Consider the following 131,359-nt stretch of genomic DNA (forward strand, 5'->3'; position numbering starts at 1 on the left):
CTGCAATGTTCAAAATGGTTTAATACAGCGCACTCTCTTCTTCTTTATAATGTGACAAGAATTAAGTCGTTTTGATGCTCATATTCACACACACTTCTCACAAACTTCTTTCGTTACTATTTATCGGGATTCCCTCAATATATTTTGATTTCTCACATCTGACAACATATTTTTTTTTTTTACTTTAATGTAGAATCTTTTTTTGTGTTTCTCTTTTTTTTTTTTTGGTGATTTTGATTTGTACTCCCGAAAATGTTTGTGTGTTTTTTGTGACAAGTTCCCACAACACCATTGATATGTTGTTCTATTTAATCTGTAGGAGATTGTTTGGTGTTGTTGTCCCTTGTTAATTTCACATTGTACTTTAGAAATGTACCTGAATCGTCACCAACAAACTGTCCTTTTTGGATGAAAACACACACAGGAGAGTAGAATTTACCTAAAAATATTTTATTAAGGGGTCACAACTATAAACAAAGAGGGAGGCAACGCTGGAGAAACTGCAGAAGTGGGTGAACCCTTGGACCCCCAGGGCAGACATCAATTATTTAAAAGTAAAATTGGTGGCCTGAGGAGTCCATATCTAAGGGAGGGCAGTCTGGTCCAGAAGTCCCAGAGATCCTGAAAGCAGCAGATGACATCTGTGTCCCCAGGCTGTGGTCATACGAGAGACTGCATCTTCTGTCAGACCAGACTGAACCCAGGGCAATCACTCTTTGGTCTTCCTTCCACGCTTCCTTCCACGCTTCCTTCCAGCCTTTGGCTGTGGTGGTGGAGTTGTGGCAGCAGGAGGAGGAGGAGGATCGTCAATCTCAATGACATCCGTCTTGTGTGTCAGTTCCCCACTCTCCCCCTTACGTAGGACTTTATAAATCAGGTCCTCAGAGATCTTGCGTTGGCCCTCCTGCATGCCCTGCAATTTGGTGGCAGCCATGCAGGCAAAGGCCTCTTCAGGACTGGGGAAGGCTCTGAGGGACGCCGAAGCCTCCTGGATCAGCCTGTATGCTGAATCCTGCACAGGACTGGGAGTGGCCTTCCTGGCCCTTTTGTATGGAAGGCGGAGGGGAGGAACCTGAGACTCAGTCAGGCTGCGACTTGTCCCAGGCTTCTCTTGGCTGACACTTAGCCCCGCCTCCTCCTGGCTGCAACTAATCCCCGCCTCCTCCTGACTGACACTAATCCCCGCCTCCTCCTGGCTGCCACATTCCACAGCCTCCTCCTGGCTGAGGTCTTCCTGTGTATGAAAAAGGGACATAGTTTTAGTATTGTTTTCATCAATCACACACAATTTTCACCTCCTGACTGCTGCAAATTCAATGTTAACAAATATAACAGACTATCCTTCTGAGCCCAGCATTTTGCATTCTTGTCCCAATTTTGGGTGCCCACTACTGTCTATTGATATGTAAAACACTTTCAAGCAGCAATTAGTGATCAATAATAACGTCTAGTAAACATAATTTATTTATTGCCCAGAAATCAGTAGAACAATGCTATACCTGACTCCAGCTGGGCTCCTCCACTTCTTCCTGGCTGGAAGGCCCAGGTTGGACATCAGAAGCCTCAGCTGGTATGGAAGGAAGAGTGGAAGGAAGAGTGGAGAGGGATTCCCTGACTTCAGTGTGGTCTGACAGAAATCGCAGTCTCTCATAGTACCACAACCTGGGGACATAAACGTCATCTGCTGCAGCTCCGGACCTCTGGGAATCTGTGACCTTCTTGCGCTCCCTAAGATAAGTGCTCCTCAGGCCACCAATTTTAGCTTTTAAATAGGGGATGGTTGCTGTGGGGACCACCGGCTTCACCAACTCCAGCAGTTTCTCCAGCGCTGCCTGCCTCTTCTATTTATGGTTATAGTGGGGGTGTCTCACTTGCCACAGACAGGGCAGCTCTCTGTACTTGTCAATAAACAGGGGCAGGAAATTGTGGTCGTTGAACCCATCCATTTTCTCTGCAAGACACAACACAAGACAAACCCTAATGTCAGGCCAAACTCCCCTAATCTTGTTACAATATAGGCTTCAATTTCTAAGCAGTATAGGCCCAAGTTTAGATCCTACCTTCATTAGCACGATCGGCGTCTCCGATGCTCCTTCCTCCGCTCACAGATCGTACGTAAGACACGCGCGTTACGATTTATACACACTGCGCATGCGTATAACTCCGCCCGCCCCTGACGTTCTTTCTATTCTATTCCCCGCCCCTTTTCGTTCGGCGCAGTGGAGGAAGAGCACATGGCGGATAGACAGCAGGATCGTGCTAATTACAGCAACGAGGAGGAGGAGGAGGAGGGAAGGCCGGAGCCTGAAACGTCCCAATCCAGAAGGAGATTAAAGGACTCAAATATGTCCTTTGGGGAGATGTTGGAAATGGTGGACATCCTGAAGAAGGCCGACTATGATGGAAAGTATGGGCCTTACCCCAACCACAATGTCCGAAAGGCCAAGATCATGGCGAAAGTGGTCAGGAGTCTGCACCGGAAATTCGGGGTACGACGATTGAAAGATCAGCTCAGGAAGCGGTGGTTGGACCTGAAATTACGAGAACATGAGCAGTACAGAAAGATCCGGAGAGTGCTGCAAAAAAGTAAGTAGTTGTGCTGTGTTCCTATTGTTCTTGTGTTTATTACGTTCGTGCTGCTCCATGTGCTTTTAGGAACTGTTGTACAGTTTAAAATGGCAACTTTCATGTTCATGGGCACATTATTCGTTCGGATCACACATTTTTTTTTCGGACTATAAAATACCATTGTTTAGGCCATATGCATTTGGCCACCATTTTGAGGCCCTATACTTGTCTTCAAAGAATTGGGTTGTGTAGATGGCTTTGTTACTAGAATGAAATGCAAACTAGATTGTGTGTAAGGAGAGGATACTGAGCAGCTGTTTTCACATCTGGACACTGGAGCACTAGTGTGGGACCCCAGAACACCATTTTTATTAGGGGGGGCACACAGGTGCTCCAGTGTATACTATAGGGGGGGATACATCTGTGAAGCTTGTACCAAACAGGTAAAGTATTGAAGCTTGACAAAGGACACTAAAAAAGCTACATCTTGGAACTCGGCTAAAATAGATAATTGTACCCCACTTCCAAGCAATGTTTCATCTTTATAGTTCTGCCATCAAATATCTGTGTGCTAATTATACCATTTTTGTTTTACATAGGGGAGAAAAGACTCGGAGGACACCCCTCATCTGAGGAGACCAGAGCCCCCCCCCCTCTGGAAGAAGGGGAAATCCCCCCAACACAAGATGAGCAGGAGGAAGAAGACGTGGTGGAACTAGTCACCACAACAGGTGAGTGTCTGCAACCACAGGCTCAGATAAGAGATGGATGGCGGCATTTTTTTTAGACCTAATTTCTTTTGGGTTTCCTCTCTTTTTAGGTGATCGTGAGGTTGTGGATGAAGATCCTTTCACATCCAAAAGTGCCCAGATCCTGATCGGGGAGATCATGGGGTGTAATTTATAATTGGAAAACATCAAGCAAAACATCAATGATGTTATTCCAAAATATAAAAACATCATTGATGTTTTGGGGCGAGTTTAAAGCCCCTCAAAATCACTTTCTTCTTTTGTCTGCTACAATGTGCGAAATGTTTTTGTGATTTTTCCCAAAGCCAAATTTGGAGGATGCACACAGTGTGTCAACATGTGCTATCTGCCATCACGGGAGATCAATGGACGCGTTTTGGGGGTGCAACCCCTTCCTCAATAATAAAGTAGCGGTGAGGAAGGGCTTTCTCCCCCAAAACACGTCCCTTCATCCCCCGTGATGGCAGGTAGCACATGTTGACATTGTGAAATTTGTGTGCATCTTCCAAATTTGGCTTTTCCAGGGGTGATTTCCCCCCATCTGAACGCAATATCAAACACAGTTCCTAAATACTCATGTCTGATATTGCCTTCCAGTTCTACCAAATGTGAACTTTGTAAGATCAAGATTTGTGTCTTTCTTGTGGGTTTTACACAGGCCTGTTTTCTATAAAATGCACATTTTGATTTTGGATAATGACACCACAAAAATTGTTATACAACAAACATGTTGGTTTGTCAGCAAAACCTTTGGTAAATGCACATGTGATTGTGCAGGTATTAAAAAGATTGTTCATCAAGAATGTGTGGATTATTGTCTCAACACTACAACACTTTTGGGGTGATGTAATTGTTGTTTTATGAGAAAATGGGGGTTATTTCCTAAGGGCAAATCCACTTTGCACTACAAGTGCAGTTTTAGTGCAGTTGCAAGTGCACTTGTAGTGAAAAGTGTCTTTGCATTTAGTAAATAACAGCCAACAGTGCTTTGTATAAGGTTACACAATCACGACATTTTCTGCACTCCACACATTTCTGTCAGGGTCAGCTAAAACAAACACAAGCAGTAAATGTCCACAAAGAAGAGCCTGGGGGGAGATGCCTGTCGAGAACTTGAGGTCCTGCAGACTTCTCCCTGTGGCCAAATACCGCAGGGTAGCGACCAACCTCTGCTCCGGAGTGATGGCTTGCCTCATGCAGGTATCCTGCCTGCTGATATAGGGGGTCAGCGAAGCCAACAAATGGTGAAATACGGGGTCCGTCATCCGGAGAAAGTTCCTGAAATCATCAGGATTATTCTCACGGATCTCACGGAGCAAAGGCATATGACAGAACTGGTCACGCTGAAGCAACCAATTCTTGGTCCATGGACTCCTCCTCACCCTGTTCATGGACTGGACTTGTGTCAAGGTCAGGACCCCAACACCAAGCCCCCGCACAGCACGAACTGTACGAGGAGTATGCATACGAAACATGGCTAGAAAACGGTCGGCTGCTCAGAACGAAGTAACAGAACGCACTGAAGAACAGCAAGGCCTGTGAAAAGCGACCTGAAAAACAGCAACGAGCGGGCAAGATCGCACAGAAAACTCCAATACGAACTGACTGCACGCACTGAAGAGCAGATACAAACCCACAAGTACAAACTGAATGGCAGAAAACGATCTGAAAGCCACGAGTCTGAAAAAGCGCGAATCGTCTCTCACCAAACTTTTACTAACACGAGATTAGCAAAAGGAGCCCAAAGGGTGCCGCGCTTGGTTCTGAACCGGCCTTTTCTAGTCTCGTCGTACGTGGTGTACGTCACCGCGTTGTTGGCGATCGGAAATTCCGACAACTTTGTGCGACCGTGTGTATGCAAGACAAGTTTAAGCCAACATCCGTCGGAAAAAATCCTAGGATTTTGTTGTCGGAATGTCCGAACAAAGTCCGACCGTGTGTACGGGGCATAAGGGTATAAGTCAGCAAGATCACACATTGGTATCGGATGAGAAGTCGGTAGCTTGCTAATTCACATGATATTCATCATCAACTCCAAAAGTGTGTGAATATAAAGCTTTAAACCAAACTTTCAATACTCCACTCAATGTTGTAAAATCAGATCCATCATCCGTGAGCCTCCACCAGCAAATACACTCACCAGAGATCAACTGGAAACAAGCCTTAATCGGCTCAAATGGAATAGAGGTGTTCCTAGTTTTGCTTGACAATTTAGATGGAACGATGGATCAAGGAAGCACTTTACTTTGCTAATAGGTGTCCCTCGTTCCTATCTCAAATAGTTTGGAGGTATGGTATAATCACTCATTTGAGTTCTGTATTTGCTGTAGTAACTGCACTTCACCTTTACCAGCTGCCTTCCAAAGATGCAGTTTGTGGCATATTGTAAAGCCCGGCATGGATGGCCCCCCTCTCTGGTGAGTGTATTTGCTGGTGGAGGCTCACGGATGATGGATCTGGTTTTACAACATTGAGTGGAGTATTGATAGTTTGGCTTAAATCTTTATATTCACACACTTTTGGAGTTGATGATGAATATCATGTGAATTAGCAAGCTACCGGGCTTCTCATCCGATACCACGTGTGTGATCTTGCTGACTTATACCCTTAAAGGGAACTGCTGTTTTGACCTGACTGATTTACTCAGGGGTCCATCGTTTGAGGTGAGCACCCATTTCTCTTGGTGGTGGAGTTTGTCACAAAAGTCACCTTATTTGATTGATATATCACCACTGGATACTTGCTGGTTTTCTCCGATCAACTCAAGACTATTTTATATTTCATTATGAAGAACATGGGCTGTTTCTGTGTTTGATTTTGATATTTCTTATTTTAGGATTGTGTTCTATTTGTTTGCGCTGTACTGCCTTTTTACATTGACGTTTTGGGGATTTGATATTTTGACCCTTAGTATTTCAGCTGCTGTATTAGGTTTTTATTTTGCGCTGGTTGATTCTTCTTTATCAGAGTAAAGGGGGCTGAATACAAATGCACGCCACTCTTTACAGATATTTATTTGTAAAAGATTATGAAGACCATTTATCATTTTCTTTCCACTTCACAATTATGTGCCACTTTGTGTTGGTCTATCACATAAAATCCCAATAAAATACATGTATGTTTTTTGGTTGTAACATGACAAAATGTGGAGAATTTCAAGGGGTATGGATACTTTTTCAAGGCACTGTATAGAGACTGGGAGCTTTAGAGATATTTACCACTACGCCCTCTCAGTTAAGAATGTATCTGCACGCCTTGGAACTTGTCACATTACATTGTCTATGCTCCGATCTGTTGAGCTGCCTTTGTAGTCCTGATGCTGATATTTAATGTTTGTTACTAGTACACTTATGTCATTGTATCTTGCTTTACCTCTATCTTTATTTGTATAATGGAACTTTTGGTTAAATAAAGGAATTACAAGAAAGCACATGTACAGGCCCATCTGAAGTTGGCTAATGAACATCTGATTCAGAGGATTAAGAGGAGAGGTTGTGGTCAGATGAAACCAAAATCGAGCTCTTTGGCATCAACTCAACTCGTCATTTTTGGAGGAGGAGAAATGCTGCCTATGACCCCAAGAACACCATCCCCACCGTCAAACATGGAAGTGGAAACATTATGCTTTCGGGGTGTTTTTCTGCTAAGGGGAAAGGACAACTTCACCGCATCAAAGAGACGATGGACGGGGCCATAGCAACGCCACTGCTGACACCCCCCCCCATGTGGGGCATCCGGGGTGGACCCCCCCCCATTGTGCTAAATGATACTAACAAAAAAAAAAATCAAAGATGGCGCATCCTTCAGGGACAGTGCAGAAAATGAGGGATACAAGGCATGATTATTAGTAAAAATCTTAGGGTAAGGTTTAGAAATGATGTGATTTTTTTGAGGCAGCATGACACAGGGTTTAATTCTGTTTTAATTAGCTCTCGTTACCGTATTTATCGGCGTATAACACGCACTTTTTTCCCCTTAAAATCAGGGGAAAATTGCGGGTGCGTGTTATACGCCGATCCCCCGCTGACTGTGAGCGGAGGAGCGAGCGCCGCCGACATACATACATAGCCGACTGTACTCGGCTAGGTTCGGCTAGCTCCGCTCACAGTCACACCCAGTCCCGCCCTATGATGGACATAGCACAGGGACTGGGCATGACTGTGAGCGGAGCTAGCCGAACCTAGACGAGTACACTCGGCTATGTATGTATTTCGGCGGCGCTCGGCTCTGCCCACAGGACTACGAGAGGAGGCAAAAGCAGCCGAGAGCTGCCAAGAGACACAGGACCGGCTCTGTATCACTTGGCGGCGCCATATTTAACCACTTAACAACCGGCCCATAGCCAAATGACGGCTACAGGGCGGTTGTTTAACTCTGGGAGGACGTCCAGGGACGTCCTCCCAGAATTCTGCTCTCGCGCACCCCCTAGGGCGCGCACTCGAGAGCATCCGTGATCGCCGGGTCCGCACGACCCGGCGCATCACAGATCCCGGTAAATGGCCGCTGATCGCGGCCGTTTACCATGTGATCGCTCCGTCAAATGACGGAGCGATCACAAGTAAACAAACCGGCGTCATCTGATGACGCCGGTTCCTCTCCTCCCCCTCTCCTCCCCTCCTGTGTACCGATCGGTACACAGTGACCGAAGAGGCGGATGGATGGATGGCTGCAGCGTTGTGGGCTGCATCTGTAGTGCCCACAGCGCTGCACAGAGACATCCAGCCATCCATCCATCCATGCTCAGCCATCCCTACTACTCTGCATGCCCTGCAATGCTGTGCAATACTCTGCAATTCCCTCTGCAATACTCTGCCATACCCTGCAATACCCCAAAATACTCTGCCATACCCTGCAATACCCCGCAATACTCTGCCATACCCTGCAATACCCAGCAATACTCTGCCATACCCTGCAGTACCCCGCAATACTCTGCCATACCCCGCAATACTCTGCCATACCCTGCAATACTCTGCAATACCCTGCAATACCCCGCAATACTCTGCCATACCCCGCAATACTCTGCCATACCCCGCAATACTCTGCCATACCCCGCAATACTCTGCCATACCCTGCAATACTCTGCCATACCCTGCAATACCCCGCAATACTCTGCCATACCCCGCAATACTCTGCCATACCCTGCAATACTCTGCCATACCCCGCAATACTCTGCCATACCCCGCAATACTCTGCCATACCCCGCAATACTCTGCCATACCCCGCAATACTCTGCCATACCCCGCAATACTTTGCCATACCCTGCGATACTCTGCCATACCCCGCAATACTCTGCCATACCCTGCAATACCCCGCCATACTCTGCCATACCCTGGAATACCCCGCAATACTCTGCCATACCCTGCAATACCCCGCAATACTCTGCCATACCCTGCAATACCCTGAAATACCCTGAAATATCCCGCAATACCCAGCCATACTCTGCAATACTCAGCCATACTCTGCCATACCCAGCCATGCTCTGCAATACCCCACAAAAATCTGCAATACTCTGCCATACCCAGCCATACTCTGCCATACCCAGCCATACTCTGCCATACCCAGCCATACTCTGCAATACTCGGTGATACCCAGCCATACTCTGCAATACCCAGCCATACTCTGCAATACTCGGTGATACCCAGCCATACTCTGCCATACCCAGTCATACTCGGCGATACTCTGCAATACCCAGCCATGCTCAGCCATACCCAGCCTCTGTATGTGGCCAGGCTGTGGAAGTCTCACACATGTGGTATCGCCGTACTCAGGAATAGTAGGAGAATCTATTTTGGGGTGTCATTTTTGGTATATACATGTTATGTGTTAGAAATATTGTATAAATGGACAACTTTGTGTTAAAAAAAAAAAAAAGCGTTTTAACCACTTCCCGCCTTCCGTCATACGACGTCCTTGACTTTGTGCGGGGATATCTGAATGATGGGTGCAGCTACAGGCATCATTCAGATATCATCTTTTTTAGCCGGCGATTCCCTACACCATAAGAATGATCGTAGCGGCTGTTACACTGCTTGATCGTTCTTACGGGAGGCGAGAGGGTACGCCCCCCCCTCCCGCCGCCCTCCGGTGCTTCTACCGACTCACCGCTATGATCGAAGCCAGGATCTTTTTTTTTTTTTTTTTTTTTTTTATTTCAGGAACAGCCTAGAGGTGAGATGTGGGGTCTTATTGACCCCATATCTCACTGTAAAGAGGACCTGTCATGCCATATTCCTATTACAAGGGATGTTTACATTCCTTGTAATAGGAATAAAAGTGATCAAAAAATTTTTTTTTTTGGAAAAAAGTGTCAAACTAAAATAAATAAAGTAAAATGAACAATAAAAAAAAATAAAAATTTTTTAAAGCGCCCCTGTCCGTGTGCTCGCATGCAGAAGCGAACGCATACGTAAGTCCCGCCCACATATGAAAACGGTGTTCAAACCACACATGTGAGGTATCGCTGCGATCGGTAGAGCGAGAGCAATAATTTTGGCCCTAGACCTCCTCTGTAACTCAAAATGTGTAACCAGTAAAAAATTTTAAAGCGTCGCCTATGGGGATTTTTAAGTGGTGAAGTTTGGCGCCATTCCACAAGCGTGTGCAATTTTGAAAGGTGACATGTTAGGTATCTATTAACTCGGCGTAACTTCATCTTTCATATTATGCAAAAACATTGGGCTAACCTTACTGTTTTGTTTTTTTTTAAAGCAAAAAACAGTTTTTTTTCCAAAAAAAACGCGTTCCAAAAATTGCTGCGCAAATATCGTGCGAGATAAAAAGTTGCAATGACCGCTATTGTATTCTCTAGGGTCTTTGCTAAAAAAACATATATAATGTTTTGGGGTTCTATGTAATTTTCTAGCAAATAAATGATGATTTTTACATGTAGGAGAGAAATGTCAGAATTGGCCTGGGTGCTCCAGAACGCCTGAAGGTGCTCCCCTGCATGTTGGGCCTCTGTATGTGGCCACGCTGTGTAAAAGTCTCACACATGTGGTATCGCCATACTCGGGAGTAATAGCAGAATGTGTTTTGGGGTGTAATTTGTGGTATGCATATGCTGTGTGTGAGAAATAACCTGCTAATATGACAATTTTGTGAAAAAAAAAAAAAGAAAAAAAAAAAAAACTTGATTTTGCAAAGAATTGTGGGAAAAAATGACAACTTCAAAAAACTCACCATGCATCTTTCTAAATACCTTGAAATGTCTTCTTTCCAAAAAGGGGTCATTTGGGGGGTATTTGTACTTTTCTGGCATGTTAGGGTCTCAAGAAATGAGATAGGCCGTCAGTACTTCAGGTGTGATCAATTTTCAGATATTGGTACCATAGCTTGTGGACGCTATAACTTTCACAAAGACCAAATAATATACACTAATTTGGGTTATTTTTACCAAAGATATGTAGCGGTATAAATTTTGGCTAAAATATATGAAGAAAAATTACTAATTTTCAAAATTTTATAACAGAAACGAAGAAAAATTTATTTTTTTACAGATTTTTCGGTCTTTTTTCTTTTATAGCGCAAAAAATAAAGAACCCAGCGGTGATTAAATACCACCAAAAGAAAGCTCTATTTGTGTGAAAAAAAGGACAAAAAATTCATATAGATACAGTGTTGCATGACTGAGTAATTGTCATTCAAAATGTGAGAGCACCAAAAGCTGAAAATTGGTCTGGTTATTAAGGGGGTTTAAGTGCCCAGTGGTCAAGTGGTTAAAAACTTCTGTGACACTGACAAGTCTGCAGTGTCACTGGGCAAGGCTGCAAATGACACTAAAAGGCTGCAGATGACACAACAAGGCTGCAAATGACACTGAAATGCTGCAAATGACACTAAAAGGCTGCAGATGACACAAGGCTTCAGATGGACACTGATAAGGCTGCATTGATGGGCATTTAAATTTCATTAAAAAGTTTTCTTCCTTAAAATTCCCTCCTAAACTTGGGGTGTGTGTTATACGCCGATAAATACGGTAACTCCTATCTCTTACTTTAGTTTTTTTTTTTGGTTTTAAATATTATTATTATTTTTACAGTTTACACAAATTTTTTTGGGCATTTTCATCATTTTGTTTGTTTCTTTGTAGTTCTATTCGTAGTTTGTAGTATATGCAAAATCTAATGCTTTTTAGTTTTTGTTATCAAAATAAATGGAATGAATTGCAAAAATAAAACTAGATTATATTTCAAAACTAAATCATATTTAGGCTCCGTTCACATCTACGCGTTCCGTGCATTGGCCGTCAATTTCAATAGCACCCCAAACGCGGCACGATTTTCCCACAATTTGCCGGCCGACAATGGTGGTAAAATCGCGCAAACAGAATTGCGGGACACCTGTCGCCCAAAAGACATACATGAGCATCTTTTGAGCGACGAGCATCCTGCGATTCTATTTGGGCGATTTTACCACAATTGTTGCCCCCATACGCCAAGATGTGAACGGAGTCTAACCGTATATAATAATGCTTGTTATTTTAAAATGATCTACAAACTGGCAACAAAGTGTTTTTGTTTGAATTTTTTCTTCTTTTTGCCTTTAAAATATATACCACAATAACAAAAGCCTATTTGTCCCGAAAAAGTATATATGTCTCACTTCTGTATTATAAGTAATACTAAAGTTACTGCTAAATTAATCACTTCAGTCCCAGAAGAATTTACCCCCTTCCTGACCGGGCCATTTTTTGCGATTCGGCGCTGCATTGATTTAACTGACAATTGCGCGGTTGTGCTGTACCCAAAAAAATTGACGTCCTTTTTTCCCACAAATAGAACTTTCTTTTGGTGGTATTTAAACACCTTTTTGGTTTTTGTTTTTTGCTTTTTGCTATAATAAATATCCCCAAAAAATATATAAAAAAACAAATTTCTTCCTTAGTTTAGGCCGATATGTATTCTTCGACATATTTTTGGTAAAAAAAAAAAAAAAAACGCAATAAGCGTATATTGATTGGTTTGCACAAAAGTTATAGTGTCTACAAAATAGGGGATAGATTTATGGCATTTTTATTATAATTTTTTCTTTTTACTAGTAATAGTGGCGATCTGTGACTTTTATCAGGACTGTGACATTACGGTGGACAGATCAGACACTTTTGACACTATTTTGGGACCATTGATATTTATACAGCGATCAGTGCTATAAATAGCCACCGATTACTGTATAAATGTCATTGGTAGGGAAGGGGTTAATTGTGTTACCTAGGGAGTGATTCGTTCCTAAGCATTAGGAACAACAGATTGCTCTCCTCACCTCTGAGAGAACGGAGATCTGTCTGTTTACATTGACAGATCTCCGTTCTCTCCTTCTCGGGAGCAATCACGAGTAGCCGGCGGCGAGCACCCTATACTGCTGAAAGTGCCCACCATACAGCTACGGCGATTCACGCAGGAGTGCCATTGTGTCGCCGACAGCAGGCGGCTCGGCAAGCAGTGAGTACGCCTATAGTTAAAAAAAGGGAAATGATTCTGGAGCCAAAATGGTTAATATAGAATCAACAAGCTTTAACTCCCGTATGACTACTTTACCTGTTCATCGGCAAAAGGTTGGGCTTTATCACCCACATGTTGCACAGATGTGCCACCGGGGGGCCAAAGTTTCTGTGCTGAGAGCGTGCTCCCAGCAAACAGACAGAGCTGTAAAGACAGCTCTTGGTCCCCGCTAATGACCGGTAGCCAGCCGGGCCAGCTCCTGATCATGTGAGCAATACTGGTCATGTAATCGGATGATCTTTCCCACACCTGGGGTTCCTAACTTTCTTGAAATGAACATTGGACCTTTTATCTGCTCCTTATAAATGGGATAATGAGGGAATAACACACACCTGGCCATGGAACAGCTGAGCAGCCAATTGTCCCATTACTTTTGGTCCCTTAAAAAGTGGGAGGCACATATATAAACTGTTGTAATTCCTACACCATTCACCTGATTTGGATGTAAATACCCTCAAGTTAAATCTGAAAGTCTGTAGTTAAAGCTGTTTGTTTGTAATGTTTGTTTCATTTCAAATCCATTGTGGTGGTGTATAGAGCCAAAAAGATTAGAATTGTGTCGATGTCCCAATATTTATGGACCTGACTGTATTTATGTCCTTTGTAAATGTAGATTTATTGCATGCTTCCCAACTTCCTGGGAGCAGAAGAAAGGACATTTTGATGATGCATGGAATGTGAAATGGCAAATTAGGTGAGTGTGGTTTGGTGAAAGTGGACATAGCTAAACACGTGTGGTCTGAGGCTGTTTGTCACAAGAGACAGCTGACTTATTACATAGTTAAAGTGTATCCAAACCCAAAACCAAAAATGCAACAGATTGCAGATTACTAGTCCTCAGTCTGTGGTGGCTGCATTTGCTTTATTTTTCTTCAAGCTTCCTTAGCTTTTTTTTTCCACCTCGTAATCCTGCAGATAACACACTTCCTTTCTCTGGGTGACTACATCACTCCTCCAAATCAACTGAGGTGGACTACAAACACATCTATATCACTTCATCTCTTTTATATTGGGGGAGAGGAGGGGGCAGGGTAGCTGGTAGATTACATAAGATAGCTAGGAAGGAAAATATTCTTCTGTGCAGCCCACAGAAAGTGAGGAGACTGCATTTCTGGCAACAGGTATGTTCTGTAACTGCTAAAAATGTTCTTAGCTTAAAAAAAAAAAAAAACGAAAAATGAAGGCAGCCAGCACAACTAAGGACTGTAAGCTGCCATATATTACATTTTTTTTTGTGCGTTTAGTTATCCTTTAAGAAATTCTATAGTCGCAAAGGTACCATGGGATATGTAGTCCTTAGAAATGGAAAGTAAACAGCAGAGGAAATGCTGCAAAGCATGCAGGGAATCAAGGAAGAGATGGCAGCAGACAAGCAAAAAGAAAGGACAATTTTTACCTAAACGAATATTGGATTATCAAATATAACTATTGTTTGTATTACCATTAGAATGTTATAAAATGAAAAAAAGACAAAAAAAAACAAATTTGACTCTGTCCTAGATGCGGCAATTCACGTTCTCTGATACACCTATTATGGCGCTGTCCGAAACTCCAGAGGTATTGGGCAGAGGTTGTGGGCACACTTAATGGGATTTTAGATGTGAATCTTTTAGTGGATCCCCTTACTTGTTTATTGGGCCATGTTGATTTTTCACTGCTAAAGCCACCAAAGCGGATTACTGTTATACTTGCGCTGTTTGCGGCTCGAAGACAAATAGCCCTAAAGTGGACTTCCCCGCACCCCCTGACTATATCTAACTGGATATTTGAACTTAATAAGTGCATTTCCTATGAGAAACATATTTTTCTGTCTTGGAAACTCATCTAAGAGGTTTGATTTAATTTAGTTACCATCCTTAGCCCATATGAGTCCGGTATCGACCTAGTTCACATGCCTCTCTAGCCGTAGCTGCATTGCTTAGGTTTTGAAAAGTAGGTCCCTTTTGCAATGTTTGATGATCGCTATTAGGTTTTATTTTCTTTCTTTTTCTTTTTTTTAGGGGGGGTGGGGGTGGGGGTTATTGAGTATTTTGGGGTTGTTTTTGGTTTGCTGTGGTTCTTTGAGACATACTTTTTCTGTCTTTTTTGTATATGTGGTATGTTTATAATAACAAAATGTAAGTAAAACATGATTTAAAAAAAAAAAGAAAATGTGTGCTATGACTAATTTATAGTTGTATTAAACACGAGGACAGGAAGTGTGTTTCTGGCCTGAACACCAGGTGAAATAAAGAGGAAAAAAAGCCTAAAAAAGAAAACTAATGCAGCCATCACATCTAAGGATTGGTAAGCTGTGGCCTATAAAGAAGGAAAAATAATATCTTCTGGACCTGCAATATCAACATTGCCCACTAGATGCCACTCTCAACAAAGGACTATTGATGGGTAGTGTTCTATGGTCAATAGACATTTCCTGTCATGATACTAGGAACTAGCCCACTTCCTATTGCAACTCTTTTATCTTTACCATGAGGCAGTATGCAATGGAGCCAGCTAAGCTTGTACTGCATGTTCTTAGGAATTTCTAATCCTCCTAGGGCAGCATCGCTGGTATGCTAGAGACTGTTTATTTGTATACCTAGTAGACATTTGTTATGTTCATGTAATTCTTATATATGTTCATTGTCTGTTTATTCCTAGTTTCACCATGTGTACCGCGTGTGTACATCCTATCTTATATGACCACCACCTGTTCATCGTAATAAAGATCCAAAGTTACGGACAGTCTGGTTATTGTAGGATTCAAGGTTTAGGCTCCATGCACACTGAAGCTCAAAAAAGCTTTTTCTGGACGCCAGATTGCTGGTAGAAAACACAGGTTGAAAAATGTGCTTTTAACAGCGTTTTGTATTAGCGTTTATGAGCGTTTTTAATAAAAATACACAGAGGACACTCCAAAAATCCCACAATGCATTCCAAACTCACACAATGCATTGAAAAAATAGAATGCCGAATGCTAATTAACGCGCGTTTATGAGCGTTTATCAGCGTTTGGATTTTTAGTGGTGAAAACGGCACTTTGAACGCGCATTTCTGACGTTCAGAAAAAAGCCCATAAACGCCACTGCTCATTAAAGCTAAAAAAATGTCCATGTGTGCATGGACACATAGGATAACATAGAGTGTTATGAGTTTATGGGCTTTAAAAAAAAATGCCAGTAAATTGCAGTTTATCAGCTCCAGTGTGCATGGAGCCTTAAACTGTATGTTGAGCTACATACACGCCAGGGGCAAACGTGTAGCGAGAACAGAACAGTGAAACAGTGGCTATCCAGCAAGTGGGATTTAGGACAGTGACTACACAGAGGCCTGCTACCTTGTCAGCGCAGTCACCTGCATACGGCAATACAGCAGTCGCTACACAGTCAAGTATTCCTGCGAGCAACATGTCACATAGCCAGGCATCCTCACTCAAGGCAAGGTCCCCAGATTTCGGCTCCTCTAGATCTTCCTCCTCAAGCAATGCACACGCTATCGCACGTGCAAAAGCTGAAGCCGCCAAGGCCCGAGCAGCCTTTTCTGAACAAGAAATGCAGATTAAAAAGGAGAAAGTGAGGCTAAAGGCACAGTTAGAGGCCAAGAAAGTGAGGCTGAAGGCCGAGAAAGCGCAGCAACAGTAAGAGCAAGAAATGCAGATTAAAGAGGCGCAGTTAGAGGCCGAGGAAGCCCTCCTAGAAGTAACCCTAGAGAAACTCACTGTAGAGAAGGAAGCAGCAGCTGCCATAGCCGAAGCAGAGGCCTTAGAATTAGCTGTATACCCGAGAAGTGAATGCAGCAGACGCAGCAATATTCTCGACCCAGAATCTGAAACTCAATATTCTCTACAACGAACTTCAGATTACATCAACCAACATTTTAAGCCAAGCAGTGACAAAGATGACGTCAAAAAGACAAGCCAAAGCCACTACACGGTACTGCCGCAAGTCAGCGACAAGTCTCAAGCTCGCAAACAGGAGAAATCCATACAAAGTGACGCCTCCTACGAAAGACCCCCTAAACGTGAGATAACAGAGCCTTCTAATCGTCCTCCAGAACCAACGTCCAAATCAGAACGGTACGACAGAGGTCGGCTTGGCACCCTCAAAAGGTATGACTACACACAGCCATCTCACCATGGCAACACACAGCAGGCTAACCAAGCCACCATAGACTTTGCAAGGTTCTTTGCACAACGTGAGTTAGTCACCAAAGGACTTGAAAAGTTTAATGACTGCCCTGAAAGCTACAGAGCCTGGCGGTCTTCCTTTCAAAATGCCATCAGAGACTTAGATCTGTCTTGCAGTGAAGAGATAGACCTCCTGATCAAATGGCTTGGAAACTAGTCTGCTGAGCATGCCAGGTGAATCAGGACAATAAATATAAACTACCCAGACTCTGGTCTTAAAATGATTTGGTATAGACTTGATGAGTGTTATGGTTCAGCAGAAGCAGTAGAAAGCGCACTATTCAAAAGACTTGATAACTTCCCCAGAATACCTAACAAAGCCTACCAGAAACTTAGGGAGCTAAGTGACTTGTTAATGGAACTTCAAGTAGCTAAATCCGAGTGGGACTTACAAGGACTTGCATTCCTTGACACAGCCAGGAGGTGTCAACCCCATTGTACAAAAGTTACCCTATAACTTGCAAGAGCAGTGGATTACAATTGGATCCCGATTTAAAATACAACATAATGTTCCATTCCCTCCTTTTTCTGTTTTTGTGGACTGTGTGTGTCAGCAAGCTAAAACAAGAAATGATCCAAGTTTTGATTTTACATTGTCATGTGCTGCTCCTTCAGGACTTAACCCTCGCAAACCTCCAGTAGCAGTACACAAAACTAACAGGACTCCACCAAATTCTTTTCACAGGTCTACCAGCTTCTCAAACTCAGAGACAAAGGTCAAAGATCCTGGTAAGCAGTGTCCCTTGCATTGGAAGCCACATCCTCTCCTAAAATGCAAAGCCTTCAGAGAGAAAACCCTGCAGGACCGCCAGGCCTTCCTCAAGGAGAACCACATCTGCTACAGGTGCTGCTCTTCCACATCTCATCTCGCCAAGGACTGTAAGGTCAGTTTAAAATGCACAAAATGTGACAGCTTAGATCACAACACAGGTTTACATCCTGGGCCAGCTCCATGGACTTTACAACACACTTTCAGCACTAGTCAGCATGGCGGGGAGGAAGAGCACACCATTACAACTACACCAGAGATCACTTCACAATGTACAGAGGTCTGCAAAGGAGTCATAGGTGGCAGGCCCTGCTGCAAAATCAGCCTAGTCAGAGTCTACCCAGCAGGCCAAAAAGACAAAGCTATTAAGCTTTACGCAATTCTGGATGACCAAAGTAACAAGTTATTAGCCAGCTCAACCTTCTTTGACATCTTTGGCATTAAAGGCCCTAGCATCCCCTACTCCTTAAAAACTTGTGCAGGAATAGTGGAGACAGCGGGGAGGAGAGCATCCGGCTACCAAGTCAAGTCCATTGACGGACAATCATGCTTATCTTTACCAACTCTTATCGAATGCAACCAAATCCCCGACCATAGATCTGAAATTCCTACACCAGATGTGGCTGCTCATCACCCACACTTGAAACTTATAGCAAATCTGATACCAGAACTTGATCCTCAGGCTCAGATTATCCTACTCCTTGGGAGAGATATCTTACGAGTCCACAAATCAAGAGCTCAAATTATTGGTCCCAACAACGCTCCTTATGCTCAGAAGTTAGACCTTGGATGGGTCATCATAGCAGATGTCTGTCTAGGAAGCGTGAACAAACCTAACTCCGTTAACAGCATGCTCACAAATACCGTAAGGAAAGGGCGTCCCTCTCTTTTCCAGCCATGCCACAACCACTTCCTTTTTAAGGAATCGCCCTACACCACCCACTTGTCTTGTCCCCTCACAAGCCCCACTAGTGACAACTTCGCCTGTGACAGTGACCGAGACCATTTAGGGTGCACAGTCTTTCAAAGAACTAAAGATGAAAATCGTGTGGCAATGTCTATTGAGGACAAACTCTTCTTAGAAGTAATGGAGCAAGGACTAATCAAAGATGGCACAAACAGCTGGGTCACACCTCTTCCCTTCAGACCACAGAGACAAAGCTTACCCAATAACAGAGAACAAGTGCTACAACGTTTCGCTTCCCTTAGACGTAATTTACAAAGAAAGCCAGAGATGAGAGAACATTTCTTTTCTTTCATGGGGAAGATCTTTGAGAACGGTCACGCTGAGATAGCTCCCACCCTTAAAGACTCTGAAGAGTGTTGGTACCTCCCTATATTCAGAGTGTACCATTCTAAAAAGCCAGGTCAAATTAGAGTAGTGTTTGACTCTAGTGCCAAATTCAAGGGTGTCTCCAAGAATGATGTCCTCTTGACAGGCCCAGACCTCAACAACAAACTCCTGGGAGTGCTCTTAGGCTTCCGCAAAGATTCTATTGCCTTCATAGCTGACGTCCAACAGATGTTCCATTGCTTCCTGGTCAGAGAGGAAGAGACATTCAGAGACAATGACCCTTCCAAAGACATCTCAGAGTATCGCATGAGGGCACACATCTTTGGAAATAGCCCTTCACCTGCAGTCGCTATCTACGGACTCAGACATTCCGCCCAAGAAGGTGAACTTGAGTATGGCTCAGATACGAAACAATTCGTAGAGAAAGACTTTTATGTAGATGACTGTTTGAAATCCTTACCTTCCAGTGAGTCTGCAATCTGTCTTCTTAAAAGAGCACAGGAAATACTCGCTTGTTCTATACTCAGGCTTCAAAAGATTGCTTCCAACAGCAAACAGGTAATGGAAGCTTTCCCTGCTCAAGACCATTCTAACGATCTAAGAAAGTTAGATCTAGGTACAGAGTCTTTACCTGTACATCGCAGTCTAGGTCTACTTTGGGACTTGAAATCTGATTCCTTTACCTTCCAAATAAATGGAGAAGAAAAGCCTTTCACTCACAGAGGTGTCTTGTCCACAATCAACAGCCTATACGACCCATTAGGATTTGCGGCACCTGTTACAATTCAAGGTAAAGCCCTACTTAGAGACTTGATTCATAAAACATCTGACTGGGATGCCCCACTACCCCCTGATAAGAGGAACTCTTGGGTAGAGTGGAAGAACTCTCTGTCAGTCTTACCTGATCTCCATGTTTCACGCCCACATGCTCCCATACCTTCTACACAGACACAGAGCCAAAACCTTTGCATATTCTGTGATGCTTCTATCAAGGCAATAGCTGCTGTGGCCTACTTATGAACTGTCAACACTACAGCACAATGTCACGTAGGATTCGTCATGGACAAGGCAAAGCTAGCTCCACACCCTGAGCACACTATACCTAGGCTAGAATTTTGTGCTGCAGTACTAGCTGTTGAACTAGCAGAACTAATAACCTCAAAGATGGACATTGACCTCAAGGATATCCAGCTCTACACTGACAGCAAGGTAGTGCTAGGCTACATCTACAATGAGACCAGACGTTTCTATGTTTACGTCAACAACAGAGTGTTGAGGATTAGGAGATCCACTCGTCCAACACAATGGCGCTATGTACCTACTGACCATAATCCTGCAGACCATGCTACAAGAGCTGTTGCTGCATGTAAACTTAAAGACACAACATGGTTTACAGGACCTGCATTCTTGCACAATACAGAACAGACTGTTCCTAAGAGTGACACTATTGAATTAGTAGATCCAGACTCAGATGCTGACACCCGTCCTGAGATCTCGACATTTCAGACTGCAAGTTCAGACTGCCAGCTTAAATCTAACAGATTTACCAGATTCTCAAATGGAAGAGGCTTGTTCGAGCTATTTCTTGTCTTATCCATATAGCAAATTTTGTTGTCATCTGAGGAATAAATAGTGGTATCTGATGATACCAGGCGGGGAGTGTCATGCCTTCGGCCTATAAAGGAAAAATAATATCTTCTGGACTTGCAATATCAACATTGCCCACTAGATGCCACTCTCAACAAAGGACTATTGATGCGTAGTGTTCTATGGTCAATAGACATTTCCTGTCATAATACTAGGAACTAGCCCACTTCCTATTGCAACTCTTTCATCTTTACCATGAGGAGAACAGTATGCAATGGAGCTAGCTAAGCCTGTACTGTATGTTCTTAGGAATTTCTAATCCTCCTAGGGCAGCATCGCTGGTATGCTAGAGAGTGTTTATTTGTATACCTAGTAGACATTTGTTATGTTCATGTAATTCTTACATATGTTCATTGTCTGTTTATTCCTAGTTTCACCGTGTGTACTGTGTGTGTACATCCTATCTTATATGACCACCACCTGTTCATCGAAATAAAGATCCAAAGTTACAGACAGTCTGGTTATTGTAGGATTCAAGGTTTAAACTGTATGTTGAGCTACATACACGCCAGGGGCAAACGTGTAGCGAGAACAGAACAAGCTGCAACATATTACATTTTTGTTTTAAGGTTTATTGCCGCTTTAAGTAATTGTACATAATAAACAGAAAATAGTTAAGCAAAAGGTGCATTGGTAATGCATGCAAATATACTGTACATGAACATTTTCATGCATGTTGATGGTGTGTTTACTGTGCTAGAGAACTTGTATAGTAATTTTAAACAGACCGTAGAAAGCTTAGCTGATAATAAAAATGCTGGAGAAATTTTGGCTTAATAGTTTAGCTCCTGGGGTACATGCTTACTGAGACCTAACAGAACATGTAACTTTGAATGTCAGAGTGACTTGCTCTGTTGTATGCAGATAGCACAAGCATTTATCAGGTAGGTAAACATCGCTCCCTCTAACCACCAATAACAATAATGACAATACACACTGACCACCAATAAGGGGCACTGAAAACCACTGAGGGGGACTGACCATCAATGGAAAACACTAAGCACTGACCAAGAATGATGTAACAAATCGTTGACCAGCAATATTTAAGGGGGGTATACACTGCACTGACCATCATCATTTAACCCTTTCACCGCTAGAGCAGTTTTTCCATTTTTAACACGTTAAAATCTGCAAACAATATATATTTTCTAAAATGACTTCAAAAAGAATCCTCAAATCACATTCAGCCAGAGAATATACTATAACAGGGGAGAGTCGCCAGTATTAAATCAAAGCATCAAGGAAAAAAAACCTGACTCAACCCCAAGGTATAACTGTGTACACATGCCCTGGGGTAGAATCTAAACCAGGTTTTTAAAGTAATTTCTTTGATGTTTTCTAAAAAGCACAGGCACTGTAGAATAAAAAGTTGGCTTAGTATATTTAAATTTTTTAACACTATTTAATTTTTTTCACTTAAATCAGTATTAAATCCAAAATCAAACATTTATTATTTAGCTTACCAGTTCCTAGATATGATGGCTGCGTTAGTTTTTTCTTTTAGTACTTCTTTCCTTTATTTTTACCTGGTGATCTGGCCAGTAAGTCTGTTGTTTTACTCAATAGTTGAGACAAACTTTTTAACATTGATATGGGGTGCTTACAGTTATCAGCTTTTATTTATTCATGTAAAACCATTATCTCAAAAGAAAAAAAACCTGTTTGCTGTAACTGTTAGCTTCAGCTTTAGTTTGTTAGTGTATTAAAAATCTGCTAGTACATCTAACACTCCCCTCCCCCTGGATTAAAAAGGCTGGAGGCACTCTAATACAAGTATATTATATTATACAAGTACAATACAAGTGTAATACTGGCCAGATCGACAGGTGAAAACAGGTGGAAATAAGGTTAACCACTTCAGCCCCGGAAGAATTTACCCCCCTTCCTTTCCTACAAATAGAGCTTTCTTTTGGTGGTATTTGATCACCTCTGTGTTTTTTATTTTTTGCACTATAAACAAAAAAAGAACGACAATTTTGAAAAAAAAAACAATTTTTTTTTACTTTTTGTTATAATAAATATCCCCAAAAAATATATAAAAAACAAATTTCTTTCTCAGTTTAGACTGATATGTATCCTTCTACACATTTTTGGTAAAAAAAAAAAAAAATAATATCGCAATACGCGTATATTGATTGGTTTGCGCAAAAGTTATAGCGTCTACAAAATAGGGGATAGATTTATGGCATTTTTACTATTATTTTTTATTAGTATGGCGTTGATCTGCGATTTTTATCGTGACTGCGACATTGCAACGGACAGATTGGACACTTTTGACACTATTTTGGGACCACTGTCATTTATACAGCAATCACTGCTGTAAAAATGCACTGATTACTGTATAAATGACATTGGCAGGGAAGGGGCTAAACACTAGGGGCGATCAAGGGGTTAAGTGTGTCCTAGTGAGTGATTCTAACTGTGGGGGGGTGGGCTACCACTGACATGACAGCGATCATTGCTCCTGATGACAGGGAGCAGTAGATCCCTGCCATGCCACTAGGCAGAACAGGGAAATGGCTTGTTTACATCTCCCTGTTCTGCCACTCCGTGACACGATCACGGGCCCCCCCCGGCGGACATCGAGTCCGCGGGACCCATGGGCACGGCCACGGAGTACGCGGCGGGCACGCGTGCACCCACAATGCTGCATTTTAAAGGGGACGTACAGGTACGCCCATTTGCGCAGCCGTGCCATTGTGCCAACGTATATCGTCGTGCACTGGACGGCAAGCGGTTAAAAAAAGAAAACTAATACAGTACCACATCTAATGATTGGTAAGCTGTATATATTACATTTTTAGTTGGGTGTTTAATACTGTTTTAAAGTGGATGTAAATCTCAGACATGAAATATGAACAAAGCATATCCCTCTATACAGTAGTATGCACTTGTCTCTATCCAGAGCACTAAATGTCATTTATGTTGGCTGCCTCATTCCTCTGCTATCTGCATGAATCACTTCTGACAAGTTATTGACAGCCTCAGCTCTATTCCTGTGTGCAATCAGCATTCGGAGCTCTCCTCGCTGAGCTCTGCAGTATGTAATTTCATCTCTCCACCCCCTGTTTTCTGACAACTAAAACAAGCTTTATAAATTCTGGACTTTGAACAGATTTGGAAGAGAAGGCTGAAGTCAAACACACACAACTTGTGTAGGAGGATTTGTTTCATCTCTGTGTATCATCTGAGGCCAGTCACTTCACTGATTACAGTGCCTTGAAAAAGTATTCATGCCCCTTGGGATTTTCCACATTTTGGCATGTTGCAACCAAAAACGTAAATGTATTCTATTGGGATTTTTTGTGATATCCCATAGACCAACACAAAGTGGCAAACAATTGAGAAATAAGTGTAAGGAAAATGATAAATGGTTTTCAAATTTTTTCACAAATAAATATCTGAGAAGTGTGGTGTGCATTTGTATTCAGCACACTTTTCTCTGATACCCCCTAAGTAAAGTTTAATGGAACCAATCGCCTTCAGAAGTCACCTAATTAGTTAATAGAGTCCACCTGTGTGTAATTTAATCTGAGTATAAATACAGCTGTTCTGTAAAGCCCTCAGAGGTTTGTTAGAGAACCTTAGTCAACAAACAGCATCATGAAGCCAATGGAACACACCACACCAGGTCAGGGATAAGGTTGTGGGGACGTTTAAAGCAGGGTTAGGTTATAAAAAAATATCCCAAGCTTTGAACATCTCACAAAGCACAAAGCCAGGCAAAGAGAGCATTAATCAGAGAAGCAGCCAAGAGGCCCATGGTAACTCTGCAGGAGCTGCAGAGATCCACATTTTAGGTGGGAGAATCTGTCCACAGGACAACTATTAGTCGTTTGCTCCACAAATCTGGCCCTTCTAGAAGAGTGGCAAGAAGAAAGCCATTGTTGAAAGAAAGCCAGAAGAAGTCCCGTTTGCAGTTTGTGAGAAGCCACATGGGGGACACAGCACACATGTGGAAGAAGGTGCTCTGGTCAGATGAGACCAAAATGTAACTTTTTGGCCTAAAAGCAAAACGCTGTGTGTGGTGGAAAACGAACATTGCACAACATCCTGTGCACACCACCCCCACCAGGAAACGTGGTGGTGGCAGTGTCATGTTGTGGGGATGCTTTTCTTCAGCAGGGATAGGGAAGCTTGTCAGAGTTGATGAGAAGAGGGATGGAGCCAAATACAGGCAATCTTAGAGGAAAACCTTTTAGAGTCTGCAAAAGATGTGAGACTGGGGTGGAGGGTTTTTACCTTCCAGCAGGACAACGACCCTAAACATACAGCCATAGCTACAATGGAATGGCTTAGATCAAGGCATATTCATGTGTTAGAATGGCCCAATCAATGTCCAGACCTAAAACCATTTGAGAATCTGTGGTAAAGCTTGAAAATTGCTGTTCACAGATGCTCTCCATCCAATCTGACAGAGCTTGAGCTATTTTGCAAAGAAGAATGGGCAAAAATGTCACTCTAGATGTGCAAAGCTGGTTGAGACATATCCAAAAAGACAGCTGTAATTGCATTGAAAGGTGTTTCTACAAAGTATTGACTCAGGGAGGCTGAATACAAATGCACACCACATTTTTTAGATAGTTTGAAAAAACAAAAATGATAATGATACCACAAGAGGACTAAGGAACCCCCTATGTGATAGCATTAGGCAGATGACAGATACTCTTAATGAAAACATCAGGGGTATATAGGGTTGCCACCTCATCCCTTTAAACCCGAACACATATGAATTACACAGGTTCTGAGGCTGATTTAATGCAGATAAGGCAACAATTGAGTTTAATTACCACCTTAATCAGCCACAGAACCCCTGTAATTAATATGTGTTCAGGTTTAAAGGAATGAGGTGGCAACCCCAGGGGTATATTAGACTAGTAAAGTCCCCCCTGCCATTTGCTTCAGCCAAAAGAGCACAGATTCTGGTTAATCAGCTGATTACCTAGCTTTGAAGGTGGGAATTTGAAAGCTTTGAGCCCTGAAGTGCTCATAGCTGAAGGTTTTAAGCTTCATGCTCTGAAGAACATAAATTCCCCAATGTCCTCTGCAACATTCTCCTGCTCATCTTCCTGCCGGTATCTTTTTGGGTTTCAGGCTCCCAGGAGGAGCAGGATGGCCTAAGATCCAAGGAGGGAATCGAAAGGGGGAAAATCAGCACTTTGCAAGTCCTGTAGTAGTTTTTGGATGGCTCTAAAGCCCAGATCAATTTTATTAAAAAATCGTGCTGCATAAAATAGAAACAAACTCATGACTGCTGTTGAGCTTGCTTTAACCTCTTCACAGCAATGATGTGTTGGATATGCCATCAGCAGCAAAAAGGTTAAGGGGGGACTTTACAACTGACCTGCAATGTAAGGGGTGCTTACTCCCAACCACTGCCCTGTGCAAGCTCAAAGTTGCCAAAATTGGAAATAATAAAGAGACATTTCGTGAGGGCGCAAGAAGGAACACAGGGACATTGTGGCCAAAAATGGGTGTGGTCAAGAGAGTGGCTTCACAGCATATGACTTGCAGTGCCTTGTCTTTCCCCCTATGTTTTGCTGTGCTATAGAAACATTGTGTGTGTGTGTGGGGGGGGGGTGTTACATTTTAGAGAAAGTGAGTGCAAAATAATTGGTAATCATTCTATTTTTTCAAGTCTAGCATGTGTATGTAATGCTGGATGGTAATTTTACTGCTGTAAGTGCATCTATGGTGTTTTAAAAATACTACTTTAGAGTAGGTGATTTCTCTTTTAAATTATACCTATACATAAGCTTTTGTGAACTGCCACAGGATCTGCACCCCAGAAGTTCTAAGGGTTAACATTAATTGATCCATTGGCAGGCAAGCGCTAGACAAGTGCTGTGAAGGAGGGAGAGGTGTTCCCGTCTGGAGGAGGAGGAGAAATGGTGGCCATGATCGACATATGCATTAGATCTGACACAAAGAAATGCTGCGTTATTAAGAGAGACACTAGAGAACTGAACTGGCAGGATAAGCAGTGGCTTGTTGTGTAGCTTATGTACAGCTATTGATGAATGACTCATAGCCAAGAAGTCCTGGGTTGTTGAGATCAGCTAATTAACTGTTTAGTGACTAGGTAGCAAAAAAGAGTGAACTGGTTTAGGACTAGTGAACTTGAGTAAGCGCTGTAGGTGGTTGTTATGTTGTTGATTATAGTATGCACATTTTAGTGAGAGGTGCTAGAATCAAGTGATCCCCAGTAAGAGTGGAGCCCTGCAGATACCTTTCCTTTTTTTTACATGGATAAAATAAGCCCCCTCATTGGTGACAGTGGGATAAAATAAGCACCACTATTGGTGTTAGTGGGAATAACAAAAGCCCCATATCATTTGTGTCAGTGGGAGGAATAAAAGCAACATATATTGTTGGTGTCGATCAGAGCAAGAATATGGCAAGCCATAAACGATGTGAATTTCTTTCCTGCAGGAAAGAAATTAGTATGATCCCCCCATAAACACAGCCAGTGTTGACAGGGGAATCCCTCTGGCCAAGCAATTGTCTTCTTCCGGGGGGGAGTTAGCCTTCCCTGCCGGGAGAAGACAATGATTTTTGCTAGTGGCTATAGAAGCTGCTTGCGATAATCGCAAGCGAATCCAGCAGGCTGGTTGTACCCAAGTTGATCGATCGATCAACTTGGTACATTCAGCCTGCCCATTAATGATTCAAACCATGTATGGCCAGCCTAAGTCCCTATCCTTGGTGTCAGTGATGACGGTGGAGCGAGCAGATAATGCACTGGATTCTTAACCCAAGGTAGCATTGTAAGGTAAGCTTTGTCCTGATGCACTTGGAGTATTAGTGGAAAGTATTTCTAAAGTACTAGCAAATACCAATATTACCACTTGCCCACTGAGCACTTAAACCGCCTTCCTAACCAGACCAAGTTTCAGCTTTCAGTGCTCTCACAATTTGAATGACAATTACTCAGCCATGCAACACTGTACCCATATGAAATTTTCGTGCTTTTTTTTCACACAAATAGAGCTTTATTTTGGTGGTATTTGATCACCTCTGGGGTTTTTATTTTTTGTGCTATAAATGAAAAAAGGCCGAACGTTTTGTAAAAAATGCTTTTTTCTAAAATTTCTATTATAAAATTTTGCAAATTAGTACTTTTTCTTCATAAATTTTGGCCAAAATGTAAACTGCTACATATCTTGAAAAATAATCCAAATCAGTGTAAATTATTTGGTCTTTGTGAAAGTTATAGAGTCTACAAGCTATGGTGCCAATTATTGAAAATTGATCACACCTGATGTAATGAAGGTCTATCTCATTTCGTGAGACCCTAAGAGCCCATTCACACAGGGGCAACACGACTTCCAGCATGACTTTGGGAGGCAACTTGGACACGACTTGAGTATGAATCACAGCACGACTTGGGGCAACTTACAACACAACTTGAAGTCGCCTCCAGGACAGGGAACTTTACAAGTGGCCAATCAGAGCTTATCAGCTGTGTGTGAGAAGGAGGGGGCTGGCTGTTTAGTGGAGGAAATTACTTTGTTTCTTTTCTGCTTCCTGTAAAGTTGCCTCAGTATGAACAGTGATCAGACTTGGAGGCAACTTCCATTGAAATCAATGGGTACAAGTTGCCTTCAAGTCGGATTGAAGTAGTACAGGAACCTTTTCTGAAGTCGGAGCGACTGCAGTAGTGTGCATTAAGACAGATCCATTCACTAATGCCGCGTACACACGGTCGGACTTTTCGTCTACAAAAGTCCAACGGACGCTGACGGACTAAAGCTGGCTGGTAATCCGATCGTGTGTGGGCTTCTCCGGACTTTCAACGGACTTTTTTAGCCTCAAATCCGACGGACTTTAGATTTGAAACATGCTTCAAATCTTTACGTCGTAACTACGACGGACCCCGAAGTCCGCTCGTCTGTATGCTAGTCCGACGGACAAAAAAACGACGCATGCTCATAAGCAAAAACTAAACGGAAGCACTCAGTCTAGTAAAACTAGTGTTCATATTGTAGGTAGCACATTCCTCACGCTGCAAAATCTGTGATCGTTGAATGCAGCGCATTTAATGTCTTCTTTACGAATGCTATAAAGAACGAAGATGTTTTGCTGTTCATATTCAAACAGAGTTCTCCGAAACAGATTTCTGGATTCTTTTTCTCTTTGATCTCATGAATGACATGGTATGCTTTTTCAAAACAATGTTTCCATACTAATAATACTTTTTAAACTTTTTTTTTTTTTGGTGGAGTCATCTTTTCTTGTAATTTTTATCCAGATATTTATTTTATGATTGTTGTGGAACTTTTTTTCTGTTTATCTCTAAATTTTTTTGTAAAGTTACCACAGGGAACCCATTTTTATATATATTTTTTAATGTTTGTAAAGTTACCACAAAGAACCCTTTATAATTTTTGTTTTTATAGTGATTTGTTTTTTTTTTTATATAAAGTTAACCCAAAGAAGCGTTTTTGGTTATGTATCTTTTTTTTTTTAAATACTTACCACTCGAACATTATTAACATTATTTTAATCTATTTTTGTTGTGTTTTTGCAAAATCAATGAGATTGTTGTCCCTTGTTAATTTAAAACATTGTGTCTAAAATCTATGATTTAAAATAAAAAACCTAAACTCAAAAAATATCCATTTATTTATGGTCTAAATAAAATAAAGAGGAAGTCAATGCTGGAAAAAGTATGTGTACAAGAAAATGGGGATCTTGAGGAGTCCATATAAGAGGGAGCACAATCTGGTCCAAGAATCCCAGAGATCAACAGCACCAGCAGATGATATAGATGTCCCCAGACTGTGGTACTACAACAGCCTGCGTCTTCTGTCAGACCAGACTGAACCCAAGTCATCACTTTCTTCTCTTCCCTGCAGCCTTTCCTCCACGCTGCCCTGCAGCCTTCCCTGCAGCCTTCCCTGTAGCCTTCTTTGGAGGCTGTGGCTCTGGTGTTTCAGTTGTGGCAGGAGGAGGAGGAGGGGGGGCTGCCTCATGTAGTTGGGTGTTTCGTGTTAGCGTGCCCTGCAGCCCCTTCTGGATTGTTTCCCCAAATAGTCGCTCACAAATGAGGCGCTGCTCCCAATCCATTTGAAGAAGCCTGCTGGCTAAGTAGCAGCCATAGGACTCTTCCGCTTCGGGGGGGCTCTTCAAAAAACGGGTGGCCTCTTGCATGAGGCGCAGGGATGCCTCCTGTGTGACCGTCCCCTTCCTGGCCCTTTTTTTGGGAAGGTGGAGGGGAAGCACTTGTGATTGGGTCATGCTCCTACTGGGCCCAGCCACCTCACTTGGCCCAGCCACCTCACTTGGCCCAGCCACCTCACTGGGACCAGCCACCTCACTGGGACCAGCCACCTCCTGCCTGACACTGGGCCCAGCCTCCTCCAGGATGATGGAGAATCCGCCCTCCTCCAGGCTGTCCATGGGCCCGGTCTCCTCCTGCCTGCCACTTTCCACACATTCCTCCTGGATGGACTCATCCTGTGAATAAAAAAAGGACATAGTTTTATTTATTTATTTGGGGTTCATCAATGACACACAATTTGCTTCTCATGACCAGCAAATTCAATGTGAATACATCTCTTTAATAAAAGAGTCTAATCAGACACCCTAATTTTTTATAGCAGGTGCCAAACATATTTAGCCACTCCTGTCAATTGATATGTATACACAATTTTGAGGCCAAAATTATTTTAGACAATTATAACATCCAGTTAACATCATTAATATTAGTACAGTAAATATTTGTTAATATAATTTACCTGACTCCAGATGGTCATATCCGGTTCATCCAGGATGGAAGACCCAGCTTGCTCCTCATCAGCCTCTGCTGGGGTGGAGGGAAGGGTGGAGGGAAGGGTGGAGGGAAGGGTTGAAAGTGATGCCCTAGCTTCATTCTGGTCATCAAGAAAACGGAGTTGATTGTAGTACCACAGCCTGGGTACATAAACATCATCTGCTGATGCTCCTGATCTCATTGATTCCTGGATCTTCTTATGCTCCCTCTTATACATATTCCTCAAGACCCCAATTTTCTTGAGCAATGTCTCCATTGTTGCTTCCGGGATGGTCGCCTGGACAAAGGACAGAAGTCTCTCCAGCGTTGACTTCCTCACATGCTTTGCATAATACTGAGGGTGTTTCACCTCCCACAAATTCCTCATCTCTCGATATTTAGATATGAAAGCTGTAAGGAACTCTGGATCCTTAAATAGGGGATTCATTATATCTGGAAAAGATAAAGTCACAAGACAAAAAACACTTATTATTAGGTTTCTGCTAACCCCTCATCATCTTCTCCCTATGTAGGCCTCATCAATCTATCAAGCCATATAGGCCGCTTGCTACAAAGTCATGACCTAAAACCAAAAAAATATTTAAAATTACCTTCGTTTTGTAACGTCCTGGTCCACTATCACCTACGCACAGAACGTACGTACGACACGTGCGCAAGGGCCCTCTTTATACACTACGCATGTGTGAAACTCCGCCTGCGTCGCCCGCCCCTGACGTTCGAAATTAACTCATGTTCTCCGCCCCCTAATTCGACGCACAGAACGTACGTACGACACGTGCGCAAGGCCCCTCTTTATACACTACGCATGTGTGAAACTCCGCCTGCGTCGCCCGCCCCTGACGTTCGATTTTAACTCATGTTCTCCGCCCATTTTTAGTTACGGCGCGTAGTGGGGTAAATAATGGCGGAGACACCTGACATGTTATCTACCTCAGGTAGCGAAAAAAGCCCGGAGGCTGGAACGTCAACCAGATCTGTGAGGCCTAGATTTAAGGCCTCTAATATGAGTTTTGAAGAGATGGTGGAGATGGTGGCCATTCTTCAAAAAAAGGACTATGATGGGAAGTATGGGCCGTACGCACGGCCAAATTTGCGCAAGGCCAAAATAATGGCAAAGGTGGTGGACACTTTACAGGCTTCTTTTGGGGTCCAGCGCTCCAAGGATCAACTTCGCAAAAGATGGTCTGACCTCAAGCTCAGGGAGCCGGATCAATACAGACGGATCCTTAAAGTGCTGAAAAAAAGTAAGTACTTGTCGTGTTTTTCTCTTGTGTTTATTACCATGTATACTGCTCCATGTGCTTTTCCTTCCTATACGATTTTTTTGCTCATCGTTTCAAACGATCTTTTAATAAACCTCGTTACATATCTATAGATATATCTATCTATATATATGTGTGTATATATAGATATATATATATATATATATATATATATATATATATATATATATAGATATATATATATTTATATATATATATATAGATATATATCTATATCTATATCTATATATCTATATATATATAGATATATAGATATAGATATATATCTATAGATATATATCTATATCTATATATCTATAGAGATAGATATATCTCTATAGATATATAGAGATATATCTATATATATATATATATCTATCTATATATATATATATATATATAGATAGATATATATATATATCTATATATAGATATATAGATATATATATAGATATATATATATATAGATATATATATCTATATATAGATATAGATATATATATAGAGAGAGAGAGAGAGAGAGAGAGAGAGAGAGAGAGCTAGAGATAGGTAGATAGATAGATAGATAGATATAGAAATGTAAAACATTCTTTTGGAATATTTTAAGTTATCTTTTTTTTTTTCTTTACATTTAGTTATATATTTAGATTTTGTTCCAGATATAGAGAGAGAGAGAGAGAGAGAGAGAGAGAGATCAAAAGATTATTAACTATATTTCGAGATATTGATATCTAGATATCTATCTATCCGATATGTCTTTATAATTTTAAATATTGAGGTAAAATAGGAACTCTACACAAACCACTTCACTCCAAATGTTTGAAAATTACTATGTACTAAAATATCTGTGTGCTAAGTAGATTACTAATTTTTTGTTTCACATAGGGGAAAAATCACTCAGCCAACAAGAAGACAGTCCACCCCAAGCCAAACAACATGATTGGGAAATCAGCCCAAGTCCCACTGAGGATGTGGAGGAAGGAGAGGTGGGCGACATGGGCACCCCACCAGGTGAGTGTCTGACACACCAGCTTACGGTAATCTATGCATGGCTGTCTTTTCTTTAATGTAATTTTTCTACTCTATTTTAGGGGATCTGGTTGTGCTTGATTCAAGCAATAGTGCCACCCCCGAGGATGTGGAGGAATTATGCTACATGGGCACCCCACCAGGTCAGTGTCTGAGACAACAGCTTTATTATGGTAAGGTAAACTATGTATGTGTGCATATTTCTAAACACATTTTTTGGTTTCATTCCACTTTAGGTACAAGAAGTGACTATTTCACCTCAGACAGTGCCCAACGGCTAATTGGTCAAATAATGGCCTGGAACAGGGAGATCGATGAAATGCGTAATCGGCTGGATCGTATGCAGCAGGAAATGAAGGACATGATTGATGTTTTGGGTAGAATCTAAATGCCCTTTTTGAAACCCCAAAACATCGATCATGTCCTTCATTTCCTGTTTTGCTGACCCCATTCTGGGCCTTCTCTTTATTTTTTTGGCTGAACATATATGGCTGTTTAACATAATTTAAAAAAGGAGGGCTGTTTCTAGAAAATACATACAAAATCCACAAAAAAATAAAACTTGATTTTAAAAAAACCAAAAAAAAGATAAAACTTGATTTTAAAAAAACCAAAAAAAAAAATAAAACTTGATTTTAAAAAAACCAAAAAAAAATAAATAAAACTTGATTTTAAAAAAACCAAAAAAAAAATAAAACTTGATTTTAAAAAAAACAAAAAAAAAATAAAACTTGATTAAAAAAAAAACAAAAAAAAAAAATATTGATTTTCAAAAAAAAAAAAAAAAAAAAATTAAAAAACTTGATTTTCCAAAAAACCAAAAAAATAAATAAATAAAAAAAAAGGATTTTAAAAAAACCAAAAAAATAAACAAAAAAGGATTTCCAAAAAAAAAAAAAAAAAAAAAGCCTGTTTGCGAAAATCAAAAAGGCAAAAAAATTTTTTTGTGGATTATGTAGAAATATTTAAATATAATAATATTTTTGCAAATTATTAAGATATCATTATATTTTTGTCTATGAACATTTTCTACTAAATGCATAACTGAATGCATAACAACGATTAATAAAAACATCTCCTTATAGGAATTAAATAAATGTGTGGTTTGTTATTTCAATGCTCAGTATCAGTTTGGTTATAATTGTAAAAAAGTTGTTTACAGTGGCAATGGAGCTTATTTAGACATTTAAAAGGAAAATACAGTTGGCACTACAACTGCTCGACCATAACCTAGGAGAAAGCCCAAAAGAAAGGCAAGCAATAAATATAATTCCAGATTTCATCAATATTTTTTTTATTTAAAAAAATTAAATATCCTGGCCCATTGCAATGGCCCCCCTACCCATAAAATAATTAACATATTGCTGTCTAACTTGACGGCACTTTGGGGGGCCAAGCCAGTACGGACAGTATCCAGGCCCGTAAGGTTGTCATCTATAAGTCCGGCCTCAGGCCCAACTGTTCCTATATAATTTACAGAATGTTTGTGTAAAAAGTTGTGCAGAATGCAGCACGATAAAATGATAAAATTAAGTTTGTATTCCGCCAAATTAATGGATGTTTGAAACAGGCGGAACCGGCTGGCCAGAATTCCAAACGCATTCTCAACCACTCTTCTAGCTCTGGCCAGCCGGAAATTAAAAACCCTCCTCTCCGGGGTGAGGGTTCTTTGGGGGAATGGCCTCATGAGATGCTTGCTCAGAGCGAAGGCTTCATCGGCAATGAAGACAAAAGGGAGTCCTTCCACGTTATCCGCATCAGGTGGCAATCCCAGGCCACCACTCTGGAGACGCTGGCAGAACTCCATCTGGGCAAATACTCCTCCATCCGACATCCGGCCATTCTTCCCCACGTCCACATATAAAAATTCATAGTGTGCCGACACCACCGCCATTAAAACAATACTGTGGAACCCCTTATAATTAAAATAGTATGACCCCGAATGGGGTGGTGGCACGATGTGGACATGTTTCCCATCTATAGCCCCTCCACAATTGGGAAAGTCCCAACGGCTGGCAAAATGGGATGCCACAGTCTGCCATTCCTGTGGCGTTGAAGGAAACTGGGGAATCAAACAAGAAAACCAAAATCATTAATTTGGAAGCTAACATTGCAAGAAAATTATACAATTAAAAACATTATTCCCCAGCATCAGTATAACATTAAATAATTTAATTCTTCTGGAATAACTAATATGGAAAGGCACACTTATCAGATTGCTCACCCCCTCTGATGGAACATTGATTACATTTTAGGGGGTTGTGAAATCCCTAAAAAAGATTACTTTTAGGACACGCAGGAATTTAGGGACTAAAAAAGGCTACAAGACTGCAGTTGTCGCACTCTGCAGGTGCAGTTGCTAACCAGCTTACAGTAAATGAGGTAAGGTAAAAAGGCATTCATGTTGCAAGGAGTACACAATCACATGCAAGGGCAATTAATGAAAACACTTTGTGGCTTGCATATGATTTGATGATGGAAATCAGCAGAGCTTCTGCTCATTTACTAAAGCACTGGAACAAATGCACTTGTAGAGTGCACATGCATTTTGCAAAGTGCAACATATATTTGCTTTAGACAAATCAACACCACAGAACATTCAAGCAAATTTTTACGAGGGTGTGGGGGGGGGTTGGGAAATCAAGCTAATTGCTAATTATCAGCACACTATTTGGAGTGAGTTTAGGGGGGGGGGGGTTGGTAAATCTAGCTAATTGCTAATTATAAGCACACTAAATACACTCAAACAAAATACATTCAAAATGAGTAGACTAGGTGGATATGTTCCCATCATTGCATGCTGGGGAGGTTATTGAAGGAAAATATACATGCATGACAAAAAATAACAGGAAAAAAATCCAGCATGTGTGAGGATAAAAAGGGGACATTCACACTATATTGCAATGATGGTAAGTAGTGTTTGAAGCAAGAAATACATTACATTATCAAAGATTACATAAAAGAACATGTGATGCTAATAAAAGAAAAATATCTTACCTTAATATAGTCCTTCTGCAGGACCTGGATGATGGCAGAACAGGTCTCTGGGATAATGATCCCCAGAGCCTGGGGGGAGATGCCTGTCGAGAACTTGAGGTCCTGCAGGCTTCTCCCTGTCGCCAAGTACCGCAACGTGGCAACTAGCCTCTGCTCCGGAGTGATGGCTTGCCTCATGCAGGTATCCTGCCTGCTGATATAGGGGGTCAGCAAAGCCAACAAACGGTCAAAAACGGGGTCCGTCATCCGGAGAAAGTTCCTGAAATCCTCAGGATTATTCTCACGGATCTCACGGAGCAATGGCATGTGACAGAACTGGTCACGCTGGAGCAACCAATTCTTGGTCCATGAACTCCTCCTCGCCCTGTTCATGGACTGGTCTTGGTCTGAAGAATAAACTACAGCACCAAACACATACAATGCACGAGCTCGACGACGAGTACGTACAGGTAACATGGTTTCAAAACGGTCGGCTGGTCAGAACGCACTAAACAGAACGCACTGAAGAACAGCAAGGCCTGTGAAGAACGACCTGAAAATCAGGAACGAGCGGACAATAAAACAAAGATCTCTCAATGCCAACTGACCAAACGCACTGAAAAGCAGATACAAACCTCACAAGCACAGACTGAACAACAGTTAAAACGAACTGAAAAATACGAGTCTCACAAGCGCGAATCGTCTCTCACCAAACTTCTACTAACACGAGATAAACACGAGATTAGCAGAAGGAGCCCAAAGGGTGTCGTACGGGCTATTGAACTTCCGTTTTATAGTCTCGTCGGACTTGGTGTACGTCACCGCGTACTAGGCTGTCGTACTTTTGTGTGGTCGTGTGTAGGCAAGTCCGTTCGTTAGAAAGTCTGCCGCAAGTCCGCCGAAGGTACGCCGGAAGTATGTCGGACAGGCTGTCGGACTTTTGTAGACGAAAAGTCCGACCGTGTGTACGCGGCATAACATTGATTTTTTCGTGTAGCGCGACTTGGGGCGACTTGAAGTCGGATCCAAAGTTGCCCCTGTGTGAATGGGCTCTAAGAGCCCATTCACACAGGGGCGACTTTGGATCCGACTTGAAGTCGCCTTGGTCGCCCCAAGTCGCGCAACATGTCAAATTCCATGTTAGTCAATGAGACCCGTCTTAATGTACACTACTGAAGTTGCTCCGACTTCAGAAAAGGTTCCTGTACTACTTCAATCCGACTTCTAGGCGACTTGTACCCATTGATTTCAATGGAAGTTGGATCGTGTCTTAACTGAAGCAACAATACAGGAAGAGAAAATTGTTTTCTCAGGCAAACCCCTCCCACCAACCCTCCCTCCCACAGAGCTGATTGTTGTTTGATTGGCCACTGGAAAGTCGCCTGTCCTGGAGGCAACTTGAAGTCGCCTTGTAAGTCACCCCAAGTCGCGCTGTGGTGCGCACTCAGGTCGTGTCCAGGTCGCCTCGCAAAGTCGCGGCCAGAGTCGTGTTTCCCCTGTGTGAACCGGCTTTAACAAGCCAGGATAGTACAAATACCCCCCAAATTACCCCTTTTTGGAAAGTAGACATTCCAAGGTATTTAGTAAGAAGCATGGTTAGTTTTTTGAAGTTGTCATTTTTTTTCCCACAATTCTTTGCAAAATTAAGTTTTTTTTCCACACAAAATTGTCATTATAACAGGTTATTTCTCTCACATGGCATGTGCATTCCACAAATGACACCCCAAAATACATTCTGCTACTCCTCCTGGGTATGGCGATACCACATGTGTGAGACTTTTACACAGTCTGGCCACATACAGAGGCCCAACATTGAAGTAGCACCTTCAGGCATTCTAGGAGCATAAATTACACATCTAATCTCTCAACCACCTATTAAACTTTTGAAGGCCCTGCAACACCAGGACAATGAAAACGCCCACAAAGTGACCCCATTTTGCAAAGCAAACACCCCAACATATAATCTATGAGGCATAATGAGTCTTTTGAATGGTTCATTTTTTTCCAGAAGTTTTTGGAAAATGTGGAAAAAAAATGAAAACTCATTTTTTTTTTACACAAAGTTGTCCATTTATAAGATATTTCCAACACATAGCATGTACATAGCAAAAATTACACCCCAAAATACATTCTGCTACTCCTCCTGAATATGGCGATACCACATGTGTGAGATTTTTACACAGCCTGGCCACATAGAGGCCCAACATCCAATGAGCACCATCAGGTGTTCTAGGGATATAAATTACGCATCTAATTTCCTTACAATCTAACAGCTTTTTGAAGGCCCTTCAAATTTCTAACACATAGCATGTTCATACCAAGAATTACACCCTAACATATATTCTGCTGAGCAAAGGGTAAACAAAAGTTTTAGTAGTGCAGTTGTCCACAGGAGGAGAGCCTTGATCCAGGCAGCAGGCGGGGACGTGGTCAGCAACAGTGAATGGAATTGTCCAGGCAGCAGGCAGGAATATTGTCCATAGTCAGTACAGGCAGGGATACTGTCCATTTACAGTCCAGGGTCATTGCAGGTAGAGATATTGTCAGCAGTACCAAAATATTGGTCCTGGTAGTAAGCAGGAACATGGTCCAAGTAGAAGGCCATGAAAGAATGTGGACAGGGGTAGAGGCTTCTCCCACCCAAATCTCTTTGAAGCCTCCGAGTCTCCAGACCCTAATCCGGGAATGAGAAAACTAAAAAATTCGTTTTCTTCATCCAGAAAAACAATTCTCGAGCCCCTCACATATGTGAGACCCCTGTGTTCCCACTAGCATAGCAGGGTAAAAGATCAGGCAAAAAACGTGGTCAAACAGTCCAGGGTTAGTTCCAGAGCAGGCAGAGGTAGGTACAGTTTAGCATTAGGCAGAAGCGTGGTCATATAACAGGCCAGGGTCAGTTCCAGAGAAGGCAGAGGTATGTTTAGCGTTAGGCAGAAGCTTGGTCGTATAACAGGCCAGGGTCAGTTCCGGAGAAGACAGAGGTATGTACAGTTCAGTGCAGTGGCATAAGGGGTGTGGAGGAAAAAGACAGGAAATGAGAATTATGTTTACCATACTTCCCTAATAATGTAGAGAAGTATGGTAACGGCGGAAACAGTCACCTATACAGAGGACTGGTTGGGAAGGACATTGGGGACAATAATACGTGGTGTCTCTTCTAACTCCTCCTCTGGAGCACACCTGGCATTACTTCTGACGCCTGTGGCCTGTTTCACGGGGGGGGGTATTTTCTCAGGAAAGTGGCGTTCGTAGAGTCTGCTCACAGAATCAGAGCAAATATTTTCTGGTGGGCCTTCAGGGTACAAAAGGGCAGAGATAATTTGTTCTTGGTAATGCAGATGGGATACGAGGGTCTGGGTCGATTTTTAGTAAATAACATAAGTGTTATACATGGCCAAACTGAAAAAAAAATGGACACTTTTTTATACCATTGGTGGGATTTTCTTGTCGGAAGGTAGGGTTCAATCATCTGATGATTGAAGTCCACTCCCCCCATAAATTATAGTAGTGGACACAAGCTGGTTTCTGGATTGGGCCGTTTCTTCAGGGGACTTCCATGTATGTGTCGTTATGGATTGATGTGAGCATGTGGACGTTTCGTCTGTCCCTCCACTTGACAGCCAATAGCTCCTGGTTCCGCAAAGACGCTGTCTCCCTTTGGCGTAGCCTTTCATTGATGAGATTTTGTGGGAAGCCCTTTCTATTGGCTCTTACTGTACCACATGTTGGGGTGTCCCTCCGGTGAACCTTGTATAGAAATTATCCACATAAAGATGGTATCCCTTTCCAAGGAGTAGATAAACAAGCTCCCAGACCACTTTTCCGCTGGTTCAATATACTCTGGGCTTTCAGGGGAATGCAGTTGGGAGTCCTTCCCTTCGTACACCAGGAAGGCATAGATGTACCCCGTGGCTCGGTCACAAAGTTTGTACATTTTAACCCCATATCGGGCCCTTTTGCTTGGGATAAACTGTTTGATCCCCAGACTGCCTGTGAATTTTACAAGGGGCTCATCCACGGAGATATTCTGGTAGGGGATATATAACTGGGGGAATTTTTCAGAGAAATAATTTAGGAGTGGCCGAATTTTAAATAATTTGTCAAAAGCTGGGTCATTTCAGGGAGGGCACTGGGTGTTGTCATTATAGTGGAGGAACCGCATAATCATAAGGTATCTTGATCTTGGCATAATGGATGAGAAGATTGGCATGTGATGGATGGGGTTGGTAGACCAATAGGAGTACAATTCATTTTTTTTGTGAGCCTCATAGTAAAAGCTAGGCCTAAAAAAAATTTGAATTCCTCTACGGTAAGATCTCTCCACTCATAGGGACGGGAGTAACTAGAACCAGGGTTGCTTACTATGTACTTCTGTGCATAGAGGTTGCACTGGACCACAATGGACGATAGTAAGTCTTCAGTGAAAATCAAATGAAAAAAATCAAGCATGGCAAAATCATCGGTGTTCACCTGGACACCTGGCTGGGCAGTGAAAGGGGGGGGTGTTTGCTGCTCCTGAATTAGGAGGAAGCCACAGAGGGGTTTGAAAGGCATAGGGAATGCTGGCATGGGCTATATCCCTTTGGGGCAGAGATGACACCCTACTGGTGTTTGGTCTCTGTTGCAGTGGCACTACTCTTGAGGTGGATAGCACTGCACTCGAGGTGGATAGCACTGCACTCGAGGTGGACAGCCCTGCGCTCGAGGTGGACAGCCCTGCGCTCGAGGTGGACAGCCCTGCGCTCGAGGTGGACGGCACTGCGCTGCTGGAAGTAGGCTATTGCTCCATGCCAGAATGCCTTCTTACATGGGCACACGTTCCTCTGTAGCAGACCCACGGGTTCATATGCCGAATCAGAATCTGACTGAGACTCAAAGAGCTCACAGCTGCTCTCATCGCTCAGGCTAAGACGCTGGTAGTCCTCCTCACTGGTAAACATTTTTTTGCTATACTGGTGTTGCGACTGTTTTGCGATGCGTAAACTAGACAGGTTTGGCTGCACTGCTGAGTGCTGGTGAGGGTGCACTGCTGGGTGCTGGGCACAGGTAGCACTGATGTGGCACTGATGGCACAGATGAGCACTAATGGGCACAGGAGGCACTGATGGGCACAGGTGGCATTGATGGGCACAGGTGGCACTGGTGTAGCACAGATGAGCACTGTAGTGGCACTGATATGGCTCTGGTGGCACTCATGAGGCTCTGTGGAGGCACTGATTATCACTGATGTGGCACTGATGTGGCACAGTGGTGGCACAGATGACACAGTGGAGCACGGATATAGCACTGTGTGGCACTGCTGGGCACAGTAATATAGGAATAAACTCACAATTGTACACTGATCGCTCTCCTCTCCACTCACACTGTATCGATGTGAGGAGAGTGTTGAACCCCTGGATGACCCCGCTGAGTATACATTGTGATTGCTCCATCATTGGAGCGATCACGTGGTAAAGGGCCACGATCACGTGGTAAAGGGCCGCCGTCATTGGCCCTTTACTGCGATCCATGTTGCGCCGGGTCCCATGAACCCGGCGAGCACGGATAGTCCCGTGTGCACACCCCTGGGAGGACGTCAATGTACGCCCTCCCAGAGTTATCGAGCCACACTGTAGCTATTTGACTATAGTGCGGTCGGTAACTGGTTAAACAGTTTTACATTTTAGGTGTCCGACCTCTTCTTCTCCCCAGTGCCAGTTTATTTTTGTTCTGTAGACACACTGTAAAAGACGTTGGGCAAAAGAGGCCACCACTACGCACTTTTGCAACAAAAAAAACAAAACAGTATTAAACCCAAGAACAATAAAAATATTAAATTCTTAGATGTAATGGTTGCATTCATTTTCTTTTTTTATACTTTTTGTCCTTTATTTTCATCTGGTGATCCAGCCAGTAAGTCTGTTGTTTTTCAACTTACTTTAATAGACCAAGCTATCCAGCAAAAGTGGCAGAGATTTAAGACGAACCATTTAAAGGAGTAGTACAGCCAATGAGCTTTGGCTGTACTTCTTCTGTGGATAACAGGAGTGCAGTTTGCTTTGACCCGTTTTCAGCCAACAGACGGCCGATGTCACAGACCCGGTCCAGGCTGGGGAAAGATCCACTGGGAGCCTGAGGCAGCTGCTCGTGTACCTTCCACAGCCCAGCGATCCAGTGAGTGCAGGGGCAGGGGTTTGCCAGAGAAGAGAGACGGTGACTGACAGTCACCAGCTCTCTGCTCACGGAGCATTGAGAACCAAGCGATCAGTGGTGTTTAAACTCTCGGTTCTCAGTTTTAGAGCCAGTGGGGGACCAATACTGTATCCACCTAGGAAAGTATAATTGTTAAAAAAAAAAAATGCCAAACTTTTCTTTTAACACTGACAGGGGTGTTTACAATGGTCAGCTTTCATTAATTAATGTACAACCTTTTTCCCAAATGGAGATAATTTGCTGTAACTGCTTATAAATTGTTAGCTGAAGCTCAGCTTCAATTTGTTAATCAAGTCCATCTAAATCTGCTAATCATCACTACCCTCTCCCCTGATTGACAATGCTGCTATCCAAAGATATCTGCTTTACCGCTTCACCTAGAATGCAGATGCCCTAAGAACGGAAGTGTGTTACTGGCAGGATCACTCGGTGAAATAAAAGAACACAAGCCTAAAAAATGGGAAGCCAATGCAATCATCACATTTAATAATGGGTAAAGTGTAATATATTATTTTTTTGTTTTGGGGTTACGCAATACTGCTTTAATACTTTAACACCACTGTTTGTTGATATGTTTTGTCTAGCTTCCTACGATGGAGGTAATCGTACATATTCTCTATGATTACTATATGATGTGTCTCTACTAGTCCTACATTGCCCTAGAAGTAAGGTCACACACCTGGCAGTTCTTTGTGACTTCCTTATACTCCCCATATTGTGTTTACATAGTTGTCATATACGAGATTTGGGCCACGGTGGTTTTGGTGTGTGCTGGTGCTAAGTTATGAGTGTTTTCCATGTAAGGCCAATCTTATGGTAAAAGTATAAAACAGACTACCTTGCATTTTATTGAGTTTAAACCTGTGTAAGATGATGCTGAACCTAACGTTGGTCCCAATATGCCAGCATATGTGGAAGACGCAGCAGTAGCTGTTAAATTGTAAAAGGGTCAGTTCATAGCAGACATCCCAACTTGCAAAAACTAATTTCAGGGAGGTGGCAAGCTCATTTCAGGGAGGTCATGCTCTGTGCCGACAACAAATAATATAATGCCATAATAAAATAATACTTTAAAAGATAATGTTGTGTCCACTCACCAACAATGCACCCTCACTGTGCCCATTTGCAGCCTCATCAGTGCCAACAATGCAGCCTCACTGTGCCCATCTGCAGCCTCATCAGTGCCCATCAATGCAGCCTCACTGTGCCCATCAATGCAGCCTCACTGAGCCCATCTGTAGCCTCATCAGTGCCAACAATTCAGCCTCACTGTGCCAATCTGCAGCCTCACTGTGCCCACCTGTAGCCTTACTGTGCCAATCTGTAGCCTCACTATGCCATCTGCAGCCTCACTGTGCCCATCTGCAGCCTCACTGTGCCCATCAATGCAGCCTCACTGAGCCATCAATGCAGCCTCACTGAACCCATCTGCAGCCTTAGTGTCAACATTGCAGCCTCACTGTGCCTATCTGTATCTTCATCAGTGCCCATCTGCAGCCTCACTTTGCCCATCTGCAGCCTCGATGTGCCAACAATGCAGCCTGACTGTGCCTATCTGTATCCTCCTCAGTGCCCATCTGCAGCCTTGCCAGTACCTTGATTACACACAGCAGGTGTCTCCCACTGTGTCATGCAGCTTCAGTCTTAACTTTTCGGCGGCCATTCACTGTAACAAAGCTCTGCCTAGTCATCCATGATAGACGGTCAACTCAACACTGATACAATGCTGGGAAATTGAATCGGTGTTCTGTCTATCATGGATGAGGAGGCGGGGCTTTGTTACAGTGGACGGCCGCCGAACAGTTAAGATTGAAGCTGCATGACACAGCGGGAGACACCTGCTGTCTGTGATTACTCCAGGCTGAGTGGCAGTGCAAGCTCAGCCGGGAGATCGTGCCGCACTCGCAAGTCTCAGGAGACTTGAGATGTCTGTCATAGTGTATAACAAAAATAGGCAGTGACAAAAGCGCTATGTGTAACAAATATTCACACTTATCCCTCATGCAAATTAGATAATGCAGGAGATTCTGGTGGTATAGAGAACCTGAGAACTGCCAGGTGTAAAGGCTTAAGAACACCCACTGGATATTAGAATTAGGTTTCAGAAAAACATATATTTCTAGGTATAGGCAATACATGAGACTACCGCATAATGCAGTGCTCAGTGCTAAGAAGTAATATAATTGACCACTGAATTAGAGATTGGTCAAAGATTGATAAGGTTGTATTTACATTTATACATGTGCTTTGCAGCACATTTTCAAGTTTTTTACGCATTTAATGATGCACTGACATGCCTCACTGTTCTATCCAAAGCACCTATAAAGCGCATCAATGGATGACATATCGGCATAATGATGTCAACAAGCTACATATATGTGAACTCGCACCATTAAAAACAATGGCAAACCTCTGCAAACATGCCTATAAATGGACCTTAAAGCAGTATGACAGCTGTATAGAGTTATTATTATATGCAGAGCATATCATGGGAATTGTCAGACAAGAAGAATTAGGCACTGCATTTATAATTGCTGGAAAATATTAACAGCTCTAGGCATGTGAATGATTCCTCCCAGATGGGGGGAAATGAGGTAGATTAGAAGATGCTGTGTTTGAAGGTTAAAGAAGAAAGTGAAAAGGATAGCTTGCTGCTTAAGATCAAAATTTTCAACTTTCTGCAGATAACTGAGAACACATAGACCTTATTTTCCTGGGATTCAAGATATCTGAAAATGTTGACTGTGGCTTTAGATATTTTTCATTGCCGGTGCTTTGTAGGAGCTTAATGTTGCACCACCATCACACTATTATCTATGTTGAAACATACTGGACTTGCAAACTCATACAAAGAAAAAAAAAAGGTTTACCACTACCATGTTATAAAAAAGAGCTGCTATTTTTATAAGAGAATGACTGTCAAAGACTGTCAGGTTCACAGAGAGAATCCATTGACTGCCCATAGTACTGAAAGACAACCATAGACCACAACCTTAAAGGGAAAAAGGATTGTTAATAATACCTAGAACAATCCCTGCTGTATACCGCTTTACCCCATCATAAATTATGTGGCAGATTGTAAATCTAAATTGATTGGATTAGAGTGGCAGGATTATTGTGGCAGGATTATGCATGAGGATTTAAACAGAAATCACAGTTTTGTTGAGAAAAAAATCACATCCATGAACAAAAAGGGCATTTTAAGAATGTATCAAAACTTCATTGCAAATTATTTCTTACTTCTGTTCTGCAGATATTGATAGGGCTGGGAGGGCTTGTTTTCTATACTCACACAATCAGTCCCAGTGCTATAAAGAAACAGTTCACCACCATGGCATCTCTTTAGGTTTTCAAAACTCTTCAATAGTTTACTGATTTAAAAAAGTGGAGTGTGATTGTTCACCCTTTATAACTGCTCGTCTCTGGCTTATTCACCAGTTGCCAACTGCTTGATTTATAAAGATCTGCTGCCAATCACATCCAATGGGATCTGCATTTTCCACTCTCACCTCCACAAATCTCTGTATTTCCAGTAAATATCTGTCCAGTGGAAATAATCAGGATTCATCTAGATTAGGGGATTTGCTGCACATTTGTCAATGACCCATGGCTTTATATTGATTAACAGTTACTTGGTTATAAATACTGGGAATGGTGCCAGTCAATGTCAACAAACATGCAGCAGATCCGAAGCAGGCAAAACAAGGAAAAAGACACAAGATTTATGGATAGGGAATATGGTTGTGAAATACTGCTGACCTAGTAATTAAAGCCATTTGAAGGTTATTTTGATGAGAAATGAAAAGCAATTTTCTTTGCAGGGATGAAGATAAAATAAGTGAAAGGGATAGCAGCAGAATGCAGAAAATCTGCAATTACTGCAGGTTTGCAGCAAGGATCAGTCAGAAAGCAGCAAAACAAATCAAGACTAACACAAGGACAAGGAGTCAGTGAACATCAGGAAGGATGACTTCCAAACACAACCTCCCTCCTTCACTGACGCTTTTCTTTTGTCCCTTTCTTTCTCCCTCCCATATCATCTAATCTCTCATTTTCTCCCTCCTCCTTTTGTTTTTTTTCTCTTCCTCCCCCTTTCTCCACCCTCTTCCCTCTCTCTTTTTCGTCCCTTTTCACTCTCCCTCCTGCTCTCTCTCCTCCCTCCATCTCATTGGAAGAAATAATGTGAAAGAGATCAGCAGTGGCTGCAGTGGACGAAGCTTTCTGCATGCAGAAGACAAACCACATCTATACCTAGCCTTCAACAGTAACCCAGGGATATGCTACAAAAGCAGCACCGAGGGAACAAAGGGAAACACAAGACAGGTAAAGTAAATTCCAAATACATATGCGGAGATAGGTGCGGATAACCTGGGGGATATACCATGGGTACTGCATATGGGGTAGATCAATGACACAGTAGTTGTACACAGAGATATCTATGCAGGGTTATGCATGTGATACAAAAAAACATGTAACTCATGAACAAATGCAGGTAGAGATCAAAATAGAAAGGACGCAAAAACAAATACACGTTTGTTCAATTTTTTTTTGTAGTAACAGTTAAGTTTATATACGTGTATTGATGCAGAGAAGGAGTATCAACATTCAGAAAAAAATTAGTTTAAGGGATCACATATATATCATTTGTTCTGTTTTGGGACATACACAAAGACACCATGCACACACACACAAAAATTAGCAGCACAATGACATCCATCATGTGGGACCTGCAGTTTATCTGCATCATCCTTGTAAACATCCAACCCCCTCCCATCCACAGCACTCACTCACCAATTGCTCTGCACATAGACACTGCACAGGCATATTCATTTCAAGGTATAGCTCTGCATTGCAAAGGTAAATGTTCAAAGAACCTAAACCTATATTAAAACAGTACCGAAACCTTGGATTTGCAAATATGCTTAAATGATTAAAATGGAATGGGAATGAATTAGACTCGAAAGTGTGACTATTTTTCTTTATTGATACTAATTTGTACTGGTGTTACTGAAATATACATCCTTTTTTTTCTGCCCTGCTAAATTAACATACTTTATGATGCATATACACTATATACATATATGTACAATATATATCGTTTCTGCTGTCTCATCTTTGCTTCTAAATGAAAGAGAATTTTATATGACATGCATATAAAACAACACAAAGCATGACATATTTAAAGCTTAGATGGCGGGCCTGTGAGCCAGATAGCTAATTGTATGTAAACATTATTGGAGCAGTCATGTGAATAGCTGTATTAACTGTATATATATATATTAGTTTATCACGCATATGCACAAAAGCAGTACACTAATGTAATTTAATCTGATTTAGTTAGTATTTTATTTAATTAAAAATTATCGTGGATACCGATACAGCAGGATTCAGTAAGCATTTAGTGACATAATCTCAGGCTCACAATTAGAACAATTAGTGATGCAGGAACGGTACAATACATAGAGACATTTCCTTGGTTTCCTTCTTTTTTCAGACAAAATGGTTATAAGAGGGTAAACAAGACTAGAGCAAAAACAGACCACATTTCCCAACATGTATTATAATAAATGTTGGAGATAGCATTTTTGTTTCATATAGCTTAGTATCTTACTAGAAACCTTATGTTATGGGTTGTGGTCTTCGGGGTGAAAGGCTAAGGTCTGAGAGCTTAGTTTATATCCATTTCTCAGGACCACTACAAAGCTTCTGGCTACAGAAAATGTGAGCTGCAAAGAAAAAGGTATATTAAAGCAAGAATATCCACAGTGCCATGTTTCTAGCTCCATCTGTATACAAAACAAACGTGGAAACTAGACTGAGCACAACTTCTTCGGCCCTAAAGAATACCCTTAACTTAGAGAAAATTGATTTGCCTGGTTGGAAATGTATCCTTTATCAGGCGAGTTTGCTTTAGACAGATAGTTGTAAATGTCAAATGGTTTTCAAGAAAACGACTTATCAGCATTTTTACATTGTTTTGACTTTTACTTGGGAACCTTGTCATCCATTAAATAAACATTGAAGGGACATGTTACCAGATTCAGGGTGCAAGAATAGCTGAACGTTTTGCAGTGCTGCAATGCCGAGAGCCTTCACTATTTCTCACAGTGCTTTGTGATAATTGTACTTTTGGGATAATGTTGGCCAACTCAAAGATTTAATTTCAACTATTTTGCATACTTAGGACATTTTTCCTTATGCATATTCCAACATCATCATCCAGTCCATGAACTCGTGAACTGCATCATTTTACCAAGCAAAGGTCTTTATTTTTGTCACTTCACTTATTTGCCATATTACATCAGCTGTCACTATTTTTGTCACTTTGGTCACTTGCCATATAGCTGCTTTCAGAAGGTACTAGCTGTCACAAATTTTTATCACTTCCCCTCTATTGGCCATACACGACTATTTGAAAGGAATCCTAGACATCCTTACAATTTTAATGAATGAAAACCACATTCACAGTTACAATTTAATTCTTTCAAGAAAAAAACGGCCATTCTGCTACTGCAAATTTTCACTTCACCGCAGTCAAAAACAAACATCCATTTGACTCCACTATCAGACTGGCTGCAAGACACATTAGCCAACACACAGGCAGAAGGTGTAAAACACGGTCAGTTTTAAAAGTCTGAATAGGTAGCAATCTTTGAAATAACAAGACTGATGTTAAATGCCTTCAGACACCAAGGGGGGCTTCCTTAATCTAGCCATAACATCAGTTTTTCTGTAGCCCCTACTCAACCATGACAGACATCCCTCTGGCCATGGCTTCTTGGGAAATAATTAAACTGGCTGGGTTGAATTTTTTTTTTAAGAGGTGCTGGTGTACTTCTTCCTTCTATATAGGCATAAGCATGTAAATTCTCTCAGGGCTAATATGCATGGTTTTACCATGATATTTCCATAGAAAGATTATTTGGTAGTAAAATCTTTCATGATCCAGTAGCTAGATCTTTAAAGCGGAGTTCAACCCTAAAGTGGAAGCTCCCCTTATCTGTCTCTTCCCCCCCTCCGGTGCCACATTTGGCACCTTTCTGGGGGAGTGGGTACCTGTTTTTGACAGGTACCCGTCCCCACTTCCGTTGGACCTCACCGCAGAGAGGTACATCAGAAGTTCGGCCCCCCTTCTCCTCCCTGCTCCTTTTCCCGGGCCAGTTAGAGAGCACAGCGCACTTCACGCATGTGCAGTAGGGAAGCGAGCCTCACTGCCGGTTTCCCTTATGGGCTATGGTGGTGGCAGCACTCGAGAGCTGATAGAAACATCGGCTGGGGTGCCACATCGCTGGATTCCAGGACAGGTAAGGGTCCTATTATTAAAAGTCAGCAGCTACAGTATGAGCGTGGGGGTGGGGGATGGGGGGGCAGAACTCCGCTTTAACTCTGTAGGTAACTTCAGATTACCTCCTGTTGGAGATTGAAGTTTAGGTTCTTGCTATTCCCCTGCTCTTTGAAAAACAGCAAAATATATTTTTTTCTTGAAAAGTGACAGCTGCCAGAACTTGCAGTGTCATTTTCAGTTAAAGGATAAGTCCTCCCTAACACTAAAATTGCTACATCTTCAGACATCCACGATATAAGCCTAATCTATCTAGTTCTATAAAGAACAAATACATACATACTGTAACATTGGGGGTTGTTTAGCTTCAGCCCTCTTGACTCTATAACAGAGTTCCTGTACAAACCCTGTACATCAGCACTCTTTTCCAGCTTCCTTGCTGTTCCAGCCCACCGGCTTGGACCCTCTGTCTGCTCTGACAGACGGAACTGTGCAGACATGCACACTTCTCCCTTGCTCACCTGGACTCCTCGGGAGGGTGGAGCCCAGAACCATGGTCAGGTGTCTACAAATAGTCCAGTACACACCTGACCAGTCAGTGTGCTGGTGAGTCTCAAAATCAGGACCCAGGACTGGGGATTTCATCCCACCCGGATCGCTACAAAATCCCCGGGCTCCGGATCCCAAAACGGATTTTCCTGAACAATGAGGAAACTGAAAAGCCAGTTTCCTCCCAAATAAGCAAATTCGCTGAAGCTCCTAGACCTGCCTGGTTGTGAACCCCATGTCCTTCCACTGGTGGGGTACCACACTACCACATATCTCTCCCCCCCCCCCCCGTTTCAACCCAGAGGGCGGAACACACAAGTTTCTTTTGGCATCTCTGTGCCAGCTACCATCTACAAGAGTCCAATCCTGTCTGACCATACTTTTTTTTCTAAAGGGGAACTCTACCCAATGCCTCCTTTGGTGTCTCCCTCTAAGCATCACTGTCAGTCTGCTACAGGCTCTAATGAGTCCTTCCCAACCTTTTTTCTGGGTCTACTTCCAAAAGCCCTTTCCCTCCTGAAATTTTAACGGGGTCCACCTGGCCTTTCGATCAACCCTTCTACCTCCACACTTTAGGTTCCCAGGTTTCCCAACACCTCTCTCAGCATTTGTTAAGGCAGTACCTGCAGAGGGCACACACACCGGAGGGTGGCAATCACCCACGAGAACCTCACAAGATGCCACCTCCCCTGGTGTCACCCACTCAGCAGGCAGCTGTCCTACCACCTGACCTTTACTACCACCTTTATTTCTATCCAAAACCAGAACAGGCAAGCTCTCGTCTGATCCACTTACAAATCTTACTGCACTTTTTACCCATTTCTCTGTCTCACAGACTTTATCAGGTTTGTCACCTAAACCTATTACTGGACTGGTGACCCCAGTGTCTTTAACCACCTCTGTTTGAGCACAGGTCAGGATCTCTGCTGTTTTCTGGTCCATGCTTGGCCCTTCCATCTCACGTGGTTTGTCCACTGGTGCAGTATACGTGCCCTTCACTGACAACTGACCAGCACCACCCTGGACCATAGCAGCAGAAATGCTTCCCATCTGGCTGTTAGGAGGTGAAACCTCAGACATTTTTAGTTTCTCCAAAGCATCTCCCATGTACCATTTTTTCAGGAAATAACCCAGCAGCATACCCAGAGGCAACTTTTAACAAGAGTAATAAATTCAGTGACAAACCATTTCTGTCTTGTTCTCTTTTTGTTTTGTACAGCCTCCCATTCAGTGCTCCACCTAGTGGTACTCCACAGTACCAGACCATCTGACTGCGGTGAAGACACCCCAGTATAAATTGGCTGTACATCCCAAAGTTTAAGTATCTCCTTTAATACTTCTGTTATAAACCAGGCCCTTGACTCCAGACCTAAGTCTTTCTTGGGGACTGTTATTACACTGGGAATGCAGACAGACTCATTCGCTGAGAATTGAGAACTTTTAAACGAACATCCTCCCAGCTGGAGGTAACCACAGCCTGGTGCTCTACCAGAGTGCTGCCAGGTGCTGAACTCATACCCAACTTCTGAGGCTCAGCATCAATGAACTGCTCCAGATCATTACCAGCGACAACATCGCTTGGACACTCCATGCCAACATCACTTTTGTGGATCACGGACAAAGTTTCTGCTGTGTACTCGCCCTCATTTGGTCCATCTTTCTCACGAGGGTTAACCTCTGCAGCAGCTACCGCGCCTTCAGGTACAAGCTGTTCTGCAGTCCCTCCTGCTGGCACAGCAGAAACAGTGTTCACCTTATTTTTGTGCATAAAAGCCTTATCTATCAGGGAGATTCGATTTTTACCCCAACTATTCCAATCGATTGTATGTGCGCTCCCTTCAGCGGTACTCCTCAGCACCGATCCATCTGCCCAAGGAGACACATAAGAACAGACGGGCTTAGTTGCAGACACATTACACCAGTCATTGTAAATCATGTCAGATTGTGGTAATACCTGTTTTAACACAGTAGGTTGTAATACACCATATTTACCACCTTGCTCGGATGGCGCTTCATAAACTTCACAGACCTTTACATTTTCTACTGGTTGCATTAACCCACTAATCACCTGCACATTTTTAGTATTAGCAGCTTGCACTAAGATATTACCATTATAAGCTGCAGTCCCACTCTGCCCCACCAGTGTGACATCACAGTTGTTCAGGGCAACCTCCAGCTCCAATACATAAAGTTCCCTGGAGATGTCTAGGGACAACTGTGCTGTCTTGCCACCAGTTGCTATGGGCAACAGCCCATCTTTAACAACAACTTTTGCTTTGCAAGAACCTGGGGTTTTCCCATCAGAAAACTTTTTATTAACATTAACAGCATTTTTAGCTCTTGCAGGCTGTCCTAGCCCACTGCCAACTTGAGATTGGCAGACATTAGACACATCACTATTCCCCTCTTGAGAAGCACACCCAGGTGCAGGTTTGACTTTAACTCCTGCCTCCCCACCGTACAGGGTACTGCACAGGGAAAAGTCACCCTCAAGAACACATTCAGTGGCCCCACTAACTGGGGTCACTTTCACATCATGGACAGTCTCATAACCAGTCCTTTTCCACATAAACACAGCATTTCCAGTCATCATTCCATTAAAGACAGTCTTGCCCACCGCAGTAGTAGGGGTCACTATCTTCATTTGAGTACGGCGTCTCACGAACCAGTCCTCTGCTGCACTTTTACTGGCCAACTCCCCCTGGTGGCCACGGGATGAAACTACAGCAGGTATCTCCCACTGTTTAGCACTAAGGATGAGCTCTGGCGTGTTCGCATAGCCCACATGCAGAGCCCGCCAGGAAGTCGGCACTGCACTGCGCTAATCACAGGCGGTGAGACATTTCCCAATCTCTGCAGCCGCGCATCAGGACAATGTTTCACTGCCTGTGATTAGTGCAGCATAGTGCCGACTTCCTGGCGGGCTCTGCACGTGGGCTGTGAGAACACGCCTGAGCTCATCCTTATTTAGCACCCCCTGCTGACACAACAGGAAATTCCTTCTTGTTGCCAGGGGTGACTGCAAACATATTTGCACAGGATTTTGGGCCTGCAGATGAAAACCTTTGCTCAGCAATATTGTCTCCAGCCATATTCCATAACCTATGGCAAGAAAACATGCCATGCCCCAGCTGGCCACATTCCAGGCATGGTACTGGACGACTTTTTCCAGGGCGCTTCTCTCCTGGTAATTCCCAACTGGCTGGAACGCACAGGCCTCCTTGTTGGGACGCTTAGTCAAATCTCCACTGCAGCTCCTTCTTTCAGGCACAACTTCCACTCTTTTCGCCATGGAAGACCGTACTCTCCCAGCAGAACTTTGCTGGCTCTTTCCAACATGATGTATCTGCTCCTCCTGAAGCCACTTGCCACGATCCTTGTTAGACATACCCCATGGTACACAGACAGCTCGACTGGCATCTTCTGTGTTGCTATGGGCAACCACTCTGGGTCTCAACCTTTGGTCAGCCTCTCTCCTTGCATATAGCATGGGCTTCTCTCTGCTGCATCCTGTCTCATGCTGTGACACATTCACATCTTTCACAATAGCTACTGTTTTAACTGCAGTAGCGTTGCCAGGGGCAACAACACCCCTCTTCCAGTTATGGACATCCAGGTGTTCTCACCTTGCACTGAGGGTTGGCTTGCTTTCCTCTGTAGCTTGGTTCAGCACTGCCAAGTGCCGCTTACACCAGTCCACGCCGATTCAAACACTGGTGGACTCTCCATATTCGCAGTCACTCCACTACATAGAGCAACAGGAGCACTGTCTATTTAAGGGGCCTCTCCCTTCCAGGTACACCACCTGCTGCAGAGTACGGCAGTTTCTGGCAATAGCTCACTGGTATATGCAAGGATATTCAGTTATGCCCGCATCCGAGCACCACTTGTAACATTGAGGGTTGTTTAGCTCAGTGTAGAGCCTACCAGTGAGTGTAGTCCACACCAGATATGCCGTTTAAGGGCTTGTAGGCCCACTTTTATTAAAGAAAGAAAATGTCCATCCAGGGTTCCCACGCAGGGGTTTCAACTTCACAGTAGTAATAAATGAAAAATACCAAACTGGCTCTCGAGCAACACCGATGCTCAGGCTTTTGCTTCAGCCATCTTGGCTCTAAAACAGAGTTCCTGTACAAACCCTGTACATCAGCACTCTTTTCCAGCTTCCTTGCTGTTCCAGCCCACTGGCTTGGACCCTCCGTCTGCTCTGACAGACGGAACTGTGCAGACATGCACACTTCTTGCTTGCCTGGACTCCTCGGGAGGGTGGAGGCCAGGACCATGGTCAGGTGTCTACAAATAGTCCAGCACACACCTGACCAGTCAGTGTGCTGGTGAGTCTCAAAATCAGGACCCAGGACTGGGGATTTCATCCCACCTGGATCGCTACAAAATCCCCGGGCTCCAGATCCCAAAACGGATTTTCCTAAACAATGAGGAAACTGAAAAGCCAGTTTCCTCCCAAATAAGCAAATTTGCTGGAGCTCCTCAACCTGCCTGGTTAAGAACCCTGCGTCCTTCCGCTGGTGGGGTGCCACAATAAATACATACATACATACCTTTTTTGAAGCCGATCCGGTCTGGTCTGCAGCGTTGAAAGCTCTGCAGAGGACACAGTCAACAACGGCTGTGAAACGAATGGGAGGTGACGTCACCCATAGACATACTATGGGGCTCCTGTTGTCGGCTGTGTCCTCTGCACCCATCTACACAGCAAAGCCGCAGATGACAGCTCAGCATGGGATTGGGTCAGATCTGCTTCAAAAAAAGTATGTTTACTGATTTCTTCTTTACAGGGTTAGATAGGTTAGTGAAAGAGTGTGGATGTCTAGATGTAGAGATTTTAGTGTTAGGGTGGACTTATCCTTTAACTAGAGTTGCAGTCACCAATGCACACTCGTCCAAAAGTAAAGGTACTTTACCTTAAAACTGAACTCCAGGAATTCAACTCCTTGGTAAAAAGTGAAGGTACACTATGAGTTCAGTTTCAAGGAAGTGCATGACATCTCCTGCTTATATCTATTATTTACATCTGACAGTTTTATTGTGCTGAAGATGGCTATCACTGCTTTTCTGGGAGCCCGACTCTGATTCTTCAGGTCTAAGCATCTTCAACATTAGAATCGGTGCAACTGCTATGCCCACCCATTCCCTCCCTCTGCCTTATCACAGAAGCCTTTGTATTATGTGAACTCATTCACAAATTACAAAGGCTTCTCTAAATGGGCAGCAAAGAGGAGAGCAGACAAAGCTGCTCTGTGTGCCTCTCTATCTCCTCTTTCACAGCCCGAATGACAATGTATGCTCTGGCAGAGCCACAAACCTGTCAGATATAAATAAGAGAGATAAGTTCAGGAGATGTAATGCACCTACTTGGACCCAACTCATAGTATGCCTTCACTTTTTCAGGTGGCTAAATTCCTGGAATTCAGCTTTAAAGTTGCCTTACTTTACTGCCATTTAATAAAAAAACTACAGTTGAGCAATATATTATTCTTGCAGTGCCTGAGTTACACTCCAACTCTAAGATCTTGGGCTTTTAGAATGATTGCTGAACTTCAAGGGGTTGATTTACTAAAAGCAAATAGGCTGTGTTATTTTTTAAATTACTGTGTATGTCCCCAGTGGGAATATTTCCTCTCACTCTTAGGAAGAAAAAAAAAGTAATGTGAAACCCCTCAAATGTGCACCCAAACTACTAAAACATGCTAGTTTTAGTATATTGGGAAAGTGGTGGAACCTTTCTCAGGCTTTTTATTGTTCTCTTTGTTAGAGTTCTCTCACTACAAGCCCGAACAACAAGCGGTCACAGGGACAGCGAGCGATGGATAATCTCCACAGTCCAGACAAATGCTGCAATAAAAATGATTATTCCAGGACCTTTAAAAATTTTTTTTTTACATAATTACCTTTCAACTCCTTACATAGTCTGTGCCACAACATGTTCCCCATTTTAAAGAATTCAAGGAAGATTGGCTTAAAAGGTATTTCAACTGTGTTCATGGTCCGCAGGCTTCTTTTGCTGGGACAGGCCATTAGCATATCTCTGTTATTAAATTTTCTGTGCTGTATGGTAAATTCTTATTGGCTAACAATTCAAACCATCCACCACAAACCACCAAATAGACTGTACACTGAAAGGGCACATGCCCTTCTGTCATGATGTGACCCGACACTAAGGCAAAAACAGTTCATATCATTGAGGTGCTTTTTAACTGCCCCCATCCCCGACAGCCTGAAGCTTCTTTCACAGGCTATTTGGTCATCCTACTGTTTTTGATTACCTACCCTAACAAAAGATAGAGCTACTGCTTTAAACTTAGAAATATTTGTTTGTGTTACGATTTTACAATATCTTTGTGTATTATTTCAGAGCACGAGCGTCTGATGTGTTCAGCTCTTCCTCATCTATAGCAATTTCGCTTGGTTTGCAAACTATGACTGACATTGTTGGAAGATCTGTGCACCCTGCTGCCATGTCACAGCCATTATATTATCACAGCAATTTGCTTTATAATAGTTTAGTGAATATACATAATGAACATATACTGTAGTTCCCAATGTGACAGGAGAAAGCATTCCTTTAAATCTCTAAGTATCATCTAATGAGAGCTAACAGGGTTAGATTTAGCATATACTCTCCCTATGACCTTGCCCAAAGCTACTATGATACAAAGTCATTACACACTACCTTCAGATGTTCTGGTATTTTTCCTGACTCCTCGGATGATGTTACATGCATATAATATCAGTCTACCTACTTCAGTACCCAGCAACACATTGATAAGAATGTAATCCAGTGGTCCCAATGTTTTCAAACCTGTACTGCACCTCATAACAAATAATCTTGAGTTAGAAGCACTGCATGCCCGATTCTTACAATCCCTCATAAAAACACTTTAATAGGTAATGTCCTTAAGCTGGCCATAGATTATTGAAAAACAGCTGGTTCAGCAGGGACCCGGCCACATTTTGATCCATCAATGGCCATACCCGCTCAAGAGAAGTCAATCTAATTGGTTTCTCTCGAAGGGGATGATGGAAAGTTTTCAGCACATGCAGCCAATCAGCTGCAATGTTAATCAAAGTATTCTGACAGCAAAGGAGTCCCCGCTGTCAGAATAAAAAAAAACAAACCCGGGAGGTTTCCTCTATCCACCTTGATTGTATCGATGGAGGAATCTGTTTTTTTTTTTTTTTTTTTGATTAGCCCACTGGCTGATAAAAAAAAAACAAAAAAAAAACCACCCACCTATGGCTAGCCTAAAGCAACCCATAGATGATTTGATTTTCTTTCCTTCCACCATGGATCACTTGATTCCCCCATCAACAAAGTCAGTGTTGATGAGGAAATGCCTTCAGCAGTGCTATTGTGTTCTGCTGGAGGAGGGGCCTGGGTATCCTTCCTCGTCAGAAGAACACAATGATTACTGCTAGTAAATATAGTCACTGGCAGTAATTACATATAAAAAATACAACAGGCTGGTTGTACCTGAGTTGATTGATGGATCGACTTGGGTACAATCAGCCTGCCCATACATGGATCGTGTTGAACCGGACAAATTTCAATCCATGTATAGCCAGATTTAGAGTTTACAACTTTTTGAATGCAACAAAGTAACTTCTGCCTGAGTGTTGAATTGTTACCTTGTTATCTATGTAAGCTATCTGTATTGTTTCTCTCTCTCTCACCAACAAGTAAGACAGCAGAAGGCAAGATGGTCTGTCTCCATTCAGAGGTATTTTTCTTTTTTTCCCTCAAACAGGTTTTATTAGTATGACCTACCTTGTTGTATACAAAATAATAATTATCTTCTTGTCTTTTTTTTCTCCACTTACAGTGGACCTTTCCCCCTTTCACTAAAACCTACAGCAGAATACAGCTCCATTAAACATTTTTTCCTTTTACCTACTGTTTTTCCACTTCCTGGTTGAGTGTGGCACTGGTGATGTAACTCTGGCCTCACAGATTGATCCTGGGAAGTTTCTGTCATGTGTTTTAGGAGGCAGACCCAAAATTCCAGGACATAAAAGGAGATTGCTTCATCTGCCTTCAATGAAAATGGCTAGAATGGTGAAAGAAAAAAATAAGCTATAAAAGAATAAGAGGTGTGCAATTATCTATAAGTATCTGTTTGCAGATTGCCATTAGTAAACATTTTGAAGATCCCATTCACACCTAAGCGTACCATGTAGTTAAATGGTATCCAGTGCACTCAGGCACCTGTAGCTCAACATCTGATGCTCCAAGAGAGATACATGAGATACTTTTGAGGCATTTTTGGCTCAATTGACTTTAATAGAACCACCTGTAAACACTTGATACAGGCATTTTTGAGCATTTTTTTTCAGGTGTATTTCAAACATTTTTCTTTAACAAAAGCTTTCTTGGCAGTTTTCACATTACACAGATTTAACTCGTCATTTAAACAGAGACAAGTATGGATAGTAACCATAGTGAATGTTAAAAAAATAAAACATACAAAAAGAGCAATACATTTAAGTTAAATAGCAGTCTTGTCTGGTCCGATAATGAGAATATGCTTGTAATCAACTGTACAAGCGGGCATTAAGGAATAGATAGTGTAAATGGTGCGCTTATTCTATTCCATATAAAGAACAATATGTGTGAATCCAAGAGGATAAGATTTAAAAATTATTGTGTAGATATATACAGCTCAAATATAGGTGTCCAATCAATGAATTTAAAAACCAAAACAACCCAAATGGCAAATTTGCGCTTACTCACAGATATTTAAGCCGCTAACACAGCACAAGAATAATTGCCCAACAGATCCAAATGTAAACCAAACGTGTAGCGCTAAAGAAAAGAATAAGGCACCTGCAGACTGGCAAGGTGTAAAGCCAGTGCCCTACATACAGTATGACTAAAACACAGTTGAATATCTCACATTAAAATTATGGATATAAGTGTAATATAGTATAATATAGGAAAGTCCGTGAGTGAGAAACTGAATGGGTCACCGCTTATGAGTGATATATGCACCACCTTCACCGGCGTAAGGCCATAAAGTCTCTGAATAGACGATAAACAGCTGATTTATTACAATTCAGACATGTCCAGGATGAATAATATATGGATGAATCAGCTCCAGAACATCACACCACAGTGTCTTCACACACGTGCAAATCACTCAGATAGTAAGGTTGGAGGCTTACCGGAGGGTTTGAACCCAAAACAGTATATACTGTGAGGGTCAAACCGGCTTGTATTGCTCACTGGCAATGGTGGGAAGACATTAACATCGTGAAGAGATCACAGGGGTTTCATGAAGGTGTATCTTCTCCAAACATAACAAAGGATCTCCCCGTAAATGGCTCATAAAGTATATAAAAAGGGCCACATAGTGTGATACCGTAGAAACAGTAGTTTATTAAAAAAGGAAATACACTTACATGATTTAGATGATAAAAAAGCGCTTGTACATAAAAGAAGGCAGCAGTGGAGTCCTCCCTCCAATTGAGGCCAATTGTAAGTGGTATTAATTCCATTACAGCCAGAGTAGGCAAATATATAGATTTTTTCCTGCAACCTCTAGTGAAGAAAACTCCCTCATATTTGAAAGACACCAGTTCTACCATTAGACTCCTTGAAAACGTCACAGTACAAGATGGTTTTATCATAGCCACTGCGGACGTGGCGTCATTATATACGTGCATACCACACGATAAGGGCATCGACGCTGTTAAACATTTTTTGGCCCAGGAACATTCCCTGGCCTCCTTCCAGTGTGATTATCTTGTGGAACTACTAGAGTTCACGGCCAAACATAACTATTTTTGGTTTAACCACAATTTTTATCTCCAACAACGTGGAGTCGCTATGGGGGCGAAATTCGCACCTAGTCTCGCGAACCTATTTATGGCCAAATGGGAGGAGGATGTCGTCTATGTCCACGAAACCAGTTCTCTGGTTCTGTGGACTAGGTACATAGACGACATCCTTCTCCTATGGAATGGGACCAGGGAGACACTCGAGGAGTTCTTTGTGAATCTGAATGCAAATGATAGAGGTATATCTTTGTCGTATGAAGCCAGTGAAACGAAAATCCATTTTTTGGATTTACAGATAGAGATAGTAAACAAGCAATTTAGATTCAGCACATATTTTAAACCTACAGACCGCAACGGGTTTATTCCCGTTGACAGTTGCCATCACGTCTCATGGCTTAATGCGGTCCCTCGGAGCCAGTTTTTGAGACTCCGACGCAACTGCACGGATATAGAGGCATTTCTAGAACAGGCCAAGATTTTAAGATCTAGATTCATAGACAAGGGGTATGATACTGATGGCCTAGATCAAGAAATCCAAAGAACTATCAACATAGATAGGAAATCCTTATTGGAAGTCAAACCTATGAAAGAACCAGACGGGAAATTTAGGTGGGCCATGCTGACGGCTTATTCAACACAACACAGACAAATTAAAAATATTATGAGAAAGCATTGGGGTGTCCTCAAGCAAGACAACGTTCTGGGATCACTTATCCCAGAAGAAGCCAATGTTATTTTCAGGGGTGCACCATCATTAAAGGGTCGGATAGCCCCTAACATTATAAATCCTCCCACTCGCCCCCTCTTCTTTCACGACTGGACGGGCTTTTTTCCTTGCAGGAAATGTGTAGTATGTCAACATAATGCCATTAGAACACGCAAGGTGACAGAGTTTACTTCCACCACTACGGGAAGGAGATACACTATAAAACCATTCTGCACTTGCAGTACGAAATTTGTAGTGTATCTCATCACTTGCCCCTGCCAGAAACAAAATATAGGCCGTACCACCAGGACATTCTCTATTAGGGTGGGTGAACATATCGCCTTAATTAAAAGTAGAGACCCCAAACATACGGTTCCGAGGCATTACAAAGAATTCCATGGTGGTAATCCAGAGGGATCCAAGTTTGTCATTATTGACAAATACACACCACCCTGGAGAGGGGGTGTGAAAACAAGGGGAGTATCCCGCTTGGAAATGTTTTGGGCATACGAGTTACAGACCTTTTTCCCTCTAGGGCTTAATGTAGAGATAGATGTCAACGCTTTCTTAGATGAATCATGAAGTTCATAGTGTATGGGATTATAATGTATTGTCTATTACTGCATTTATATAAAATGTTTTTATAGATGTTATGGATGCTAATTATGTAGATTTATGTGAATCCAGTTCATTCGATTCCCTTTACCAATTTGGTTTTATGGGTTCCATATACATGCATCTTTTTGCCATTACTGATTTTATACACGGCCAGGTATAAACATGGTGTCTATTTACATCCTTCTGTAGGGGCTGTATAGATCTCACACCCACACATATGTAGACACATTTTTGGTTGAATATCTATTTTCATAACCATTTGGATCGAGTAGTTGCCCCGGCCTTACATGTAGTGTTATTTTAATATAACTAGAAAGGCTGGGCCCATGAGTAATCAACCGTAATTTCAATAGGTCTTTCCTTACGATTAACCATGTTGATATATGTGCTAAGTTGGTATTACTATTTTTATGATACTCGGCTTAACATATGTTTCCAGTTACTACATTTAAATCGGTATGCATGGTGTTTGGCATTGGGGCCTTTTATTATTTGGGGCTATACTGAGAACTTCCGGTTAACCATCGCTGGAACGCAAATTCCGAGGTCTTCCGCTCTCGCGTCATGACGTCACAGCGTCACATCGCGAGATGTACTGTGATTGAGTGCATCGAGAGTTTCCGGCCGTGAGGTGTGCTGGGATTGAGTGCATCGAGAGTTTCCGGCCAACCACGGTTGGAACGCAAACTCCGATGCTCACAGGAATGCACTTCCGTTCTCGCGTCATGGTGGTACAGCGTCATGTCGCGAGATGTGCCGTGATATTTCTCTGTACACATTGGGAAACGAAGTATGCTTTAAGAACCACTTATATTAGGGGTTACCCACATTAACAAGACTTTATTATGGCTTGGAAATGGGAACCACTTTTAAGTTATACACACGGGGATTATTAGGCCTCAATACCAGGAGGTGGAACGCATAGCACACCCACTGAGGGGAGGCCTGGATCGCACGCGGGTCCGCCATTTTGGGCAACCCGGAAGTGCCAATTTACTGAATCGAATAGGCTGGAGTCACTTCAACACGATTACAGTACCTATATTATGGAGTCAGGCTGCAGTGGAGAGTACCCCAAGACGAAGTCTACTCAGACAAAACGCGTAAAAAAAGGGAGGACTCCACTGCTGCCTTTTTTTATGTACAAGCGCTTTTTTATCATCTAAATCATGTAAGTGTATTTCCTTTTTTAATAAACTACTGTTTCTACGGTATCACACTATGTGGCCCTTTTTATATCCTTTATGAGCCATTTACGGGGAGATCCTTTGTTATGTTTGGAGAAGATACACCTTCATGAAACCCCTGTGATCTCTTCACGATGTTAATGTCTTCCCACCATTGCCAGTGAGCAATACAAGCCGGTTTGACCCTCACAGTATATACTGTTTTGGGTTCAAACCCTCCGGTAAGCCTCCAACCTTACTATCTGAGTGATTTGCACGTGTGTGAAGACACTGTGGTGTGATGTTCTGGAGCTGATTCATCCATATATTATTCATCCTGGACATGTCTGAATTGTAATAAATCAGCTGTTTATCGTCTATTCAGAGACTTTATGGCCTTACGCCGGTGAAGGTGGTGCATATATCACTCATAAGCGGTGACCCATTCAGTTTCTCACTCACGGACTTTCCTATATTATACTATATTACACTTATATCCATAATTTTAATGTGAGATATTCAACTGTGTTTTAGTCATACTGTATGTAGGGCACTGGCTTTACACCTTGCCAGTCTGCAGGTGCCTTATTCTTTTCTTTAGCGCTACACGTTTGGTTTACATTTCAATCAATGAATTGTGCACAAAATATTGAGGTGAAAAGAATAACAAAAAACAAACACAAAAAATAGTAAAAAGGTCATGCACAGAGTCCATCCACAAAGGGCTGGATGATTCTCCTATAAATCATATAAAGATCTTATTCCTCAGGAATTGACCATAAGTTCAAACAGCGTGCATAAGATGAATGGTAAGGGATCTCTTACAGATAATCTGCTCACATGTAACCCAAAAAACTCACATAGGGTAGCAAGACAGGATGAATCACCTCCTCACTACACTTCCTAGAATTGGAGTCACCGGGAATTGAAGTCACTGGCTCCACCCAGCTAGTGACAGCAGCTCCGGTGACTCCAATTCCAAGAAGTGCAGTGAGGCGGCAATTCATCCTGTCCTTTTACCCTATGCAAGTTTTTTTGGTTTACATGTGAGCAGATTATCTTTGGTCTTAATAAATATGGCTTTTATCAGAATTATTGCACTATGAATTTTTCCTTTTACTTTGAGTAAAACCGACTTTTGGGAGCTTAAAGGATTTCATACACCAATACGCAGACGGATCAGTGGAACGATTTGTGGACTCTGGGATCGGGATTCTGTTGGGAGAAAGTGACCCAGAGGCTGAAAGAGATCCCTTACCATTCATCTTATATGTGCTGTTTGACCTGATGGTCAATTCCTGAGGGCGGTGGACACAGACCCCTTTTGTTTTTCAAAAAGTTTAAGATCTTTATATAATTTATAGGAGAATCATCCAGCCCTTTGTCTCTGTGCATAACCTTTTTACTATTTTTTGTTATTCTTTTCACCTCAACATTTTGTGCACAATTCATTGATTGGACACCTATATTTGAGCTGTATATAACTACACAATAATTTTTAAACCTTATCCTCTTGGGTTCGCACATATTGTTCTTTATATGGAATAAAATAAGTGCACCATTTGCACTGTTTTTAACTTTATGTTTGAGTGTTTTTAATGGTCACAGCTGTTCTTTGTTTTATTTATCTAGTAACAGCTATTACCTATCACTTTGTTAATTGTTTACACATAGCAGTGCATAAGTATTTTCACATTGATTAAAGAATAGATAAAACTGCTCTGGGGAGGGGAACAAAGTAAATTGGAAATTGCCTAGACTTGAATACACATTTAAAATGCTTGTACATGCACACAAAAATGCTCAAATAAAAACGCCTGGAAATCGATCTGTTCAGGTGAGAATACAGCCTAAGGCAGACTATACATTATGCAATTGTCTTCATTCAACCTTGGGTTTGAGTAAAAGAAAATTGCTTGATTCCCCCATCAACACTGTCTATAGTATTCTGACAGCAGGAAATATTCTAGCCATCAGAATACAATGATCACTGCTGGCGGCTACAGCCTCAGGCAGTGATTGAACAAAGACAACCAGACAAGTTGATTGTACTGAAATTAATTGATAGATCGACTTCAGTACAACCAGCCTGCTGAACCAGCCAAATTTTGATCCGGCTATGGCTGGGTAAAGGTGCCTTTATTGTAATTTTAGTGATAAGGATGACTTTCACACTTAAAGGGTAGGTTCACCATTACTAGCATGTTACATTACAACTGTGTTTATACTCTAACATCACCTGCCACCACCCAGACCTGATTCTCCATTGTGACAGCGGGCAGCGGATCTTCTTCCCACACCCGCTGTCACAATTCAAATAAAGTGCAGCCCCACCACACGGCCATGTCATTCATTCCAGGAATTCTGTGAATTAATTACCGTAACTACAACTTCCATCAGTCATTGCAGCTGACAGGTTGTAGTTCGCAATGAGTGCTGGTGAGTGTTCTCATAATGCATTGATCTTTCTACAATTCAGTAACTGCCTGTTTGTACTGGAGGTACAGGCAGACAACTCTACCTACAGTCTGCAGGAGCCTGGCATTGCATTTACGATCTGCTGATCGTGGGTGCAATGCTTTACAGGCTCCTAAGAAAAGAAAAAAATGCACATTTTACCACTGGTAGATGATATTTAGCCCACTGTTTTGAGACAGTTGATAATGGTTGCAAGTTCTAATAAAACACTGCAAAAAGTGTTTGAATTTTCATTTTTTTTTTCTATGACAAGGAATTTGTCAAAGAAGGTGGGAAAGATGGAACTTCTGGGGGGGCAAACTAGACTATGGTGACAAGCTGACATGTCCTTTTGAAATTATCCTCCTGTTTTCTGGAAAGGCAGAATATGCTGTAGGTCTGGTTAGCATCAGATTTCCTCAGACACTGTAGAGCCCTTTGCAAAGAAGAATCAAAAACATCATGCAAAATGCAACTGCTAGCATCCTCACAATGGGATTATTCAGGAGCAGGGTTCACTAAATGGTACCTGAGACATTGTGTCCTAGATCAAGTACACATCCGGTGGACTGCTCCAAACCACTTTGTGTCAAAACATCATATCAACAGTAATTTGTTCTTGTCAATCAAACCAAATACTCCTTTGCTCAAATTGGTTCTTCAGATAGATTACATTGCCTCTTGTACAATGTTTGCCATCGCATGCAACGCTTGCCAAAAAAAAGACAGAAGAAGAAAAAGCATAAATACCTAAAAACACAGGCTGCCACCACCTGGAATTCATGGCTATAGGACATATTTGTGAACTGAGACAGCTCTGTCAGTTAAACTGAATATCTGTTGGCACATAGGAAAGTGACTGAAGCATTTACTTCACAATATGAACACAAATTTCCCTAGAGCTTAGTGAATGAGGTGAAGCTCTGCTAACTTCCATTGGTGCACGTGATTGGTTATGCATTGCAAAGTGAAACTTCACCACATTCACTAAGCTCTGGGGAAAAATCCTTTGCAGTGTGCAACTTCCCTTACAAAATGAACAGCCTATTTGCCTTTAGTAAATCAAACCCCTACAGCTCAAAAGCCTTACCTAGTCCAACATAACTTAACCAATTAAAATATGACACGTTTCACAAGGTGCATACCATGGCCTTATAAGTCATTTCATACTAAATGCTTCAAGGCAGACTTTTATACTCCCTTGTAAGACCTCCTGCTCACGAAATAAATCTCCCAATTCTTGGCATATAACTTAATAAATTTGCTTAATTTTGTGTTGTGAAACCTCTGTACCAGGAGCAGTGGTGGCTGGGGCTCCATTTTTTTGGGGGGGGAAGGCCCTCCCATCCCGCTAGCCCGCCCTGTTTGCCAGCCCCGCACTTACCCCATCCAGGTCCCGGGCGGCTTCTCCCAGCCAATCTGGTCTCGGGACCTGCTTCCAGTCCTGATTGGCCAGGAGTAGAAGCAGGAAGACAATAGCGAATGTTGATTTGCTATTTTCACAAGTGGGTGCTCTGTGCTCCAAGCCCACCCTTTTTGAAGCCAATTTTGAAGCTCTAATCACGTGCTTCACAGAAAAAAAACCCAGTAGAACTCTATGCATTCGGCGCTCTACATGGAGATTAGGGGCCAGGCGCATAGAGATTAGGGGGCAACGCCCTTGTGCCCCTTATGGATGGGCCACCGCTGACCAGGAGAATTTTTTTCTGCGTTTGTCTTTTATCAGTCCTATTTCCCTTTATTTTCACCTGTTTATCCTGGAAATAATAGGATTTTTATTACAGCTTACCTGTAAAATCCTTTTCTTGGAGTACATCATGGGACACAGAGCCTTAAGTAATTACTTAATGGTTTTGGGCCACCTTCAGGTGATGGACACTGGCACACCCTAAACAGGAAGTTGCCTCCCTATATAACCCCTCTTCCTACCAGGAATAACTCAGTTTTTGTAGCAAAGCAATATATGTATATATATATCCCAGAAAAGAGGGGTGGGACCTCTGTGTCCCACGATGTACTCCAAGAAAAGGATTTTACAGGTAAGCTATAATAAAAATACTATTTTCTTTATCGTACATCATAGAACACAGAGCCTTAAGTTATTACCTAATGGGACGTCCCATAGCAATACTACTTGAGGGGAGGGAGACACAACCCGCAGGGTACCACCAGACTTGAGGTATACTGTTGCCTGCAGCACACTGCGCCCGAAGGTGATATCCTCATAACTCCTTACATCCACCTGGTAAAATTTTGTGACTGTATGCACTGAAGACCAAGTTGCCTTACAGATCTGACCTGATGGAGGCCTGGTGACGCACTGCTCAAGAAGCACTAACCGCACTGGTAGAGTGCGCCTTAACTTGAAAAAGGGGAATCTTACCCCTTAAATTATAAATTTGAATTACAACTTGCCGAATCCACTAGTGACAGTGGATTTCAACGCTGCCTGTCCTTTCTTAGGACCCTCTGGCAGAATAGATAAGACATCAGTCTTAAGAATCTAAGCAGTTGTCTTTAAATAGATTTTCACTGCTCTCACCACATCAAGACAATGTAGTGACTTCTCTTCCCTGGAACATGGTTTTGGAAGAAAAGATGGCAGGACAATATCTTTGTTCAGGTGAAAACCTGAAACCACTTTTGGTGAAAACTCTGGACGAGGGCGTAACACCACTCTGTCCTCATGAATAATCAAATATGGCTCTTTACACGAAAGAGCAGCCAATTCCGAAACACTCCTTGCTGAGGATATAGCAACCAAGAACACCAGCTTCCTTGTCAGAAGGACTAAGGGAATATGCTGTATCGGCTCAAATGGCTGTTTTTGTAACACTGACAAAACTAAGTTCAAGTCCCAATGGCTTAAAGGTGATTTAACTGGCGGATTAATCCGCATCACCCCTTGCAAAAAACCCTGGACTAAAGAATGCGTAGAAAGCGGTCTTTGAAATAAGATTGATAAGGCTGAGACTTGGCCCTAGTACTCAAGGCCAATTTCATTTCTATGCCTAATTGCAGAAAGGCAAGAATTCTGCCTATGAAATATCTCCAAGGGTGCCAACCCTTGGATTCACACCAGGAAACATAAGCGCTCCAGACTCTATTATTATTATACAGGATTTATATAGCACCGACAGTTTACGCAGCACTTTACAACATTAGGGCAGACAGTACAATTACAATACAATTCAATACGGGGGGGAATCAGAGGGCTCGTTAGAGCTTACAATCTAGGAGGGAGGGTCAAGTTATACAAAAGGGTAATAGCTGAGGGGGATGAGCTAATGGAGAAAATAGTGCAGTTGTTAGATGGAGGCAGGATAGGCTTCTCTGAAGAGGAAAGTTTTCAGGGATCGTCTAAAAGTGGATACATTTAGAGACAGTCTGAGATGTTGCAGAGGTTGAGGCGGCAAGCTTTGGAAAGTGATTGGATGTGGGGCCAAAAGGAGAGTTCAGAGTCCAGGATAACACCTAGCACGCTGACAAGTGGGGATGTGTGGATGGTTGTGCCGTTGCTCTTGACAGAGAAGTAAGGGGAAGAGGCACGTGGGGGAGGAAATATTATAAGCTCGGTTTTGGACAAGTTGAGTTTTAGGAAGTGGTGTGACATCCATACAGATATGTCTGTTAGTAAGTTAGTGATGCGTGAGGAGACTGATGGAGTGAGTTGAGGGGTGGAGAGATAGATTTGTGTGTCGTCAGCGTAGAAATTATATTGAAAGCCATGAGAGACTATCAGCTGACCCAGGGAAGAGGTGTAGATTGAAAATAAAAGTGGTCCAAGAACAGAACCTTGGGGGACCCCGACGGAGAAGGGAAGAGGAGTGGAGGAAGCAGAATTGTAAGTGACACTAAAGGTACATTGGGATGGGTAGGATGAGAGCCACTGAAGAGAACAGTCACAGAGACAAAGGGAGTAAAGTTTTTTGAGGAGGAGGGGGTGGTCAACCATGTCACGGGCAGCTGACAGGTCCAGATGTAGGAGTACAGAATAGTGTCCGTTGGTTTTTGCAGTTAGTGGGTCATTTGTGATTTTTAAAAGAGCAGTTTCTGTGGAGTGTTGAGGGCGAAATCCAGATTGAAGGGGATCAAGAAGGTTATTCTTAATGAGGTGGTCGCTCAGTTGGTCGTAAACCAGGCGTTCAAGGAGTTTAGAGGAAAAGGGGAGCAAGGAGATAGGGCGTAGGTTGTTAAGATTGGTAGGGTCCAAGGAAGGCTTTTTAAGTATGGGGGTGACCAGTGCATGTTTTAGAGCATTGGGGAAAATGCCAGAGGTGAGGGAGAGATTGAAGATGTGGGTTAGAGAGTGTGGGATAGAGTCAGAGGGAGACTGTAGTATTTGAGAGGGAATAGGGTCCAGGGGGCAGGTGGTTAGGTGGGCGTTAGAAAGGAGTTTAGCAACTTCGTCTGTAGTAGCAGATTTGAATAAGGGGAGTGTCAATTGTACCTGTTGATATGGGGTCTTAACTGGGGGAGATACCTGTAGAGTGGAGATTTTATCACGGATTGTATCAATCTTGTTTTTGAAGTGATTAGCAATCTCCTGGGCAGTGAGTGAGTCAGTTGGTGGAGGCTGTGGAGGACAAAGTAGAGTTGAAGGTGTAGAAAAGTTTACTGGGACTGGATGAGAAGGTGTTAATAAGAGTTGTAAAATAGGTCTGCTTGGCAGTGTGGAGGAAAGAATAGTATTTTTGGAGGGCAGATTTGTATTGGTTGAAGTCTTTGAGAGACTTAGTCTTGTGCCACAGACGCTCAAGAGCACGAGTACGTTTTTTGAGAATTTTAGTGTCATCTGTTTGCCAGGGTTGTAGGGGTCGAGGTCTGATTTTGCGTGTAGTGAGGGGAGCGAGCTTGTCCAGGGTGGAGGACAGGGATTTATTGTAGATGGAAGTGGCTTGGTTGGGCCAGGACAGGGGCGAGATTTTGTCATAGAGGCGGTCAGTAGCAGAATAGAGGAGAGAAGAGTTGAAGTTGCGAAAGTTTCTATGGGTAATTGTTAGGCGATTGGAGGGAAAGGTGGTGGAAGACAGGGAGAGAGAGAAACTAATAAGGTGATGGTCGGAGAGAGGAAAAGGATTGTTTTTAGAAGTAGCAGGAGTGTTTTTATTAGCAGGGATGTTGAAATCACCAAGAAGGATTGTGGGAATTTCAGAAGAGAGAAAGTAGGGTAGCCAGGCAGAAAACTCATCAAGCAAAGTCGATAATGGTCCAGGGGGCCGGTAGAGCACAGCAATTCTTAGGGAAGTTGGAGAGAATAGACATATACAGTGAGCTTCAAATGATGAGAGGGAAAGGGAGTGAATAACCTGGAAGGTGCATTGGGTGGATAGGAGGAATCCCACTCCACCTCCCTTGCATCCATTAGGCCTAGCGGAGTGAGTCTAGTGAAGGCCACCCTGAGAGAGGGAAGCAGGTGAAGGGGTGTCAGATTCGTGGAGCCAGGTTTTGGTGAGAGCAAGTAGATTAAAGGAATTAGTGACAAAGAGGTCATGAACAGCGGCGAGTTTGTTGCAGACAGAGCGAGCATTCCAGAGGCCGCAGGAGAGAGGGAGGCTGGCGTTGGCAAGAAGAATGGATACTAAATTGCATAGATTGCGACTACTGCCAGAGGGTGTAGGGTGATGGTGATGGGTGTGTTGGGTACAGTTAAATAAGGGAGGCCCAGGGTTTGGGGAAATAACTCCAGCAGTTAGAAGCAGAAAAGTAAGGGAGGTAATATGAGAATATGATTTGTATGAGGGGGAAATGCTTCAGTATCCTGGGGGGTTTGTTAGCAAGTGGGCTTAGAGTTAGAAAGAGGTGATGAGTGCAGTAATAGGGAGAGGGGAGAAGTGAGGGTGATATGTACAGATTCTTGGGTGGTGAAGAAACGTGAGTTTGAGGAGAGAGGCTGCAATTGTGAAAAGAAAGGTAAAGAGTGTGTGTTTCAGAGAGGAAGGTGAGATAATTTGGAACTGAAGTCACCTGCAGTCTGCTGTGGTTTGCTTTGTGCAAATCGCTGAAGTGCAAGAGCCACTTATTTAAGGAACCCCACTTCTTTGGAAGAACCCCTTGTATGTGCAGCCCCCCTGTATGTTGTCCCCTGTAGAGAAGGCCTTGTTTTTATACTGTGTTGGGTGGGGGTTGAATCTGGCAATTAATCAATCAGGAGGTAATATTAAAGAAAAAGGAGGTTGGGACTTTGAATGAGGTGGGCAAATGAGGCCAAAGGGACAATCACAGTTACGTAAAACATTTATTGATACATAATAACAAATTGGACACAAATGAGTTACAGTAAAGATAATAATATCCAATCGTATAACAATCCCATCCTGCCTGGTATATGGGAAACATAGTGAGCAGCCCCCAAATAGTACAGGGTAAAACAACTGAGAAAAATTATTCATAGCAGTAGCATAAGGTCGCAAGATAAACATTAAAAGCTTATGGATATATGGACCTAATAAAAGTCTATGATTGTTTGTTTTATGGTGCTTGTCGTAGGCCCGACGCGTTTCGTGTATCAAACACTCTTCAGGGGCACTATAGCACCAAAGTCTAAAAAGAGAAAAAAGGGGACAGTGTGATAAAAAACTAAATAAAGTGCAAAAAATGCACTGTAAACAGGATAAGAAAAAATGAACATATGGGGGAGACAGGCAACCACTAATCCCCCATGGGTACTCACATGTTGACGGATTGTGAACTCCAAGAGGTCCGCAAGATGTAGGCCACCAAATAACTCAGGTCCGGGAGCTGAGGGAGGAGCTTAGAGAGAGGAGCCGGGAGGGAAAACGGCCACATACAGAGGTGTTCAATGGATGGAAGATCCACACTGGTAATAAGTAAGGTGAGGGTTCTGAGGTAATAAAAGTAGTATATGTAAGGTATAGCCCCAAATAAAGCTAGAGCCCCTAATCACAAAGAGGTACAAAATAGTCTAAGGGATGTCCCCCTTACCTATGGATGGTATGAAATAGTCAAACATATCTGATCCAGTGATGGACGTGCTGTGTGAGAGCAAGCTAAAACATATGTGAGGGTCCTATATATACAGCCAGTCCCCGCCCCAATCAGAAAACTCCCCCCAGCATCACGTGGTGCAGACACAAAAACGGACGGTGAACTCCTACCAGCGCAGCGGCCACCGCCTCTCACAGCTGCTGGAGAAGTCGCCCTCCACGTGTCCGCACGAGAAGGAAAACACAACATCAGCGCCGGGACACTCACGCAGAGGTCACGCGCATGACGAGGGGGCGTGATGCCGACGCACAATGGGAAACCCACCCCAAACACCCGCCGTAGCGGACGAGGGGGGAAAGGGGAGGGATCCCGGATGTGCCTTGCAGCTCCCGGACACTGAACGAAAAGGCAGCCAAACAGAAGCAGGCTCTATGGAGACACATACCACATGGCCGCTCCAAAGTGGAGGGAGGGAGGTGGAAAAAAGGGAAAAAGTATAAAAGGAACTGCCAAAAGAAGAAAACAAAAAGAATAAATAAACACACATGGGACCAATTATATTGTAATATTGTAATGATATTAAGCAAACCCCCTAACAAGGGGGGAACCTAATGGTTCAGGGCAGATGCCTTGTGGGGTAAATGCTATCGTAATAGGGCTTCCAGATGGTCTCAAGCCCAACCTCCATCGCTATATCGAGTAAATAGATGAAATGGGGGCTTTAAATGAGACACTAGGTCTCCATCCCTATACTTGCATCAAACAGGGAATAGGGACTTTAGATGAGGGGGGCAAATGAGTCCAAAGGAACAATCTAAATACATGAACCATTGGATAGGAATGAATATAAAAATAACGCAATGACATAATAATGCAATAATGGTCCTATGAAGATTATACAGGCAACACATGTGCAATTTTATGACTACCCAAGGGCCTCAGAGCACACCTCCATCCCTGTATCAGGTAAATAAAGTAAAAATAATAAAAGGTGGGACTTTAGATGAGACACTGGGTCTCCATCCCTGTACGTATAAAGAAAAAGGAGGTTGGCACTTTGAATGAGGTGGGCAAATGAGGCCAAAGGGACAATCACAGTTACGTAAAACATTTATTGATACATAATAAATTGGACACAAATGAGTTACAGTAAAGATAATAATATCCAATCGTATAATCGTGTTTGATACACGAAACGCGTCGGGCCTACGACAAGCACCATACAATCATAGACTTTTATTAGGTCCATATATCCATAAGCTTTTAATGTTTATCTTGCGACCTTATGCTACTGCTATGAATAATTTTTCTCAGTTGTTTTACCCTGTACTATTTGGGGGCTGCTCACTATGTTTCCCATATACCAGGCAGGATGGGATTGTTATACGATTGGATATTATTATCTTTACTGTAACTCATTTGTGTCCAATTTGTTATTATGTATCAATAAATGTTTTACGTAACTGTGATTGTCCCTTTGGCCTCATTTGCCCACCTCATTCAAAGTCCCAACCTCCTTTTTCTTTATACGTACAGGGATGGAGACCCAGTGTCTCATCTAAAGTCCCACCTTTTATTATTTTTACTTTATTTAGGAGGTAATATTAGGCACACAGCTAGCAGAGCAAAACTTTCCACATCACAATCAAACTGCAAGAGGACTAAAAGGCCAAAATTGTAACAATAAGGGAACCCATAATTTATGTAAGACTTAATAGCTAAATAAACATTGAAATAATGTGAGCATGGCTACAGATGGAGTTGAAACAGCGGTGACAAACAGATTTACCAAATATGCATTTATGCAGTCAGTCATTGTTCAGTTTAAAGGAGATGGGAGTATAAACGCAGATTTACCAAATATGCATTTGAGCAGTCAGTCAATGTTCAGTTTAAGGGAAATGGGAGTATAAACGCAGATTTACCTGTAAAGAGAGAAGAAAATGTTCAGATGGATGGTGCAAGAGTGGAAGTGCCACTTATTTAAAGAACTCCACTTCTTTGGAAGAACCCCTTGTATGTGCAGCCCCCTGAATGTCTCTATAACATTAATATATATAAGACTATATATATACATATTATATATATATATATATATATATATATATATATATATATACACATACATACATACACACAGTTGCAATAAAAAGTATGTGAACCCTTTTGGAATGATATGGATTTCTGCACAAATTGGTCATAAAATGTGATCTGATCTTCATCTAAGTCACAACAATAGACAATCACAGTCTGCTTAAACTAATAACACACAAATAATGAAATGTTACCATGTTTTTATTGAACACACCGTGTAAACATTCACAGTGCAGGTGGAAAAAGTATGTGAACTCTTGTATTTAATAACTGGTTGAACCTCCTTTGGCAGCAATAACTTCAACCAAACGTTTCCTGTAGTTGCAGATCAGACGTGCACAACGGTCAGGAGTAATTCTTGACCATTCCTCTTTACAGAACTGTTTCAGTTCAGCAATTTTTTGGGATGTCTGGTGTGAATCGCTTTCTTGAGGTAATGCCACAGCATCTCAATCCGGTTGAGGTCAGGACTCTGACTGGGCCACTCTAGAAGGCGTATTTTCTTCTGTTTAAGCCAGTCTGTTGTTGATTTACTTCTATGCTTTGGGTCGTTGTCCTGTTGCAACACCCATCTTCTGTTGAGCTTCAGCTGGGGGACAGATGGCCTTAAGTTCTCCTGCAAAATGTCTTGATAAACTTGGGAATTCATTTTTCCTTCGATGATAGTAATCCGTCCAGGCCCTGATGCAGCAAAGCAGCCCCAAACCATGATGCCCCCACCACCATACTTCACAGTTGGGATGAGGTTTTGATGTTGGTGTGCTGTGCCTCTTTTTCTCCACACATAGTGTTGTGTGTTTCTTCCAAACAACTCAACTTTGGTTTCATCTGTCCACAGAATATTTTGCCAGTACTGCTATGGAACATCCAGGTGCTCTTGTGCAAACTGTAAACGTGCAGCAATGTTTTTTTTTGGACAGTAGTGGCTTCCTCTGTGGTATCCTCCCATGAAATCCATTCTTGTTTAGTGTTTTACGTATCGCAGATTCACTAACAGGGATGTTAGCATATGCCAGAGACTTTTGTAAGTCTTTAGCTGACACTCTAGGATTCTTCTTCACCTCATTGAGCAGTCTGCGCTGTGCTCTTGCAGTCATCTTTACAGGACACCCACTCCTAGGGAGAGTAGCAGCAGTGCTGAACTTTTTCCATTTATAGACAATTTGTCTTACCGTGGACTGATGAACAGCAAGGCTTTTGGAGATACTTTTATAACCCTTTCCAGCTTTATGCAAGTTAACCATTCTTAATCGTAGGTCTTCTGAAAGCTCTTTTGTGAGAGGCATCATTCACATCAGGCAATGCTTCTTGGGAAACGCAAACCCAGAACTGGTGCGTGTTTTTTATAGGGCAGGGCAGCTGTAACCAACACCTCCAATCTCATCTCATTGTTTGGACTCCAGTAAGCTGACACCTCACTCCAATTAGCTTTTGGAGATCTCATTAGTCTAGGGGTTCACATACTTTTTCTACCTGCACTGTGAATGTTTACATGGTGTGTTCAATAAAAACATGGTAACATTTAATTCTGTGTGTGTTATTAGTTTAAGCAGAGCAGACTGTGATTGTCTATTGTTGTGACTTAGATGAAGATCAGATCACATTTTATGACCAATTTGTGCAGAAATCCATATCATTCCAAAAGGGTTCACATACTTTTTACTGCAACTGTGTGTGTGTGTGTATATATATATATATATATATATATATATATAAAGACTCTATAATATATAGTTCTGGAAGCTGGCTTCCTTGCATTGATCAAAGTAGAGATAACTGACCCGGGAAAGCCAAAGTTTCTTCAGAATGTGGGTTACAATAGGCAGGCTGTTAAATTTAGTGTTTGCAAAGTAGGATGGAAGATCGGCCCCTGTGAGAGCAGGTCTGGCCTTAGAGGAAGGCACCATGGATCCTCCACTGCCATCTTTACAATTTCTGCATACCATGACCTTCTGGGCCATGCCGGTGCTACCAGAATTACCGGCTTTCTTTCCAGCTTGATTTTGCAAAGAAGTCGTGGTGGCAACTGAATAGGGGGGAATGCATAGATCAGTGAGAATTGATCCCACGGGGTCCCCAACGCATCTGTTCCGCATGCGAGAGGGTCCCTTGTCCTTGACACAAAGTTGACTAACTTTATGTTGAATCTGGATGCTAAAAGATCTACGTCCAGAGTCCCCCATCTTTGGCAAATAGCCTGAAAAATGTCGGGGTGAAGAGACCATTCCCCTGGGAATAACTGCTGGCGACTTAAGTAGTCCACCTGCCAATTCTCTACTCCCGGAATGAAGACTGCTGATAGGCACGAAACATTCCTTTCTGCCCAAGTTAGAATATGTGTAGCGGGTGTCTCACAATATAACCCGCAAATCTCGTCAAGTTGGCCAGAACAATGTACACAGGCTTTCCAGCTTCAGTTAGGGAGAAAAGTTGCCTGTCATGTCTGGGCTTTTTCCACCCCCCCTTCCTCTTTTCACTAACTGAGTGTAATATGAGCTGACACACACACAGTTCTTGTTTGAGTGGCCTCTATTGTGCTTCTAATCCTGGAAGAGGAAAACCAATCAGGAGCAGAGTTACAACAGCCAATGGAAGAGATTGTACAGCCCTGAGGGAGAGCAGCTATGGATTCTGGGACATGAAGTTCTCACACAAAACGGCCCCATAGACAGGTATACAGGGAGAACTGCAAACCCCATGATTCTTTGCAGAGAGGAAAGTAAAGAACTCCATTTTGTGTCCTGAGGGAAAAGTTCAGTCAGCCATGAGGGAGTGAAGAGGCCAGACCTGAGGGAGAGGTGCTGGCTCTCTCAGAAGATTTCCCTGTGTGATTCAGGCCTCCACCGCCAGTCGGGACATCCTGCCTGAGAGAGGGGCATCCCAGGTGAATATCGAGTTGCATCTCCACCAGTGGTGAACCGTCCCAGTGTGAGGAGAGTCGGTCGGCCGCCATTATACAGAGCAAAGACACAGTATACAGAGCCAAGATACAGAGACAGATTCCAGATGGATCAGCCTGCTGGGATCCACCGTGGTGAGAGGGCACATGCCCATTCATAGTAGTGACTGCAGTATTACTGAGTGAGTTTCTTATCTACAGACTGCTGGTGAGACTTGTAGTTCCACAGCGGTGGATCTGCTGCACCTGAATATCCTGAAGCCAGAGACTCTGGGGCCTTGCTTTTCTCCCCTGTGCTGTAAGGTCAGTACTGTGTTACTCACATATAAGAAGGTATTTACAAGTGGGAACAGTCCTTTAGCTAAGAAATCCATAGCATCCTATTCTACAGTTATTGCTCTTGTTGTTTCCCTTGGATTACAAATAAGTGCACAAGTCAACACTGCAGTATAATATGAGCTAGCTGAAGACAACTGAATTTAACAAACATCGACCACTTTATTTCTATTCAAAGCTTCACTGCTATACATTGGAGAATTGCTCTGAACTGCAAACTAGAGGGAGCCATTTAGTGGAATATAGTTAGAACTTGCATTGTGTTACTGTATTCACTGTTGTGCATTCTTTTTGTGTATTGGTCTGTGCGCTGAGGCCTCAGTGGGAAGGTATTCAATACATGTGTTAAAGGTATTGAGGGGCTATCTGCCTGTGCACCTGTTCACATATACCCTCTCAGATTATCATCAGATTACAAGTACATGTGTATGTGGCCCTGAATAATATTTTTGTTAATCATACATTGTGACCATTCATATTCTTGACTGTGCTTATTCTTTATTCTTTTGCCTCGGTAAACACATCTGAGTAGTTCATTGATATTGTGTGTGAGTCTATATTTACTACCGCAGCTGGTGATGCGACAGAACCCAGGGCCTCGGTAAATATACTTCATGATTTATAATTACTGTTTTTTCTCTCTATTGCTGGGTTCTACACTAATATTATCAAGCAGGTGTGCCAGAGGGGTTGAGACCATTCTTGGGGTTGAGAGGCAGAGTAACGGACTAAACAAACAAAAGCAGCTCCTCCAGGAGTTTGCTACATATGGTTCACCTCTCTCTGCGCTGAGAAACTCTTGGTGCCCGCTTGGTGATTGATATAGGCCACCGCTGTGGCATTGTCGGATTGGATCCTGACAGGACAATCCCTTAACCTGGAAGTCCAGGCCTTCAGAGCCAGACGCACTGCCCGAATCTCTAGGATGTTGATGGGCAAGGCTCTTTTTCGTTTTTTGACCACTGTCCCTGGATAGTCATCTTCTCTAGTACTGCTCCCCAGCCTGAAAGGCTGGCAGCTGTCATTACTACTTTCCAGATAATTGGTCTGAAGGATTTTCCTTTCAGCAGATTCTGGGTTAGTAACCACCAACCGAGGCTTTGGGACACCCTTGGGGAGAGCCGCATTGGCAAGTCCAAAGCTTGGATCGTTTTGTTCCAAACAGACAGGATACTGTTTTGCAACAGTTTCGAATGGAACTGGGCATAGGGGACTGCTTTGAATGAAGCCACCATCTTTCCTAACAACCTCATGCAAAGGCGAATTGAGGGATTTCTTTTCGACCTGACCATCAGCACCAGCTCTCGTATGGAGCTGATTTTTGCCTGAGGCAAGAACACCTTTTTCTGGGCTGTATCTATGATCAGACCCAAATACTCTAGCCTATTTAGCGGTATTAAGGAAGACTTCTCTAGATTAAGAATCCAACACAGATTTTTCAGGTAATTGGTTGTAATGCATACACTTTGCTCCAAACGAGCCATCGATTGGTCTATTAGCAATAGATCATCTAGGTACGCCAAGACTGTTATGCCCTGTGCCCTTAACCTGGCTAGAGGTGGGGCCAGCACTTTTGTGAACACTCGGGGTGCTGTAGCTGGCCCGAAGGGCAAGGCTACAAACTGAAATGCTGTTCTACTTCAAACCGCAAAGACCTTTGGTGAGCAGAAAATGTAGGGACATGCAGATATGCATCCCTGATGTCGATAGACACCAGAAGTTCTCCTCCTTGTAGAAACTACTGACCTGATCGACTCCATTGAAAGGAGCAGATCTTCAAGAACTGATTTGGATTCTTTATATCTAGAATGGGTCTGTTGAATAAAACCCCAAAGCTTGCTTTTCTGTGCATGTACAGGAAACACCTGAAAAGGCTGTGAAGGTTTTAAGGAACCTAAAGAATAAACAGAACTATCAGCTGACTCTGCTAGAGGTAGCTTGAAAGAGGCACGAACCATCTCTGTAAGAGATTGTACCAACAATCTCTCAGATTGCGAGGCTGAAAAAGGATCATCTACCGTTTTCCTCCACAGAGGAGTAATCGGTATACCTTTCTTTCTGATTACCTGAGGATAACCCCTCATCCTCTACGCACTGTTCCCTTGATAAGGGGTCTAAGGTGGGGAAGGGGGATCTAACACGCTTCTTATCCTTTTGGATAGTGGATGAGATTAAAGTTGCTAATTTTCCTTCTAGGCCCTGTAGGGCAGAGGAAAACGCATTTTCAGTCATCTATACAGGGGCTGCATTTTCTGTGCCTGAGCCTGACCCTGAGGCTTTCCTCTAGAGTCTGACAGTGGAAGCTGTCACCACTGCCTAGAGGCGGATGCCCCTGGCGCAGGGGAAGGAGTCCATTTAAATGAAGGACGTTTATAGTTTCTTTTGGGCAAAAGAGTACCTTTCCCATTAGAAATCATTTGGATGTTATTGACCAAATCCTCCTCAAATAGTCGATCCCTATGAAAAGGGAAGCTAGTCAGAAGCCTTTTGCAAGGTGCTTCAGCTGACCAGGGTCCTACGCATGTGTACCAGCACAAGCGCAAGGCGGGACGCCTGGTGAATAGAGTCTTTCATGGCGTCTATGACAAAACATAGCGCCCTTGGTAGTTCGGCCAAATCGTGGGCCTGTGTGCAGGGAACTCTTTAAGGGCCTGTCTAAACTGGTCCCTTAGGGACTGATAGATGCCTATTGCTGCAACTGCAGGCTCAAAAAGAGGATTTTAACAGGAATTCCAACTTGTTTCTGTTGGATCTTTAAGCATTTGTGCATTGTCCACTGGACAAGTTAAACTTTTGTTCACACAGGAAATCGCAGCGTCAACTTCTGGTATTTTCCATTCTTTGGTGAATTTCTCCTCCATTGGATAGAGAACTGAGAATCTCTTTGGAGGGAGAAAATGCTTATCCGGGTGATCCCATTCAGCATAAATAAGCTTTTCTAGTAATGCATGGACCGGAAATGCATGAAAAGGCTGTAAGGGTTTTAAAGAACCCAAGGAAGAAACCGAACTTTCAGCTGACTCTGTTAGGAGTAGCATGAAAGTGGAACGAACCATCTCTGTAAGGGTTTGTACCAGCAATCTCTCAGATTGCGAGGCTGAAAAAAAGGTTCATCAACTGTTTCCTCCGCAGAGGAATAATCGGCTTGTTTTTCCCCGTGATCGCCTGAGGGTAATATCTCATCCTGTGCCCACTGTTCCTTTGGTAAAGGGTTTGAGGTGGGAGGGGGGATCTAGCATGCTTCCTATCAGTTTGAATGGAGGATGCGATTAAAGCCACTAATCTTCCTTCTAGGCCCCGCAGGCCAGAGGAAAATGCATCTTCAGTCACATATACAGGGGCTGAAGCGTGAGAAGCAGTTGCACCACCAATTTGTTCCAATGAGTCACCCTGACTTGCCATAACTGGTATCTCCGGGAGGATGACAGTGTGGAGGCATGACTGGAGTTCCCAGCGCCTGGGGGTGGAATTTTTGGTACCTTTGTAGTAATTCTGGAAGTCATAGTGCTAAACACAAAAGCAGATGTACTACTTGCTGAGCAATAGTTTAGCAAAACAATTTCACCATAAAGATCAGCTTGATGCGGAGTAACAATGTATTTCTTGTACTGGAAATGCCTGTATATATCCCTTATGTGCCCCAGTGCTCCTGTGTCCTGTGCGACAGACTTCTTCCATTCAGCTGATCTTAAGAGATTTTCTGACAATGAGAGCGTCTGTTTTATAACACACTGCAGGTGTAAACCTGATTGGCGTCCTCAGCTGTGCGCCGTGTGCCACGTGGAAGCTGATTCCTGCATACGGCGCCACCTGCCTTAAGCCACGCCCCTTCCAGTACCCGCCCTCCTCTTTTTTTTTTTTAAATGAACCTTGGTCCGCGCGCGCACGGGCATTCGGATCTGCAATGCAGACCCGCTGAAGAGGAGGGTCTGTGATAGCCGGCGCTTCAGAATCTCTATTCTTTCTATATGCAAGCAGTCTTTGAAATATACAGGCTGGGGCGCAACAAGGCTTATTAAACGTCAGTCTGACAAGAAAATGTGAGTCTTTAAAGTAATATCCATAGGAAGCCGCCACCGCACCCCTCCGAGGGGGGGGGGTTCTCAGCTGTATGAGGCAATTAGTGTTTTACACAGGAGCCATTATAGATAACAATCTGCTGTACCCCCAGCCCCTTAGTTCCCCTAGGGGGGAGAGGAACACCTCTGTTCAATTAAGAACCCCCTCCTGCTGCTGGGACACACACATGCTGTTTAAAACTGGACACAGAGCTGCTGAGATTTTAAGGCATTACAATGTTTTTCATATGGAGGAAAAAGGCATAAGTGGACTTTTTACAGTTCCTAAGCTTTTTCCCTTACCTTTTCCTTACTGCAGGATACTGCTGAAAACAGACAGATCCAAACTTCACCCATCACGGCTGGCAGCGTTAGTAAACCTTCAAAGATCGGGTCCCTTAATAGGGGTTCCACTCCTTTGGACCTGTATAGCACCCCTCAGGAGCAACTTTAGGTAATGTAGCATGACCAAAAAGAATCCTGGTTGCTGGGGTCCAGCCCTCAAAAAAGAGGCTTACAGGCAAAACCTCCTTCTTCTATGCAAGGCCCGGGTACCATCCTTAGGCCTCAGTGTCTTGGATGGATCCGGTGTGTGGAGGTTATTTAAATACAGCCTGGATCCCTCCTGGAGCTCCTCAGAGCACATCTTCACTTGTGACCACCTTAGACATTGGCGAAAAACTGAGTTACTCCTGGTAGGAGGAGGGGTTATATAGGGAGGCAACTTCCTGTTTAGGGTGTGCCAGTGTCCATCACCAGAAGGTGGCCCAAAACCATTAAGTAATTACTTAAAGCTCTGTGTCCCATGATGTACGATAAAGAAAACACACTTCTCATCCTAGGGTGGCTACATTCTGCCTTTGTTCATATCCATTAAAGGTGGTGGTAGTGGTACGGGTGTTCCCATTTTAGTTCACTTGACAAGACAATGAATTTTGCACTCGATCAATGGGCATTTACTGTACTTGCTAATAATGTTATCAACATGAACAATTAACACAAATGTGCCCACCATATCATACATATAAGGACTTGAAAGCAATGTATGACATTTTTGTTCTTGGGTTTGGATAACTTTTTTGGGATCCCTGTCAGGTTTTTTCTTTCTTCTATAATGTATGTAGTTCCTTTATCATCAGCACCACTTAGTGCCCATAATGCATTTTTTTTAACATAATTTACCTCAATCAGGAAAAAAAAAAAAAAACACACATTATGGCCACTAGGTGACACTGACGATATAGGAACTACACATATTAGAGACTGTACAGTAATTTTTGCTCAAAATGTGCAGATGTTTGTCACTTCTGCACAACAAACGTTTTATACTTAGACCCCTAACTAATTTCCAGGCCTTAAAAAAAGAGAATTTTTTTTTCCCTTAATTAACTTAAAAGCAAATTGACCATTTTGTATCCAAAGTCTTTTGCTGGTGATCATTCTATAAATTCTTACAGGAAATCACACTTAGGGGGTCTGTGATTAAAAAATTCACCACGTGGATGTCCTAAGCAATTGCTCAGTTACATAGTTATTCAGGTTGAAAAAAGACAAAAGTCCATCCAGTTCAACCTTAAAAACAATAAATAAATAAAATAAAAAATATCGTACAATCCAATATACCCAATTTTTTACCCTCAGTTGATCCAGAGGAAGGCAAAAAACCCCAGCAGAGCATGCTCCAATTTGCTACAGCAGGGGAAAAATTCCTTCCTGATCCCCAAGAGGCAATCGGATTTTCCCTGGATCAACTTTACCTATAAATATTAGTACCCAGTTATATTATGTACATTTAGGAAAGTATCCAGGCCTTTCTTAAAGCAACTACTGAGCTGGCCAGAACCACCTCTGGCAGGAGTCTATTCCACATTTTTACAGCTCTTACTGTGAAGAAACCTTTGCGTAAAGAAAATGCGTCAGTATTGTTTGTAATATGATTATAATGTATGATTGTTCACTCCATCTAATAGTCGTAACGCTGTTTTTTTGATTGAGGTATTCCATAAAAAAAAAAAAAAAAAAAAAACACATTATGGGCACTTGATGGAGCCTCATCATAGGAGATAATCATATTACAAATAAAGCGGGGATCCTTTATTGTGCCTGCTTAGGACATCTACACAGCAAATAGTTTTATACATAGACCACTATATGTTTATATCTACTGTAAAGCCAAAATCTATTTTTAGTTTTGGATAAAGAAGAAAAGGGTTAAACCCCTATGCATTTCAATGGGATGTTTCTTACTTCATTTCCCATAGACAAGAAACACTCTATTATTATATATACACAGCACTGTGCAAAAGTTTTAGGCAGGTGTGAAAAAATGAACTAACCACAGATCTTCTGTGGATGTAGTTTACCTCAAATCTTTCTGTCTCTTCATGTAACCCCAGAAAGACTATATGATGTGGAGATTGAACTCTGTGGGATTACATGAAGAGACAGAAGGATTTGAGGCAGCCTACATCCACAGAAGAAGATCCGTGGTTAGTTCTACAAGATGTTTGGAACAACCTACTTGCCGAGTTCCTTCAAAAACGTTGTGCAAGTGTACCTAGGAGAATTGAGGCATTGATACTGTTTTGAAGGCAAAGGGTGGACACATCAAATACTGATTTGGTTTGGATTTCTCTTCTTTTAATTCACTTACTATTTTGTTATTTGATAAAAAAAAAAACAAAAAACAAAACTTCTATTTCTGAAAGTATTATTAATTTACAGCATTTTTTCACACCTGCCTAAAACTTTTGCACAGTACTGTAGTTACCTATGTTCTAGTTTATAATTTATTATTATTTTTTTACATAAAATGTCTTCTGTTTAAAACCCCTTTCACACTGAGGCCCATTTCAGGTGCTTTTGCACTAAAAAAAGCGCCTGAAAAGCTCATGGAAACCTATTTCCATTAAAATCAAGGGATGCTTTCACACTGTGGCGGTGAAAAAAGTCCTGCAAGGGGGGGGGGCGTGGCCTGGACTCCACCGAGATGGCGGTGTGACTCCTGAGCTCCAGCACACAGCGGGAAGAAATAGCGGCTCACAGCGACTAGAGGCACAATAAAAACCTCTAATACCGGCGGATCAACCCCCCAACCTCCCGGGAACATGCCTAGAAAACGGCAGGCGGAACACCGCCCGAAAAAGCTGACGGACTATTACACACAGCCACAGCGGCCTCATGGACAAGATGGCGCAGGCCCCTCTTCATCACAGCGCGCGGCTCACAAACACTCACAGAGCCGCGACTCCCAGGAATACAGACGCGCTTTCGACATGGAGGACTCCTCACAACCCTCATCACCACTAAACAGAAGTCCGGCTAAAGCACGCTTCAGAATGGATGAAGCTGGGACACAGAACTGTGAGGTAAGATCTAATGCAGACTCACAAGAGGACACAAGAGAGCTCCCGGACTCCATAGTCTCCTTCCCCACGCTGAACCAGCCAGTGTCAGACACCACACTAAAAGATATGCTCATATCTTTAAGAAGCACATTACACACCGACATGATGGCATGTATGAGGAAGTTTAACACAGAACTGACTGCAGTGGGAGAAAGAGTAGACCATATTGAGACCAGAATGGGGGACTATGCCACCACCATTAACGACCTAGTAGACGCACACGATACAGCGGAAGAAGAACAAACATGGATCAAAGCTAAATTAGCAGATTTAGAAGACAGATCCAGACGCAATAATGTTAAGATCCGTGGAATACCGGAAAATGTGCAACCTTCAGATCTGCGCACCTATGCGTCTGCAATGCTAACCACCCTTATGCCAGAAATACCGGCCATAGAATTGTCCATAGATAGGATACACAGACTGCCTAAACCCTCATTTATCCCAGAAAATGTACCTAGAGATGTATTATTCAGAATGCACTTCTACCAATCAAAAGAGCGCCTGATGACAATTACACGTAAAGGGGAACACCGTGACACAGAATACGCCGCATTACAATTCTATGCAGATTTGTCACAATTTACCTTGCAGCTACGCAAGAATTTGAATAACATTACCAAAGCATTAAGGAACCATAGCATTACCTACAAATGGGGCTACCCAACTAAACTGTTAATCACTAAAGATGGAGTGAATCATGTAATCACATCCCCATCTAAGGGATACAAACTGCTGCAAAAGTGGAAAATCATCTCAGATGAACATACCTCCTCCTCTGACGATAGGAACCTCAACAAAGTCCCTCCAGATTGGCAGCAAGCCGCAGCTTACAAATGATAACAGCCACCCTAAGCCTAGAAAGGTAGGCCTCATATCATTAGCCCAACACAGGGCCCCGCTCATTGGAGCTTATACCACCCCACAAGCTCCCAAAGCCTGAGCAGACATGATCTGCACAAGGGTTACCATAACCCTCCTTTTAAGTTTCAGTTTGTTTGGTTTTCTTCTTTTGTTTCGCTCTCCACTTTTCCCTATTTTACAGGAACTATTCCCACCATTCTATCCAGAAGAATTCAATGAATACCCTTACCACGTTCAAGATACTCAAGAATCCAACATGAATGTCCACAAGAAGAACAAAAGAACAACGTTTAGAAACATACAACCTTCCACTACTCCTAACTGTGAGTACGTTTATCATCAAACACAAACACACCATTTAAAACACCAAGATGCCAATTAACATTCTATCAGTAAATGCCCACGGCTTAAACCACCCAGCTAAAAGAACATCTCTATGGAGAGAAGCAGACACATCTAAATGCGACATACTATGTGTCCAAGAGACCCACTTCCACCAAAAGGCACCACCTAAATGTTCACATAAATCCTTCCAACATTTTTTCTTCTCTAACATGCCAGCAAAAAAAAGAGGAGTGATGATTGCAGTAAAGGATACAATCGCTTTCAACCTAATCTCCACTACGACGGACACAGCAGGTCGTTATCTCATAATAATATGCGATATCAACAACATCCGATACACCCTACTCAATGTTTACGTACCCAATAAACGGCAAATCAAATTTTTACATGGGCTCATGAGGAAAGTAAAGAACTTACACCAAGGCTCTCTCATAATATGCGGGGACTTTAACATCGTTCCGGATCCACAAATGGACTCTACCACAGCCCCTACTAAAAGAACATATTCTCTAAACAATTTTTTACGTTCACATGACTTATTCGACACTTGGCGTTGTCTGCACGCCAATGAAAAGGATTATTCTTTCTTTTCACATAGACACTGTACGTATACGAGAATTGACCTGATCCTAACAGACAAGTGGCTATTGCAAAAAGTGACTCAAGTAAAAATAGGAACAATAGCGTGGTCAGACCATGCTCCTGTTCTACTTACACTTAAAGATTCTTACCCTACCACCGCCGCTTATATGTGGCGCGCTAACTCCCACATCATCCAAAACCCTAAAACTAAAAAATTATTGGAAGACCACTTGTCCAGTTATTTTCGGGTCAATTCACCATCTACAAATGATGCCTCTCTATTATGGAATGCCCATAAGGCATATATAAGGGGAATATTTATACAACTAGGAGCAAGGTTTAGGAAGCAGCGGCAGCAAAACATCGCAAATTTACTAAAAGAAATTGACACTTTAGAAGCTCTTAATAAAAGCAACCCCACCCCCTCTATAAGCACTACACTTACTGAATTAAGACATAAACTCAGAATAGTATTAATACAAACTCACGAACAAACAGAAAAACAATCAAAAGCGTCCTTCTATTCCACCAACAATAAGGCTGGTAAAGCATTAGCAAGGAGGATACAAGGACAACGCTTTAAGACCAAAGTAGTCCACATTATACATCCGAACACAAAGCAAAAAATATATGATCCACAAGGTATCGCAGACGCATTTAGCGACTATTATGGTTTCCTATATAACCTACACAAAGATGATAAAACACCGCAACCCACACCAGAAACAATAAACGACTTTCTTTCCAACATAGATCTTCCCACACTCACACCATCTCAACTACAAACGCTCAACTTACCATTTTCCATGACGGAATTACTAAACACTATAAAAACACTCCCAAACAACAAATCACCAGGACCAGATGGTCTAACAGGCGAGTACTATAGGAATTTCCAGTCGATTTTAAGTCCACACCTCCTTAAAGTGTACGATAGAGCTGCTGCCTCTGCTTCCTTCCCTCCTGAAATGCTCGAAGCAATTATTGTGACACTACCTAAGCCTGGGAAGACACCGGATCAACCCCAAAATTTCCGACCAATTTCATTACTAAACAACGATTTGAAAATTTACGCCAAAATGATAGCACTTAGAATGATAAATATACTCCCTACCTTAATTGACCCAGACCAATCAGGTTTTACAAAAGGAAGACAGGCATCGGATGCGACCAGACGTCTAATAAATATAATCCACATAGCCAGGAGAACTCGAACGCCTTCTCTGCTTCTAGCATTGGATGCGGAGAAGGCGTTTGATAGGGTGCATTGGTTATACCTGTCACAAACCCTAGAGAAATTCGGACTAACAGGACACATCCTATCCGCCATCCTGGCCTTGTACACTGCCCCGTCAGCAAAAGTATATACATCAGGCATGTTATCTAGATCCTTCGGGATTTCAAATGGCACGAGGCAGGGGTGCCCCTTGTCCCCCCTCATTTTCAATTTACTCATGGAACCACTAGCAGCCAAAATTAGACAATCACCCCAAATACAAGGCTTTATGATCAATAAAAGTAAACACGTCATAAGTCTTTTCGCTGATGATGTGATCCTGATGCTTACTGATCCGGTGTCTTCCTTGGAAAAAGTATGCTCCCTACTCAGGGACTACGGCAAAGTATCATATTATAAGGTGAATGATACCAAATCGTACATACTAGACCTAGGAGTATCCCAACAAAACAAAATAGAATTACAAGCTAAATACCCATATATATGGAACAACCACATGATCAATTATCTGGGGATTAACCTTACCTCACATCCTGAACAACTATTTAAAGCAAACTATCTACCACTGGAAGGGAAGGTAAGAGAAGGAACACAAAAACTTAGCAAACTTATACTATCATGGTCAGGTAGACTCGCAGCATTTAAGATGCAAATATTACCTCAAATACTGTATGTTTTTCGAACAATTCCCATACCAGTACCAAAAACCTTTTTTAAAAATCTACAACGTATACTAACTACCTTTTTATGGGAGGGTAAAAAAGCACGCAGCTCCTTTTCTAAACTTAGCAAAGCAAAAAAAGCGGGAGGAGTGGGAGCTCCAATTTTTGGGGACTACCACATGGCGGCAGTATTAGCGCAGATCAGAGGGTGGTTTCCTAATCATGCAACACCACTCTGGGGAACCTTAGAACAATCTCAAATACCAGGGGGGAACCTATACTACTTCATTCTGGCCTCACCTTTCCATTTATCCCTCACAATACTAGCGACACAAGCTTGCTGGAAAAAATTAATAGCAATCAATCCTATACCAACACCCACTATTCATTTAGATATACCCATTGAAGCAATAGCAATAACTGTCCCTAACTTATGCTTAACCAAGTGGTCGTCTATAGAAATAAAATGGATTTCCAACCTATTTAAAGATGATAAATTAAAATCTTTTATTCAACTACAATCAGAATTTGACCTTCCAGCCTCTGAACAATTTAACTACATACGAATATCCTCATTCCTCAGGAATAACAAACTCCTACAATGCAAATTATTTTGGAAAATACATATCTATCTTACCTCTATAGCGAGTCGCAAGGGAGGAATTTCACTATTCTATGATTTTTTTGGCAACAAATCTATCCTAGAAAAATCTAATCCTATGAAAGCATGGGAAAGAGACCTAGAAACATCTTATACTGAAAACCAGTGGCACAAAGCATTACAATACATATACTCAGCCACCAAAAGTACAAACATGTGGGAACTATCCCATAAAATTACACAAAGGTGGTATTTAACGCCATACAGACTAGCAAAATTTGATCCCTCAACACCTCCATTATGCTGGAGAAATTGCTTACAAACAGGAACCTTGTTCCACATTCTGTGGACATGTGGGAAATTAGCAGCATTCTGGCCCAAAGTATTCATAATTCTCCAACAAGTCATGGGAACAACCATCCAACTCTCACCAGAATTGGCCATATTAAACTTAGGCATCGAAAACATCCCCTACCTATTTAGATCATTTACTACACACTTATTCCTAGCAGCCAAGTTGGTGATACTTAGACTCTGGAGATCCCCTAATCTCCCAAATATCGCAGATGTAGTTCGCACACTCACAATTCACTTCACCTATGAAAGCATGTTAGCCTATAGGGAAGGGAAATACGCAGAATTCCTTAAACATTGGGAACCATGGATAGAATGGTATAAAAACTATAATAAACTACAAAACAACATTTCTAGTGGACATAAAATGGGAAAATAAAACCATACATTATAAGTGGGAAAAAAAATTTTTGCGTAAGTAAAAATCAACACAGAAATCCATCCTCAGGAAACTAGTTCCTACTCCCTTCTTCCCCCACCTTTTTGATTCCTTTTTAAATCTTTATTTTAATTTTACAATTCCCCAGTTTCAAGTTAAATCTTCTAACAGTTTATCTCTCATTACATAAGAAGATGACAGTACGCACTACTGGAAATATACATTTAACTTACAAAAAAAGAAAGGAATGGTAGAAGATACACAACAGGTGGCTCCCCATTCCCGGTCGCAGTTAGTTCCCAGAGGGGCGACCGGGACAGAGGGACAGACCAAAGGTTAAGAGGAATGATAAATGTTGTTATAGATAACGTTTTATAGAACAAATATTTGTATCTTTCTTTTTTCTTTGAAATATGTACTTGTAATGTACTAACTTTTCAAGACTTTTCATCTTCTGTAATACTGAAAAATGAATAAAAACTATTGTTGAAAAAAAAAAAAAAAAAAGTCCTGCAAGCAGAATCTTTGGAGCATGTTTGGAGCACTAAAAAAAAGTGCCTCAAAAATGCCCCTCTCCATTGAAATGTATGGAAAGCACCTCAAAAGCGCCTGAAAAGCTCTTCAAAAGCGCCGCAAAATCACTCATTGTTTTGCTGGCAGTTTAGAAGCACCTCAGTGTGAAAGTACACTGCATATAAAATGCATATTTTTTCAGGCTAAAGTGGAAAGCATATTTCCAGGCTGTTTTTAGTCATCCACATCAGCAAGGTTTAGTCAATGTCTATGCCAATAGATATTTAATCTCCCACATCAGGGAGATTAATAAGAACATTTTTATAAAGGCCACTACCATCATTTTTGGGAGGCAACCAACTAATTAAGAAAGTATTTCACTGAGCAATAACATTCCAGTGCCATCTTATACCACAGTGAAAATTTTGATGAAGGTAGTATCATTCACTGCAAATCTTGCAGTTGAAAAGCTGTAATGGATAGAAACTGATGCCAGAGCTTGCTATTTTCTACTATACGGCTAATTTCAGACTGGGGCGTTGGGAGTGTCGGCGGTATTTTTAGCGGCGCTTTACTGACGTTTTTGCGGAGGTTTTTCGGCCGCTAGCGGGGGCGGTTTCAACCGCCCGCAAAGTGATGCAGCAGCAGTGCATTCCCGACGGTGCTGCCCATTGATTTCAATGGGCAGGGGTGCTTTAGGGGCGGTGCATACATGGCTCCTACAGCACTGAAAAGATGCAGCTTGCAGGACTTTTTTTTACCATCCTGCCAGTGCACCGCCTGAGGGCTTTCACACTGGAGTGACAGGAGAGGCTCTTTACAGGCACTATTTTTAGCGATATAGCACCTGTAAAGCGCCTCAGTGTGAAAGCAGCCTTACACTACTTGTTATGATGGAATTTATTTAAAATTAGGGTCCACAAAGCCTAGTGTGATCTGGCCATTGACCAGTTGTTATTACAAATAATCATTGTACTAACATGCAAGTTTGCACTGGATGAATATACCTGTTTTTGCTTGTAGAAAATTTAGGGCCAATTCACACATGACCAGTGTTTTTTCTGCACACCAGTCTCAGCTAGGACACACAGAAAACAATTATTTTCTATGTGTCATATTCACACAAATGCAGCACAGAGCTGTCCAGAGCAGAAATTCTGCATTTTATTGCAGCGCACTGGACAGGATTGCATGTCACTGTGCAGCAGCACAACACACCACGCTGCTGTACAGTGACATGAACGAAGTGCCACTTTTGAGTACTTCTATGACAGGAATCACTTTGGGTGGGGGGTTTGTGGAACTCGGCTTACCTTGGAGAGCTCTGGAGACTGTGTCCAGGTCCCCTGGCCCCTCTTATGTGTAAATCACCCTGCGTCCATTAGGGGTACAGGGTGACTGAGAACCTCACTATGATCTGTGCTATTTAGACACACTGTACAGCCACACTGGAATGTCATATATATTTATATATTGTGTGTTGTCTCATGCTTTTGTGGACTCTTTGCTGTGATCGTTTGGGGTAGGGTTGTATTCCAATGTTCTATTGTGTCTGTCTGCCTTGGAAATTATGGGATGTGTATGTAGAGTAGCTCTTAGATTGGTGGGGGCGAATTCCTCCAACAGCTCTCCCTGCTGATAAGACTGTTTACTGATGAGAAATTTGAATACACCTGACCTGTGTCTCTATTGCGATAGGACAGTTTACCCCGCCCTGAATCCAATGGTGGGTGGGGGGAGTGTCTCTGAGTTGTATATCTGTGGTAACGTGCTTGAATAAAGGAGTTTGATGTTGTTGATCACCCTACACTGAGTTACGGCTGGTGACTGGGTGGGCTAAAGGGTCTTAGATAGTGCTGGTTCTGGACAAAGGAAGCATTTACGGCGGACATAGACCTGTTGAGTACAGGGGATCATCACAACTTGAAATAATTTGTTTAAAAAAAAAAAAAAAAAACGGGAGCTGTGTGATGAGCTGAATCACGCCCCACACCGCCCTCTACCGGCGGCTCCTTGCAACCAGAACTGACAGCTGCCGGACAGTAAACCACTGCAGTTTACTGTGCAACAGCTGTCTGTTTATGTGTGAACTGGGCCCTTAACTGGAGATCTAAAGGCACTGGCCTATTACAGGGCAAATGGCAGCCATCAGCTTAGATGGGGTAAGTTCCTACAGTATAAGAATAAAAATGCAAACTAAAAATGAACGGACCCAGCCTGCACTGTTGATTGTGGGAAGAACTGGGATGAAGAGACGCCAGCTTGCATGGGAAACCAGGAATAGGTTATACCTCATCACATCAATACTGAACACCACATAGCTATCTGCTGACCATGTGGAGATTGCTGCAATTCACATTATGTTATCTTTGAAAAAAATATAGTGTTTGAGCTAGAAAATACTATTAATAGCATATAATTAACTATTGGTATCCTGGCTATTAATTCTTTACAAAATACAAATCCACAAATGTTTCAGTTTGATATGTCATACAAACAGTAAAGACACCCTTCACTGATTTCCTGTGTTATTGCCTGTTAAGTTGCAGAATACAAGATTCCACGTTTTGACTACATAATGCTATGAACATTTATACATTTAATTCCATTTTTCTTGTGAAAAAACAATCCCCTTTGTGTGATTTATGCAGCATGCAAGGATTTTAACAAATATAAATCAAAAAGTCACGCTAAAAACTAGAGGTGACAGACAAATGTCTAAAAAACTTCATAAGGATATGAAGGTGAATAGTGATCACTAAATAGATGAGTTTCATAGGAGTACTGAGCAATGTAAATACACACTACAAAAATAAATGCTGTTAATTAAATAGGACACAGAAAACATTGACTATGTCCGTGTGAAAAGATCAATATTGCATGACCCAGTCAGTGACAGGTGAATATCTCGAATAGCTGTAGGAATAATATTATGACAAATCTGTGACTAAAAAACTAAACCGTGATGAATGAGGAAAAAATATAAATGAATAAAGAAAAATACAATAAACCCAAAAAAGTCTGTGGCTCAACAAAAACAGTAATAGTAAAAGTCCATCCGTGCTAAATTGATATGCAAAGAAAATAACTCGTCTCCCAGTGCTCTTGTGAAATAATGTAACAAAATCTTGCTGTGGTGAAAATTAGAGTGCGTAGACAGACCTCCACCTCTTGGAAAAATACTGCCTCTTACCAGATAAAAATGGTCTCTAAATTACAGGAGACCCAGGAAGCGGATGGCTGCAACCATGTGGTCACCACGTCCTGTTGTGGCGAGGCGGCGTGGGGAGGGGGAGCTACGTCCCGACGACACCGCGATTCATACGCCCGGAAGACACGGGTTACTTTGGAGCCGGCCGGCTTTTTCATACGTGTTTTAAACGTCTATGCTTCTGTAAGTGCAACCTTTAATTTTACATTTAATAAAACGCTGGTTTTATGCTATGTGGAGCACTTTGTTTTTTGCATGGTGACATTTCCTTATTTGCGGAGGCTGGTGGGAGAGAGTCCCTGGATCTGGACGCTGAGTGCCTACTTTAAAGATCCCTGGCTGGGGTTGCAGCCATCCGCTTCCTGGGTCTCCTGTAATTTAGAGACCATTTTTATCTGGTAAGAGGCAGTATTTTTCCAAGAGGTGGAGGTCTGTCTACGCACTCTAATTTTCACCACAGCAAGATTTTGTTACATTATTTCACAAGAGCACTGGGAGACAAGTTATTTTCTTTGCATATCAATTTAGCACGGATGGACTTTTACTATTACTGTTTTTGTTGAGCCACGGACTTTTTTGGGTTTATTGTATTTTTCTTTATTCATTTATATTTTTTCCTTATTCATCACGGTTTAGTTTTTTAGTCACAGATTTGTCATAATATTATTCCTACAGCTATTCGAGATATTCACCTGTCACTGACTGGGTCATGCAATATTGATCTTTTCACACGGACATAGTCAATGTTTTCTGTGTCCTATTTAATTAACAGCATTTATTTTTGTAGTGTGTATTTACATTGCTCAGTACTCCTATGAAACTCATCTATTTAGTGATCACTATTCACCTTCATATCCTTATGAAGTTTTTTAGACATTTGTCTGTCACCTCTAGTTTTTAGCGCGACTTTTTGATTTATATATGATTTATGGTTTACTACTTTTTAGTCGCTGCTTATATTTATTAGTGTAAGCGCAATTTTTGTTTTTACCTTTAAGGATTTTAACAAGCTTTGTAGCAGCCATCTATCTTTTGTTGCTCTGGATAATAGCTGTTTGTTTCACAAGGTCCTTTGCAGCCTGATTCTGAATAGGGAGGACTGGTTAATTATAATCAGCTGATACATTTTTAGTGTTCTGATGAAAAAAGCTGCAATGTTTGCATGCTTTTGAAAGTAGTTTTGGGAGGTTGCAATAACTAGATTAGCAGAGAGCTGAGCTATTCACAAAACAGCTCTGCAAGTCTCTGCCTATGTGGAGGGGGAGAGGTGTGTGCCTTTCCTCCAATCTGCTGTCTTGGCTGTATGCCCAGGCTTGTAATCACACACATAGGTTGGACTTGATGGACTTGTGTCTTTTTTCAACCTCACCTACTATGTAACTATGTAACTTCCAGTGCTGAACAGGAAAAGAAAATCTAACACAATGTGCACTTTCTAAAGCATATATAAAGCTGAAGACAGCAGATATGTAAAACTTATGTAGAGATATTTGTTTCATCCCCGTGTATTATCTGAGGCTGTTCACTTCACTGGGTATATGTGAGGGTTTATATCCCCTATAACTTCGGAAATCAGGAAGATTACAGCTGTGGGGGGGGGGGGGGGTGGATTGGTTGGTGAGATCGGAGAACAGAAGATTTAAAGGAAAACCTCACTAGCAGCACGAGGGACACCTCTCATTGATTGTAACATCACTAATGCTGATTTTTTTTTTTTTTTTTTTTTACTTTTTGACTAAACTTTGGCTTTTTTTTTAAACAGAAAACATTTTATTCAAATTTTTAAACGACCAAAAACACTTCATGGTAAAAGACATTGGGTACAAAAGAGTGATACAGCAGGGCATCAAGAGTTACATGGATGGCATACAAATCAGTGACAAAGATTCACAGGTAGAACTCAATACAAAGACATAGCGCACCTGATAAATCATTGAGACTTGCATGTTGGCAGATAATCAAAATGAAGGAACAACCCTCTTTTAGAAGTGATCTATATTAAACAGTAAACAATAGGGAGAACAACCAAGGGGAAAAGAAAAGGAATCAGGGGAGGAGAAGGGGGAAGGGGAAATTAAGGGAGCAATGGGTAGAAAAAAAATGGAAGGGGGTGAAAAGGACATCATAGTGGAACATCACATATCATCCAAGGATTCCTGGCCATGTGCATCAATCCAGGTGGACCATATCTTATCAAACTTCTTAGCACAATTTCTGCTCTCATATGTAATTTTATACAGTGGTAAAACTGAATTAGCCGCCTGGAATGAGAGTGGAATGAGTAGTAGGGGTAGTAGTCTTCCAATGCAACAAGATTTCCTTTCCCGCATAAAATAAGGCATGTGTGAGAAAGAGCTTAGTATAACCCAATATCCTTCATATAATATCCTTCATATAATTCAACAGCAACAAAAGATGATCTAGAGGCAAAGTCACCTCACAAAGCTCACTTAAAACGGAGTGCTACCCAAAAGTATAATAAAAAAGTATACGCGTCCCCCCCCTCCGGTGCCACATTTGGCACCTTTCAGGGGGGAGGGGGGAACGGGGAACCTCTTTTTGACAGGTCCCTTTCCCCACTTCTGGAGACAGGCAGCGGCAATTAGAAAGCGCAGCGTGCTTTGCCCATGCATAGCAGGGAACCCACTGTGAAGCCAAAAGGCTTCACTACTGGCTTCCCTTATCAGGAATGGCGATGGCAGCACCCGAGAGACAACCCGAAGATCGTGTGGGGTGCCAACATCATGGGCTCCCTGGACAGATAAGTGCCCTGATATTAAAAGTCAGCAGCTACAGTATTTGTAGTTGCTGACTTTTAATTTTTTTCACCTAGGCTGGACCTCCTCTTTAACGTATCGACCACTGACTCCCAGTAGGGACAAAGCATGGAGCAAGACAACACTATGTGGTGGAAGGTACCAGTAGCAGTAGCACATCTGGTGCCTGGGGATAAATATTGGCCAGGCGTTGGGGGGGGTATAATATGCCCTGTGGAGGAATTTTAATTGTATAAATCTATCCTTGGCTAAAATCATAGAAGTCCCATAAGGAGAGAAACAGGGGTTGATTTACTAAAACTGGAGAATGCAAAATCTGGTGCAGTTTTGCATAGAAACCAACCACCTTCCAGGTTTTTGTCGAAGCTTAATTGAACAAGCTGAAGTTAGAAGCTGACTGGCTACCATGCACAGCTGCACCATATTTGGCACTCTCCAGTTTTAGTAAATCAAACCTACAGTCCGCCCAGTCACTCTCAGTAAGGGCATGGATATCTGCTTGTCAACGGTCAAAGGTGTGTGTAGTGTTAGTATCCTAGGCCACAGAAAGGCAGAGGTACAGAGAAGACAGGGGTTTCCCCATAACCTTCAAAGACAGGAGGCACTCAATAGGATCAGACTCCAGCATGAGGGGATCTGGAAATTGGGCATAAAGGGCATGTTTAGCTACTACTGCACCTTTTTGAACAGAAGACCTTGTCTGTCAGAGAAAAACAACGCAAGCTATTCTATGTTGAGGCTAACAAGCCAGGTAGGATGCTGGCCAGAGCCCTCCATGCCAAAAACTAGCCTTGCCTCTATTCCTAAGCTTAAACGTTTTGACAGCGAACTTATCCATCATCCTAAGGAAATTAATGAGGTATTTAGCTCATTTTATTTCGCACTGCAAAATCTTCCTGCGTACCCTTCTACTATTGCACTGGAAGTTTTTCCATCTAAAATAGACTAATATATTGCCACCACAGTGCTTCTGACCCTCCCTATACCTGTGGTGTAGAATCTTGAGCAGCCATTTCTAGAAGATGAACTTGCGATTTGCGATCTCCTCTCTTTATCATTCAAGTTTTTTATTATCATTGAAAAAATAGTACAGTATAATCAGCATAACAAAAAATCAGTACAATATAATTCACAGCGAATTCAAAATATGTGATCAGAGTCTATTGGTTGTCTTTTTACTGTAGTAAACAGCACTAACAATATAAAGAAATAAAGTATAAGTAATATAATGTAAACTCTTAACTTTGACTATATCCATTCAATTTCAAATTGTACACCTACTTATTGTAAGATATGTTGAAGCCTCACTCCCCCTTCGACACCCCGAAGGGGATCACACTGTGTCCAAGGAGGGGGGAGGATTCTCTCTCTCATTATCCATTTTTTCTCTTATAAACTTTTATTTGAGAGAAGAGAAGAGATATTATTAACAATCCATTATATCCAGCTCAAAGATTATTTCGGAATTTATTAGGGGTACAATATAATGTTCCCATTATAATAGATCAAAAATAGACATCCTGACCCTAGTATGAAAAATTAGTATATAAACCTGAGAATTTCTATGTAACTTTAAGGAAAAATGATACTGTTCCTAAAACAGAAAAAGAAGATATTTAAAGGAAAAAGACTAGGGGAGAAGAAAAAAAGATAAAGGAATAGTACAGAAAAAGAGTATACCATGCCTGTCGGATGTGAAACTCAAAAATCAGCGATTGGTGTTGCTACCTATGTCCGGTATCAGAGAAATTCCCATAAACCGAGCCCAGGGTTCCCAAGTGGCTTCAAATTGTGTGGTCTTGTCCAATAAGGAACTGACCATTTTTTCTTGTTCCATTATCCATGAAATCTTCCTTTTCATGGACAATAGAGATACCGAAGACTTCTTCCATGCTTTGGCAATAGTCAATTTGGCTCCTGTCAATATAAACAGAATCAATTTACGGGTGATTTTAGAGACATGCGGCAAGAATCCATTCAGCAAGGCAATCACTGGTGTTTGAGAGATAGCACAACCTGTAACCTTTTGTATGATGTGGAAGACCCTATTCCAAAATCCTCGGATTCTGGGACATTCCCACCATATGTGAATGATAGACCCTATTCCCTGACAGCCTCTAAAGCATAAGGGTGAAGTGGAAGGGAACATTGCTGCCAATCTTGTGAGAACCAAGTACCATCTCGTGAATATTTTAACATTAGCTTCAATGAGTGAAGTACTATATAAACCTTTGATCGAATGAGAATAGTTTTCATACCAGTCTTCCAGATCCCATTCGGTCTGAAGGTCTTTCTCCCAGGCCAACATGTATGGTAATTTTACGGAATTGGAAGCAAGTGAAGCATAGATCACAGAAATCCCTCCCTTCCGCTCCGTGGCTTGTGCACACCAACCTTCATATGCCGTAAATCTTGAAGGATTAGGTTTAGTTTTCCATAAAGAGTGAACAAAGCTTGAGATCTGGTAAAATCTAGACTTTTCTGTAGAGGGAAGATCTAGTTCATCTATAAAATGTTTAAGGGGTAGTGGGCCTGTGCAAGAAAAAAATTGACCAATGCGGTACACCCCCTTGTCTCTCCACCACTTGAAGGCCTCAACATCCATGCCATGTTGGAATAGAGGATTTTGGAACAGATGAGCTAATGGTTGTATTTCTGAAACCAGGGAAGGAAGCTTCCTAAGGGAATCCCACAAAGTAAGGGATTGTGAAAGGGTTGGTGACAGTATTGGAGGCCTGTTCCTGGGAGGACACCATAGTAAATATTTCATGGAGAATGTAGGAGCTGCTTGGCTTTCTATTAATATCCAATCTGGTCGCTCAGTTTTAAGGTATATAACGGACAATTGTGCCAATCGGGCTGCTTGATAGTACCATAGGAGGTTTGGAAAACCCAATCCACCTTGCTTAGGGAGATTAATTAAGTTACGGTTTAATAAACCTGAACCTTTCTTGTTCCAAATAAATTTATTAAGTTTACCTTGAAATGTTTTTAGATGGTCCCTTCTAATCGGGATAGGAAGGGATTGAAACAAATACAAAAGTCTAGGCAATAAGGTCATCTTGACCGAATTAATTCTACCAATCCAGGCAATATTGTGTGACTCCCAAGTCTTGAGATCAGCCTCAAGTTTTCGATACATTGGGGGGTAATTTGCTTGATACAGATTCTCAATCTTGGGAGTTATATTAATTCCCAAATATTTAATTGATGAATTACTCCAGCTAAATTCATGTTTCCTGTGATTGGGAGACCATAGAGCTTGGGAGGGATACATTGAGAGCCTGAGATTTAGACATATTCACTCTTAGTCCTGAAATTGAGCAATGAACATATCTCGGGTAAAGAGGAAATTGGGGAGGATAAAAATAGCAGAAGATCATCAGCGAACAGGGCGCATTTATGATTGTTTTGGCCACACTGAATCCCCCTGATATTTGGATTAACAATAATGGCTATTGCCAAGGTTGCAATCATTATAGCGAATATCAGGGGTGAGAGGGGGCAGCCCTGAAGAGTGCCCCTGCCAATCCTAATTGGGTTAGAGAAAATTCCCTGAAGTCTGACTCTGGCTACTGGTGTTGAATATAAGGCTTCCAAGATTCCTAAAATATTTGATCCAAATCCCCATCTTCTAAGAACTGCAAAAAGATATGACCATGAAACTGAATCGAATGCCTTCTGGAGGTCCAGCGATAGCAGCATTCCTTCTTGTTTGTGACCTCCCTCCTATTGTGATTGCATCATTGATATAAGATCAACCGTCCTTCGCACTTGATCAGGACCCTGTCTATCAGGGATGAACCCCACCTGATCTTTATCAATATATAGTCCTATAAATGAAGCCAATCGGTTAGCTAATATTTTGGTCAATATTTTAAGATCATTATTAATTAGAGATAGGTCTATAATTCTCTCTTTGGCTGGTGTCTTTAACCGGTTTTGGGATTACAGAAATATATGCCATATTGAGTTGATTACCTATCCCAGTGCCCTTAGTCATGGAGTTGAAGAATCTAGTGAGGTAGGGGGTTAGAAGATTAGAAAAAGTTTTATAATAAGGGGTAGAGAAGCCATCAGGCCCTGGCGCTGTAGCACCCTTTTAGGCTTTTATAACTTCTGACACCTCCTCAAAGGATGTCCATTTCTGCTTTATGAGTAGTTGTTAGTGTTGGAAGATGTAAGTTGTCTAGGAACTCATCTATTTTAGTGGGGTTAGAATTCATCTCTGCCTTATATAACTCAGCATAAAAGTTCTGGAATCCCTTCATTATGCGCTGTGAATTTAGGGTAAAGGTACCATCTGCCTGTTTGATTTTAGGAAGAGCATGTGAACGAAGCCTAGGAGACAATTTATGTGCTAGCATGGTTCCTATTTTGTCTTTAGTCTGGTAAAACTTGGCCCCAGACCATCTGATAGATTTATCCTCCTTTGTTGTGAGAGCCACATTCAGGGCCGTCCGAGCCACATCTAGCTTGGAAATAGGAACATTGGAGGGATCTCTTTTATGATGTTTACTTAAATAAAATCGCTCTCCAAGCTATTTCTGACATTCTCTCTCTCTCTCTTTCGTCTCGCTGAAATTTGTATTAGTTTACCTCTAATGGTCACCTTGTGAGCCACCAATAGAGTTTCTGCAGAAACATCACCCACGTCATTAAAGCAAAAGTATTCCTGCAGAGCCTCCTGTATTTCAGACACTATAATGGGGTTCTGCAACATAGATTGATTAAGAGTCCAATGAGAACCCTGTTGTCCATAATTATCTCTTCTTACTGTTAACAGAACCATTGAATGATCTGACCAAGCTACGTCTAAGATAGAGGATGTAATGGCCAATGGAATATGATGTATAGAGACAAGGATGTGATCTATACATGAATAAGACTGGTGCGGATTTGAGTAGTGAGTAAAATCTCGTATGTTTGGATTTAGTTCCCTCCAAATGTCAGTTAAACCTGATTGAAAAATCATTTGCGCTATTTGTAAACTAGCTCTGCTGGGTCTAACTGATTGTGCTTTAAGTGGATTAGATTTCTCCAGACCAGTATCAAAGGCTGTATTAGAATCACCTCCCATAATTATTACACCTTCCATAAGTGGGCCGAAGGTCTTAAACAATTGTCTGAAGAACTGTGTTTGTCCTTTATTAGGAGCATCGTAAGAAATGAAAGTATATAACTTATCATCAATCGTACCTTTAACCAATAAAAACCTTCCTTCCGGGTCTTAGTGTTCCATTTTAAAATTAAATTTGCATTGTTTAGAAAATATAATCGCTACTCCCTTCATTTTGTTTTCAGCATTAGCCAAATAAAATACTGGGAAGTGTGCATGTAAAAATGAGGGGGTGTACCGCAGTGGAAAATGAGTCTCCTGTAGGAGAACTACATCAATGTGATGAGCACGGTAGACCTAAAAGGGCTTCCATCTCTTGACTGGGGAATTCAACCCCTGAGTATTATGGGAGATAATAAGTAGGGGGGAAGAAGTAGCATTACTACCAGCCATGGATCAAAAAGAAAAGAACGCTGACCAATCCACAGTCATCTACCCCATTCCATGTGGTAGAAAAAGTAGAGAAGAAAAAATTGTTTACTATTATTGGGATTAACACTTCTAAATACACCTTATAAGGAAATCCCATCGGCAGACAGGCTAGAAGAGAAAAGAGGTTAGAAGAAAAGAAAAAAAAAAAGAATAGGCATAAAGAAACATCATGGATATATAAAGCACCGAAAGGCCATAACCAGGCCCGGAATGTGGGGAGGAATAAGACTCCCTCCTCTCTTTCAGAACAAAAATATTTAAACAGCCCATAAAAAGGGCTAGAAACCTACCACACAAAGCAGCAAATAACTGGCTTGAGTAGTAGGCGCAGGCACACTGCATCAGCACCGGCCAGTGACAGCATATGAAAAAATTATAAAATATTCAAAGTACAGGACCCGCTAACAGGAACCCCCTTTTGAGACAGCAATCCAAACTATCTAGCTAGGGGAAGAATTGAAAAGGAAAAAATAAACAAAAAACTATGAGTCCAAACTGACTAGATTTCAGTGTAAGTGGTAAAGTCTTTGACTCAGATAAACTATGCAGAAACCACTGAACTATATTCCTGTAATAGTCTTTTTTAGCAAGAACCAAGTCAGTCTAGGTTCGATATTTATGAACAAACAGAAAAAAAAAAAATTTTTCCTCCTTTTTCGTCTGAGGAACATGGCAAGAAAAGAAAAAAAAGAAATTAGAAAATCTCACACAGAAGAGTTATGAGACTCCTCGTCAGGGTGGGAGGTTATCCTTGACTTTCCTGTATTTAGCTTTATTCCAACATGAAGGAGGTGAGCTTGTAGGGGATTGACGTTTAGCTGAACCCTGTTGTGTGTGTGCTGTTTCCATGTCAGATTCATGTGTAATGAGCTTCAGGTCCAACAGCAGACGTTCACCCTCTGGAAAGCTATGAAATGCATGTTGTTTACCTTTGTAAGTAAATTTCAGGGCAAACGGAAAGGCCCAACGATATTTTATGTCTTTCTTGGTGAGTGCTGCCAAGAGGGGTTTCAATGATCGCCTCTTTTGTATGGTGTAGGGGGCAATATCGGCAAATATTTGGATGTCTGACCCTTGATACTGAATCTGTTCCTATTGACGAGATCTCTTCATCACTTCTTCTGTGATAGAATAATAATGTGGTTTTACTACAATGTCTCTTGGGGATCCATCCTTCCTCAGAGGGCCAAGGGACCTATGTGACCTATCCAGTTCTAATTTATGAGCTGGAACTGAAGGGATCAAGGATTTGATAATATCTTGAACTGCCGTTTGTACATCAGAAATTGATTCTGGTAGTCCTCTGATCCGAAAATCATCCCTCCTCGATCGGTTCTCAAGGTCGTCGATCCGAGTCTGAGCAGTGTCAAGCTGTTCTTGCATAAACTGCAAATGGTTAGTATTCTGAGCTGTCTTGGAGATAGTGACATCTAGCTTGTGTTCTATATGTTCAATTCTTTTTCCCAGGGACTGGAAATCTGCCCTTATTTCCCCTGTAATTCTGTCAGCGTTTTGGGTTAGACCTTTGTCTAGCAATTCAGAGATTCTAGTAAATAATTCAGTCACATTAAAAGTTACCTCAGGAGTCTGCACTGTTTGTACAGTTATAGAGTCAGGGTAAATAGGGTTAGAATCCAGCGAGTGCATTTCCATAAGTCCCACAGAACGTTCTATCAAAGTTACTGCAGTTTCAGGAGATGACATGTTAAAAGAAGGAACTAATCCTGATAATTGTGGAACATATGAGAGAGTCGCAGGGTTAACAATTTGCCTGCCTGCTGTGGATACCTCAGCTCCTGACTGAATTGTTATCTGAGGTACTCCCACCATTTGTGGAGAATGACTCGCTTTTCAAAGGACTTTAAGATAAGATGCAGGGCTTTTTCTTCTTATCTTATCAATATAGAAAGGTGCCCTGGGGTCTCCTCAACCTGTTCCCGTTATTTTGGGAACTCCTGAAAGCTGTTACCTGCCTTTTATTTTTGCTGTATAGCCGGCTCTGTGCGGAGCTCCGGTCCTACACTGCCATCCTCAGAGCCTCCGCGCATGCCGGGCGTGATCTCTCTTAAGACTAATAAAAGCACTTGTCCGGATGGATCCTCTGCTCACTTCTATAAATCCTTTCAGGACTCTCTCATCACTTCCTACTAAAACATTTAATGGCGACTCCCCTGATTTCCCTTTCTGGGAGACAAGCCCTAGAGTCACCCCATAATGCACTGCGCGCCATCCTGATTAGCTGAAGCAATGAAGGATTTGCCCAATCAGGGCACAGAACACTGTCAGAGTCATGATTGGAAAAAGTAATGATGACTGTGCTCAATCATGGCTCATTGCTCATAGACCCACCCCCCACTATAAAAGGATCCTTCCCAAAGCAACCTTTTGCAGTGTGATATTGTAGTGGAGATAGATAGAACAGGGATCTGTTACTAATTGCAAGTTAGTGTGCTATTGTGATTCTACTGTGAGTGTAGAGTGTTAGGCCTGATTCACACCTATGCATTTTTTGTGCTTTTTGCAGATTTGCACTACAGAACGTGTTCCATAGGAAACCATGTTAAATGGACTGTAGTAAAAATCTGCGAAATGCAAAAAGCATTAAAAATGCATAGGTTTGACTCAGGCCTAAGTGTAGTGGGAATATAGTGATAGTGCAGCGTGAGTGTAGTGCGACCATTTTTACATTAGTGTCAGCTTAGTGTTTCAGAGCAGGTTTACTGCAGTATATTGACGTGCGTTAGTGCAGGTTTGCTGCAGTATATTGAACTGTGTGGCAGTAGAGTGTGTCTGTGCAGTGAGTACTCAAGTTAAAGTGCACCAAACACCACATAACATTCTTAAAACAATCACCCTGATGTAATATGGCCAAAAACGCCAAATTCCTGCTTGCTTGATCTTGGTCGATGCCAAAAAAGCTTTCGAACGATTCATTGGAAATTCCTTGAGGGTACTCTCTGGCAAATGGGCCTTGGGTCCAACATGTTATGTAAGATCCTGGTCCTCTTTGGGAACCCTACGGCAAGGATTTGCTCTAATGTTCTACTCTCAGACCCGATTTGGATACGTAAGGGAACCTGGCAGGGATGCCTCCTCTCACTCTTGTTATATATACTCACTATGGAATATCTTGCAATTGCCATAAGACAAGACCCTAATATTCTGGGTCTTTCAATCGGCCAACGTCACTATTAGCTCTCTCTTTATGCAGGTGACCGCCTATTATATGTCTCTAATCCTCATGTCTCTTCACCAGCCATTGTCAGAGTGTTCACAGAGTTTGGCTTGACAAGCAATTTCAAAGTAAACTACGACAAAACTGAGGCCGTTAAAATACCTTTACCCAAAACTACTTTGTCCCAACTCCAAGTTGTCCCAACTTGCATTTAAATGGCAACAAAAGGCTATTAAATCCCTTGGTATCCAAATTCCTACTCCCTGTCTACCCTGGCAGATCTTAATTATAGGCCCCTGTCTCGTATGATTTATGCGTGTCTTAAATCATATGATAAACCATTTGGTCATGTGAATGTTGTCAAAAAGGACATATTGCCTAATCTTCTTTATATCTTTCAGGCGATCCCTCTGTACCTCCTCCTCTGGGTTTTTTCCCATCAGTCAATAAGGCTATTCGTAACTTTATCTGGCAGCATACGCGGTCTCGGATTGGCCCTACTATCTTAGTGCTACCTAAAATCAGAGGAGGTGTTGCTCTACCTCACCTTTTGTTATACTTCCATGCAACGTCGCTGCTTTGGAAATTGGTTGGTACCATTGCAAATCCACTAAACTTTGGACCCTCTTAGAAAACAACCCGATATCCCAAGATCTTATATCTCTACTGTGGACAGACTCGACACACAGACCCTCTAATGATTTATTGCCCCTCATGACTTATGCTACGCTATGGATCTGGGACAAATACCTCACCAGAGGTTTACTGTCCTCAAGACCTAGCCCCATTGACCCCGCTTTTTGGAATAGCATCTTTCCCTCCGACTTTTACTGGTTCCAAACTCCTCTCATGGTAGAAAATCTGATGCTCCTGTTCTGAGACATACGTTTGAGATGGAAAACGAATCCCTCTCTTCTGAATACTTTCCACCTGTCTCAATCCTTTGGGAGCATGGCTTGAACATACTCAATTGACACACTTTCTAGATAGAATGCCAAGCGTGGACGCTTTGACTAGACCACAAACAGACTTTGAGTCCTTGCTATCCCAGTCTAACACACAGGAACACTTGATATTCCAGATTTATCAGATTCTGTTACAGGTCTCTTATCCAGCTTCACCACCATTCCTTTCAAAATAGGAACAGGAGCTGAATTTATACCCTGATGATATGGAGTGGGGCAAAACACTAGCACTTTCCTTCAAACTGTCTATCTCATCTCATGCCCAAGAATAGAATTACTGAATTGTGTGTAGGTGGTATCGCTGCATTACTATCCTGCATAAAATTGATCCAACCATACAAAATACATCAGGTTGCGCTAATAACAACAAAATTGGTGAGTAAATGTTTGCATGTATAATGCATCAATGGAAATTAATAAAAACAGTCCATAAATGTTGTGAGAGAGTGAATCCTGAAAGCAATCTTTACCAACCACCACCAAAGTGATAACAATCAGTGCCTCCACCAATAGCTGTAGGGCCTGCTTACCAGCTCCTATTACATACATAGTGAGGTTGAAAAAAGACACAAGTCCAACCTATGTGTGCGATTATATGTCAGTATTACACTGCTTATCCCTGTATGTTGCGGTCGTTCAGGTGCTTATCTAACAGTTTTTTGAAACTATCGATGCCCCCTGCTGAAACCACCGCCTGTGGAAGGGAATTCCACATCCTTGCAGCTCTTACAGTAAAGAACCCTCTATGAAGTTTAAGGTTAAACCTAGTTTCTTCTAATTTTAGTGAGTGGCCATGTGTCTTATTAAACTCCCTTCTGTGAAAAAGTTTTATCCCTATTGTGCGGTCACTAGTATGGTATTTGTAAATGGAAATCATATCCCCTCTTAAGCGCCTCTTCTCCAGAGAGAATAAGTTCAGTGCTCGCAACCTTTCTTCATAACTAATATCCTCCAGACCCTTTATTAGCTTTGTTGCACTTCTTTGTACTCACTCCATTTCCAGTACATCCTTCCTGAGGACTGGTGCCCAGAACTGGACAGCGTACTCCAGGTGAGGCCGGACCAAAGTCTTGTAGAGTGGGAGAATTATTGCTTTATCCCTGGAGTTAATCCCCTTTTTAATGCATGCCAATATTCTGTTTGCTTTGTTAGCAGCAGCTTGGCATTGCTGAGCCGGTCATCTACTGGGACCCCCTGGTCCTTTTCCATCCTAGATTCCCCCAGAGGTTCACCCCCTAGTGAGTCGATTGCATTCATATTTTTGCAACCCAAATGCATTATTTTACATTTTTCTACCTTAAACCTCATTTGCCATTGTAGTTGCCCACCCCATTAATTTGTTCAGATTTTCTTGCAAGGTTTCCACATCCTGCGTAGAAGTTATTGCACTGCTTAGCTTAGAGATTGAGCTGTTTACCCCATCCTCTAGATCGTTTATGAACAAATTAAACAGGATTGGTCCCAGCACAGAACCCTGGGGAACCCCACTTCCCACCCCTGACCATTTTAAGTATTCCCCATTTATCACCACCCTCTGAACTCGCCCTTGTAGCCAGTTTTCAATCCATGTACTCACCTTATGGTCCAAGCCAACGGACCTTACTTTGTACAGTAAACGTTTATGGGGAACTGTGTCAAATGCTTTTGCAAAATCCAGATACACCACATCTATGGACCTTCCTTTATCTAGATGGCAGCTCACCTCCTCATAGAAGGTTAATAGACTGGTTTGCCAAGAACGATTCTTCATAAATCCATGCTGATTACTGTTAATGATATTGTTTTCATTACTAAAATCTTGTATATAGTCCCTTATGATCCCCTCCAAGAGCTTGCATACTATTGATGTTAGGCTAACTGGTCTGTAATTCTCCGGGATGTATTTTGGCCCTTTTTTAAATATTGGTGATACATTGGCTTTTCTCGAATCAGCTGGTACAATTCCAGTCAGTAGACTGTTAGTACAAATTAGGAACAATGGTCTGGCAATTACTTGACTAAGTTCCCTAAGTACCCTCGGGTGCAAGCCATCCGGTCAGCTGCAGGTAAAACCAGTCCTGTATTTTCTTGTTGGGATTTCATGATATACAACCATTAGCTACAGTATATACAGTATTTCTGTACAGACCTGTAGAAGAATACATTAGAAGAGAACCTAGAAGTACAAAATAGTCAAAGAGCATATTAAAAAAAAAATTTTTGTTAGAGATGAGAGCTCTCGTCTACTTTCTAAATTTGATATGCGCCTTACAAATAAATACATTGGGATAAAATGTAAGTACAATAAATACCAACCCTTTGTTAATAGTACTGTATATAATATGTTGTTGCACAGATGATGCCTCTTTCTTTACGTGTCAATTGATTTTGAGCAAACGCACTTAGTGGAGCAATATCTGGCCTCTTGACATCAGTAAAATAAGTGAAACTATACCTACCCATAGATATAAAATGATCATTACCCAAACCAGTCATTAATGATTGGATTGGGGAATTAATGTATGTCAACCTTGTACAAACAAGACTGAACTGACTATACTTGAGGGAAGAATCAACCATGTTGCTGATCAGTTATTCTTGTACCTCTTATGCCTAGTACACACGATGAGAAAATCAGACGAAAAATACTGCTTTTGAAGCGATCATACGATAATCTGATTTTTAGTACACAGCTTTTGAGAGCGGATCACGGCAGTTTATTTGAAATTATCTGAAGGGACAAGCATGAAAATTGTTCTCATACAATACCAGAACAAACAATTTTCGTTTAATCAGTATAGTATTTATCTGAAAATAATTGAGTGACCAAGACCACGCATGCTCGTAAACGAAAGAATATATTACAATACAATACATTACATCACTTCCCGAAGTTGTAGTCGGTCCTATGGGAATTTTTATAACTTTAGTAACCTCATCATTTACAATATGAGGCCAGCATGCAAAAAAAAAAAAAAAAAAAAAAAAAACAATCATTCGTCCGATATTCTCATTGTTTGTACGAAGCTTTAGATGTGGTTGGCACAGAGTACATCTGCAGTCTTCATACCTTTTCTATTTTTTTTTTTTTTTTTCAATTATTTTCTTTTAGCCCTTACACTGCCAGGGCCGTTTTTTTGCAGGCAGACGCACTAGAGCAGGGATCCTCAAACTAGGGCCCTCCAGCTGTTGCAGAACTACACGTCCCATGAGGCATTGTAAAACTCTGACATTCACAGACATGACTAGGCATGATGGGAATTGTAGTTCCTGAACAACTGGAGGGCCGTAGTTTGAAGACTACTGCACTAGAGAATAGAATAGTGGTAGTTCCAATTTTTTATATCACCCGATATTAGCAAAACAGTTTCCGAAACACAAAATCTCAGTAAAAAATACACTAAAGTTAATCTTAAGGCACAAACGTAATGCTTTACCTAATTTTTGGGTAAAATATAAGAAGTTGAGGTTGCACTGAATAAATACATACCCAACATTCCAAGCCTTAAAATTGCTGGTCTTGCTCTGTTCTACCCGGCGGCAACCGCAATGCTCATTCTGGGTCTGCCAATGGGTGCACAGAGAAGGGAAGCATGGTGAGAGCAGCCGTTACAAGGGTGTGTTGAAGCGATCTGGGGGCTGCACAACTGCTGGATCACTTTCATCCGATGACTTGTCAGATATACACACACTCCTGGAAGCGGTGTCTCCCACAGACACTAATTGTGATCTAAAAAGCCACAAATGTGGGAAATTAATCTTTAACCACTTCAGCCCCAAAAGATTTGGCTGAATGACCGGGCCATTTTTTGCGATTCGGCACTGTGTTGCTTTAACGGACAATTGCGCAGTTATGCGACGCTGCACCCAAACAAAATTGACATCCTTTTTTTCCCACAAATAGAGCTTTCTTTTGTTGGTATTTGATCGCCTCTGCGTTTTTTAATTTTTGCGCTATAAACAAAAATGAGCCACAATTTTGAAAAAACACAATATTTTGTACTTTTTGCTATAATAAATATCCCCTCCCTTTTTTTTTTAAAAGCAAATTTTTTTCTCAGTTTAGGCCGATAAGTATTCTTCTACATATTTTATGCATATAAAAAAATCGCAATAAGCGTATATTGATTTGTTTGCACAAGTTATAGTATCTACAAAATAGGGGATAGATTTATAGCATTTTTATTATTATTTATTTTTACTAGTAATGGCGGCGATCTGTATCGGGACTGCGACATTATGGCGGACACATCGGACCCTTTTGACACATTTTTGGGACCATTGGCATTTATACAGCGATCAGTGCTATAAAAATGCACTGATTACAGTAAAAATGTCACTGGCAGGGAAGGGGTCAACACTAGGAGGCGATCAAGGGGTTAACTGTGTTCCCTGTGTGTGTTTCTAACTGTAGGGGGAGGGGACTGACCTAGAGGAAATGAAAGATCCTGGTTCCTAGCCATTAGGAACACACGATCTGTCACTCCTCACAGAACAGAACAGGGATTTGTGTGTTTACACACACACACGTCCCTGTTCTGCCTCTCGTGCCCGCGTCAGCTCGTGGCCGGCGGTCATTGCGACCGTCAGCCACGAGCATCGGCACCCCCGCAGTGCAGCGGGAGCGCGCCTGCTATCCCGATCCCGTGAGCTGACGTATAGCTACAACAGCATGCGGGATCGTGTCGACCTGCCGCAGTAAAATGATGGCGGCTGGTCCGCAAGCAGTTAATTGCCATTTTAACCTGTGTGCGCCACCTTCTGTGTCTGTACCAAGGCCAAACATTCCAGGGTATGTAAACTTTTTATCAGGGCCATTTGGGTTATCATTATGATTTAAAAAGGATCCAAAAAAGGATGTGATAATAAATGGCTTCATGTGATTGCTATTCTTAAATAAAAGACAGTTTTTTGGCATGATCAGTCATATTTCCAATATTAATGCCAAAATTTAAAATTTTCTGCCAGGGTATGCAAACTTTTGAGCACAACTGTATGCCCCTTTGTATTATCTTAGAATGGCAGAGTTGTTTATATTGGTTTCTTGTCAAATAGAATGTTGTGTTTGAAATAAAACTATGTACCGGGACAAGGGAATGTATAGAATGCTTATTAAGCAAACAGTCATCTGGTATTAGTTGATGTAATGTAATTTATGAAATAGAAAATTCTATATCAGGGCTCAAAATAGCTAAATTCTAAAAATTGCAATACAACCCTGTTATGCCTAGTATACTCAGCACTTGTTTTTTTTCTTTCCCTACAGAAATTGTTTGTCCTAAATCAGAAGCTTTTGATCTGTTCTACAGATTAGCTTTTGGACCCTAAAGTGAGCTGATGGAAGTTTATAAGGAAGTACAGATGTCGATTTTGGATCATGGGCTAATCCAGACAATTCTATAAAACACAACACCATTACAACATTGGTTAAGGACATCTAATGATGTGTAATATTGCTTTACTGCCCTGTACCAGTAAATGCCTGGCACCTGTAGTATGGTACAATGCAGCCAAATTAACTGTTTGCTACGTGTGACCGATCTCTCACTATGAGGCTGCCCTGTGTCTTCTGGCCACAACTGTTCTGGGCCTTCAGTCTGTGTTTTTTAGAAACAGTAACAAAATCAGGAGCATCTCCACTTAACTGCCAGGAAACTTGTGTCTGTGCCAGTGATGTTATCAGTTGCTCTAAGAAGGACCTGGGAGTGGTTCCGAGTGGTTTACCAAAGTATATAGCAATGTTAGACCTCAGTCACAACAACCTGATAAGAATACGGGCTGATTGGACCACATATCAACTAAAAACACTTCATACGTTATTACTGTCACATAATCATTTAACCTTTGTATCCCCTGAAGCTTTTCTTCTAACCCCCAACCTCCGTCATTTGGACCTATCCTGTAATAAACTGCGCACACTTGAGGAGAATGCATTTAGTGCTCTGGAAAACCTGGAAGTACTTCTTCTCTATAAAAATAAATTAGTAGATATGGATCGCAGTGCATTTGATGAAATGAACCATTTACAAAAGTTATACCTGAGCCATAATTCAGTGCAACGATTCCCTCTAGAACTGGTGAAGGATGGAGAGAAATTGCCAGAGCTTACATTACTTGATCTCTCCTTCAATCACATAAGAGTTCTCCCAGTAAAACAGCTTCGGGCGCTACCTGCTTGGCTGAGTAACAGGCTATATCTACATGGAAATCAACTGACCTGCAACTGTGAATTGTATGAACTTTTCTGGCACTGGCATGTACGTCAGTTGGCTTCCACCATAGATTTCAGAGAAGAGTTACAGTGTTATCCACCTGCCCAGCCACGAACTGTCTCAGTAAATGTGTTTTCCCTCAATGGTAGTGAGGGTATGAACTGTAGTGTTGTAAGAGAGACTGGAATGGAGGCACATCTTGAGGAGACAGTCACCTTAAACTGTGACACCAAACAAAGAGATGTAAACCTAATTTGGGTTACTCCTGGCAATGAATGGATACAAAAACATGGTGATTGGACAGAGGTAAATCGTACCATACATGTGCTTGGCAATGGCAGTCTTCAAATAAAACGGATCCGTTTGGAAGACAAAGGGACATATACTTGCTATGCTCAAGGGGAGGTTCTGAATGAGACTCTGTATGTCACACTCACTGTATTCAACTTTACACAGCATGTCCACCAGGATACACTAAATACAGCATATACCACCTTAGTGGGATGTGTGGCTAGTGTTATTCTAGTGCTGATTTACTTATACATGACACCATGTCGCTGCTGGTGTCGGCCAGGTGATAGGGGTCAAGGAGAGGACAGGGATAGCATTCGCTCCTCGGTCCTCAGTGCCACCCCCAACCATGAGACTACTAGTGACAAGGCAGCTCTGAGTCGTCATGTGGCTTTTCTGGATCCCCCTGGAGATCTGCAAGGTCAGAATGGTAAACTAAAACCAAATGGTTCACAAGAAGCTCCTGGAATAAAAGGCCACCAGCTACAGATATCATCACCACACCGGAAGCTGTCAGATCCAGGGTCTATCAGTTCAGTATTCTCTGACACTCCAATTGTGGTGTGACAAAGGGGTTTCAAAAGTAAGCTTGCAAACAGTTCATATCAAACAACCTTTCCATCCCTTAAAGTCCTTAAAAGTCTCCTGTCCCGCATGTGCATGTCAGGTTGTTGTCCAAATCCAATGAGAGGGAGGGAGCAGAAATAAGAAGTTGGATGTTAAACTTATGAGAATAATCATACATCAGTGTGAGGAAAATAAATATATATATGCATAGAAAATGTATATTTAAAGAGTAGAGAGGGTATTGAAATCATCACAGAATCATCTGCTTTTGATAAGCAAGTTTTAGTTTACAAATGCAAAGATGCAACCATGATTTTCCTGGAGATGCAGCCATTGTAATAGCAATCTAAAATTTAAATTTGATTTACAGTGCCTTAAAAAAGTATTCACACCACTTGGAATTTTCCACATTTTGTTATGTTACAACCGAAAACGTAAATGTATTTTATTGGGATTTTATGTGATAGACTAACACAAAGTAACACATAACTGTGAAGTGGAAGGAAAATGATAAATGGTTTTCAAAATGTTCTACAATCACCACTTAAGCCCCGGACCATTTGGCTGGCAAAAGACCAGAGCACTTTTTGTGATTCGGCACTGCGTCGCTTTAACTGACAATTGCGCGGTCGTGCGATGTGGCTCCCAAACAAAATTGACGTCCTTTTTTCCCACAAATAGAGCTTTCTTTTGGAGGTATTTGATCACCTCTGCAGTTTTTATTTTTTGCGCTATAAAAAAATAGTGACAATTTTTTAAAAAAGTATTATTTTTTACTTTTTGCTAGAATAAATATCCCCAAAAAATATATAAAAAACATTTGTTTTCCTCAGTTTAGGCCGATACGTATTCTTCTACATATTTTTGGTAAAAAAAAAAAGTTTGTTGATTGGTTTACACAAAAGTTATAGCGTCTACAAAATAGGGGATAGTTTTATGGCATTTTTATCATTTTTTTTTTTACTAGTAACGGCAGCGATCAGCAATTTTTATCATGACTGCGACATTATGGCGGACAGATTGGACACTTTTGGCGCTATTTTGGGACCATTCGCACTTATACAGCGTTCAGTGCGATTAAAAATGCATTGATTACTGTGTAAATGTGACTGGCAGTGAAGGAGTTAACCACTAGGGGGCGCTGTAGGGGTTAAGTGTGTCCTAGGGAGTGATTCTAACTGTAGGGGGGGTGGGGTATGTGTGACATGACACTGATCACCGCTCCCAATTACAGGGAGCTGTGATCAGTGTCACTAGGCAGAATGGGATAATGCTTGTTTACATCAGAATTTCCCTGTTGCCTCTCCACGTGAGACGATCACAGGTATCCCCGCGGACATCGTGTCCGCGGGACCCGCGATCACACTCACAGAGCTCATGGCGGGCTCGGGCGCCTGCAAGCCGCTTCTTAAAGGGCAACGTACAGGTACGTCAATATGCCTGTACATGCCCTTCTGCTGACGTATTTTGGCGTGAGCCGGTCGGCAAGCGGTTAAATATCTGAAAAATGTGGCATGCATTTGTATTCAGCCTCCCTGAGTCAATACTTTGTAGAACCACCTTTTGCTGCAATTACAGCGGCAAGTCTTTTTGGGTATGTCTCAACCAGCTTTGCACATCTAAAGATTGAAATTTTTGCCCATTTTCCTTTGCACAATAGCTCAAGCTCTGTCAGATTGGATGGAGAGCATCTGTGAACAGCAATTTTCAAGTCTTGCCACAGATTCTCATTAGGATTTAGGTCTGGACTTTGACTGGGCCATCCTAACACATAAATATGCTTTGATCTAAACTATTCCAATGTATCTCTGGCTGTATGTTTGGCTCCATCCATCTTCCCATCAACTCTGACCAACTTCCCTGCCCCTGCTGAAGAAAAGCATCCCCACAACATGATGCTGCCACCACCATGATTCATGGGATGGTGTGTTCAGGGTGATGTGCCGTGTTAGTTTTCTGCCACACAAAGCGTTTTTCTTTTAGATCAAGAAGTTCAATTTTGGTCTCATTTGACCAGAGCACCTTCTTCCGCATGTTTGCTGTGCCCTCCACATGGCTTCTCACACACTGCAAACTGGACTTCTTATGGCTTTCGTTCAACAACGGCTTTCTTCTTGCCACTCTTCCATAAAGGCCAGATGTGTGGAGTGCAGTGCATGACTAACAATTGTCCTGTGGACAGATCCTCCCACCTGAGCTGTGGATCTCTGCAGTTCCTCCAGAGTTACAATGGGCCTCTTGGCTAGTTCTCTGATTAATGCTCTCCTTGCCTGGCCTGTCAGTTTAGGGGGACGGCCATGCCTTGGTAGGTTTGCAGTTGTGCCATACTCTTTCCATTTTCAGATGATGGATTGAACAGTGCTTTGTGAGATGTTCAAAGCTTAGGATTTTTTTTATAACCTAACCTTACTTTAAACTTCTCCACAACTTTATCCCTGACCTGTCTGGTGTGTTTCTTGGTCTTCATGATGCTGTTTGTTCACTAATGTTCGCTAACAAACCTCTGAGAGCTTCACAGAACAGCTGTATTTATACTGAGGTTAAGTTACACACAGGTGGACTCTATTTACTAATTATGTGACTTCTGAAGGCAATTGGTTCCACTAGATTTTAGTGAGGGGTATCAGAGTAAAGGGGACTGAATATAAAGGCATGCCAAACGTTTCAGATATTTATTTGTAAAACATTTTGAAAACCATTTATCATTTTCCTTCCACTTCCACAATTATGTGCCACTTTGTTTTAGTCGATCACATAAAAACCCAATAAAATACATTTACGTTTTTGGTTGTAACATGACAAAATGTGGAAAAATTCAAAGGGTATGAATGCTTTTTCAAGGCACTGTATAATGTACAATATCCTTCACTTTACCAACGATTTAAATAAAAGCCACATCCAAATATAATGGGGGTGATAAAGTCAAATAATCAAATATTCACGCATAAGATCATTTTTGTTACTTTGTGGCATCGCTTTCTGTGCCCCTGCAACTGTATGGATCAAACTACGGTCTGTATATAATATCTTTGTTACCCAAAAGACTGCTGGTCAGTCATTCCAGTGTTGAATTCTGTACTGTTCTAAAGTAATGTAAGATAGAAAAGCACAACCATCCCGTGTAACTGTGATATAACGTGCTTGTAGCACTTAAATGTGACAGATTGTTGAACAGCTTATGAAGTCAAACTATTCCATTACTGCATCTACATTTGTTAGCAGCTCATTAAACATATACCTGCTTTCCAACTCCATCATGTAACTCCAGCCTGTATTCCTGTACTGAGGCCTATACTGTCAAAAATAACCAGGGCTGAAAAATAAGTCTCACCATTATGTGAAAAGTAATGCGAATACTGACACCCACTCAGCTTTATATTTCATAAACTTAGATGTTTACTTCTCTTGAACACTCTTTGAAGCCCAACTTTTTTTAGGCTTATATAGTGGCAGAGTGATCATTAGCATATCAGCATGCTCTAGACTTGATAAAAATTACACTCAGTTGGCCGACCCATTCTAGGAGAAGGTCAATCGCAGAGCGGTTTTAGTTATGGGGTAAAATGGGCATTCACCTTGGGTCCTTCAAAATTAAAAGGTCTACCATTTGTCAATAGCAATATAGATATGAAAGCTGGGAGTACAAAATGATTTATTCTCAGCTCTCTAGAGGCCCCAAAAAAGAAAAAAAAAAAAGATTCACACCACTGTGCGCATTATGCTTGTTGGTGCACTGTGGCCCTAATTATTCTGAATTGCACCCCAATGCATCTTCCTAAAGCACCTGTTTGCTGATAACCACAATGCATGTTAACACCTTGTGTTGTGTTGCAATCACCTTTTTCCATGTGTTTGGTGCATTAGGCAGCTCATTCGTAAAAATGGTATGCCTTAATGCAACAAATATTGTAAATATCGAACTTAAGGAAACTTTATTTTATGTGAGGTGTTTGGTCAGTATGGACTTCAAAAGTAGCATGACATAACATTGCATTAACATTAGATGTTGGCCCCAAATTCTAGGTATAAGTCCCTAATTTTCTGAGAAACATTGACCAATGAGATTCTTGCCTTAGATTTGACTATTTCTTGCTACAGTATGTCTAGCTTGAAATATCAGTTTAATTTAGTAACAATGAAGTGCCAACTATCAATTTACCCTACTTAACTATATGATTTTCTGATATTTGAATAAAAAAATATCTACAATAATTTTAGTAAATTGATTTAGACTAGCTGGTGAGTATTAGATTAGTTTTCAATATTGTTCAGTCAAAATTGTATCTCCTTTATTATTTATTAAACACTGCTTTTGCTGGTGGGCCATGATGTGCCAAAACCTAACACTCCTATGAGGGAGCAAAAACTAAAGATATACTGTAGTGGGTTACTTTTTGCCAACTGGGTTCATAGAAAATCCATGTGCTCGATTAATGCCATTCTCATGTGCATAAATGTAACAGAGAAAGTCACCTGTAGGTAGTGACATTTGTTTGGGGTTGGATGCAAAAGTACATTCTGTCTGTCTTTCTGTTGGGGGGAGCCTACTTATTTGATTGGCATGTAGTTATTAGTTTTCTTTCATTTTAATGTGCTGCAGTTCAAAGCATAGGGAACTTTTTTAAGCCTTGTGTTCCCAACCATATACTATACATTAGGCTGGCCATACATTATACAATTTCCATATTCGATTTTCTTTAGATTTACCTTAAACTTTGTAACGCAAGGGACTGCCTGACTGCATACAAATTGAAAATGTTTACGCCTGATCTTATATTATATGGTTTTAGAAAAATCTAAAGGAAAATTGTGCAATAAAATTGTATAATGTATGGCCAGCCTTAAGTCACAGTTTCTGATCTGGTGAATGAAGGCAATAAGGAGCCTACTCTCACAACAGGTCCTTCTTATTCTCTGTGCATGCATAGGAAAAAAAAATACCATCCAACCCTATGCAGAGATCATCTAACATTGGGATGCGTAGGAAGTTGGCCTCTCAATAGTAATGAATAAGACATTTTCACACATGAGCGTATAAGACCCTGTTAAGTGTTTGGGTGAATGGAAGTAACTTAAAAGTTGACAGTATGATAGTATAAGTACCCCCTACGTGGCATTTCTTAAATACACCCAATTAGAATTCACTTTGTTGAAGTCAGATGATTATATATTTTGAATTACCTTGGTTTCAAATAGATACTGCAATTAAAAATGACTATTTGACTACCAAAAACTATTTTACATAGTCATTTCGGGGTTGGCCTTTATAAAAAGCACATTTCACCTTTCAACTTTTATAAATATGGGTCTTAGCTATGTTTATTCGATGTTATTTTGAAGTATAAACAAGAAGACAGTATATGGGATGGGTTTTATTGGTTAACTAAATATACACTGGAAAAGAGAAACTTACAGGCTATACAATAGGTTGCCTACCATTGCTTGTATTGTCCTCTTGCATATCATTAGCTTTATTCTCTGCCTGTAATCAGCCTTTGCAATTAAGCCCCTCCTTCTGTGCTAGACCACATAAAATAAAAGAAATTACAAAGTGTTGGTGGTAAAAGTAACTGCACTAACATATAGAACAGTACATTTTTAAAGTGTACTTTTGCAGCCAAATTGGAACAACTAGTTTAAAGTGGAACTTTAGTCAGAAAATTAAATCCTGCTGGATCACTTTAGGCTAGCCATTTTTGAAGGTATAAAAATAAATAAGTATATTGTTTAAAATCCAGTAATACACTGTCTCACCCTGCTCTGCATATGCTCAGTTGCTCTCTATTTTAAGGGCACTGCCGAATTTGTACAGGCTGATCTACTAACAGCCCTAACGGCATTAAACCCTCCTATCCTTTACAGCCAAGGATGCTGTTTGTTTGATCTGTAACTGCCATGGTGCTGCACGTGATCATTTATGACACCAGCCATTTGACGGTTTGACAGTTTGGTTGGGGACACAAGCAAATATGACAGTTAGCATTCCAAGCATTCCAGGAATGTAACTTTTTTGAAACCCTTAAATCGATGGGTTTAGTTCCACTTGATTATTTACTACTGTTCAGGGGCTTTGGGCTTCAGTAAAAATGGGATTTTTGTACTCACCATAAAATCCATTTCTCTGAGTTCATCGACGGACACAGCGCCTCCTTAATCTTGACCATTGGGTTATATCGCCTATGCAGGAGTAGGACTAGGCAGAACAAAAAACTCCTGGCTACGCCCATGGGCTGTCCTCAGTCAGTATATAACCCCCTCCTTGCTCTAGGTATTCAGTTTAGTAGCAAGCAGTAATAGAAGTATCAAAAACTCCATAGAGGGGTGGGTGCTGTGTCCGTCGATGAACTCAGAGAATGGATTTTACGGTGCGTACAAAAATCCCATTTTCTCGTTCGTTCATCGACGGACACAGCGCCTCCTTAATCTTGACCACTGGGATGTCCAAAAGCAGTGCCAAAGAAAAATGAGGGGTGGGCAAAATAACTCAAGGCTAACCACAAGAGCCCTAACCAGGACACAGGAGCCCCATCTGAAATAAAAAATATTTAACCACTTAAGGACTAGCCTCATTTTGAGATTTGGGTGTTTACAAGTTTAAAACAGTTTTTTTCTGCTAGAAAATTACTTAGAACCCCCAAACATTGTATATTGTTTTTTTTCTAACACCCTAGAGAATAAAATGGCGGTCATTGCAATACTTTTTTTCGCACTGTATTTGTGCAGCAGTCTTACAAGTACACTTTTTTTGGAAAAAAATTACTTTTGTGAATAAAAAAATAAGACAACAGTAAAGTTAGCCCAATTTTTTTTTATATTGTGAAAGATAATATTACGCCAAGTAAATGTAAACATCCCTTGTAATAGAAAAAAGCATGACAGGTCTGCTTAAATACGAGATCTGGGGTCAAAATATTCATATTTGGACTTAAATGCAAAAGAAAAAAAAAAAGAAAAAATGTTGTCATTTAAAAAAATGACAACAAAAAATGGCCCTTTAAGACGTATGGGCGGAGCTGACGTTATGACGTCGCTTCCGCCCTCCTATGGTATGGAGATAGGTGGGGGCCATCTTCCCCTCACTCGTCTCCATACCACAGACATGACAGGTCCCCAATCGCCTCTGCCGCTACCGACGGCTCCAGTAAGCAGCGGAGGGTGCGGGAGAGCAGCGGGAGGGGGGTGGCACCTCTCCCACCGCCGATAACGGTGATCTTGCGGCAAATCCGCCACAGAGACCACCATTATCGTAAACAGGACCGGCTTCTGAAAAGATGGATACCTCGGTTGTGGCAGCAGCTGCTGCCGTTACCGAGATATCCATCTTTAAAGTGCCGACGTATATGTACAGGAGACGATCGGTAAGTGGTTAAAGAAAAAACACCCCTTATGAGGGAACCCCCCTCTTAAACAGTAGCCTTCAAAACCTTGCAGCCAAAAGAAGCATCCGCAGATGCCAAAATATCTACTTTATAAAATTTAGTGAAGGTATGTACTGACAACCAAGTGGCCACCTTGCAAGCCTGTGATATTGATGCTTGATGTCGAAAGGCCCAAGAAGTACTAAGCACCCGAGTAGAATGCGCCGTGACAGGGAAAGGAGGGACCCAACCCTTAATAGAATAGGCCTGAGTCACAGTCTGCCTGATCCATCTGGAGATGGTAGCGAAAGAAGCAGCCAGCCCTTTCCTTGATCTTTGTGTAACCAAAAAAAGTGAGTCTGACCAAGGGAAAGGACTACGTGGATACCAGATACACCCGAATCGCACGAACCACATCTAAGGTATGCAAAGCAAATTCCTTGGGATGAGCTGGCTTGGGACACAAGGACAGCAACACAATGTCCTCATTCAAATGGAAGTCAGAGACAACCTTGGGCAAAAATGACGGACAGGGACGAAGAACCACTTTATCCCTATGGAATACTAAATAGGGACTACGACAGGATAATGCCGCCAACTCCGAAACCCTGCGGGCCGAGGTAATAGCCACCAGGAATTAAGGAGGCACTGTGTCCATCGATGAATGAAAGAGAAATGGCAGCCTCCAGCAAAAAGAAACAGGAGCAACGCTGGAGGCAATTTACAGCACACACTAATTTTGGTAGCATCATAATTAATGTGGAAAGTATGTTCCTTTCTAAAGAACATCATTTTCACATTGATTTTTATTGAAAACGTTTTTTCGGTAATGTAGCTGCTGAGACTGTAAAAACATCCAACAGTATAAATCGCATATTAATAAAGAAAACTTGTCACCTGCAAGTTAGAGTAGGTATCAATGAGTCTGGTGAATTTGATGCAGGCTGTGAAACAGTAAGCAGATCAAAATATCTTGTCTGAATAAACAGAAAGATCTGCAACAAATAAGAAAGTAGGAAAGAGGAAGGAAGACTGTTCACAGGAGGAAGGTGAGAAAGAGAGGTGGGGTAAGGGGAGTGAGCGTTAGGAATGCCCAAAACCAGCATCCCAAAGCTGGACTATTATAATGAGGTATGGACAGTGATGGATGAGCACATCCATGGGCTCCAAATATGGGAGAATTTATTCTGCGTGTCCAGCAGGATACTGGTCAGTTTTGTTTCTTATTAATAAAGAACCCATCGATCCACTGAAGAACTTCCTCAAAAGGAAGCAAATTGTTTCTGCCAGGCTTTGGCAGCTAACAAAATGTAAGTCACCAATCTGAATTGGGGTTTAGTAAAATCGGGGGGGGGGGGGGGGGGTTAAGGTGTAATAAAACATACCAAGGATCTCTGGGGAAAGGGCGGTCGAATGGGACATGTTCACCAGTTATGTAAAACGTCACCCGGCATTGCGCGGCCACAAAAGCATAGGCCAGAATGGGAAGGATGAAGATGGGCTACACGTGATGGGACCAGGTACCATCTAATAACTGTCTTGAATGCAAACTTGATTGTATTCACATTAATAGAGCAGGATGCCATTGTGGTCCAGATTTGCAGCCAGTCTGCTCTATCCCTGGTGCACAGGAGGTCTATCTCCCACTTGGAAACGTAAGCATGATCGGTATGGTAGTTGGAATGATTCAATTGAGAATAGAGATCCATTTAGGGGGAGAGAGGTTTATAATGGCATAGATGTTCAAAAAAACATTATTTTCTATCAAATTGTTATGGGTAAAGTTCTGCTTTAAATTTATTACATGTTCCTATTCATATTACCTTCACAAAACTTTAAAAAATGCTGTTTGCCTTTTTACTAAAGTTTTCCCTTTCTTTGTAATGTTATATTTACCACAGTTAACCCTATCTGTACTGTGCTGTCAGATCTACATTATCCATTGTAAATTAGATGCACACACAAAGGATTAAGGATCTTAAGGCTTGGGTGGTACAATGTATGCTAATGCTTTTAAACCAATCTGTCCCTTGCAAGCTATTCTGAACATTACAAGCCATTCCAAGAGTCCTACGTATGGATAGCAGTGGTGGCCTGTCCATTAGGGGCGCAGGGCCCCCCCCGAATCCATGCACTCGGCCCCTAATCTACGTGCAGGGTGCTGGACGCATGGATCCCAATGGGTTTTTTTTCTTTGAAGCACATGATTAGAGCCTGAGGCTCTAATTGGCTTAAAAAAGGGTGGGCTTGGGGCGCAGAGCACTGCACCCTGAGCCCATCCAGTTGTGTGACAATAGCGAAATTCACTATTGTCCTCCTGCTTCTCCCCCCAGCCAATCAGGAAGCCAGTCCTGAGACCCGATTGGCCAGGGAGTCTTAGGACTCCTGGCCAATCGGGTCTCAGGGCCCACTTCTTGTTCGGCTAGGGAGAGAAGCAACGCCTGTTCAGCCGGGAGGAGAACCAACAGCCCCAGCTCTTCCCTCGCAAGCTGGAGCGAGAAGCAGTGTTGGCCTCCTAAGGTAAGGCCACTGATCACCGTCATCCATTTCCCTTGGGAGGCAGGTCAACGATCGCCGCCACCCATCTCCCACGGGGGGGCGGCACTGATTGCAACCATCGGTCTCCCACGGGGGTGCAGTTTTGTTTGACGCCGCCCCCCCCCCCCCCAAAAAATATTGAGGGCTGGCCGCCATTAATGTATAGTGTATTCCTGCTCCAAATAAACAGCAAGAAAGGCAAAAAATATTTTTTAAAATTATTCAGGGATCTCAAATTTATTTGCAAAGGCTAAAATAAACTTTGAAGTGTAGACCTTTCTCCGCTAAAATCTGTGGCACGTGTACCTCTTCATGCTTATCCCTAATCATTCTAAAGTCATGGCAAAAATTAAAGTTTTAGTCATAAACTTACGTTTCACGTACAGTGAGGTACTGACAACATAACCAGGACCTCACAAATACATCCCAGGAAAACTATAGCATCATAGAGAGGAAATGGCACAACAAAAAGAGACAGTACTTCTAACTTTTTGTTTTTATAATAAATATGTTTACATTAATTTAGTCAGGGTTTTTATTTTAGCAGGGTCAACTTTAAGGCTACAAAACAAAGCAATTCTGCTGAGCTAAAGTTAGTATATTCCTGAATTGTTTATAATCCACAGTAGCCAGGTTGTGCAACACTCCTTACATGTGGCATGAGTTTGTCTGTTCTGACTGTCTGATTTAGAGTTAATTCAGACATCATATCAATTGTGGTGCATTGATCTGCATAGATCGATAAGGTCTCAACGCAAGGGGCATATAGAATACAATTGCTTTCTATGTGCCCTGTTAAAACCATAATGCTGTGTTGATGTGGGTTGTGTGATGTATTGCCTAAAAATGCAGACATGTTGTATTTTTCCACATTAGAGCATGTCACCACACTGTAGCAGAGTGGAAAGAAATGTAATTTTATGACATTTCAATAAAATAAAAAAGGTAAACAGTGCCTTGCATTGTAACAATGCAAAACACTGCTCAACACATCAGACACCAGCTCGCACACATTTTAGTGTGTGGGTTGGTGTAATTTAGCCCTTAAACTGACCATTCAGAAGCAGAATTTTTTGTTCAGCCCATGGGTAGAATGAAAAGCACTGAACAGTCTCCCTAAACGCTAAACAGCACAGATGGAAGAATCTCTCACTGTGGCTATTGTATTCTGACACCTGGCACCACTGGCTGTCAAAACACATCTGACTGGGTGCAGGATCTGTTTGACAGACAATTTTCATCACATTTTTAGTTTTAAGAATTTGGACGGGAGGGTGAAATTCGCTCTGTGTATGGCCAGCCTTAGGCTTACAGGAAAAGTGAAATATTTTCCAAAAGTGTATTTATGAAAAATTCTCAGAGCTATTCCTTCTGCAAGACTGCATGTGCATTTGTTTCCTGTGAACAAGGGCAAAATCAAATGATACTGGGATAGTTTCTCTCCGGGTAGGATATTTCTCATTCAAAAAGAATAGATTGAATCAGGATAATACTGCATTATGGCAACTAGATTGAGCTGATGATCATAAGAAATAAATACTTACACATACTCTATATTTTAATATGATCTTCAGCTACATCTAGTCGCCGTTATGGGGTTATTTTCCTGATTCCTCACTATATGTATGAACATTTGACCTGTAGTGAAAATTAAATTGAGTGATAGGGGGCGCTAAGTGGTTATATTAAATTCTCTGTATATCATACATCATAAGATAAAGTGAATATGTGCATTAAAGTGCAATTTTTCCTTGTATCAAAAAACACAAAGCGAAAATATACATAAAGTGAAATGAGAATCATCCATATATATATTGGTAGTGAAAAACATTATTTTAAAAGTCCATATTTCCAATGATGTTTCTGGATTAGTAGACCAACACCGAAAGCAAGAAGGAATTACTTCACCATATATATTGAATCCACCCAAATGTGCTCCGAATTGAAAGCTGCTCACCAGATGGTATTTAAAAAGATGGTCTAATGCGCTTTTGGGAAATCCTGCATTGGATACCCTAGATCAGTGTTTCTCAACTCCAGTCCTCAAGGCGCCCCAACAGGTCATGTTTTCAGGCTCTCCATTATTTTGCACAGGTGATTTGATCAGTTTCACTGCTTTGGTAATTACCCCAGTCGTTTCATCTGAGGGAAAGTCTGAAAACATGACCTGTTGGGGCGCCTTGAGGACTGGAGTTGAGAAACACTGCCCTAGATAACCAGATAGATCCTCTGTAATATGACCTCCTCTCCACCACAATATCTCATATGGAAGAAACAAAAGGATACTACATAGCGCAATACTGTTGGTTTATTTAAAAACATGCATAAAACATGAAGATTGTCTGCTTCTATTTGGCTGTGCCTGCGCCACAACGTATTAATTATGAAATGTACGTCGAGGCACTTCTGGTCACGTCACTTCTGGGTCCCAGCTTCTGGTTTCTTCCCATGCACGGGTGGAATGCACGCCGTTTCTTGATGTGAGCCCAGCGGTAAGCGGTTCTATATACAATCCCTGCAGGCTATCCTCAGTGCCAGGCTAAGGCACATCCAAATAGAAGCAGACAATCTTCATGTTTTATGTACGTTTTTAAATAAACCAACAGTATTGTGCTATGTAGTGTTCTTTTGTTTCTTCTATATGGGATATTGTGGTGGAGAATAGGTCATATTACAGAGGATCCATCTGGTTATCTAGGGTATCCAATGTAGGATTTCCCAAAAGCGCATTAGACGATCTTTTTAAATAAAGAGGTCACATCCATCTGGTGAGCAGCTTTCAATTCAGAGCACATTTGGGTGGATTCAATATATATGGTATAAGGCATTCCCTCTTGCTTTCGGTGTGGGTCTACTAATCCAGAAACATCATTGGAAATATGGACTTTTAAAATAATTTTTTCAATACCAATATATATATATATATATATATATATATATAATTCTCATTGCACTTTATGTATATCTTTCGCTTTGTGTTTTTTGATACAAGGAAAAATTGCACTTTAATGCACATATTCACTTTATCTTATGTTGTATGAGATACAGAGAATTTAATATAACCACTTAGCGTCCCCTAACACTCAATTTTGTTTCACTTGCACAGTGATAGGCTCACTGTTTTTTGGGGAACAGCTTTATACACAAGGTATTTAAATTTATTGCTTGGCCCGAGGTTATTTTCCTCACACTGTAGAGAAAATTAGCTTACTAGCATTTAATTTTTTCCGGCATTTCCAAGGATCAAATGTATATACAGTTTCATGGGACGAATGGATCCATAAATATTTTATTAATATACCCCTTAGTATTTATATTTTGATACATAATCTCTCTGTATAGATATGAAAATGAGGCTGCAGTGGGTGTGATTAAGATACCTCTGCTGCCTTAGAAACAGGTAAGAAAAAGGGGTTTGAAGATCACCAAATTACTGGCAAAAGGGTGTGGAGCTACCTAGGGAACGAATAGCAATGCCTGAATGAAAATCTGATACCCTGTGCAGGTCCACCTATTTTAGATATATGCATATCAAGACTTAAAGAAGATCATATTTTTGACTATTCTCTCCCCTATGGGACAAAGTACATATAGTATTTTGACCCACAACAGTTGATGCTGCTTAACCCCGGCTTTGAAGTCTAACCTGCCACCCTACCATCCTGCTGTGGCTGATCCAATAACAGCTAGGAAGGCGACAGCTGCTCCATAATGGCAGCTTATCTTGGCTCTGAGCACTTTCCTGAGACAAGCAGTGGCAAAAAGAATGCAAGGGCTGACACATTCCCTGTCCCTCTGCATTTCTCTTGCTGCTGTTTGTCTAGGGAAACTGTTGAGTTGTAATAAGCTGCTGTTAAGGGGCATCCGTCTCCTTCCTAGCTGTTGCAAATTGACTGTGGCAGGAGGGAGGGGGGTTGATCCCCATAGCTAGGGTCAGGAAGCTCCTACCAATATGGGATACAATACTACCTGTACTTTGTCCCATAGGGGACAGATCAGTAAAAATATATATAATGACAGTTATTTTTTATTAATCAAATCTTACTGGAGTGTACCTATGTTTGGTTAGCCAAAAAAGGCTATCCCCTATACTTTCTGTGGCTAACAGTACAACACATCACTGTTCAAAGAAAAAAAAATCTAGTTTTCATGCAGGCACACGTTTCTATTTGTTATTTTGATTCATTTTGTGTGTGTGTGTGTGTGTGTGTGTGTGTGTGTGTGTGTGTGTGTGTGTGTGTGTGTGTGTGTGTGTACAGAGGTATTGCTACTCTCATGATGCAGACTGATGGCTTGAATGGACTCTGTCATGAAGCAAAATGTGCATGTATTCAGCCTGTGGTGCCAATCCCTGGATAATCTGCCACATACTGGTTTTAAGGCAATGACTAAGTGAATATGTTTGGTCCAGCTGGCCCAACACTAGTGTGAGGCACATGCGCCAAGGAATTGCTGCTTCCATCAAAGCCTAATTATGCAGGTGTTTTGCTTTCTGATAGATTTAGCTAAAATAAGTATGGACAGCAAAAGCAGCCTTTTCATAAATTAAGTACTTTAAATGTGTCTGACAAATAGGCACGCTACAGAAAATATCAGACACCTTTTTATTTTTCTATAAACTAATGTCATTGTGCGATGTGTCACAGGTGGATACATGTCATCTGCCTTTATTAGATTTCTTCATTCTAGCTTTGTTGTCCTTTCTTAAAAATGTCTTATCATATGTCTTCCCATATATACAGCTGTAAGAAATATACATACAAATATATAAATATATATATAATATATAAATATAGATTTTACTTTATTTATTTACGTCAGGAACATGGCTGCATTGTAATGATAGTTTGAATTATGGAAATAAAAATTTCAGTACTTGATTTATTTGTGTGTGGAATTGTGTTTTATTTCTGTTGACATACACTACAAAAATCCATCCAACCAACATAAACCACATTATCCATCAGTAGTGATACATACAGTGTATCCGGAAAGTATTCACAGCGTTTCACTATTTACACACTTTGTTATGTTACAGCCTTATTCCAAAATGGATTCAATTCATGATTTTACTCAATGGGGCATAGTCATAAATCAGTGAATGGAATAAATCACTGCAAGTTTAAAACACATGCACCAGGAACATTCACCAGCAATAAAGGTTTGTGAATGCCACATTCAGTGCAATATAAGGCTGCTTTCACACTGAAAGCGCCGTCCGTTAGCACTAAAGTGGCGCTCGTTTTAGTGGCGCTAGTGGGGCGCTTTTAACACCAAAAAAAAAGGGTTAAAAACTCACGTTTTTTAACGCTTTCAAAATTCCAATGGCAGGATATTTTGGAAGCGCTAAATACAGCGCTCCCAACCTGCTCCAAAGATGCTGCTTGCAGGGCTTTTCCGAACGTCCCGCAAGTGCACCGCCCCAGTGTGAAAAGACACACTGGAATGAATGGGAGGCGCTTTGCAGAGGCTATTTCTAGCGCTAAAGTGCCTGAAAACCGCCCCAGTGTGAAAAGGGGTCTTAATGTTAATCTTATTTAAAACAGACAAGAATTTTCATGTACTATTGCTTTGAGGAATCCAAGAGGTCAATTTATTTAAAGAAAAATGTATCATGTTACACCTGAATTTAGTGTGTAATTTGTTACCAAAGAGCACCTGCCTGTGCCGCTCTGATCCCCCACTGTGACAGAGTGAGGGGGATCATTTTGCCGCACCCGCTATCACAATTTAAAAAGAGCATAGCTGTGCAGGGCTCTGCCCACATGCCCGCGTCATTCTTTCACAGTCACAGCAGACAGCTCAAGGTTCTCAATGAACTGTTACATAGTAGGTAAGGTTGAATAAAGACAATAGTCCATCCAGTTCAACCTGTGTATGTGTATGTGTGTCAGTGTTGATAATCATTTCCCATATCCCTGTAAGTCGTGTTCACTAAGATGGGCTTCCAAGAGTCTTAAAAAATATCAATACTCCCTGCTGACACCACCAATTGTGGAAGAGAGTTCCTTATCGCCCTGACAGTAAAAACACCCTACGCAGCTTGACCAGCTCCCGGCCGCCTGCCGTCCATATACTCTGGCAAGGCTACTCTACTGCGCAAAATCATATACCTGTACGTGATTTTGTCAATAGCCACAGGGGGAGCGAATCAGCTTGCCTGGCGGATGCAACGTCTTCCGCCCACCAGCGATCACTCCCCACAGAGATAGAACGGCGGTCTTCCATTGTAAACAGGCAGACTGCCATACTGTCAGGCATGGACACTGATCTAGTTTCTGCTAATCAGGACCACGGATCACAGTGTACATGCAGTGAGCCCACCCCACCCCCCACAGTAAGAAAGCACAATTAGGGAATACACATAACCCTCTGATTGCCCCTGATATTAACCCCTTCCATGCCAGTGTCATTTATACAGTGTCAGTGCATATTTTTAGCACTAATCACTGTAATAATGTCACTGGTTGCCAAAAACGTGTCAAAAGTGTCAGCTAGGTGTCCAATCTGTCTGCAGCAATGTCACAGTCCAGCTAAAAATGCCATAAATATATTTCCTATTTTGTAGACTCTAACTTTTGTGCAAACCAATATATATATAGTAAAATCCCAATAACCATATATAGTTACATAGTAGGTGAGGTTGAAGAAAGACACACGTCCATCAAGTCCAACCTATGTGTGTGATTATGTGTCAGTATTACCTTACATATCCCTGTATGTTGCGGTCATTCAGGTGATTATCTAATAGTTTCTTGAAGCTATCAATGCTCCCGCTGAGACCACCGCCTGTGGAAGGGAATTCCACATCCTTACCGCTCTTACAGTAAAGAACCCTCTACGTAGTTTAAGGTTAAACCTCTTTTCTTCTAATTGTAATGAGTGGCCCCGAGTCTTATTAAACTCTCTTCTGCGAAAAATATAATAATAATAATAATATATATACAGTTATTGGGATTTTTTAAGCAAAAACATGTAGCAGACCTGACCCGTTTCGTCTGATTAGACGTCATCTGGGGTGACGTCACCCAAGATGACATCTATTCAGACAAAATGCGTCGGGTCGAGTGCTGCCATCACTACTACTCCATTTTATGTTCGATAAGCCTTTGATCGCTTCAACAAATGTGAGTGTTCAATTCTATATTTTTTAATAAATATTCCTCCAAACGATATCACACTATGTGGAACTTTGTTTCATTTCTTGGTTTCAACGTGTGGGTATGAGAATCTTCCTTGGTCGTCCCTCTCTTCATCTGAAACGAACTGCCCGTTTGTGAGAACAACTCGCTGACCAGTGCCGTTCATAATTTCTAATGTGATCGTGGCTATCTGGATTGCTGAGAGTTTCAGATTGCATTTAGTGTTCATTACTACAAGCCTGGTTGACTTAAGTGGTATATGCCTCTAAGTCCACTAGTTCTGGTAAGTCTTCATGCAATTGGTGGCGGTTTCCTCACAAGATTCCCTTCTACTTATTTTCAATATGTCTATCTTGAGGATTTTTTAGAAACTTTTTGAAAATGTATAAATGTTGCTCCATTGTTTTTTTGATGCCAATCAACATTCACGTGGTGGACTTTTTATATATATTTTCATTTTTTGTCAGTTTAGTGACGTTTGATGTTTACTATTCACTTGGTGGATTTAATGTCACAATTTGTCAGTATTGTTGATATTTATTATCACTGTTTACACAAAATAATTTTAAGCGCTGCATTTTATTATTTTTGTTATATGCAAGTTATTGTCATAAAAAGTGTTCGGGGACCTGTGTCCTGCACCAGGGGACATGTATCAATGCAATTTTTTTTTTTTTTTTAAACGGACGTTTTTTCGGGAGCAGTGATTTTTTTTAATGCATAAAGTGAAACAATAAAAATGAAATATTCCTTTAAATATCATGCCTGGGGGGAATCTATAGTATGCCTATAAAGTGGCACATTTTCCCAGTATTTAGAACAGCACCGAAGCAGAATTACAATTCTAAAGGAAAAATTGTCATCTAAAACTGAGCGTGGCTGCAATGAATTGTCGGGTCTCGGCAATATATATGAAACTCTTCAAAAAAACGGCATGGGGTCCCCCCCCAGTCCATTACCAGGCCCTTTGGGTCTGGTATGAATATTAAGGGGAACCCCGAACCAAAAATTAAAAAAAAAAATTGTGTGGGGTCCCCCCAAAAATCCATACCAGGCCCTTCAGGTTTGGTGTGGATTTTAAGGGGAACCCTGCGCCAAAATTAAAAAAAAATGGTGTAGGGGTCCCCCCCAAAATCCATACCAGACCCTTTTCCGAGCACGCAACCTGGCAGGCCACAGGAATAGAGGGGGGACGAGAGTGCCCCCCCTTCTGAACCGTACCAGGCCACATGCCCTCAACATGTGGAGGGTTCTTTAGGGTCTGACCCCAAAGCACCCTCTCCATGTTGAGGGCATGTGGCCTGGTACGGTTCAGGAGGAGGGGCGCTCTTGTACCCCCTCTTCTCCTGCGGTCTGCCAGGTTGCGTGCTCGGATAAGGGTCTGGTATGGATTTTGGGGGGCCATTTTTTTTTATTTGGCACAGGATTCCCCTTAATTTTCATACCAGCCCTGAAGGGCCCCCCCACGCAATTTTTTTTTACATTTTTGGTTCGGGGTCCCCCGTAATATTCATACCAGATCCAAAGGGCCTGGTAATGGACTGGGGGGGACCCCATGCCGTTTTTTTTTTTTTCAATGAGTTTTATCTATATTGCCCAGACGCGACAATTCATTACAGCCTAGATCAGTTTTGGAAGACAATTTTTCCTTTAGAAATGTCATTTTGCTGCGGTACTGTTCTAAACATGGGAAAAATGCGCCACTTTACAGGCATACTATAGACACCCCCCAGGCATGATATTTAAAGGAATATTTCATTTTTATTGTTTCACTTTAAGCATTAAAAAAATCACTGCTCTTGAAAAAACAGACGGTTT

General features: G+C 41.8%; 1 protein-coding gene across 1 annotated transcript; it reads left to right on the forward strand.

The window, feature by feature from the left end:
• The first annotated feature begins 45,928 nt into the window (after positions 1-45,928).
• Positions 45,929-115,264, forward strand: AMIGO1 (adhesion molecule with Ig like domain 1). The gene is made up of 2 exons (XM_073615900.1): positions 45,929-46,246; positions 110,700-115,264. Exon 2 carries the CDS (start codon positions 110,983-110,985, stop codon positions 112,501-112,503), a length of 1,521 nt encoding a protein of 506 aa, XP_073472001.1. The 5' UTR covers positions 45,929-46,246; positions 110,700-110,982; the 3' UTR covers positions 112,504-115,264.
• Positions 115,265-131,359: the final 16,095 nt, after the last annotated feature.

Source organism: Aquarana catesbeiana, linkage group LG02 (assembly GCF_042186555.1).
Source record: "Aquarana catesbeiana isolate 2022-GZ linkage group LG02, ASM4218655v1, whole genome shotgun sequence".
Classification (NCBI taxonomy): Eukaryota; Metazoa; Chordata; class Amphibia; order Anura; family Ranidae; genus Aquarana; species Aquarana catesbeiana.

Excerpts from the sequence above, each read along its gene's own strand:
- AMIGO1 (XM_073615900.1), top strand. The coding sequence starts at position 110,983 with ATGAGGCTGCCCTGTGTCTTCTGGCCACAACTGTTCTGGGCCTTCAGT.